The sequence below is a fragment of the Mustela lutreola genome, chromosome 4 (genome assembly GCF_030435805.1).
Source record: "Mustela lutreola isolate mMusLut2 chromosome 4, mMusLut2.pri, whole genome shotgun sequence".
Taxonomy (NCBI): Eukaryota; Metazoa; Chordata; class Mammalia; order Carnivora; family Mustelidae; genus Mustela; species Mustela lutreola.
This window is the reverse complement of record NC_081293.1, coordinates 57079005-57179935: the sequence shown is the minus strand read 5'-3', so window position 1 is coordinate 57179935 and position 100931 is coordinate 57079005. Positions and strand designations below refer to the sequence as shown.

Genomic DNA, 100931 nt, shown 5'->3' with positions numbered 1-100931 from the left:
CTTGGAGTAATGGGACTCCTGGCTGCTCACTTGGAAGAGCACGAGATTCCTGATTTCAGAGCAGTGAATTTGAGCTCTGCATTGGGGGTAGAGATTACTTTAAAATAGATAAAATTTTTAAAAAGTATCACTGATTGGATTGATTGCTGGCTGACAATAAGTTATCACTAATTTAAGCTATTTGATGAGAGAAATCCTGATAAAAATACCACCTACAGGATATTTTGGAGGGAACAGGACAAGGTCACATTAAAGTTCATATGGAGGGGCACCTGAGTGGCTCAGTCAAGTAAGTGCCTGCCTTGGGATCAAGTCATGATCCAAGGTCCTGGGATCAAGCCCCATATTGGGCTCCCTGCTCAGCAGGGAGTCTGTTTCTCTCTTTGCCTGCGGCTCCCCCTGCTTGTGTGTGCTCTCTCTAGCTCTCACTCTCCCTCTCACTCTGGCAAATAAATTAAATCTTAAAAAAACAAAAACATAGGGGCGCCTGGGTGGCTCAGTGGGTTAAAGCCTCTGCCTTCGGCTCGGGTCATGGTCCCAGGGTCCTGGGATCGAGCCCCACATCAGGCTCCCTGTGCAGCGGGGAACCTGCTTCCCCCTCTCTCTCTGCCTGCCTCTCTGCCTACTTGTGATTTCTGACTGTCAAATAAATAAATAAAATCTTTAAAAAAACAAAAACATAAAGTTCATACGGAGGGACACCTGAGATGCTCAGTTGGTTAAGTATTTGCTTTTTAGCTCAGGTCATGATCTCAGGTTCCTAGCAATGAGCCCTGTGTCTAGCTCCCTGCTCAGCGGGGGGCCTGCTTCTCCTTCTCCCTCTGCCCCTCCCAACCTCATGTGCTCTCTCTTTCTCTCTCAAATAAATAAAATCTTAAAAAAAAAAAAAAAGTACATATGGATTAGATAAAAAATAACAACAACAACAACAAAAAATACAGGGGCCAGGGAGAAAAGGAGAGTAGATAAGGGATACTGGTGTGAGTGTCTGGGTGGCTCAGTTGGTTCAGCATCTGCCTTTAGCTCAGGTGGTGATCTGGGGTCCTGGGATCAAGTCCTGTAGGTAGGAGAAATAATATTATGAGCCCTATGTCTGTTTTTCATGAGTAAATAAATAAAATCTTTACAAATAGAATTTTTTTTTTTAGAAATTTTGTTTATTTGACAGAGAGAGAGAAAGCGAGTACAAGCGGGGGAATGGCAGTCAGAGGGAGAGGGAGATGCAGACTCCCCACTGAGCAGGGAGCCTGATGTGGAGCTTGATCCCAGGACCCCAGGATCATGACCTGAGCCAAAGGCAGGCACTTAACCAACTGAGCCACCTGGTGCCCCAAGTTATGAAATATTTTATAAAGCTATGAAAGTTGAAAGAGTATGGTACTGGTGTGATGAATTTTAGATTGGTAGAACAGAACAGAATTCTTAAACAAACTGATCTGAAAATATTAGGAGCAAACGGTCAAGGAAGAATTCTTTTTTTTTAAAGATTTATTTATCAGAGAGAGCACAAGCAGGGGCAGCAGCAGGCAGAGGGAGAGGGAGAAGCAGGCTCTCCCAATGTGGGTCTTGAACCCAGGACCCTGGGATCATGACTTCAACCAAAGTCAGATGCTTAACCAACTGAGCTACCCAGGTACCCCAAAAGAGAATCCTTGAGGCATCTTCGGTGCAAAAAGGGTGGTTTTATTAAAGCACAGGGAAATAAATAAAAAAATAAACAAGGCAAGCATGAAAGCAGTCACAGGGATAGGACCCCTTGGCAGAAAGAGCTGTGCTAGGATCATGAGGAGTGGCTGGTTATATACTTTCACGTTGAGTGTGGGTTAGGGATCATATAAGTCTCTAAGGAATTTGGAAGCAAAGTTTCTAGGACCTTGAGGAGCTGTTGTCAGGAAAAGTTTATTTATTACTGTCTAGTAGAATCTTAATCATGAGACCCTTCAGATGTCCATCAGCAGGCCATATGCTTGGAGGCTTATTGCTAAAATATATCTTTGGAGAGTATGGGGCAAAGATAAAAGAAGTTTCCAAAGAGATTTTCGCAGGATCTTGGGTGTCAGGCTAATGTGAACCTGGGGTTGCCTTTTGCCTTCTGCCATGTGTTAACATCAAGGCAGTTACTCGCACTAAGAAATGTCACTCTGCTTGTCTCAAGTACTTGTCAATAGGCTCTAAGTTCTAAAGAAGTTTAATTCTTTTTCTTTTGCCTTTGTTCACATCACAAACCTAAATACCTATGGACTTTCACTATAATTTAAGGGTAGCATTTCAAATCACAGGGGAAATAAAGGTTATTCAGTGAATAGTTAGAATAACAGGGTAGCCATCTGTATAAACAAAATTAGTTAGATTCTTACCTCACTCCTTTCCTTAGGATAAATTCTAAATGGATTGAAAACTTAAAAAATAAATAAATAAATAAAAATTCTTGAATAAACAATTATAGAATTTATTATTATTATTTCTTTTATAATCAGAGTGGGAAATGCCATTCCCCCCCACCCCCCAGAAATTCAGGGGCAATAAAAGAAAAATTTTATAGGAGCGCCTGGGTGGCTCAGTGGGTTAAAGCTTCTGCCTTTGGCTAGGGTCATGATCCCAGGGTCCTGGGATCGAGCCCCACATCGGGCTCTCACCTCAGCAGGGAGCCTGCTTCCCCCTTCTCTCTCTGCCTGCCTCTCTGCCTGGTTGTCATCTCTGTCAAATAAATAAATAAAAATCTTAAAAAAAAAAAAAAAGAAAAATTTTATAAATTTTACTACATAAAAGTAAAAACTTCTGCACAGTGAAGCGCTCCAAAATCCAAGTAAAAAATAATCAAAACAAAAATTAACAGAAGATTTTTAGGTGCTATGACAAAGGATTAAGATAATGAGTTCCCAAAAATTAACGGGAAAAGGAACAGTGTCCAAATAGAAAAAACAAAAGAAATGAATACTGGTTACTAGAAAAGGAAATACAAGTGTTTCTTACACCTATGAAAAGATATCCTCACTCATACTGAGAGAAATACTAAACAAAACTATATCAGGCCAAAAAAAAAAAAAAAAAAAGAAAAGAAAAACAGAAACTGTATCAGGTTACCAGAGAGGGCCATGAGGGCCATCATCTCCTTTTCTCCCTCTTTGTGCACTGAGATCTGGTATCTATTCTTCCACCTCATTCAAACTGAGCTGACATTATCCCCTTCCTTACTTTGGAAGTGTGAGCTGTTATGAAAGGAGGCCAGGCTGCTCCTGGAGAGGCTGAGAGGAAAGAACTCTAGTGCCAGATGTGTGAGTCAAGAGATCACCTTGAACAGGCCTGGATCAGATGACTCCAGCTTCAGTGGCCATCTGACTACAAGCAAATTAGAGACCTTAAGTCATCACCATCTAGCTGAGCTCCGTCATCCCAAAGAGCCAACAGATACGAAGAAGTTGTTATTTTAAACCACTACTTTTTGTGACAGTTTGTTACAATAGATAATAGAAGCAGTGCTATTCACCTATAAGCAGGCTTAAAAATTGGAAAATAATACTATTTGGCAAGTGTTGGGGAAGATAGATGCTCTCATACATTGCTGGTAAGAGAGCAAACCGGTATAAACTTAAGGAAGTCAAGTTGGCCACATGTATTAAAATTGTAAATTCACAAGATCTGTGACCAAGAAACGTATTCTTTTTTTTTTTTTTTTTTTAAAGATTTTATTTATTTGACAGACAGAAATCACAAGTAGGCAGAGAAGCAGGCAGAGAGAGAGAAGGGGAAACAGGCTCCTGCTGAGCAGAGAGCCCTATGTGGGGCTCGATCCCAGGATCCTGAGACCATGACCTGAGCCGAAGGCAGAGACTTAATCCACTGAGCCACCCAGGCGCCCCCAAGAAACGTATTCTACTGATACAATTTTACAAGGGGGAAACGAGGTAAATATGAGGTTATTTATTGCAGCACTGCTTGAGTGCAAAAGATAAAAAATCCCCTACGTAGGGGCACCTGGGTGGTTCAGTTAAGTGTCTGCCTTTGGCTCAGGCCATGATCTCAGGTTCCTGGGATCGAGCCCTGCATTAGGCTCCCTGCCCAGTGGGCAGCCTGCTTCTCCTTCCTCTGCTGCTCCCTCTGCTTGTGCTTGCTCTCTCTCTTTCTTTGTCAAGTAAATAAATAAAGTCTTAAAAAAAATTCCCTGCATGAGGGGTACCTGTCTGGCTCAGCCTGAGAACACGTGACTCTTAATCTCTGGGTAGTGAATTCAATCCCCACTTTGGGTGTAGAGCCTACTTTAAATTTTTTTTTTAATATTTTATTTATTTTACAAGTAGGCAGAGAGGCAGGCAGAGAGAGAGGAGGAAGCAGGCTACCTGCTGAGCAGAGAGCCCGATGCTGGACTCGATCCCAGGACCCTGAGATCATGACCTGAGCTGAAGGGCAGAGGCTTTAACCCACTGAGCCACCCAGGCGCCCTTAGAGCCTACTTTAAATAAATAAATAAATACTCCTTCCCATTAAAAAAAAAAAGATATTTTTAAAAGATTTTATTGTTAAGTAATCTCTACACCCAAAGTGGGGCTCAAGCTAAAACCCCATGATTAAGAGTTATGCACTCTATTGACTAAGCTAGCCAGGCATCCCATTAAAAAAAAATTGTTTTTTTAAAAGATTTATTTATTTATTTTAGAGAAAGTGTGTGCGCACACACACCCAAGGCAGTGGGGGCAGGAGCAAAGGGAGAGAATCTTTTTTTTTTTTTAAGATTTTATTTATTTATTTGAGAGAGATCACAAGTAGGCAGAGAGGCAGAAAGAGAGGCAGGCAGAGAGAGGAGGAAGCAGGCTCCCCACCAAGCAGAGAGAGCCCTATGCGGGGCTCGATCCCAGGACCCCGGGATCATGTTCTGAGTTGAAGGTAGAGGCTTTAACCCACTGAGCCACCCAGGTGCCCCAAGAGAGAAAAGCAGTCTCCCAGGGGGGCTTTTGGGATCAGGCCCCGCATCAGAGTCTCTGCTTGCAGGGCAGGCCTGTTTTCCCTCTCTCTTTGCCTGCCTCTCTGCCTACTTGTGATCTCTCTGTCAAATAAATAAAATAATAAAATCTTAATAATAATAAAAAAAGGCAGGCCCCAAGACCCATGAGATTATAACCTGAGCCAAACCAAGAGTTGGACAATCAAGTGAGTTACCCAAGGGTTGCCCAAAAAAAAAAAGGTTTTTAAAAAATGGCCTATATACTCATAAATTGGGGATTGAGTATACATACTTTAGTAATTCATACAAAAAATATTATTTGGCTGGCAAAAAAAGTGGGAACACATTTTACATTCTGATATAGAAAAATTTACAAGATATATTATTTGAAATACAAGATACAGAATCTGTGTAAATATGGGGAGAAAAAATAGGTTGCCTGACTGGATCAGTCAGTAGAGCACATGGCAACTGATCTCAGGACTATAATAAGTTCAAGCCCCATGTTGGATGTAGAGATTATTTAAAAGTAAAATCTTTGGACACCTGAGTGGCTCAGTTGGTTGCGCGTCTGCCTTCGGCTCAGGTCATGATCCCAGGATCCTGGGGTTAAGTTCCACATCTGCTCCCTGCTCTGCAGGAGCCTGCTTCTCCCCCTCCCTCTGCTGCTCCCCCTACTTGTGCACTCTCTCTCTCTCTCAAATGAATGAATAAAATCTTTAAAAAAATAAAAAAACCAAAATCTTAAAAAATTTTTTTTGAATGGCGCCTAGGTGGCCCAGTCAGTTAAATGGCTGCCTTTAGCTGGGGTCATGATCCCACAGTCCTGGGATCAAGCCCTGCATTGGGCTCTTTGCTCAGTGGAGAGCCCGCTTCTCTCCCTCCCTCTGTTTGCAGAACTGCTTGCTTGTACTATCCCTCTGCCAAATAAATAAATAAAATCTTTAAAAAAATGTTTGGGGGGCACCTGTGTAGCTCACTTGTTTAAGTAACAGCCTTCAGCTCCGTCATGATCCTAGAGTCCCAGAATGGAGTCCCACATCAGGTTCCCTGCTTGGCGGAGAGTCTGCTTCTCCCTCTGACCCTCTCCCTTCCTATGTGCTCTCTCTCTCTCTTATTCTCTCTCTCTCAAATAAATAAATAAAATCTTTAAAAAAAATACTATCTGCCATGAAGTAAGAAAAGATGAATTCTATCAAAATACTTAATTCTATCAAATACTATCAAATACTTAAAAAGGAATTCTATCCTTTTTAAGGATATACTTTGATATACTTTGATATACTATCAAATTCTATCAAATACTTAAAAAGGAATTCTTCTCTAGCATTTCTAAAAAGTGGAAAAAGGAATGCTTCCTAATTAATTCTATGAGCCAAGTATTACTCTCATACTAAAGCCAGTCAAAGACATTGCAAGAGGAGTACCTGTTTGGCTCAGTCACTAGAGCATGTGACTCTTGATCTTAGGGTCATAAGTTCCAGCCCCATGTTGGGTGTAGAATGACTTAAAAAAAAAAAAAAAGATTAAGGAGAACATTACAGGGATGTCTGGGTGACTCAGTCAGTTAAGCATCCAACCAACCCCTGGATTTGGCTCAGGTCCTGATCTCATGGCTCATGAAATAGTGTTGGGCTCCAAACTCAGTGGGACTTTTCTTCGATATTCTCTCCTTCTGCCCCTTCACCCACTCTCTCTTAAATAAATAAATAAATCTCTTTTTTTGTTAAGATTTTATTTATTTGACAGACAGAGATTACAAGTAGTCAGAGAGGCAGGCAGAGAGAGAGGGGGAGGCAGGCTCCCTGCTGAGCAGAGAGCCTGATGCGGGGCTGGATCCCAGGACCCTGAGATCATGACCTGAGCTGAAGGCAGAGGCTTTAACCCACTGAGCCACCCATGTGCCCCAATAAATAAATAAATTTTGAAGAAGGAGAGGTGGGAGAGGAGGAGGAGGGGGAGAAAGAGGAGAAGAAGAAGACAACTATGGACCAATATATATATATATATATATATATGCAAAAATTCTGAGCAAAACAGTAGCAAATCAAACCCAGCAGCTTATTAAAAATATTACACACCATGTAAGCAAGTGGGATTTATCCCAGGAATGTAAGATAGATCAATATACAAAAACCAATCAATCTAATATACCATATTAATACAGTGTAGTAAAAATTCACATGATCTTCTCAGTTGGTGGAGGAAAACTGTTTGATAACTGCAAACCTTTTCATAATAAAAACTGTCAGTAAACTAGGAATAGAAGAGAACTTTCTTTCTTTTTTTTAAGTAGGGCTTGAACTCATGACCCTGAAATGAAGACCCGAACTGAGATCAAGTTTAACTGACTGAACCACCCAGATGCTTCTAGGACTAGAAAAGAACCTCCTTAACCTGCTAACAGGCATCTGTGAAAAAACCTAGAGCTAAAATCAAAAATAAAGACTGAAGCTTTCTCCCTAAATTCAGAAACAAGACAAGGATATCTGATCTCACCACTTTTTTTTTTTTAAATGAAAAAAAATGAAGATGTTTTAAATGAAGATGTTGCCTATTTACTTATTTGACAGAGAGAGAGAGAGAGAGAGAGAGAGCAAGAGAGGGAACAGAAGCAGGGGGAGCAGGAGAGGGAGAAGCAGGCTTCCTGCCAAGCAGGGATCCTGGCATCAGGACCTGAGCTGAAGGCAGATGCTTAAAGCCACCCAGGCACCCCCCCCCCTTTTTTTTTAAGATTTTACTTATTTGTTTTACAGAGAGAGAGAGACAGCGAGAGAGGGAACACAAGCAGGAGGAGTGGGAGAGGGAGAAGCATGCTTCCTGCTGAGCAGGAAACCTGATGCTGGGCTATATCCTAGGACCTTGGGACCATGACCCCAGCCCAAGGCAGACAACGACTGAGGCACCCAGGCGCCCCCTCCACAACATTTTAAAAAGAAAGAGCCGAGGAGGAGAATGTGGTGCATTGCCTGTGGCAATTAGTGTAGCCACTGGGAAAGAAAGTTGGCAATTTCTCAAAATTTAACTATGGAACTGCCATGTGACCCAGAATTCCACTCCTGTGCATACATATACCTAAGAGAATTGAAAACAAGAGTTCAAAAAGAACCTGTATGTGAATATTCACAGCCCCCTTATTCATAAAACCCCAATGTGAAGACAACCTAAGCGATCACTTTAGAACAAATGTATAAAAAATTAGTATTCACCATTTAAAGGATTAGTTTTAGCCATAAAATGTAATGAAGTGTGGATACTTGCTTCATGAACCTCGGAAACAATAGTTAAGTTAAAGAAGCTGTAGAGGACACTTTTAGGCAAACAGGCTTGAGCAATGGAATATATAAAGGCCTATAGGCCTACCTGACTGAATACAGAGGGGACCATCCCCGGATCCACCTGAAAATATCCACAGGTCCTAACTGGCCATCGGGCCACAGTTACCAAGAAAGGGAGAAATCCGCATGTGGCCATACTCATCTTCCCCCTTTCAAAAACAGCCCCCACCCACTGCCTCCCTTGCAGTTAGCTTTTCCTCAGCTCTCCAGTCAGTGGCTCCCTTGAGGTGTATTCAAAAAACTTTTATCTCCTTTGTTCTGCCTCAGGGGGATTCTTTCACCAACCGCGCCATTGGCTTCCACCTGAAGGGGTCGCTCCACACCTGGGGGCCGATCAGATCCAGTTTCCCCATTTAGATACCACGGTAACCGGACACAAAGTACCTTATGTTATATAACTCTATTACTATGAAGTATCTAGGACATTCGAATCCACAGAGACAAAGACGATTAGTGGCTGTAAAAGGATGGCGGGTGCTGGAATTAAGGAGTGACTGCTTAACGGGTAGGGGTTTCCTCCGACGGTTGAGGTGGTGATGGCTGTAGAAACTTGACTGTACAAAGGCCATCGGAGGAAAATAAAAAATAAAGGTCACTGAACTGTACAAAATATTTAAAACAGTGAATTATATGGTACGTGAATTTTATCTCAATTAAAAAAAAAAACTTAGGAAGATGGTACCCGGTATACTTCTAAGTACTTGAACTAGGAAAAAACACAGAAAAGGCGAAAAAACACAAAATGGCGGCGGGCTGGTCCGATCACGTGACCTACAATTCTTCCCTGCCCACCCTCTGAAAAGTCTTTTCTTCAGAGCTGGCGCAGAGACACTGGCGGCTCATTGTTATGGGAAGCCCAGGTAACCCTTCTAAAGCGCGCTCTAGCGCCGGCGGCTTAGTGAGCGTAGAGAGCGTATGGAAGGCTAGCTGGGGTGCGCGCACGTAGAACGTAAACCCGTAAGCGCCGTTCCTCGCAGAGATGCGGAGGAGGGGAGAGGCGTGGAGGAAGAGAGGGAAGTTGGCGCATGCGCTTAACTCTGACGGGTTTGAAATGGCTTCGGTGTTAGCCGGGACCCGATTCAGGTGAAGGTCTGGTCTTCGCGGTTGGAGCAGCAGGCGGCGGAGCCGGGGTCCTAATATCCTATCGGATCCGCTGAAGGGCCAGGAGCGACCGTTTTGGTAGCACGGCGTCCGTAGGTCGGCGACGGTGGGGCTCTCGTGGGACTGGGGCGGGAGGGCTATGGTCCCTTTTGTGCGGGTCGGAGCAGGCCCCGCGCGGCAGCCCCTCCCCCACCGCCTCGTTTTTTCGGCCCCCCTCCCCACTCCTCGGTTCTTCAGGTACACCCAGCGCCCCTCAGCCTCGGCTTGGCGGTTCTAGAGGCACTGCCGAGCGCCATCCCTCACTTCGGAGTCGCTAAGCTTTAGCTTCCCGGCCTCCGGCCCAGGGCGTCGGGTGGCTGGCGGCGGCGCGGGTTTTGGGGGATAGAGGCTCTTTGCCCGGCCTGGAGGTTAAGGGGACCAGGGCTTTCAGTAGTCCTCTCTTGGCGCTTCGCCCAGTCTCGTGAGACGGAGGATTCCGCCTTCTCTGGTCTGCGTCCCGCGAGGAGCTGGGGCTGGAAGAAGATGGATGGCCGAGCTCTGGCCCCTCCGAGTCGCGGGGGGAGGGAGAGGGTGCGCGGGCTTAGATCTTGGCCTTTCCTGGCTTGATTTTGGGGGGAGGGGGTCTTAGCGATTGTTCTTTAGGGGACATCCGTTATTTTCAACCGTTTTTCCCCTCGAGGGAGGGGAGAAGGAAAAGGAGCTCCTCGGCCCCTTTCCAACCCGAGAAAGTAAGATGTTCGTTATTTAAATGATAGTCTTAAATACTCACTCAGTGTATCGTCCCAATTTCCGTAATTGGTTCCACCACTTTCAGTCCCCAATTGATTGCCAAAAGAAACACGCAGGCTCTATTTTCTTTGAACCTGAGACTGTACTTACTAAGAACTGGGTAGATAACAGCACATGGGTTTTCTGTTAAAATGTGACAGTTTGTAGTCACGGAAAGAAGTGCCTTTCTTGTGAGTCTACCCCTAATGTATTGAAATTTGGGGCTTTTAGTGAGCTGCTTGATGTAGAATTTTTTTTGCTACATATTGGACGTTTATATGTACCTCGTTATTTATACTAGAATTTAGGAAGATTTCCTTGACAAACTTTTCTTTAATAACACTTTCATGATATTTATAGTTTCAACTTTAAAATGTGGATTATTTTTCTTAATAGATTGCTGCTATAGAAGACAAACAAGTGAAGGTGTTTTTCCCTCTTTCATCATGGCTCAGTTTGGAGGACAGAAGAATCCGCCATGGGCTACTCAATTTACAGCCACTGCGGTATCTCAGCCAGGTCAGGCCACTGAACACATGTACTGTAAACTTGGGGGTTGGGGGAGGACGTGAATTAGGCTGTGTGTGTGATATTGTAAAATGTTCCTAAATGACGTATCTTTTATTTGTGAAGCTTTTAAAAAATTGATGGATCAACTAGCACAAATCTGTTTTACACAGCAATTTAGATAGTTCTATATAGTTTTTCAAACATATTGATTAACTTTTATTTGATTTAAATAGGCTAGCAGCTATTCATTGATTAGAGGTTGTCATTTGGAATGTTAAGATGTCAGTATGCACATGCTATACTGAAAAATAAATGTATTAAAATTTTACATTTTATGAAAAATTATATATGACTGGTTTTCCGTTGTTAGAGTTTAAAGTGGCAAACCCAGTTCTAAAGAATTGATCAAGCAAAGGAGAAAGATAAATAGGTATAAAAGAGCAAATAAATATTTACATTTTCAAAATAAGGTCAACAGATAATGTCATTGAAAATGTATCAATAAGCTGCTTCTGTTTGCTTTAAGAAGGTTTTTTTTTTTTTTTTTTAACCATTTGATTTAAGGTTTGAATCTTAGAGAAGTATCCCAAGGATTCTACAGTATGAATTTCAGTTTCTTTGGGTACCCCGAAAAGTTGCAGCTTTTTCTGTTAATTTGAGTATATGTTTTATTTATGACATCTCTAATACTGGTTCTTTACTGCCTTTTACTTAAAATGTCTATTTTAGTAATTCAGGGTCAGTTAAAGAGACCCTATGACCTTCTGACTGGGTGTTATAAAATTTGGTGGACATGATTATCTTGTTAAGTAGGGGACCGTTCTTAAATGGATGCTTCGGAGTTTTTTTTTTTTTTTTTGTGGTTTACTTTCTTGGGGAGAGGCCTGTCACATCAGCTTCGGAGTTTTTATTGTTACTTTTCATTTGCGGGTTTAAATGGGCAGTTCTGCAGGCAACGAGATTATGAAATAATAGTTATAGATTATATTTAATTCAGATCCAGGTAGTACTTTATGTTAAATAATGGGGACTCTGGTGTTGACGTAGTTTTTTTGTTTTGTTTTTTTTTTTTAAAGATTTTATTTATTTATTTATTCATGAGAGACAGAGAGAGGAAGAGGCAGGGGGAGATGCACACTCCCTGCTGGGCAGGGAGCCTGATGCAGTGCTCCATCCCAGGACGAGGGATCCATAACCTGAGCCAGGCAGACGCTTAACTGACTGAGCCACCCAGGCGCCCCTTGACTTAGTTTTGAAATGGGAATTGTCAACAGTTACCTTATGTCCAGAAGCAAGTCCTATGACTTGTATTTTGGTCTACTAAACATGTTTTACCTGGCTTTTTCCACATATAATTTGCTTTGTTTATTTAAAACAAGGTCAGGAACATAATATTCCGAGTGACATTTGTTTTTGAAGGATTTCATTTATTTATTTGATAGAGCAGGAGAGTAGGAGTAAGGGTGGGGGGAAGCAGGCTCCCTACTGAGCAGGGAGCCTGATGAACCTGATGTGGGGCTCCATCCCAGAACCCTGGGATCATGACCTGAGCCAAAAGCAGATGGTTAAGGAACTGAGCTACCCAGGCATCTCTATAATTTGTTTTAAGTTGATTTCTGTATTGTTCCAGTTAAATAGCTCTTCAGGGGGGAATCCTATTGTCTGTAGCTCTTAACATTTGTATTGTGGGGTGCCTGGCAGGCTCAGTTGGTTGGGTGACTGCTGAATGATCTCAGGGTCCTGGAATAGAGCCCTTGTAGGGCTTTCTGCTCAGCAGGGAGCCTGCTTCTTCCTCTCCTCCCCACTCATGGTCGCTTTTGCTATCTCTGCCTCTCAAATAAATAGATAAAATATTTTTAAAAATTTATTGTAATTACTTAAATTTACATTATACTTTTTTTGTTTTTAAGATTGAACAGAGAAGACACCAGATGTTCATGAAAATTATCAAACACAAAAGTCAGTAGTAAATATAGATCTCCCTTTTTGGCAAGAGTCCAAACAAATAATGGGATTTGTGTAAACAGAGCTTTTATTTGTGCTGTAGGAAATTTTTATGGGTTTTCTTAGACCTTGCTGTTAATCAGTTTTTCCAAATCAAATTTTATTGATTCGTCATAACTTCAGTAAGTAGGCCAAGTGTTCTGTTAGCATATGTCTCTCTTAGCTTTCCTGTAAAAATCCTGGAGAAGGTTCTAAAGAGAACTCTCTAGTGATACTGTTTTTATTAAAATGTTTATTTTCCAGGTGCTCTATTTCAGGCTGTTTCCTAAAGCTTGCTCTTTTCTTACCTTCATCTTAAAGCCTTATTTGTGTCTAATATCTCATCTTATTAGCTGATTTTCAGAGCCACACAAATTTCTGTAAAAGTTAAATTTTCAATCCTGAGGCAATTAAAATGAGTTTTATTTACATCTCATCTAAATGGAGAATTCCCCCCCCCCCCAGGTAATCTTTACACCCAACATGGGGCTTGAACTTGCAACCCTGAGATCAGGAATCACATGCTCCAACTAGGTGAACCAACTAGGTGCCTGTGAAATAGAGAACATTCTAACCTAATTATAGTACCTCAAGTTTTCTCCTAGTAGCTTCAAGTACAATTTGAGAAAAAATTTCAGTGAAGGACATATAAGGACTTAATTTGGGCAATAGTGTAGATGCTGGTTTTTTATTCTATTAAAAAAAATAATGCACCCCTGGGGCGCCTGGGTGGCTCAGTGGGTTAAGCCGCTGCCTTCGGCTCAGGTCATGATCTCAGGGTCCTGGGATCGAGCCCCACATCGGGTTCTCTGCTAAGCAGGGAGCCTGCTTCCTCCTCTCTCTCTGCCTGCCTCTCTTCCTACTTGTGATCTGTCTATCGAATAAATAAAAAAAAATTTAAAAAAAAAATGCACCCTTTGAACTATTCCAGACATATTACTGTCAGAGGCTACTGTCATAAATAATCATGGAACAGAAAAAGGTTAACTGAGTAATTCAACTTGAATTAAGTATTTTGATCTCTCTGCCTATATTTCTGACCCTTTTTCTCCTGAGAACAGTATGAAAATACTACTCTTTTTGTATATAACATAACACGATTTTGTTCAGTTAAAGTCTTTGCTCTTCCATTTTCTGGCAAGGATATTTTGCATTTGTACTGACCTTGGAAATTCTCAGCTAAAGTGATCTAGATTTCACTACATTCACAGAGATGACTGATTTATTTTTTTTAATTTTTTCAAGATTTTATTTATTGGACAGAGATCACAAGTGGGCAGAGAGGCAGAGAGAGAGAGGAGGAGGAGGAGGAGGAGGAGGAAGCAGGCTCCCTGCAGAGCAGAGAGCCTGACGCTCCATCCCAGGACCCTGGGATCATGACCCAGGCTGAAGGCAGAGCCTTTAACCCACTGAGCCACCCAGGCACCCCCTGATGACTGATTTAAAATAATATAAAGGGGCACCTGGCTGGCTCAGTTAGAGGAGCGTGGGACTCTTTACCTCAAAGAGTCATGAGTTTGAGCCCCATGTTAGGTGTAGAGAGTACTTAAATAACATAAAAAATATATATTAAAAAATTTAGGGACGCCTGGGTGGCTCAGTTGGTTGGGCAGCTGCCTTCGGCTCAGGTCATGATCCCAGCGTCCTGGGATCGAGTCCTGTGTCCCGCTCCTTGCTCAGCAGGGAGCCTGCTTCTCCCTCTGCCTCTGCCTGCCATTCTGTCTGCCTGTGCTCGCTCTCTCCCCCTCTCTCTCTCTGATAAATGAATAAAATCTTAAAAAAAAAATTTAGTAAAAGCAGGCATGCTAGCAGTATAATACTGAAATATTTGGTAAAATTGAAGATCAGTGTATGGATTGTTACTGATTAATTTTGAATTCCTAGATGTTATTATCTATCATCTTTAGTTTTCTTTTCCTTTAACCCCCCAAATCAATCATATATCAAATCTTGACTTTTTTCTCCTTTGAAAATGCCCCAGGTATTCTCTGTTTTACATTTGGATAATTGTCATAGCAGCTTTCTCTTGGTTACAGCTCATATGCTAAAGTCTCTCATCTAACTTTTAGGTCCTTCTTTGCTTTTCCCAAATGTAATCCATAGTGCTTACCATAGATCCTTAAGTCAGGAAGCTTTTTTCCTCATTTCTCACTTGGTAGTGTTACTCTTTATTATCCTTTATTCAGTGTGTGTTTTTTTTTTTTGTTTTTTTTTTTGAAGACTTACTTATTAGGGGGCACCTGGATGGCTCTGTGCGCGTTAAGCCTCTGCGTTCGGCCCAGTTCATGGTCTCAAGGTCCTGGGATCGAGCTCCACATCTGGCTCTCTGCTTGGCAGGGAGCCTGCTTCCCCCTCTCTCTCTGCCTGCCTCTCTGCCTACCTCTCTGCCTACGTGTGATCTCTCTCTCTGTCAAATAAATAAATAAAATCTTAAAAAAAATAAATCTTAAAAAAAAAAGACTTATTTATTAGAGAGCAAGTGTGTAGGAGCAGAGGGAGAGGGAGAAGGAGACTCCCCGCTGAGTAGGGAGCCCAATGAAGGGCTCCATCCCTGGACCCCAGGATAATGACCTGAGCCAAAGGCAGATACTTAACCGACTGAGCTAACCAGGTGCCCCTCTCTTCTTTAGTTCTAATTGCTTTAATTTGCTTTCTTCTCTTACATACTGGATATGCTGCTTCTTATTTCTCTTTCAGTTTCAGTGTATCTGTCAGATGTGATACAACTAAAGTATAATTTCTTTCTTTTTTTTTTTCTCCAAGTAGGCTCCACACCCTATGAGGAGCTCAAACTCATGCCCCTGAGATCAAGAGTCATATGATCTACCTACAAAGCCAGTCAGGAGCCCCTCCTAATTTCTGTCCAAGTCAAACTATTTCAAAGCAGGATGGGACGTGTCCTAGATTCTATCTCAACAACTTTATCAGATTAGGAATTTGAGGCCTAGAAAGGTGAAAGTTGTTTAGATTTTTCAGACGTCACAGGAGAGTTAATGTTAGATCATCAGAATTATGGTTCATTGTATCTTCCATTATTTTTACTTATCCAAAAAAAATATCTTCAAGGATTTTAGAATTCATTTCAAACTCCTTGGGATGGTATTTATGATGTTCCATCTTTCCAGCCCTATAGAACATTTCTCCTACACTGAAATAGTTCTTATTATTTCCCTATTTTTTCCATCCCCTAGCTGAAGTGCTGTGATATATATTCAGTGACAGTCATATTTGTTTCTAGAACTTTTAGGTTTGAAAGTTTAACAGTTTCCTGTGTATAAGGAGATTGAGAGAGATAACTGGTGAACCACTGATTGAATCTTTATGAGATTTCATTTTCTTTCTTTCTTTTTGTTTTCTTTAAAGATTTTATTTATTGGGTGTCTGGAGGGTTAAGTCGGTTAGGCATCTGCCTTAGGCTCAGGTCATGGTCCCTAGGTCCTGGGATTGGGCCCCATGTTGGGCTCCCTTTCAGGGAGTCTGCTTCTCCCTCTCACATTGTCCGTCCCCCTGCTTGTTCTGTCTCTTTCTCTCTCATCGCTCACTTTTTCAAAATCCTTAAAAAAATAAAAGTTTTTAGGGCGCCTGGGTGGCTCGGTGGGTTGGGCCGCTGCCTTCGGCTCGGGTCATGATCTCAGGGTCCTGGGATCGAGTCCCGCGTCGGGCTCTCTGCTCGGCGGGGAGCCTGCTTCCTCCTCTCTCTCTCTGCCTGCCTCTCTGCCTACTTGTGATCTCTCTGTGTCAAATAAATAAATAAATAAATCTTTGGAAAAAAAAAAATAAAAGTTTTTAATTCTTTTAGAGTGTACATGTGAGTCGGGGAGGAGCAGGTGGGGAGAGACAAGCATATTCTCTACTGTGCATGGAGCCCAACCTGGGCTCGATACAATGACCCTGAGATCATGATTTGAGCTGAAATCAAGAGTCAGACATTTAACTGACTGAGCCACCAGGTACCCCCTGAGATATTTTTTAAAAATTATTTTTATTTTTGGGCACCTGGTTGGCTCATTTGGTTAAGCAACTGCCTTCAGCTCAGGTCATGATCCTGTGGTCCTGGGATCAAGTCCCACATAGGGCGTCCTCTGCTCTGCAGGGAGCCTGCTTCTTCCTCTCCCTCTGCCTGCCACTCCCCCTGCTTGTGCTCTCTGTCAAATGAATAAATCTGCTCGAAAAATAAAAAAATTAATAAAATTTATTTCTGTTTTATGTACTTGAACTCATGAACCCAAGATCAAGAGTTGCATGTTTCACTCTTTTTTTTTTTTTAAAGATTTTATTTATTTGACAGACAGATCACAAGTAGGCAGAGAGGCAGGCAGAGAGAGAGAAGGAAGCAGGCTCCATGCTGAGCAGAGAGCCTGATGTGGGGCTCGATTCCAGGACCCTGAGATCATGATCTGAGCTGAAGGCAGAGGCTTTAACCCACTGAGCCACCCAGGTGCCCCTCTTTTTTTTTTTTTTTTTAAAGATTTTATTTATTTGAGAGAGAGCATGAGCCAGGAGAAGGTCAGAGGGAGAAGCAGACTCTCCATGGAGCTGGGAGCCTGATGCGGGACTTGATCCCAGGACTCGGGTCATGACCTGAGCGGAAGGCAGTTGCTTAACCAACTGAACCCCCCAGGCGCCCTGCATGTTCCACTCTTTAGCTACCCAAGTGCCCCACCGATTGAATCTTTAACTCTTTGATTAATTATAATAGTTTGTAGATTTGACTAAAAACATTTGCATTTGTATCTGTATGTAATCATCATAATATTGAAATGTGGGGAATGAATTAGTATATTCTCCCCTATTTCTTTTGGACCATTTGTAAAATGACTGCATTCTGGTCATAGAGAAACATGAACTACTTCAGGAGTTAAAACTATAGTTATAATGTGCTTTTCAACAGGCAACTGAAGCTAATGCCGATACAGTTTTATTTATTTATTTTTTATTTTTTTATTTTTAAAGATTTTTATTTATTTGACAGACAGAGACCACAAGTAGGCAGAGAGGCAGGCAGAGAGAGTGGAGGAAGCAGACTCCCTGCTGAGTAGAGATCTAACGTGGGGCTTGATCCCAGGACCCTGAGATAATGACCTGAGCTGAAGGCAGAGGCTTTAACCCACTGAGCCACCCAGGGGCCCCAATACAGTTGTTTTAAATATGACTCCATTTTTCCTGCCTCTTTGTTTTGGCCCAGTTGTCATCATTTAAAACCACAATCTCTTGAATCAGCAGCTCAGATTGTTAAATTCCAGAATTCATGGTCTTTTTCAAACAAATAATAGCTGATATGCTATGTATACTTAACTTACATTAGTTACGCTTTAATGGACTTGATTATTTACAACTCATTTAGTAGGAAAAGATTGCTCCTAGTATTGGTTTAAGCCTGTTTAAACACTGCTTATGCTAGTAGTAGCAAATAGTCTCTAAAACATTTTTCTAAGAGTAAAAAAAATACCCATAAAATTTTTTTTTTTTAAAGATTTTATTTATTTGTCACAGAGAGATATTACAAGTAGGCAGGGAAGCAGGCTCCATGCTGAGCAGAGAGCCTGACGTGGGGCTTGATCCCGGGACCTGGAGATAATGACCTGAGCCAAAGGCAGAGGCTTAACCCACTGAGCTACCCAGGCACCCCTACACATAAAATCTTTTAAGGTTCATTGTTAATGCATACTTTTCCCCCTTAAGTAAGTATGCCTTACTTGTGCTCTTATCCAGTGATAGCTGCATTAACATCAAACTACAGGGGCACCTGGGTTGCTCAGTTACAGGCCCACCTAAGCACCTGCCTTCAGCTCAGGTCATGATCCCAGGGTCTTAAGATTGAGCCCTGCATTGGGTTCCCTGTTTAGCGATAGGGAGCCTTTTCTCCCTCTGCCACTCCCCTGCTTGTGTTCTCTTTCTCTGTCTCAAATAAATAAAATCTTAAAACCAAAACAAAACTAGGAAGCCGGGAGTACTGAGTGCCCCATCTTTCTATCCTAACTTTTCTTTTTTTTTTTTCTCCCTGTCCTAACTTGAGCATGCAGCTTTGAGGTTTTGGACTTTATTTCAGGATGACTCATCTTAATAAAGATTAAAGGTAATAAGGATTTTTAAATTTAATAGTGAGTTTGATAAGATAAAGGGACAGCAGAAAAGGGACAGGCTTCTCTTTTGTGGTTTTTTTTTTCTTTTCTCTTTCGTGTTTTAATGGTGTGTTCACTGGTTGGTAATTAGTAAAACTGCTAGTATGTCATAACACAAGTGTGTTTCAGTCATATGAAACTGATTTGACATTCTAGAAAATGATATAGAATTTACATTTGTCCTTAAACATTTAAAAAAACTTTGGGGCGCCTGGGTGGCTCAGTCATTAAGCATCTCCCTTCAGCTCAGGTCATGATCCCAGGGTCCTGGGATGGAGCCCCGCATTGGGCTGTCTCCTCAGTGGGGAGCCTGCTTCTCCCTTTCCCACTCCCCCTGCCTGTGTTCCCTCTCTTGCTGTCTCTCTCTGTCAAATAAAGTCTTATTAAAAAGATTAAAGATAAATTAGTCCTTAAGTTTACTTGTTTACCTGGTAGCCTGTGGTCATCTAGGGGTCATTTCATAGGTTTGTCTCTGGAAGTATTGATACACAGTGTAAGCATATCTCTTTTAGAAGGGTCACAAGACCTTCAGCGATCATGTTGAATTAGGTATAGATATGTGAACAATTTTGTTGTGGATAATTGGAAAATACCTCCATTCGACAGGTGTTTGGCCACTTAGGTGGAGAGAAAGATTAAATCAGGGATTGATACTTTTATGATATGCAAATTACAGGATGATCTTACAGAATATTGATTATAATTCACAAATACTCAAGGATAGTTTCTCAGATAACCACAAAAAAGGAGTATTAATAACAAAATACACTTTATTGACAGTAAAGTCTAAAATACGAATGATTTATTTTATTTATTTTTATTTATTTGAGAGAAAGCGAGAGCACAAGCAGGGGGGACAGCAGAGGGGGAGGGAGAAACATTCCCTGATGAGCAGGGAGCCCTATGGGGGGTTCGATCCCAGGACCTGAGATCACGACCCCAGCAGAAGGCAGATGCTGAACCATCTATCTGTGCCACCCAGGTGTCCCTAAAATAAGAATTTTATTTTTTAGATTTTATTTATTATTTGACAGAGAGACACCCAGAGAGGGAACTCAAGCAGGGGGAGCGGGAGAGGGAGAAACAGGCTCCCTACTGATCAGGGAGCCTGATGTGGGACTTGATCCTAGGATCCCAGGATCACGACCTGAGCTGAAGCAGAGGCTTAACTACTGAGTCACCCAGGTGCCCAGCAGTTGGCTTCCACTCAACGTCTGGCTGTTAGTAGTGTTTTGTTTTGTTTTGTTTTGTTTTGTTTTTTAAGATTTTTATGTATTTATTTGTCAGAGCACGAGAAGTTGGGGCAGCATGCAGAGCAGGCAGAGGGAGAAGCTGGCTCCCCACTGATCAAGGAGCCAGATGCTTGGGACTCAGTCCCAGAACCCAGGATCATGACCTGAGCTGAGGGCAGTGACAGTCATATTTAACTGACTGAGCCACCCAGGCATCCCTATTAGTAGTTTTTTGTTTGTAGTTTGTTATTAAAGATTCTATTTATTTGGGGCACCTGAGTGGCTCAGTCAGTTAAGCATGGGACTTGACCTCGGCCCAGGTCTTGATCTCAGGTCGTGAGTTCAAGCCCCATGTTGGGCTCCACACTGGGTGGGAAGCTACTTAAAATTTAAAAAAAAATTTTTTTTAAGATTTTTCTTTTAGAGTAGAGGGGGTGTAAGCTTATGTGTGTGGTGGGGGAGGGGCAAGCAGACTCCATGCTGAGGGCAGAGCCCTAAGCCAAATCCTGACCTGAGCCAAAACCAAGAGTCAGACACTTTAACTGAGCCACCCAGGACCTAGAGATACTTTATTTTCCCTTCTAAGTCCAAAGGCTAGTTTTAAAAATTGAATGTCACTTTGTCTGATTTACAGAAACATTAATGTTTATTTATTTATTTATTTATTTATTAAAGATTTTATTTATTTATTTGACAGAGAGATTACAAGTAGGCAGAGAGGCAGGCAGAGAGAGAGAGGAGGAAGCAGGCTCCCCGCTGAGCAGAGAGCCCCATGCGGGACTCGATCCCAGGACCCTGAGATCATGACCTGAGCCGAAGGCAGCGGCTTAACCCACTGAGCCACCCAGGCGCCCAGAAACATTAATGTTTAATTTCATTTTCAATGTCCAAGAAAAAACTTGCAGTTGAACACTGAGTAAGCCACATGTTTAGGTAATATTTCATAAAAAATTTTTTTTTTGTTTTGATCTTTTTTTTTTTTTTTTTTTAAACAAAAGTCTTATGATAAAATATAATACAGCACCTAAATTTTCAGTGGCATATAGAGGCTATTAATACATGTTCTGAAATAGGGTAGTTTACATCAATTCTGAGGTTTTTTGTTTTAAATTTATTCATTTCAGGATAAATGTGGGGCTCAAAATCATGGTGCCAAGATCAAGAGTCACATGCTTCTCCAACAGAGCCAACCAGGCACCCCCTGAATTAACTTTTAATATAAAAGAGAACTGAGCTTTATACTTTATCTTTGCTACTGTAGTTTTCCTTCTACTCATTTTAGTGTTTCACTATACTGTTTTCAGTTTTTTTCCAAAATCTTTGAATGGTAATCCTACAATGCAAAATTTGGGGAGAAATGATAATTAGAAAATATATAAATGACAAACTTATGACTATGTATTGATCCAGTCACTAACTGCTAATACATGTGAATGGAATGTTTCTTTCTTTCTTTTTTTTCCCTATAAGCTCTACACTCAACGTGGGGCTTAAACTCATGTCCCTGAGATTGAGAGTTGCAAGCTGTACTGACTACGCCAGACAGGCACCCCATATTCCTTTTTTTTTTCCTTAAGATTTTATTTTAGGGGTGCCTGAGTGGCTCAGTGAGTTGAGCCTCTGTCTTTGGCTCAGGTCATGATGTCAGGGTCCTGGGATCGAGTCCCACATCAGGTTCTCTGCTCAGTGGGGAGCCTGCTTCCCCTTCTCCCTCTCTCTGCCTGCCTCTCTTCCTACTTGTGATCTCTCTCTGTCAAATAAATAAAATCTTAAAAAAAAAAAAAAGATTTTATTTCAGAGAGAGAGCACAGGGAGGAGCAAGAGAAGGGAGAGGGAGAGAAAATCTCAAGCAGGACTCTGCACCACGCAGTGGAGGGGTCAATCCCACAACCTGAGGTGAAGTCAGGAGTCGGATGTTCTGACTTCTCTGGCTGGTGGCTCTGTTGACTGACCCACCTAGACGCCCCTGCTGCTGTATTTTTAATCATCAAGACATCAGTATTGTCTTAAAGCCTTGTGTCTGTATTTGCTTCCCTGTGTATGAATGGCTTACATAGATAGAAGACTGTATGGTGGTCCTAGAAAAAGAATGCCATCAACAAATCAACTAATTGGTACTTCCTTTCATTAGGAATATTTTATTCCAAGATCCTACGCTATTGGTAGTTAATTTCGGGGGATTCAGAAACTATATGTGGATTTTCATCTGTGTATGGAGGCCAAGAACCTTTAACTCCCACGTTGTTTACAGGTCACCTGTAATTTTGTTGTAGTTTCTAATTTATCACGCTGTTAACAGTAGAAGACAGATGTGTCTATCATCCTATCTGCTTAATGCTAGACTGCTTGCTGTATGATGCCAGGATTCAGAACACCTAAAAAAGTAATAGGAGAAAAGAGTTTGTGTTACTTTCTGGAAATTGGTACCAACAGAATGAAACATCCGATCTGAGGTCAGAGCTCAGGTGGGTGAAGGAGTTGGGTTATGATACGTGAATCACGGATGTTACTCTGTCAAATGTATATCATACCAATCTTAGAATTTAAAGTACTATTTTTTTCCTGTGATCTTTATTTTGTGTTCAGTGCGTATTTTGCTTCTGTTGTTCTAAAACAGTGCTTCTTTTTTTTTTTTTTTTATAAAGATTTTTATTTATTTATTTGACAGAGAGAAATCACAAGTACACTGAGAGGCAGGCAGAGAGAGAGGGAAGCAGGCTCCCTGCTGAGCAGAGAGCCCGATGTGGGACTCGATCCCAGGACCCTGAGATCATGACCTGAGCCGAAGGCAGCGGCTTAACCCACTGAGCCACCCAGGCGCCCCTAAAACAGTGCTTCTTAACCTTTTTGGTCTGTAATCCTCTTGAAAACTGATGAAAGCTTTGAACTTTCTCTCATTGTAGTTTTGCTTTTAATTTTAAAAGGTTAACAGGATCCATTGATTATAACCTCGGTCCTAGATTTCAGTACCTTCTCCTTTATTCTCATTGTAGTTAACCTCATTTTGAACTTGTGCTGGTATTAAGATAGTCTCTACTTCTATTTATATTCATTAAGGCTAGTCCTGGTTTCCTCTTTCTGCCATTTGTGATATCTGACTTTCCTTAAAAATAAGAAAAGATGAATGTGGTAAAGACATACACCATTTAGAAATTTTTGTCTGCCTTAGACTCTGCCTTTCCTCACCCCTCCTTTTTTAATTTAAAAAAAAGCAGTATTTTTTGCAAAGAGTAATTTGTAATTTATAAGAACTACAAACATACTTTCTGGGATTTTTGTTTTTGCTTTATTTTGTTGTTCGTTTGTTTTATTTTTGAGTAAAATTAGTCTGGGGGTACCTGGGTGGCTCAGTGGGTTAAGCCTCTGCCTTCGGCTCAGGTCATGATCTCAAGGTCCTGGGATCAAACCTCGCATTGGGCTCTCTGTTCTACTTGTGAAGCCCTTCTCTCTGTCTATTTGTGATCTCTCTCCCTGTTAAATAAATAAAATCTTTAAAAATAAATAAGTAAATAAGATTAGTCTGAACTTTATTTTTTAATTTATTTGACTCAGAGAGAGAGAGAGATCACGAGTAGGCAGAGAGGCAGGTAGAGAGAGAGGGCAAAGCAGGCTCCCTGCAGAGCGGAGAGCCCAGTGGGAGCTGTCCCAGGACCCTGAGGTCATGACCTGAGCTGAAGGCAGAGGCTTAACCCACTGAGCCACCCAGGCGCCCCCTAGTCTGAACTTTTAAACAACTGATTATGAACCTTGTACTTCTAAAGATTTTCTGGGATATTCTAGACTAGGTGCTTCAGTTAATTCATTAACGTTCTCTGTTCTGTTCTTACAAAGCAAAATATTGTTCTTTTTATAAGGTTGTTAACTAATAATTATAGAGCAGCATTTTTTGAGGTTGTTTTCAGATACAAGCAAGATGCATTGGAAACGGGAGTGTTCCATGTGTAAATATTGCTTTTATGGCAATCTTTTGGGATTCAGAATGCTGAGTTGGCATATTAAAGGTTCTGAGAAATTCTGCAGTAAAAATATGTGCTTAAATCACTGTTTCCTAAACTTTTAAGTAAGCTCTTTGACCATTGTAGGTCTTAAACTCATGACCCTGTGATCAGGAATTGCATACTCTAGCAGCTGAGCCAGCCAGATGCCCCGTTCCCTCAGCTTTTTAAACCTTGGGCCCTTTCTAATTTGTTTTCCGACTTCAATGTCCTGTGGAGCTAGTCATTGTATCAGGAAATACAATTTTAAGAACAGGAGTGCTGCACTGCAGTTTTTATGTATTTTATTTATTTTTTATATTTATTATTTATTTTAAAGATTTCATTTATTCATTAGAGAGAGAGAGAGGCAGAGAAAGCACAAGCAGGGGGAGGGAAAAGCAGGCTTCCCTCTGAATTGGGAGCCTGACATGGGCCTGGATCCCAGGACCTGGAGATCATGACCTGAGCCAAAGGCAAACACTTAACAACTGAGCCACCCAAGTGCCCCATACACTGCAGTTTTTAGTTGATTGCTTTTTTGCATTCAGTGGAATTGTATGAAAACATCAAGTAAAATCTTTCTCATGTTTCTTGAGCTTTTTAAGCATACATTAAACATTAAGTACCTAATTTATCATTCTGAGTCCTCTAAGTTTGGTTTAATCAAATTACAGTTTTAAGTCACTATGGTTAATCTTGTCTCATTGTCCAGTGTAGTAGTGGACTAAAATTAAAAACTTTTTGTGCTTTAAAACACAAAAGTTAGGATGCCTGGGTAGCTTAGTCAGTTTAAGCATTTGCCTTTGGCTCAGGTCATGATCTCCAGGTTCCAGGATTTAGCCCCCATGCCCAACTTCCAGCTCAACAGGGAATCTGTTTCTCCCTCTCCCTCTGCCCCTCCTTCTTTGCTTATGCTCTCTTTCTCACTTTCTCTCTCACAGAAATAAATAAAACCTTAAAAAAAACCAAACCCACAAAAGCTGCTTTGGTCTGTTTCCTAGTATTTAAATCTTTAATGCAAAATAAGTGTATGAAAATTTTGTCCAATGGAAAGTTTTAGGGTGGATCACTTTCATTAACACTGTCTTCAATATGTGATTCACATTTATTGAGATAAAACAGTAAATTCAAGAGAAGTATAATAGTACACTTTATTTTTTCCTCTTTTCCTAAAAATACTTCTTGAGAGCAGTTTAGCCTCTTGGTCTAGGTAAGGGTAGTTGTGTTCATTATGTAGTTTAATTTTATAGAATAATGTCTTGTATCTATTATGATATAAAAATTTAGTATAAAGCCACTGGGATCTCAGGAGGCACTTGAATCAATTACATTTATTTTTTTATTTTTAATATTTTATTTATTTGACAGAGACAACCAGAAAAGGAACACAAGCAAGGGGAGTGGGGGAGGGAGAAGCAGGCTTCCCGCTCGCTGAGTGGGGAACCCGATGCCGGGCTTGATCCCCAACCCTGGGATCATGACCTGAGCCACCCAGGTGCCCTGAATCAATTAAATTTAACAAGCATTACTGGAATTTTGCTTTAGGTTTTTACTGGACAATGGCAGAACATAATTCATAACTTAGCACTTACGGAAAACTCCTAGAAAGGATCCGAATAATGCTCTTTTTTTTTTCCTTTTCCTTTCTAATCTCATTTTAGCTGCATTGGGTGTTCAACAACCATCACTCCTTGGAGCATCTCCTACCATTTATACCCAGCAAACTGCATTAGCAGCAGCAGGACTTACCACACAAACCCCAGCAAACTATCAGTTAACTCAGACTGCAGCCTTACAGCAACAAGCTGCAGCCGCAGCAGCTGCATTGCAACAGGTGAGTCTTCCCTGGTTTTCAGTGTGTGGCATAGTAAACTGTCATATCTGAGTAGCCAGATAATTTTAAAGAATTAATAATAGTGGGGTTTTGTTCTGTTGGGGTTTTTTGTTTGTTTGTTTGTTTGTTTTTAGATTTATGTATTTGAGAGAGCGAGCCTGTGCTTGCACATGCACACAAATGCACATGGTGGAGGGGCAGAGGGAGAAGGAGAATCCCAAACAAACTCTGTGCTGAGCATGGAGCCTAAGGTGGGGCTGGATCCCAGGTCCCTGAGATCATGACCTGAGCTGAAACCAAGAAACTTAACTAACTTTTCCACCCAGGCACCCCAATAATTGTGCGTTTTTATTATGCTTATTGTTTTTTCATGTAATAAAAATTGTATGTGCCTAAGACATACAGAATGGTACAGTTGGACAATCAAAATTCATAAAACTGGCAGTTCTTATACCTCGGTTATTTGAATAAAATTCAGTTCTTAATTCCTGAGTATAAGGAATCATCATTTTGGTTTATTTTGGTGAACTTTAGTTGTTCCACAAAATTTCTTTATAGTGTGATTTTGTTTATGTATTTGTATGTATGTATATTGCTTCTTGAGAATGAATAAAACTGACTTCATATTTTTCTTTGAAAAATCTTTTTTTCCAGCAATATTCACAACCTCAGCAGGCCTTGTATAGTGTGCAACAACAGGTTAGTTTTATATTTTTCGTGTTAAAAACTGATATAAAAAAATAATTTGTCCCAGATTCAGTTTATATAGATTTTATTTCCTGTACGCTACATTAATGTGTGATTTGAATTCTTTGGGGGTGGGCTAAATGAGGTAGGCAAAAAGGAATGTCTCTGAGGGAGAGGACTATAGAAGAGAAGTCCTGAAAATCCAAGTAATTAATAGCATGTCTTTGTCACGTTTCTTCCTTTCCTTCCTCCCTCGTTTCTTTCTTGCTTTCTTTTTTTCTTTCAGAGTTTGATTCATTTATATATTTGAGAGAGAGCATGAGGAAGAGGGGAGGATCATAGTGAGAGGGAGAGGCAGACTCCCCACTTAGCAGGGAGCCTGAACTGTGCTGGATCCCAGGACCCCAGGATCCCAGGTTCAGAACCAGAACTGAAGGCAGATGCTTAATTAACTGAAGCCACCCAGGTGCCCTGTCACATGTTTCTTGGAAAGAATCACTGTATTACTGAATCTTTGTACCAGGTCTTCTGTGGAACATCTACCCCTACTGTGCTGTATTAGACCACATAATAAAATGAAAAGATCCTTTTTCCCATTTGAAGCCTTAATCCTAGATAGACCATTGGCTTTAAGCCTTTATTTTTTATTTTTGTTTATTTTTTTGTAGAACAAGAGCGTGCACGGGGGAGAGAGGCAAAAGGAGAGAGAGAAAGATAATCTTAAGCAGGCTCCATGTCCAGCATGGAGCCCCATGTAGGACTCAGTCTCACAACTTTGAGACCATGACCTGAGCCAAAATCAAGAGTTAGATGCTTAGGGGCACCTGGGTGGCTTAGTCGTTAAGCAGCTGCCTTCAGCTCAGGTCTTGAGTCCAGGCTCCCTGCTTGGCGGGAAGCCTACTTCTCCCTCTCCTACTCCCTCTGCTTGTGTTCCCTCTCTCGCTGTGTTTCTCTCAAGTAAATAAATAAAATCTTAAAAAGAAATAAAAAGTTAGGTGCTTAACTGACTGAGCCACCAACGCCACCCCTACTTTATTTTTTTTTAAATATTTTTGAAGTTTTTTAAATGGAAGCTTTATGCTCAGCCTGGGGCATAAACTCACAACTCTTGAGATGAAGAGTTGCATGTTCTACCAACTGACTCGGCCAGGCACCCCATGAACCTCTATTTTTTATCTTTATTATTTTTAAGATTTTATCTATTTATTAGAGCAGGGGAGGGGAAGGAGAGGGAGAAATAGATTCCCCACTGAACGTGGGGCTGGATCCTAGGACCTGGAGATCATGAGCTGAAGACAGATGCTTACCAGCTGAGCCACCCACTTGCCCATTGTTTTGTTTATCTTAAGATTCTGCTTATGAGTGGAATCCTACAGTATTTCTTCCTCAGGCTGACATATTTCTCTTTGCATAATACCCTGTAGGTCCATCTGTGTTGTCTCAAATGGCACAGGCTAATCCTTTTTATGGCTATATAATACTCCGTTGCATGTGTGCATGTGTATACCCTCCAGGTTTTCCTTATCCATTTATCTGTTGATGGACAGGTTGTTTCCACATCTTGGCTATTGTAAATAATGTGGTAAACATAGGGATACATACATCATTTAAATTAGCATTTTTTCTCTTTAGGTAAATATACAATGGTAGAATTACTGGGTTATATGGGGTATTTCTGCTTTTGATTTTATGAGGAACGTCTACAGTGTTTTCCACAGTAGCTGTACCAATTTACATTCCACCAAAAGTACATAAAGGTTTTTTCTTCACATCTTGCCGAACACTTGTTTCTTGTGTTTTTGGCTTTAGCTCTTCTGACAGGTGTCAGCTATTTTGACAGTTCATTGTGGTTTTGATTTGCATTTCCCTGGTGATGCATGATGTTGCACACCTTTTCATGTTTCTCTTCTCAATCTTTATGTCTACTTTTGAACACTGTCCATTTCCTCTACCCATTTTTTAATTAGGTTATTTGTTTCTTGGTGTAAGATTTTGTGTGTTTTATATATTTTGTGTATTAATCTGTTATCAGATATAATATTTAGAGAGCCAGTATTTTTTTTTCCCCAGTGATATTTCTGTAGCATGGTGACCAATAATTTAATAATAGAAATTTCCCATCTAGGGGCGCCTGGGTGGCTCAGTGGGTTAAAGTCACTGCTTTCAGTTCAGGTCATGATCCCAGAGTCCTGGGAACAAGCCCTGCATCGTGCTCTCTGCTCAGCAGGGAGCCTGCTTCCTCCTCTCTCTCTGCCTGCCTCTCTGCCTACTTGTGATCTCTGTCTGTCAAATAAATAAATAAAATCTTAAAAAAAAAAAAAAAAAAAGAAATTTCCCATCTAAGTACTTAAGGATTTTGTGTGTGTGTGTGTTTTTGTTTTGGGGGGGGGGGTTGTTACTCTGAAATAAGGTAAAAGATCAGTTTCTTTATTGGATGTGTTAGGTTTTTTTGTTCGTTTGTTTGTTTTAAAGATTTTATATTTAGGGGCGCCTGAGTGGCTCAGTGTCTGCCTTTGGGTCAGGTCATCCTAAGGTCCTGGGATTGAGCCCCTCATCGGGCTTTCTGCAACAGGGAGCCTGCTTCTCCCTCTCCCTTTGCCTGCGTTCTCCCTACTTTTGCTTGCTCTCTCTCTCTGTCAGATGAATAAGCTAAATCTTGAAAAAAAGAAAAGATTTTATGTTTAGTAATCTCTTCACGTAACTTGGGCTCAAACACTGAGATCAGTAGTCACATGCTCTACTGACTGAGCCAGCCAGGTGCCCCATTGAATGCGTTAGTGATACATCTGGTCTGCAGTTAGAAATAGTTGTAGGAAATCTTACACCTGATGACTTCTGTTATTTTTCACCTTATTTCTTAATTAGAAATAAAGTACCCATTTAATAGGAATTTTTCTTTAGAGCATCTGTGAAAGAATTTTGATTGATTCTTTTCTTTTTTCTTCCCTATTTTTGCTTGTTTTTTCTATTTTCAGTTACAGCAACCTCAGCAGACCCTTTTAACACAGGTTAGTTTGCCATTAATCTGTTTCTTTTGGATATCTGAGTGAAGAATAGACCAAAGTTTTATTCCTATTTTAGTATTTCTTTCAGGGTTTGAAGATGAATATTGGTTGATTTACATATTAGTTTAACAGTATATGAAATAAAGGTGGAATGCATGTTGTTGTTTTGTCTTTAAGGGTATTTGATTGTAGATCCAGCTGTGATCTAGTTTGAATAAATATGAGGTCTTGTGTAAAACTTAATCTTTTTTTTTTTTTTTTTTTTTTTAAGATTTTATTTATTTGACAGGGAGAGAGGTAACTCAAGCCGGGGGAGGGGACAGAAGGGTAAAGAGAAGCAGGCTCTTTGCTGAGCAGGAATCCCAATGCAGGGCTCGATCCCAGGACCCTAGGATCATGACCTGAGCTGAAGGCAGATGCTTAACCGCCTGAGTCTCCCAGGCGCCCCTAACCTTAATTTTCACTTTAAACTTAATTCCTTTTTTTCTTTTTTTAAAGATTTTATTTATTTATTTGAGAGAGAGAGACAGTAAGAGAGAAAGAGAGCATGAGAGGGGAGAAGGTCAGAGGGAGAAGCAGATTCCCTGTGGAGGTGGGAGCCTGATGTGGGACTTGATCCTGGGATTCTGGGATTATGACCTCAGCCGAATGCAGTGGCTTAAACAACTGAACCACCCACGCGCCCTAAACTTAATTTTAATACATTTTCATTTAGCTAATATTTTTAGAAAAATGTTTTTATTATATCGTTTTAAGCTTGACCTTAATAGGTGAGAGTGTTGTATTACATTATCAATTTAATTTTTCAGCAGCATTAAAGTGTTTTTGAACTTCAAAAAATACATATTTTATTTATTTGAGAGAGAGTGCACAGTAAAGAGCAGGGGGAGAAGGATAAGGAGACTCTACACTGAGTGTAGAGCCCGATATGGGGCTTAATCCTATGATCCTGAGACCATGACTTGAGCCAAAATCAAGTTAGAGACTTAACCAGCCAGCCACCAAGGCTTTCCCGTTTTTAAACTTACTTAAAAAAAAAAAAAAAAAAATTTATTTACAGCAGAGAGCAAGAGAGGGAGCACAAGCACAGGGGAGCTGGAGAGGGAGAAGCAGGTTCTCTGCTGAGCAGGGAGCCCGATGTGGGACTCTCATCCCAGGATGCTGGGATCATGACCTGAGTCGAAGGCAGATTCCTAATGACTGAAGCACCCAAGTGCCCCGTTTTTAAATTTATGACACTTAACATTTTTAAACTTAAAATAGTGCTCCTTTAGGTTTATGGATGACTTACAGTCTGTTGCATTTTTTTTTTTCTTTTTAAAAATTATTTTAAAGTCTAAGAAATCAGGGCACATGGGTGACTCAGTTAGGTGTCTGACTTCACTCAGGTCATGATCTCTGGGTCCTGAGATTGAGCTCTGTGTAAGTTTCCCAGCTGAGCAGGGAGTCTGTCCCTCTCCCTCTGCACAAGCCCCCCCCCCCCCCCCGTTCATTCTCTGTCTCTCAAATAAATGAATAAAATCATTAAAAATTAATAAAGGGTAGGAAACCATCCCTGGTTTCTGATCTGTACAAAAATCACAAAATCATAAGCTGTGGGCTGGATTTGGACCAGGGGCCATGGTTTACTGACTTAAAGTGAAATACTATGAAACTGATAAAAAGGAAGCAGAACCTGTAACAGTGATTGTCCATGGATAGGGAATTGGATAGCTGAGGAGCAGGAGTAGAGAAGAAGCTTTGTAGTTTATAACCTTTTCATACCATTTTAGTTTTGAATATATTATTTTTGTAAAAAAAAAGTCAGCCTCACTTTGTTTTTATTAAGGAATCAAAATTAACTGACACTGATCTTGTATATTCAGTCTCCAATAGAATTTCCAAACTGAGTAGAAAAGCTATAAAAAGCAGTCTAGTCTTTTCTTGGATAGCATTTCCCAGTTTGCACCCATAAATCATTATTGTCTCAGGATGTTAAAGAAATTTCATGGGAAATAATTTTGTGGTCATAGTCTGAGAAATGTTGAATTCTTGTTTTGCCTTGAAGAGTTAGATGATTGTTTCTTTGTTTCTGATGATTTTATTTCTATTTATATATAGACATTTTAACAGCAATATGCTGTTTATGTTTGATTATGCCAGAATAGACAAATGAAAGTGTTAATATTTTTCTTGTTTGTTCAGTTTTATGGAAAGATGATTGGTATATAACGTTGTATTAACAGAAGGTATACAACATAGTTTGATTTATGTATATATTGTGAAATGGTGACCATAATAAGATTCTTTTTAACATGAATCACCTCACATCATTAAAATTTTTTTCTGTTGAGAACTTTTAAGAGGTACTGTGTCAGCAACTTTCAAATACACAAATACTGTGTTATGGTCATTATCTTTACATTACATCCGTGGAACTTAATATTTAGCTTATAACTAGACGTTTGTACTTTTTGACCAACTTCACCCATTTCTTCCTCCATACCCTTGGCAATCACCAAGCTTCTATTCTGTTTCTATGAATTTTTTGGTTTTTTTTTTTTTTAGATTTCACATGTAAGTGAGATTATACATATTTGTCTTTTTTTTTTTTACCTATTTCACTTATATAGGACCTTGCTGAGTATTATGCCACTATTTGAATTTCTAAGAGGGGACTAAAATTTGCAGGTTTTTGTTTTTAAGTAATCTCTACTCCCAATGTAGGGTTTGAGCCCACAACCTCGAGATCAAGATTCCCATACTCCACCAACTGAGCCAGCCAGGCATCTACCTCTAACATACACAGTATTTTTTTAAGGGAGGCGGTACACAGGAAGAGGGAGAGAGAATCTTTTTTTTTTTTTAATTTAATTTTTTTATAAACATATATTTTTATCCCTAGGGGTACAGGTCTGTGAATCACCAGGTTTACACACTTCACTGCACTCACCATAGCACATACCCTCCCCAAGGGGAGAGAGCATCTTAAGCAGTCTCCATGCCCAGCACATGAGTCTGATGTGGGCCTTGATCTCACAACCTGAGAAATCATGAGTCAGATGCTTAAGTGACTGAGCCACCTAGGCGCCTCAATGTGCATTATTTATCTTAGAGTGTGTGTACTCGCACGTGTGCGCTCACTCAAGTGTGAGTAGGGGCAGAGGGAGAGTAAGTAAGAGAATCCCAGAGGGACTCCCTCCTGAGTGCAGGGCTCCATCTCGACCCTGAAATCATGACCTGAGCTAAAATCAAGAGCTGGGACACTCAACCTACTAAGCCACCAGGCGCTCCTGCAGTATTCTTAAATCTCATTTTAGTATGGTATTTTCTTTGCCTGGAACAGGCTGTGACAATATTAATTTTATGGAATTTAATGTTGTTGAGGTAGATAGTAAAGTTTTTTTCAGACTTGATTCTTACCTTCAATGTGTACATGAGTATTTCCTAACTTTAGCATTTCGCATTAGTTTTGAGTGGTCATTTTTAATTTTTAGAGTATTTCATTAGCTTAATTCGATCTCGATCTTGATTTTGTTTTATAGCCAGCTGTTGCATTGCCTACAAGCCTTAGCCTGTCTACTCCTCAGCCTGCAGCCCAGATAACTGTATCGTATCCCACACCGAGGTCGAGTCAGCAACAAACCCAGCCTCAGAAACAACGTGTTTTTACAGGAGTAGTTACAAAACTACATGATACATTTGGATTTGTGGATGAAGATGTATTCTTTCAGCTTAGGTAACTTAATTAGGTGTTGGCAAATGCCTTCTTTTGTTTAGCATGAAATATATTGATAAGACCAAATTGTGGCATAGCATTATAGTTTAATTATAATTTTTTCTTTTAACCATCTAGCTTATATTATATTTATATCTGGCCTTTATTCATGGAGAAAATGAGTGAAGATATCTTCTGGTTACTGAATAAAATAATTATGGTGAATTCTTTATACATATTTTATAGGAGTGAGTTAATATTTTTAACTCACCATGGGCAGACTTACAGTGAGAGCAGAGATTGAACTAGTCATATGCCTTTTAAAATTTAAATATGTTTGACTTATCTAATGACACTATGTACTAAAAAAGCATTTTTAATTGAAAAATTAATGGGTAGGATTGAATGAATAATGACTAACATTCAAAATACTATTTTGTTAGTGTGATGTGATTGCATGTGGATATTTCTGCTGTATTCTAGTGAACTGCTTTAGAAGTACTTTATTTGGGAAATTAAATTTAATTATCATATGATATTTTTCTGGAAATTGGTCTCCTGTGTACCATCTTCATTTCTCTTACCACTCCACAGCACAAGGAAAATCTTACTTTTGGATTGTAAAAGTTAGAACGTACTGCAGATGGAGAGACACAATATTGGCAGAATATGAGGTGCAAAGTTATTTCTAACATTTCAAACCCTGTGTTTTTCAGGGTAAAACATTTGTTCTAAAATAAAATAAGTCGAGGTATATTTACTTCTTAAGAGAGCTTTTTTCTTTTAGACTTCCATTTCAGATAGTTTACGTTTGATAAAATACTACATATACAGAATTTTTTGGAGGAATCTCTTAATTGTGTATATATTTAACTTAATTTTTTTTTCCAGTGCTGTCAAAGGGAAAACCCCCCAAGTGGGTGACAGAGTATTGGTCGAAGCTACATATAATCCCAATATGCCTTTTAAATGGAATGCTCAAAGAATTCAGACGCTACCGAATCAGGTATATAAAATACTGGGTTAGGTGTTACAGTATTGGGTGATTCATCTTCTAATTTTCTAAGTTTTTTCTTCCTCTTCAAATTTTTATTTCTTTATTTTGGTTAAGAATCAATCCCAAACTCAGCCTTTACTGAAGACTCCTCCTGCTGTACTTCAGCCAATTGCACCACAGACGACATTTGGTGTTCAGGCGCAGCCCCAACCCCAGTCCTTGCTGCAAGCCCAGATCTCAGCAGCTTCTATTACACCATTATTGCAGACTCAGCCACAGCCTTTATTACAGCAGCCACAGCAAAAAGGTACTACTTGTAATGTGTCTTTTCAGTTTAAGGCTAACACATAACTTTTACAACTGTGTAGTTAAAATAATGAGAATATGCTTTTAATTATTTAAAAAAAAAAAAAAAAGGCAGGATTTCCAGAATACTTGCAAGTAAGTATCTTATGCAGACCACTTCTACTTCTGTAGCTGTTTGGAAGTATTTTTATTTTATTGCTCTTGTATTTTTTTTAAATTTTAACTTTAATTTTTAAAAAGATTTTATTTATTAATTTGAGACGGAGACTGAGAGAGAAAGCACAAGCAGCAGGAGAGGCAGAGGCAGAGAGAGAGGGAGAAGTAGACTCCCTGCTGAGCTGGGAGCCCGACCTGAGGCTTGATCCCAGGACTCTGGTATCATGACCTGAACTAAAAGCAGACGCTTAACATCTGAGCCACCCAGGCTCCCGTTATTGCTCTTACAGAAAGAGATGCTCTTTGTGAACTTAAATATCAGAACTGTTAATCCCCAATCCCTTTATTGGTATCTTATCTGTAATTGAAGAAAATTTCATATAATCATAACATTTTATTTACTGTATTTTTAAAAATTTATTTAATTGTGGGGAGAGGCAGACAGGGAGAGAAGAGAATCTATAAGCAGAGTCTCCGCTAACCAGGGAGCCCAACATGGGGCTCAGTCCCAGGATTGTAACGTCATGACCTGAGCCAAAATCCAGAGTTGCCTACTTAACCCAATGGGCCAACCAGATGCCCCTAAACATAATATTTTATGTAAATGTTCTTTGGTGGTAGTACTTTATTTTTTTAAGAAGATTTTATTTATTTGACAGAAACACAGTGAGAGAGGGAATATAAGCAGGGGGAGTAGGAGAGGGAGAAGCAGGCTTCCCGCTGAGCAGGGAGCCCAATGCAGGACTTGATACCAGGACCCTGGGATCATGACCAGAGCTGAAGGCAGGTGCTTAATGACTGAGACATCCAGGCGCCCCATGGTGGTAGTACTTTAAATTACTTGTTGAATTACAGTGCATGAAATAAGTGAGCTGTATTTTACATTTTACTTTGTAAATTAATTATTTGAAATTCTGGACACTTTTAATTGAAATGGTAATAAGATAACCTTGGCTTAAGAGAAGCGGGGTTTTTTTGTTTGTTTTTTTCAAGATTTTATTTCTTTATAAATAGAGTGAAAATGAGGGGAGGGGGCAGGGGGAGCGGGAGAAGCAGATTGCCTAGCAGGGAGCCAAATGTGGGGCTCGAACCCAGAACCCTAGGATCACGACCTTAACCGAAGGCAGATGGTCAACTGACTGAGCCACCAGGTGACCCAAAAAAAAGCCTACTTAATTCATTTTTTTGTTGTTTTTGGTGGGCTTTTTTTTTCTTTTTCTTTTTTTTTTTAAGATTGACTTATTTTAGAGAAAGAGCACAGGAGCAGGGAGAAGAGCGGAGAGGGAGGGAGAGGAGAGAAATTAAAGCAGATTCTGACAAGTGTGTAGTCCAATGCAGGGCTCTATCCCGTGACCTTGAGGTCGTGATGTGAGCCAAAATCAAGGGTCAGATGCTTACGGCTGAGCTATGCAGGTGCCCCTAATTAATATTTTTTAAGTGTCATTTATATCATTTTCTCTTTTATTATATCACATATAAAATAATGAAAAGAGATTATAGTGTAATGAGTTACTAAAATGCATATGTAATTTTTTGGGTAAGAAATTAAAATTTTGCTGTTCAGTCTTTTTTAATGGTTTTACTCTCTAAATATGCGTCCACATACTATAGGTGAGTTTTTTTTATTAACACATAATGTATTACTTGTTTCAAGGGTACAGATCCCTCATCCCTCTCCCCTCCCTCCCCTTCACCTAATACAATTTAGATTTGTCTCTTTGAATGTTACAGTGTGTGATTCCATTTATATAATCTGCTGTGTATGACTTACTTTTTCTTCTTTTTTTTTTTTTAATTGTTATTTATTTATTGGAGAGTGAATGAGAGAGAGTGCATGCGTGTTTAAGTAGGAGTGAGGGGCTGAAGGAGAAGCATATTTCCCCTCTGAGCAGGGAGCACAATGTGGGGCTCAATCCCAGAACTGTGGGATCATGACCTGAGATGAAGGCAGATGCTTAACTGATTGAGCCACCTAGCTGTCCTTCTGTTTTGTTTTAAAGATTTTTTTTTTTTTAAAGATTTTATTTATTTATTTGACAGAGAAATCATAAGTAGATGGAGAGGCAGACAGAGAGAGAGAGGGAAGCAGGCTCCCCGCTGAGCAGAGAGCCCTATGCGGGACTCGATCCCAGGACTCTGAGATCATGACCTGAGCCGAAGGCAGCGGCTTAACCCACTGAGCCACCCAGGCGCCCCTAAAGATTTTATTTATTGATGACAGAAATAGGGAGAGAGAGGTAACACAAGCAGGGGAAGCAACAGGCAGAGGGAGAAGCAGGCCTCCTGCTGAGCAGGGAGCCTGCTATGGGGGGGGGGAGCTTCTCAATCCCAGGATGCTGAGAATATGACCCGAACTGGAGGCAGACACTTTAATGACTGAGCAACCCAGGTGCTCCTGTTTGTTTGTTTTTTAAAGATTTTACTTAGGGGTGCCTAGGTGGTTCAGTTGATTAAGCATCTACCTTTGGCTCAGGTCATAATTCCAGGGACTTGGGATCAACCGCCACCATATCAGGCTCTCTACTCAGCTTCTCCTGCTCCTGCCTGCTGCTCCCCTGCTTGTGCTCTCTCTTTCTCTCTGTCAAAGTCTTTAAAAAAAGAAAATTTCCATTGCCAACTAAGGAGGGAAACAGGCTCCCTGCTGAGCAGAGCTCCCTATGTGGAGCTCCATCGAAGAACCCTGAGATCATGAACTGAGCTGAAGGCAGAGGCTTAACACACTGAGCCACCTAGGCACCCCAGCAACTAGGATTTCTTAACATAAGAAATGTTCATAAGTTAGCTGTTTCTTTCATCCTTAGTTTTTATCATGAAAATTTTTAACTATACAAAATTTTGAAAGAACTGTAAAGTGATCACTTACATACTTCAATCCTGTAATGTTAACATTTTACTTTGTGTTTTGTCTGTTTACATGTATTCAAATACACCCGTTTTTGCTTATTCATTTGAAGCATTTAGACTGATACTTCACGTCTATATGCTGAAGCATGACCTTTCTATTTTTTTTTTTTTTAAGATTTTATTTATTTGTCAGGGAAAGTGTTTGCAAAAGCAGGGGAGAGCAGCAGGGAGAGGGAGCCTGATGTGGGACTTGATCCCAGAGCCCTGGGATCACAACCTGAGCAGAAGGCAGACGCCCAACCAACTAAGTCACCCAGGCGTCCCAAGCATGTCCTTTCTAAAAGAGAACATCTTTCTTTTTTTTTTTTTCCAAAGATATTATTTATTTGACAGAGGGACAGCAAGAGAAGGAACACAGCAGGGGAGTGGGAGAGGGAGAAGCAGGCTCCCTGCGGGGCTCAGTCCTAGGACCCTGGGATCATGACCCAAGCCAAATGCAGAGGCTTTATTGACCGAGCCACCCAGGCATCCTGAGACCATTTTCCTATATAATTGCAATCTATTATTCCATCTAAGAAAAATGATTCAAGTACTTTAGTATATTCAGATCTCTCCATTTGTCTCCTAGATGTCTTTGAAGGTTGTTTTTTGTTTCCTAAACAAAAAGCCAGTCAGCTTTTATCCATTGTGTTTGGTTATATTATCTTAGTTTTTTTAAATTCTGGAATAGTTTCCTACTTTTTCTTTTTTTTCAAATATTTATGTAAAAGAGTGTGGGGGGTGGAGGGGAAGGTAGAGGGCTGAAAGAGAGGGAGAGAAAATCCCAAAGCAGAGGTCCCTGGGATTATGACTTGAGCTGAAATTAAGAGTTGGACACTTGGGGCGCCTGGGTGGCTCAGTGGGTTAAGCCGCTGCCTTCGGCTCAGGTCATGATCTCAGGGTCCTGGGATCGAGTCCCGCATCGGGCTCTCTGCTCAGCAGGGAGCCTGCTTCCTTCTCTCTCTCTCTGCCTGCCTCTCAGTGTACTTGTGGTTTCTCTCTGTCAAGTAAATAAATAAAATCTTTAAAAAAAAAAAAAAAAAAAAAAAAAAAAAAAAAAAAAAGAGTTGGACACTCAACTGACTGAGCAAACCAGGTGCCCCAGTTTCCCACCTTTTCTTTCTTCCTTTACGACTTTGACTTTTTGAAGAAATTAGGCTGTGGATTCTTTTGGAATATGGTATTATGGATGTCCCTTTATTCCTCGTGATGTTTTTACCTTGTTTGTGTTATCTGCCGTATAAACTATGAACCTAATAGAATAAGTGTAAAGGCTTTAGTAAGGGGCACATGGGTGGCTCTGTCAGTTAAGCTATCTCCTTTCAGTTCATGATGTTAGGGTTGTGAAGTTGAGTCTCTGTGTCAGGCTCCTTGCTGGGTGTGGAGCCTGCTTAAGATTCTCTTTCTTCCTCACCTTCTTCCCCCAACACACCACCCCCTGACTCACTTGCACTCTCTCTCTTAAAAAGAGAAAACGAAAGGCTTTGGCCAGGACACATTCTAGTTGAGGTTTTGTAATTTGTATTATATTATATTAGGAGGCACATTCTTCTGTTAATTGATGCTAAATTTGATTACTAGGTCAGAGTGGAGAGCTCTCACTAAGGAGTTCTTTTTCTCTGTGGAAACTGGATAATAGTTTGGCGCACTGTGAACAAATTGTACAGCAGTCTTTAGTTTACTCTCTGTGGATTGGGGATTTCAAACTATAGCCCTTTGATTTGGTCCATGGCCTGGTTTATATGGTACCTGAACTATAAATCACATTTGCATTTTTTTAAAAGATTTTTTATTTACTTATTTGACAGAGAAATCACAAGTAGGCAGAAGTAGGCAGAGAGGCAGGCAGAGAGAGAGGGAGAAGCAGGCTCCCTCCTGAGCAGAGAGCCTGATGTGGGGCTAGATCCCAGGACCCTGGGATCATGACCTGAGCTGAAGGCAGAGGCTTAAACCACAGAGCCACCCAGGCACCCCCTGACCTTTCCATTTTAAATGATTGTAAAAAATACATCCAAATATACAAGTAGTGTCTACTATTTCCTGGCCACAAAGCTTAAAATATTAGCCAACTTTTTCTAGTTGTAAAAACTTAACTAGATAATGCTTTTATTTAAGTTTAATTTTTTTTATTTCTGTGTCTTTTAAAGCTGGTTTATTGCAGCCCCCTGTTCGTATAGTTTCGCAGCCACAACCTGCACGAAGATTAGATCCACCATCCAGATTTTCAGGAAGGAATGACAGAGGGGATCAAGTGCCTAACAGAAAAGATGACCGAAGGTATGTTTTTTTTAAGTGTACTTTTGATGGTGGTGATGGTGCACACTGTGAATGCACATAATGCCACTAACTGTACATTTAAAAATGATTACATAGTAAGTTCATGTTACACATATTTTACAATTTTTAAGAAGTTTAAATATATTAGAGAATCTTATATTACCTGTTTTATAAAAAGAACTGTTCAGTAATGCCAGAAATACTAGTAATTTTAGAAAATTTTGTTTTAAGTCGTGAAAGGGAGAGAGAACGACGTAGATCCAGAGAAAGATCTCCTCAGAGAAAACGTTCCCGGGAGAGATCTCCTCGAAGAGAGCGAGAACGATCACCTCGGAGAGTTCGACGTGTTGTTCCACGTTACACAGTTCAGTTTTCAAAATTTTCATTAGATTGGTAAGTTTTTTTCCCATTGTTTTATTAAATAACCAATTTTGTAATTTGTCTAATTTAGTAGACTGTGTTATAGAGATACTTTTCTTACAACTTTCATCCCTAGCTTTTAATTTATATAGGGTAGAAATGTAATTTGAAGTAGGAGTGTATTTTTATATATTCATAAAATCATTAAAGATAGCTATTGAAAAAGATACCCCCTTGTGATCAACTTATTTTTTTTTAATATGTTCCTTAAAGTTACAGTCATTTAAGGTCCAGATTTATTGATAACTTTATTTAAAGTCCATGGGTAGTTGATTGTGTGTGATGGAGTAATAACACAGCAGTGGACCTATTATTTCAAGTTAGTTGTGATAGTGTGACATAATAGCAGCATAGATCTTCATATACACTCACAGATGTGTAAATATATGCATAAAGATGTATATATAAACACATTTTCAGCCTTTGGAGTCAGAGGTAATGGGTAAGTTAACAAGAATTTCTTAGTTTCATTTGTGAAATGGAAGTTTTATCGATTAGCAGAATTGCTAAGGTTAAATTTAGTGTGTGTATATCTAAAGCAATCCAATCTGTGGCAGTTGTAGATACTCCGTAATTAATGGTGGTGGTAGGATGACGGTCAGGTAATGACTACAGTGTTGTGGTTCATAAAAAGGCAAATTGGTAAAATGACTAATTTTAGTCTAAGGGAGAGGAGGAATTATCTGAAGGCCCTGGCACTGGCAGTTGAATAAAAGATAAATTAACAAGTGGAGCAAACAAATTAATAGTAAAATAAAAATGAAACATTAAGGGGCGCGTGGGTGGCTCAGTGGGTTAAAGCCTCTGCCTTCAGCTCAGGACATGGTCCCAGGGTCCTGGGATCAAGCTCTGCATTGGGCTCTCTGCTCAGCTGGGAGCCTGCTTCCTCCTCTCTCTCTGCCTGCTTCTCTGTGATCTCTGTCTGTCATGTAAATAAATAAAATCTTTAAAAAAAAAAAAAACAAAAACAAAACTAAAAGCAGTGTTTAAAGCTGTTTAGCATAGGAACAAATAACTGTGTGCACTTCAGTCTCCTGAGGACGTATTACTGTGTTTCAACAAAGACTAATAATTAATATTCATAATCCTGGCCTATCAAAAATTTAAATTTCTATACATTCAGTTCTAGGTTGAGTAAAACAGTATAATTTACTTAAACTACTTAATGCCACAAAAAATCTTGCTTAATAACTTTGCTTAATTGTTAAATAGTTCATATTCCTGTAGTCATGTGGTCAAATGAGCAGTTGTTCTTGATTTATACTAGTTTTCTTGTTACTCCTGTTTACATATATATGTTTAAATATCTAGACTGCATCTATCAGAGAAACTTACTAGAAGAAAAACATTTCTCCAGGCCCAAAGATAGTAAATAGAGCAGCTCTGCTCTAGACTATTGCAGTCTAGAATGCTACCTTTGGGGGAGAATTGTGATGAATAGAATGTAAATTCAGTAGCTATCTCCTTCTGAGTTAGACAATCACAGTTTCATTTCCGCACTTTGAAATAAATTCCCAGAGCATCAAATCAACCCATTACAAATAAAAATCATTCTAAAATTACCATACCTTCTCTCATCTATACTTGAAGAAATCAAGATTGTTTTATAGTAATGTGATTATAAGATACTGAAATGACTCATTTGTATATCTTTTGTTTTATTGTAAATTAAAATCCTATAGGTTAGAACACAACTTCAAAAATTCTAGTGATGGAAAACTAAGAAACTATTATACATACTGTCGGTCTGCAACACTTTTAAAAACACTCAAATACACATTTTTCAAACTTTCCTTAATTTGGAAGCAGAATTATCCAAATGTTAGCAACCATACTTGACAAGTTTGTCATTATATATTGTTATTTTTAATCTTTAAATTAAAAAATTCCCTACAAATACATTAGATCATAATTTACACCTTGTCTTTAGTTGTCTTTAAAAAAGACAGTGAAGGGGCGCCTGGGTGGCTCAGTGGGTTAAAGCCTTCAGCTCAGGTCATGATCCCAGGGTCCTGGGATCGAGCCCTGCATCAGGCTCTCTGCTTAGCAGGGAGCTTGCTTCCTCCTCTCTCTATCCCTGCCTGCTTCTCTGCCTACTTGTGATCTCTGTCTGTCAAATGAATAAATAAAATCTTAAAAAAAAGAAAAACGCGAAAAGAAAAATTATAAAAAAGGCAAGTGGTTATATTTTCATCTTACAAATTGTTGTTTTCCACTTTTGTTATGCTTTTAATAGAAATCCTTTTTTTCTTTTACCAGATTGATTTACCTTTGAGTTTCTTTCCTTTAAAAGCTCTGCCTCTTAGGAAAAAGAAAAGCATCCTTTAAAAAAATCAATATGCCAGATTTAAAAGCAAGAAACTTGTTCTTTTTACGTAATAAACAATCAGGTATGGATCGTAATCATTAACAGAGAGAGCGTTATGGAGGTGTTAGATAATTAAAAAACATTTAGATTTAGCTTTCATGTGGATTTTTATGCTTAATTTTGAATGTAATATAAATATGCTTGATACAGGATCTTATTATAAAAATAAAAGTAAGTTTTATTTGTTTATATTGTATGAACCGGATTGAAGAATACTCATCATATGGTATACCAGTCTTCTCCCTTCTTTGTATCCATTCTATATGAATTGTAATTTTCTAAAAAATTCATAGTTTCAGCAGAGGTAGAACTGCTTTTTATTCATATCTTCTCTGGAGCTCGTGTTGAAGTTATTTCAGAGGGTCTCTAATGTATTTCAAGCTACACACAAAAAGCAAAGAAATGAAGGTAACACTTAGGTACCAGTTATTTATTTAAAGCTGTAAGTAGATAAATTTGCAAGTAAGGTTTCATGGCTCTTTGCAGATCTGTAGCTCATTAATAATTGACCCTTGACCAGTCTCAGCTGGCTTTAAATCATGTTAGGTTATATATTTAAATGTGGAATGGAGTGAATGTTTATATAATCTTTGATATTAAGGCTATTTATTCACTTACTTATGTCTGTTTTTCAGTCCTAGTTGTGACATGATGGAACTAAGGCGCCGTTATCAGAATTTATATATACCTAGTGACTTTTTTGATGCTCAGTTTACATGGGTGGATGCTTTCCCTTTGTCAAGACCATTTCAGCTGGGAAATTACTGCAATTTCTATGTAATGCACAGAGAAGTAGAGTCCTTAGAAAAAAATATGGCTATTCTTGATCCACCAGATGCTGACCATTTATACAGTGCAAAGGTTTGTATTCTGTGAAATGTAGCTAAAACATCTGAGCAGTTATTCATATTAAGAGTGTGGAATTTATCTCCTGAAAGTGGTTGAGTTTAAGACCTAAATAGCTTTTTTTTTTTTCTGCCTGATTTCTGTTTTGGTTATTTAAGTAATTTAATTTAACCTCTTTGTCTTATCTCTTAAGCTGTGAAATTCATGGTTATTGTTTTAACATTTTGAAACCCATAAACGTGAAGATGAAGTCGATTTTATTGAGCATTTTGGGATGTTCTATGACTTCTGGTAGCATCAGATAAAATGTACTGTTGGTGAAAAAAAAAAATGTCATGTTGGTAAATACCCTGTATATTAGTCTTCAGGGTGACATTTAGTATATTGCTTATGGTTGGATAGTTTTTGGCTATTTTAGAATGTTAATCAAAAAGCATTTCTTGAGAAGTTGAAACTCTATCACTATATAGTATATCTAATACCATTTCTGCTGTTGCATTTTACAAAAAAATTTTGGATATCTATTATGTAAGGATAATTAGTAGTGCTTCTCATTTTTTTACATTACTTTAGACTTTTGACAGGATTGAATTATTTGACTATAATAGGTAATGCTGATGGCTAGTCCTAGTATGGAAGATTTGTATCATAAGTCATGTGCTCTTGCTGAAGACCCACAAGAACTTCGAGATGGATTTCAACATCCTGCTAGACTTGTTAAGGTAAAATGACACATTATTTTAACGCCAGGTGTATATTTGCTTTGCTTAGTTCTAACTGTATATGTATATATAATTAAAAATACTACACTTTTATTAACAACTAATTTTTGTATTAAGGCACTCAAAATTTAATGATACAGATTTTTTCATTGCAGATTATGGCTATAGCTTATTTGTACATCACTAGTTCAGCTGTCATTTTGGTGTTTTATATTGTAGCATAGTATAATTTTAGTGGTAATGGAATTAGTATATCTTTGGATTCCTTTAAGGTGTGAACTATAGCTTGTTTCTTTAAAGAATTCTTTATCTGAAGAAATATTTTAGAAGGATGAGTTATGATGTGTAAATCCTATTCCATTGCTGAAATGCAGTGTGGAACACGATGAACTGAACTCTTCCTTGACTGACAGATACCAGAGGTAGTAAAAATGATATTGGAAAGGTTTGTACCTTTCCTTTTCAAGTATTTTATCTGTAATTTGACAGATTGCATAATACATGTAAATGATTCTTTGTTTTGAATTAGTTTTTAGTGGGCATGAAAGGCAAGGATGAAGCCATGGCCATTGGAGGTCACTGGTCTCCTTCGTTGGATGGACCAGACCCAGAAAAAGACCCCTCTGTGTTGATTAAGACTGCTATTCGTTGTTGTAAGGCTTTGACAGGCATTGATCTAAGTGTATGCACACAATGGTAAGTACCAATTCATTTCTTGATTAGAAATGTTTTTTTTCATAGTTTATATAGATGTTCTTATCTGTCAGCCTCCCCTTCCCCCTTATTTTAGCAGTCTTGATCGTGCAGGTAATCTCAAAGGAAAATCCCCATTTGTAGCAAAAGTTTATTTGGTGCCAAAAATGTTTGGGAGGGGAAAAGGATTAAGAACTAATCAAAATAAACTGAAAATTATTTAAATGTTTTGTTATGCTTTACTTCGGAAGTTGGATGTATGTTGAAAATATTTTTCATTTCATGCATAGCTGGAGAAGATCGTCAAGAGAGAACTTCATTTCATTATAATTCTTTTGTTATAAAATGATGTAGTTGCTGATTATTTTTGTTCAGCCATATTTTCTCTTGAGGCTTATTTGTCTTTTGTATTTTAGTGTATTTCTTGTGACTTAATTAAGAATATTCTTTTTTTAGCACATGAAATCTGAACAGCTATCCAGCTTCTTCAGGTATTCTCTAAAATATGGGTAGCTCTATAATCAAACTTGAAAATGCCTTGGGGAACATATTCTTTTAACCATAAAATATTGTACAAATGTACCAAAAGAGGAACTATGGCTTCTATAATTTTTTTTTCTTTAGACCAACCTCAAGTCCTTGCAGCAAAATTTCTTTACTTGATGTGCTACAAGTGAACTAGGGTCTTTAAAATGTATTTTAGAATTTTTTTTCCAACATGCTTCTTCCCTTGCAACAGGTACCGTTTTGCAGAGATTCGCTACCATCGCCCTGAGGAGACCCACAAGGGGCGTACAGTTCCAGCTCATGTGGAGACAGTGGTTTTATTTTTCCCGGATGTTTGGCATTGCCTTCCCACCCGCTCAGAGTGGGAAACCCTCTCCCGAGGATACAAGCAGCAGCTGGTCGAGAAGCTTCAGGGTGAACGCAAGGAGGCTGATGGAGAACAGGCACTGAACGCTAATCCCTTTTTCTATTTCCGCTTCTCACAGGCACAGGAACACAGGCACAAATGCACACCACACACTACATAACAAACACACACGGAGGAACATAACTGGTAACAGCGACTGGTAATCCAGCTTTCAGCAGTATAGTTTTATTTTCTTTTCTTTTAAAAAAAAATCTGTCTAGTATGCTAACTTTAAGAGTGCTGAGACCTCAAAGGAAAATAAGTTGTGCTTAAATTGCACAGAATTTTGTTTTTATCATAGGTCTAGTTGCTGGAATCTGGGACCAGTTGTTGAGCAAGATTCAGTATTAAGCCATTTTAAACATTTTGCCATTTTCTAAAATTTAAAAAATTTTCTCTTTCACGGTCATCAGTTCTAGTCATGGATATTTGAAATTGGACAACCACAAGTCTGAGAGATTTGGCATTTCAGGCTATGTGGCATCGTCTTTGGTACATTTGAAAGGTCTGACTAAATCAGTCTTAACTTTGGGTGGCTTGAAAATTGGGGCAAGATCACACACTGTGTGGTTAGTGGAGACCGGCAGTGTTTGTGCATCCCTGATATCCTTTGTGTTGTAATTTATCACCCTTTTGTGTTTCACAGATCTGGCTTTGATTGGCTGATGAGTGTCTTTGTGATCAGTTAAAAGTGGTAGAATGTATGTACGTGGACTTGCCTAAATAATAACTTTAGGAGAAGACAATCTGAAACATTTGTGACCTTGCACAGATCAGCAACAGACTTTTAAAAATAAATTACCTTTATTTTAAGGTTTCAGAATAGTAATTATGTTCTTAACTTTGTATATCAGGATGAAGAAGAGAAAGATGATGGTGAAGCGAAAGAAATTTCCACTCCTACCCATTGGTCTAAACTTGATCCAAAGACAATGAAGGTAACTTTGAAATTAATGGTATTTAATGTGAAATCTCTGGCAAGAATAGAGAATGGGATCAATGTTTTATCATAAACCATTAAAAATGAAGTCCACTGATTTTATATATATATTCCATATTGTATTTATGTGTGTGTATAATTAAAGGTTGAGTTCATAAATCAGTTCAGTCAGTATCTGTCAAATGTAATATACAAGTATCTGTAGTGTGAGTAACATTTTTTTATTTGACTACTGACCAAGTAGGTAGAATTTCTGCACTTAAGTAGTTTAAATTCAAGGATAAGGGAAGAAACAGGAGAAGGATTATCGAGATTATTTTAATTTTTGAAATAATATTTAAAAAGTAGATTGATACACATCTGAACTGGGAAGGAGTGATTTAAAAGCCTTTTTTGAAAAGCATTGGTTAAGCTGTACTAGTTTTTCTTTGGCCCCCAATGTCTTTGGACCTATTATCATTCTGTACTTTTTCATTTCTGGGCTTATAATGTGAATGTAGATCCATAAAATTCTATGCATGTACATTCTACATAGAAGAGCACAACATTTTGCAGACTGTTATTTTTAACACATAAAAGCTGACCCTTTTTTAAACTTCTGTTATCAGCAAAAGACTGATTTTCTTCCTTTTTATGAGACTAGTTTTTTTTTGCTTTTTTTAATAAGTAGAGAGTATATATCATAGGAAGATTAAGTCTGTATCCTAGGATATCAAACTGATGGCTTTGCTGTTAAATTTCTTATTTTAAAACTCATATATTTCTTTTGATTATAAATATAATGTATTTTAAAAACTGGTACCTACATAGAATAATAAAAGATAAAAGTTACTCAAACCTATAACTCAAACACAACCTCTGTTAAAATTTTAATGCATTTTTTCTATTATTTTTTTATGTGTATAAGCTTTGTGATTGGTTGGTTGGTTCTGATCACGTTTAAAATATTGGAAATCTCATCCTTTTCAGTTAAGGTTGGTGTTTCCCATGTAATTATTTTTCAGTGTTCTGTATTCCTCCCATCTAGTTGATGTGGTATTATGATGTTTTATTGGATATTTAGATTCTTCACATTTTTGAGGAAGGGACTGTTACATGAAATATGTGGAGGTTTGGTTTTTCATTTTCTTTTTTTTCTCACACAGTGTTCAGAATATGTCGTAAGGGTAAATTGATATACATTAGAATTTCTGTGTCAAAGAGCATTAATTTTTTTAAAACATTTTAAAACAGGTTATAAATTATTTTTGAAAAATATTCTATCAGTTTGCCTTTTCATAAACGTGTTCTGAGGTGTACAAGTGTATTTTTCACAATTTTTAAAAACCACACAAAAGATAAGCACATAGTTTATTCCCTATTTCAGTATCCCATTTTATTTTTCTGTGTTTTTATGTTCTGTATATTTAGGTAAATGATCTCCGAAAAGAATTAGAAAGTCGAGCTCTTAGTTCTAAAGGATTAAAATCCCAGTTAATAGCCCGATTGACAAAACAGCTTAAAGTAGAAGAACAAAAAGAAGAACAAAAGGAATTAGAAAAATCGGAAAAAGAAGAGGAAGAGGAGGATGATAGGAAATCTGAAGATGATAAAGAGGTATATGCTATTAAATATATTGGTTTATAAGGAGTTCTTTTTTTTTTTTTTTTTTTTTTTTTTAGGAGTTCTTGAAATATGTCTGTGTGTATACTTTTATTAAGATAAAACTATAGTGTCCCCTTTCCCCTGGTTGCTTGCTCTTCTTTCTAAAATAAATCTTTTTTTTAAGTTATAACCACATAACTCTTAAGATTCAACCAGTTTGGCAAGTTTGACAAATGCATATAGTTTCATAACCACCACCACAATTAAGATATAAAACAGGGGACGCCTGGGTGGCTCAGTGTATTAAAGCCTCTGCCTTCAGCTCAGGTCATGATCCCAGGGTCCTGGGATCAAGCCCCGCACTGGGCTCTTTGCTCAGCAGGGAGCCTGCCTCCTACTCTCTCTCTTCCTGCTTGTGATCTCTGTCAAATAATAAAATCTTTTAAAAAAAAAAGATATAAGGGGCGCCTGGGTGGCTCAGTGGGTTGAGCCGCTGCCTTCGGCTCAGGTCATGATCTCAGGCTCCTGGGATCGAGTCCCGCATCGGGCTCTCTGCTCGGCGGGGAGCCTGCTTCCCTCTCTCTCTCTCTCTGCCTGCCTCTCCGTCTACTTGTGATTTCTCTCTGTCAAATAAATAAATAAAATCTTAAAAAAAAAAAAAAAAAAAAAAAAAAAAAAAAAAAAAAGATATAAAACAGGTCTGCCACCCCCTAAAAATCCTCTGTGTCCCTCTGTAAGCCCTTTCCTCTCTCCGTGTGTACCTTCTGCCTCCCAGACCAGCCTCTCAGAGCCACTGACCTGTTCCATGTAGTTTTGCCTATTCTAGTATAGCATGGAAATAGAACTGTATGTATATTGAGTCTGACCTCTTCAGCTTAGCATAATATATTAAGAGATTCACCCATTTTGTTGTATATATCTCTACTTTTTTTTTTTTTTTTTTAAGCTTTTATTTATTAGCTCAGTGGGGGAATAAAGTAAAGAGAGTAAAAGGAAGAGGGAGAGTATTCTAAGCAGACACCACGCTGAGCACAGAGCGTATTAGGGCCCTATCCCACGACCCTGAGACCGGGACCTGAAGCAAAATCAAGAGTTGGTTGCCCAATTGACAGCCAGCCAGGTGCCCACTAATTTGTTCCTTTTTGTTGCTTAATAATATTCCGTAGTATCAATGTATCACAGTTTATTGGTTTTCCACTTGAGAGACATTTGAGTTGTTTCCAAGTCATGTATTTTTAATCTTTCCTTTTAAAAATGAAAATAAATTATTCATATTTTTGGGGCACCTGGCTGGCTCAGTAATTAGAGCATGAGACTCTTGATCTCAGGGTGATGGGTTCAAGCACCACATTGAGCATAGAGTTTACTTAAATTATTTGTATATCTTAGATATAGAAAATGAGAGAAAATTTGATTGAGGCATTAGGTTCAGAGATTTGAGTTCTAGTGAAATGCTTGTCCTAGAATTTTGCTGCTTCTACAGCTCTGTTTGATTGTACTTCAGTCCTTAAGGCTCTGAGACTATAGATTCAAGCCATCTTGTCCTCTGGATAATTAAGGTAATTCCTGGATGCAGAAGCCTGTCATTTCTTTTTGAATTTGAAATATAGGAATACAAGAAACATGTTAGAATACCAGTAATTGGAGAAACTAATGTTTTTCGTAATGTGATGCATTGTGGAGTATACATCATTTTATGAAGTATCTTGCCAAAAATGTTTACCTTTATCTAATTGTGAACGAACCATCAGATAAATTTAGAATTTGCAAAATTCTACAGAACAGCTTGTCTGAACTCTTGAAAAAAAATGTCTATATAGTGAGAGACAAAAGAAAAATGTTTTACGTTAAAAGAGTTTAGAGGCACCTGGGTGGCTCAGTGGGTTAAAGTCTCTGCCTTTGGCTCAGGTCGTGATCCCAGGTTCCTAGGATCGAGCCCCTGCATCGGACTCTCTGCTCAGCAGGGAGCCTGCTTCCCCCTTTTCTCTCTGCCTGCCTCTCTGCCTACTTGTGATCTCTGTCTGTCAAAGTTCAGTGAGGCATAAAGCCATAAAGAGTAGTTTGGGAATAATTGGATATACTTGGTTATGGATATGGATGTGATATTAGATAATACTGAAGCAGGGCTTAATTTCCTGGATGTGATAGTGGGTATTTTTGTTTGTTTTTTTAAGATTTTATTTATTTATTTCACAGAGATCACAAGTAGGCAGAGAGGCAGGCAGAGAGAGAGGAGGAAGCCGGCTCCCTGCTGAGCAGAGAGTCCGATTGGGGGGCTCGATCCCAGACACCTGGGATCACGACCTGAGCCAAAGGCAGAGGCTTTAACCCACTGAGCCACCCAGGCGCCCCGTGATAGTATTTTTGTGATCATGTAGAATTGCCTTGTTATTCAGAGGTGCATTGATTTGTGATTTCTTATTCATTAGATTATAAATATTTATCTTGACAGTGAAATTGTCGCACTTGGCCAGTGGGAGCCCTTTTGAGTTGGCTTCTGTGTCCTTTGGCATGCTCTCCATCATATTTTGAGGACTTAATTATTTTATAGCACAAAGCAGTGTTGCAGTTTCACTGAGTACTATCCCTGCCCTGGCTCTGAAATCAGCCATTTTCCCAGGAAATCCTGATACTTTTTAGTGAAGAAAGGTAATAATATTTAGAAGCCAAGATATACTCATTGGTATCATTGTTGTGCTGCTGGCAACCCTTGTCAGTGAACAGAGCTATGGTACAGATATATATTTGTTTATAATTATGTTTATACATATATATGTGTTTACATCTGTACTTGTTAGCATATATTGTGTGTATTGAACGTTTTAAGTTTATACTAGTATCTCCAATTCTGTTCCCAACACCAGAGTTCATTTCAGTTTCTCCCTTTCTTCCCTTTTTTTTTTTTTTAAGATTTTATTCATTTATTTGACAGAGAGAGAGATCACAAGTACGCAGAGAGGCAGGCAGAGAGAAAGGGAAGCAGGCTCCCTGCTGTGCAGAGAGCCCGATGTGGGGGCTCGATCCCAGGACCCTGAGATCATGACCTGAGCTGAACGCAGAGGCTTAACCCACTGAGCCACCCAGATGCCCCAGTTTCTCTCTTTCTATATATCTAATTCCTTGTCCAGTAATGAGAGACATAGCTTCCATTGTACTTAATAATAATCTATTTACTTACTTGTCTGTTGCATTCCCTCTCCTTTCTGGATACCCTCTTTACTCTATGTTGGTCTGATTGCCTACCCTGTATTGTCTTTATATGGATGCCCTTGCTCTATTTGGATTTTAATATCTGGTAACTGGGCAGCTTCCATCGCCTGTGTAGACACCTGCTTTGCTTGGAGGAGTTGCTTTAGCATTGAATTGTTCAAAAAGAGTAGATAGAGAAGGCAGAAAAAAGCTGATTTTCACATTTTGTTGTTAGCAGCCACTGGGGTTGAAAAATGGTGATAATTCTTACCATTTTCTTTTCACATATTTTCCTCATCTTCTGTTTGGTTACCTAGTGGTATTGTTTACCTCTGTAAGTTTATACAAAAGAGGGCAGGATCAATGCTTGATTCTTTTCTTTTTTTCTTTTTTTTTTTTTAATATTTGTTCTAAAGATTTTATTTATTTGACAGAGACAGCAAGAGAGGGAACACAAGCAGGGGGAGTGGGAGAGGAAGAAGCAGGTTTCCCGCTGCGCAAGGGGCCTGACACAGTGCTCTATCCCAGGACCCTGGGATCATGACATGAGCTAAAGGCAGATACCTAATGACTCAGCCAACCAGCCATCCTTTTTATTTATTTATTTATTTATGATTGTATTTATCTGAGAGAGTTAGAAAGAGACATCACAAGCAGGGGGGAGAGGCAGGCTCTCTGCTGAGCAAGGGACCTGATGCAGGGCTCAATCCCAGGACTCTGGAATCACAACCCAAGCTGAAGGCAGACACTTAACCAACTGAGCCACCCAGGCGCCCCGTCTTCTTAATTGAGTCATCCTTGTGCAAGGCCCATGCTAATCTTCTCCATGTTACTCTAATTTTATTATATGTGTTACTGAAGCAAGGATTGTTTTCATTTACTTTATGCAGCTTTCAGGGTATTGAATTGGTATCGGTTCCCTATCATCTTCTGATGGTTACCCGTTTGTTTTTAAACAACGTTATGGGGCGTGCCTTGGTGGCTAACTCAGGTGAGCATCTGCCTTTAAGTCGCTGTCAGTTCATCATCCCAGGGTCTTAGGATTGAGGCCCACATTGGGTTCGCTGCTCAGCCAGGAGCCTGCTTCTACCTTTTCCTCAATTCCTTCCCCTGCTTGTGCTTTCTCTCTCTCAAAGCCTTTTGGTTTTTTATTTATTTTTTTCTTTGTAAAAGTATTTATTTATTTATTTATTTATTTATTTATTTGGCAGCGAGAGACACAGAAAGAACACAAGCAGGGGGAGTGGGAGAGGGAGAAGCAGGCTTCCTGTTGAGCAGGGAGCCCAAATCGGGGCTGGATCCCAGAACCCTAGGATCATGACTTGAGCCTAAGGCAGATGCTTAAAGACTGAGCCACCCAGATGCCCTAGATCCCTTTTTTTCAAGCAAAGTTTCTCTAACAGATTTTTTTGTGGTAAAATACACATAAATAAAAATAACTATATACTATTTTTAGTGTACAGTTCAGTGGCATTAAGTACATTTACAGTGTTGTGAAACTATCCCTACTTTATACATCAAGAACTTTATTCTGGAGGGTAACTCTACTTATTATTTTAATTATTTTAAATATTTAATAAACAGTAAGTCCCCATATTTATCTTCTGCCATACCCTATAACCTCTGTTTTGCTTTCTGTCTCTGAATTTACCTCATGAAGTGGAGTCATACAGTATTTGCACCTTTGTGTCTGGTCTCCCTCACTTAGCATAATGTTTTCAGAGTTCATCCGTGTTGTAGCATGAATCAGTACTTCATTTTTTGTTTTGTTTAGTTTATTTGACAGAAACAGCTAGAGAGGGACACAAGCAGATGGAGAGGGCGAAGCAGGGCTCAATCCCAGGACCCTGGGATCATGACCCAAGTTGAATGCAAATGCTTACCGACTGAGCCACCCAGGCGTCCCAGAACTTCATTTCTCTTTATGGCTGAATAATATTCCATTGCATATATATACTACATTTTGTTTATCTGTTAATCTGTTGATGGACACTTGAGTTGTTTTCAACTTTTGGGTGTTGTGAATAAAACTGTCATCTAGGGGTGCCTGGGTGGCTCAGTGGGTTAAAGCCTCTGCCTTCTGCTCAGGTGATGATCCCAGGGTCCTGGGATCAAGCCCTGCATCGGGCTGTCTGCTCAGCAGGGAGCCTGCTTACCCCCTCTGCCTCTCTGCCTATTTGTGATCTCTGCCTGTCAAAATAAATAAATAAAATCTTAAAAAGAAAAAAGCTATCTACAAGCATGTTTTTAGGGCACCTGGATGGCTCCCTGTAATTGTTTTGTATGGTCTGTCACCTCTTCTTTAGTTTTAAAATTCTTATTTATATTGTCTTGGGGTGTATGGGTGGCTTATTTGGTTAAGTGCGTTCAGTTCAGGTCAGGATCCTGGATTCCTGAGATCAAGCCCCATGTTAGGCTCCCTGCTCAGCAGAGAACCTGCTTCTACCTCTGCCCCTCACCCCGCTTGTGCTCTCTCTCTTTCTTGCGCTCTCAAATAAAATATTAAAAAAATAAAATAAAATTCTTATTTATATTCTTTCATATCTTGTAAGATCTTAATCTATTTCAGTATGTTTTACAATAGTTAAGATTTTTCTCTGTGCCTGTTTTTCTGGCCCACTTTCATTGTCTGTAGGGATGTGATTCTCCTTGTTCTCCTTTTTTAAATAGTAACTTTCTATAGGACTTGACCTCAATACTTTCTTTTGCTCGTTTTAAGGCGAATTTAGTTTTCCTAACATTTTTTTAGAAGAGGTTGTTTAAGGGGCGCCTGGGTGGCTCAAATAAGGGACCAACTTTTGGTTTCAGGTTAGGTCATCTGACCTTGGGGTCATGATATTGAGCCCCCTTTTGAGCTCCGTGCTCAGGGGGAGAGCCTGCATGTACTCACACACTCACTCTCTCAAATAAATAAACCTTAAAAAAAAAAAAAAGAGGTTTCTTAAGATCACTTTTTCTGAACTTCATAAAGATCTCTAATCTGGAGGCGCCTGGTGGCTCAGTGGGTTAAAGCCTCTGCCTTCGGATCAGGTCATGATCCCAGGGTCCTGGGATCGAGCCCTGCATCAGGCTCTCTCAGCGAGGAGCCTGCTTCCCTTTCGCTCTGCCTGCCTCTCTGCCTACTTGTGATCTCTGTCAAATAAATAAAAATCTTAAAAAAAAAAAAAGATTTATATTATGTTGTTTTCTTACTCTGTTTAAAATTGTGGTGGTTTGCAGGTGCCTGGGTGGCTCATTCACTTAAGTGTCTGCCTTCGGCCCAGGTCATGATCCCGTGGCCCTGGGATCGAGTTCTGCATCAGGCTCCCTGCTCAGCCTGGGAGTCTGCTTCTCCCTCTGCACCTCCCCCTCTCCAGCTTGTGGCACCCCCCCCCCAAAGTAAATAAAATGTTTAAAAAAAAAAAACCCCAAAGTATCGTGGTTTGCTTTCTAAGATTTCAGTCTCTCTTGCCCTTCTGTCACTGTTGGGGACTTTTTCCTCCCATGTCTGTGTAATTGCTTTCCTGTTCACTATTGATACTACTTTCAGAAATTTCTTCTCAGTTTGAGACCCTGTGGATGCCATGGTAAATCATCTTTGCAAGTTCATAGGACTAAAATATTCTAGGCCCTTTCAGATCTTAACACAGGCTCCTTGTACTTGGTATTGTTGGGAGTAAAACGTTGCCTAGTTTCAACTGCTGTTATGAAATTGACCTCACTTACCAGTGAATGCCTTTTGACTGTTTTGTGGTTTTCCTGTTCTTAGATCCATCAGACAATCTCATTGTTTCCTTCTGCTTTCCTTTTACACAGGTGCCAGTAGCATATAGGGCTTTTGGCTCTTGTGGCTTTTTCCTACTCTTTTGTGTATTGGCATTCGTGGGAATACCTTTTCACCTTCTTTTCACCTTCTTTTGTTCTGAATGTGCATGAATGTTGAACATTGGTTTCGGTATCTAGAGTATTCCCTTTTAAAAGTCGGGCTTCAGGAAGATGCAGCTGACACTATTTTCCAGAATCTGGTTTATATAATTTTTAGATAATACTTTTAAAGATTTTATTTAGTTGACAGAGAGACAGCAGGAACACAAGTATGGGGAATGGGAGAGGGAAAGCAGGCTTTTTGCCAAGCAGGGAACCCGATGTGGGGCTTAATCCCAGGACCCTGAGATCATGACCCGAGCCAAAGGCAGACAATGACTGAGCCACCCAGGCATCCCTGGTTTATATAATGATAACGTAAGTATTTTCTTTTTCTCTGTAGAAGTTAGTTTCTTGTGCTCGGAAACCCAGAGAAGTAGGAGCTGTAGAATGTAGAAGCCTCTGTCTCCTTTGCTAAATTTGAACTTTCTTCCCATCCCTTATGGTTGGCATAATCACCATAAGGAGTTATGGGAATTTTGCCCCCCCCCCTTTTTTTAACATGGTGTGCATTTCATAACATACATACATATTGTGCATGGAGGTTTAACTGTTACTTAAAATTTCAAATATCTAGGAGGAAGAAAGAAAACGTCAGGAGGAAATGGAACGCCAGCGTAGGGAAAGAAGATACATTTTGCCTGATGAACCAGCCATCATTGTACATCCAAACTGGGCTGCAAAAAGTGGAAAGTTTGATTGTAGCATTATGTCTTTGAGTGTACTTTTGGACTACAGGTTAGAGGATAATAAAGAACATTCATTTGAGGTAATATTTTAAGTTTGAATTGGAATCTAAATAAGGTACACACATTTTGATTGGTTAATACATTAAGTCTCTTTGATGGCCTTTTACATGGATTCTGTTTTTTTGTTTTGCTTTGTTTTTTTCTTGCAATTAATTTTGGCAGGGGGAACACCAGCTGATTTTTCCTACAAGATTCACTTTTGGTGATTGCATTCTTGTATTTTCTTAAATGTTCCTCTGTCCTCTGTACTTGTAAATTGATAGTTGGCTCTAAAGTATTAATCAAGTTCTGATTTAATTGTTATTTTTTAAAAAAACCTCGTAAGTAGTGGTATGTTCTTTCATCAGAATAACAGGAGACACATGATACATAATGTCTAATTGCCTCTTTTGGGAATGAGGTAATGCTCTATTATTTATTCTAGAATTAAAATAACTTTCAGCGCGATTTAAAATTTTACTTGTGATTGACTGAAATGTAAGATAAAAAATAATTGATGTTTATTTTTCAAAATGAATCTATTTCCTACCATTATTGTAGAGCAGTTTTACAACATATAGTTTGTTTGTTTGTTTGTTTCAAAATAATTGGAAGATTTTTATCCCTAAAGAAGTGATTACTTTATTCCTTAAATAAATGTAAAATATTCCAGAATATTAATTTCATAATAGCATGTGAAACCTTATAATGGTGTTCAATTTTTGTATCTTACCAACACATTTCACACTTTTGTTTGTATGTTTTATTTTATAAATTATATTTTGAAATTGCACCAGACTTAACTTGAGGTCATTGTCCAGAAGATGAAAATGAAATACTTAGGGCGCCTGGGTGGCTCAGTGGGTTAAGCCGCTGCCTTCGGCTCAGGTCATGATCTCAGGGTCCTGGGATCGAGTCCCGCATCGGGCTCTCTGCTCAGCGGGGAGCCTGCTTCTATCTCTCTCTCTGCCTGCCTCTCTATCTACTTGTGATTTCTCTCTGTCAAATAAATAAATAAAATCTTTAAAAAAAAAAAAAAAAGAAAAAGAAAATGAAATACTTAGAGACATTTACAAACATACATAGAAGATTACTGAAGCAGTTATAAAACATGACATGCATGCTTATTGGTCCTGATAAAAGATTACAAATCTTAAAATATTTGTAAACTTTAGAACATTAATAATTCCAATAAGCCTGTGTTTTTCAATATGTACTACATGATTTTATTTTTATTACCATTTGTTTAATAGTGCCTACCATCTAGTCATAATTTGAATAAATAAATGGAAAAATTAGTCTTTGGTATTACTTCCTACTTATACTATATATACCATGTATCTGATTGATGCTGTGGGAGAATCTCAAATTAATTCTACTCCAGTGGAAACAAAGCAATTTGTGAAACAGCCATTTGCTAGCAAAATGATCCTTTACATTTTTCCTCCCCACCTATCATATCTTCTGGGTTAATTTCCTTTTAGTCTATTTAGAATGTAAATGTCATTTTGGTATATGAATTTTTTTTTTTTAAGATTTATTTATTTGAGGGAGAGAGGAAGAGCGAATCTAAAGCAGACTCTGTGCTGAGTGCAGAAACCAAGATAGAGCTTGATGATATCACCTTGGATAATGACCTGAGCTAAAGTCAGGAGTCAGACATTTAATTGACGTAGCCACCCAGGCACCTATTGGTGCATGAATTTTTTAAAAATATATTTAAGAAAAATGACTTATAAAATTATAAGTTTTTGGCTGATTTAATATTAATGCTAGATTTTTCTCTTTCATTGCTTGTACATAAAAAGATACATAAAAATTAATTCTGTTCTTCTAGGTTGCACCTCATTCAGAAGGGTATGAAACTCTTGATCTCGGGGTTTTGGGTTTGAGCCTCACATTTGGTGTGGAATTTTTTTTAAGTTTTTATTTATTTGACAGAGAGAGATCACAAGTAGGCAGGGAGGCAGGCAGAGAGAGAGAAAGGAGAAAGCAGTCTCCCCAGCAGCAAAGAGCTCGATGTAGGGCTCGATCCCAGGACCCCAGGATCATGACCTGAGTCGAAGGCAGAGTCTTTAACCCCACTGAGCCACCCAGGTGCCCCTGGTGTGGAAATTTCTTAAATAAGTGAATAACCTTAAAAAAATTAGTTCCTGGGATTTCTTCCTGGGTGGCTCAGTCAGTTCAGCATATGCCTTTGGCTTAGGTCATGATCCCAGAATCTGGGATCTCTCTGCTCAGTGGGGAGTCTGTTTCTCCCTCTGCCTGTTCTTCCCTCTGCTTATGCAGACACTCCTCTGAGTTTTCAACATTTGGATGGTTATTTTACTGATAATAAATTTCTGATTTTTAAAATGTGCAAAGTCTGGGCATGAGTTAAAAATAGATCATAAATTCAATTTTAATTTTAATACATTATATTATCTTTTATGATCAGGAAAATGGTCTGATTAAAGTGCTTTATCAAATATACTGAGCTCATTGCAAAAGATTGCACATTTTAGAGTTGTGTTCAGCCATTTCAAGCTCTGGACCGTTTTATTTATTTATTTTATTTATTTTATTTTTTAAAAAGATTTTATTTATTTATTTGACACAGAGAGATCACAAGCAGGCAGAGACAGGAGAAGCAGGCTCCCTGCTGAGCAGAGAGCCCGATGCGGGGCTCGATCCCAGGACCCCGAGATCATGACCCGAGCCGAAGGCAGAGGCTTTAACCCACTGAGCAACCCAGGCGCCCCGCTCTGGACCTTTTTAATCTGTTGGAAACAACTAGCCTTAGAATTTTTTTTTTAAGATGTTATTTTATTTTTAAACTTTTTAACATTTTATTTATTTGAGAGAGTGAGTGTGAGTGGAAGTGGGGGCAGAGGAAGAGGGAAAGTCTCCAGCAGACTCTGCACTGAGTGCAGAGCCCAGTACAGGGTTTGATCTCATGACCCTGAGATCATGACCTGAGCTGAAATCGAGTTGGATCTTAACTGACTTAGCCACCCTGGTGCCCCAAGATTTTCATTCATATATATATATTTATTTTTCAAGATTTTATTTTTAAATAATCTCTACCCCTGACATGAAGCTCAAACTCACAACCCTGAAATCAAGAGTCACATGCTCTAATGACGGCCAGCCATGCACCCTATACTTAGAAATATCTATATAGAAAATTTAGTGTATAATTTCAGGTTTGAGAGTATGTCATTATCCATGGATATTTGCATAGTAATAATGCACGCTTCCTATTCACAATTCTGAGTTGGTGTTCCCTGCCTGAAATGCTTTTCTAGGTATCTATGTGGCCCATTCACTTGTCATCTTCAGGTCTCTTCTGATGCCACCTACTCAGATAGGTCTTCTTTGACTACACTGTGCTTTTTTGTTATTCTCTGTGGTTATGCTGCCTTTTTTTTTCCCCCTTAAAATTTGATGCTGTTCTGGTTGTGTTACTTTTCCCCGTTAGATTGTTAGTACATTTGAGTCAGGATTTTTATCTGCTTCCTTCGCCTAGAATAATCCAGGGTACACAGTAGGTATTTCAGGAAAACTTGAGTAAATAAGTAAAATACATTTATCATGAAGATAAATTGCTGTGTATAATAGAAATCTTTCTTTCTTACTCATTTTCAAATTTAAAAATCTCATTTCAAAATTTGTCAAATTCTTGATTATTGTTTCTAAAATGTGGCCAAAAGTATACTAAACATAGTACTTATATCTTCAGGAGAGTTTTTTTGAGTCTTTTGAAGATCCTTAGCATCATTGACATCAATTATTGTAACTCTTACTAGTGCATGTTAATTGTTAGATGTGGCACGTTAGATGTAACATTATTTGATAAGTTATTATGCTGGATTTATTCAATATTTCTATTAAAGTTGGCTGGATTACTGTTGGTATCTTTCTGTAGGTTTCACTGTTTGCAGAACTTTTCAATGAAATGCTTCAAAGAGATTTTGGTGTCAGAATATACAAATCATTATTATCTCTTCCTGAGAAAGAGGACAAAAAAGAAAAGGAAAAGAAAAGCAAAAAAGATGAGAGAAAAGATAAAAAAGAAGACAGGGATGAAGAAACTGATGAGCCAAAACCCAAACGGAGAAAATCCGGCGATGATAAGGATAAAAAAGAAGATAGAGATGAAAGGAAGGTGTGTAATTATTTCCCTACCAGCAACCTATTTCAAAGTTTTCCCAAGTATAACAAATGATGATGAATTCCACCAGAAAAGCAAAATGTAAAGGGTAGACTTAAAGATTTTAGTGTATTATTAGAAACTTAAGTCTTGGGACGCACCTGGGTGACTCAGTGGGTCAAGCCTCTGCCTTCGGCTAAAGTCATGATCTCAGAGTCCTGGGATTGAGCCCCGCATTGGACTCTCTGCTCAGCAGGGAACCTATTCCCCTCCTCGCCCCCCACCCCCAGCCATCTGCTTCTCTGCCTACTTGTGATCTCTCTCTGTCAAATAAATTTTTAAAAAAGAAAAAAAGAAACTTAAGTCTTAGGGTACCTGGGGGGTTCAGTCGTTGGGCACCTGCGTTCAACTTAGGTCATGATCGCGGGGTCCTGCAGTCAAGCCTACCCTGGGTCAGGCTTCCTGCTCATCGGGACGCCTACTTCTCCCTCTCCCACTCTCCCCGTTTGTGTTCCCTCTCTCACTGTCTCTCTCTCTCTTTCTGTCAAATAAACTCTTCAAAAAAAATTTAAGTCTTTGAATTAAGCCTATATAAACATCTAGAACTAGTTTCTGGTAATTTATTCTTTTTTTTTTTTTTAACTGAAGGTATATAGCATGGTGGTGTATTTACATGTATGTGAATAATCACTTTTTTTTTTTTTTTTTTTTTTTTTTTAAGCACAGTAATTCAAAGGCAGAGAGGCAGGCAGAGAGAGAGGAGGAAGCAGACTCCCCATCGCAGAGAGCCTGATGCAGGGCTTGATCCCAGGAGCCTGGGATCATGACCTGAGCTGAAGGCCGAGGTTTAATGGCTGAGCCACCCAGGCACCTTGATAGTTTACTTTTGAAGTGTATTGTTAAGAAAATTTTATGATTTGATTCTATTTCAAGTAAACTTAATGAATTTAATGATTTTCATTGTAGTCATTTAATGTTTGGGCAGATATCTTGCTTAATTTAAGGCATTTTAAATTACAGAAAGAAGATAAAAGAAAAGATGATTCTAAAGATGATGATGAAACTGAGGAAGATAATAATCAGGATGAATATGATCCAATGGAAGCAGAAGAAGCTGAGGATGAAGAAGATGGTATGTATGATTCAAATTTACTTATTTCTCCTTATGATGAAAAATACAATTTTTGTTTGATGGCTTTGTATAATTGCAGTCTGTAATTTTTTTTTTTTTTAAGATTTTATGTATTATTTGACAGAGAAATCACAAGTAGGCGAGGGGCGGGGTGGGGACCAGACTCCCTGCTGAGCAGAGAGCCCGATGTGGGGCTCAATCCCAGGACCCAGAGATCATGACCTGAGCCGAAGGCAGAGGCTTAACCCACTGAGCTACCCAGGCGCCCCTGCAATCTAATTTTAATATTTTTTTCTTTTTTAGTTAGAATAGAAACAGTAAAATATTCTTGAGTAAACATTTTTTTTTAAGATTTTATTTATTTATTTGACAGACAGAGATCACAAGTAGGCAGAGAGGCAGGCAGAGAGAGAGGAGGAACCAGGCTCCCTGCTGAGCAGAGAGCCCCATGCAGGGCTCAATCCCAGCACCCTGGGATCATGACCTGAGCCAAAGGCAGAGGCTTTAACCCACTGTGCCACCCAGGTGCCTCTAGTAAAAATATTTTATTAAAGATTTTATTTATTTATTTGACAGAGAGAGATCAGAAGTGGGCAGAGAGGCAGGCAGAGGGAGAGGGGGAAGCAGGCTCCCTGCTGAGCAGATAGCCTGATGTAGGGCTCTGTCCCAGGACCCTGAGACCATGCCCTGAGCTAAAGGCAGAGGCTTAACCCAGTGAGCCACCCAGGTACCCCAAAAATCTATATTTTACTAATAGTTGAGAGGGTTTAAAAAAAAAATCTTCAAAAAAAAGAAAAAATAGTCGAGAGGGTTTCTTCTTAAGGTAGAACTTAGCATTTTATTTAGATCTTGTAAACTGTTGGAATTGAGAACCAGACATACATAATAAACCTTCAAAAATAATCGTAACAGGCACTTTCTGCTTAAGGTAAGCAGTAATAGGACGAGCATGTAAACAAGCTGGCTTCTCTGTACCACAGCAACCACGTCAGCCTGCTCCACGGTCCCTGCACCAGTTCTGCCCTCCCTTACTGTTAACACCAGTCAGACCCCCATAGGTCTAACCCAAGGGTCTTTTTTTTTTTTTTTTCTTTTTTTAAAGCATTCATTTATTTATTTGACAGAGTGAGAGAGGGAATACAAGGAAGGGAAGTGGAAGAGGGAGTAGCAGGCTTCCTGCTGAGCAGGGAGCCTAATGCAGGGCTCAATCCTAGGACCCTGGAATCATGACCTGAGCTAAAGACAGATGCTTAATGAGTGAGCCATCCAGGTTCCCCTAACCCAAGGAATTTTGTAGGACAAAAATCCTACCTGGGATTGGACTGCCTAGGAATGCCGGAAAAAATGTTTAAAAATCATGGTGTTGAGGGGGGAAAAATTTTTTTTTAAGCTACTTTCTGAGGTGATGGCTTCTGTGTACTTCTGCCATACTGCCACACCACAGAATACAATAAATAAGCAATTAGAAAATGTTCAAATACATAGGGATTTTGTCCTCCCCACCCAAAGTACTGCTCTCTGAAGGAAGCCGGTTTCTCTGTAGCTATACCAACTCTTCAGACTTGGTTTTGAAAATAAAAACATTAAAACCCTGGGAGGAATTCCTGTGCAGTGTGGAGTACTCAGTCTTTATTACAAAGACAAAAAAGTTAATCTGGCACCAAGGTGTGCAGCAACCTGCAGACCCTTAAGTATTGCCCTCTGACATCTGTGTATGATAGGATTTTTTTTTTTTTTAAGATGTGCTTCTATATTTATTTATTTATTTATTTATTTATTTATTTATTATCTCTACACCCAACATGGGGCTCAATCTCATGACCCAAAAATCAAGAGTTGGACCAGCCCAAAAATCAAGAGTTGGACCAGCCAGGCACCTCAAGAAATGTTTATTCTTTATTGTAATGTGTTCTGTGTGTATTAATACTTACTCAACTTGAGGAATGTGCTCTGTGTCATAAAGGGGTAAAAGTTCCTGTTGTTGCATGGTTTCCTGAGGAAGAACATATTCTGTGTAGTCTTTCCATGTTTGACAGTCTCCCTAATTAAAAAATATACTAAAATTAGTTGGCTAAAGAAGACTATATTTGGAACACTACATCAAAAACTAATGAAGTACTGTGTAGTGACTAACATAATAATTTAAAAAAAAAAAAAAAGAAGATACTCTAGGGGTGCCTGGCTGGTTCAGTAGGTGGAATGTTCAACTCTTGATCTTCAAGTGATTTTGAGCCCCACATGAGGTGTAGAGATTACTTAATAAAAACTTTTTAAAAAAAATAAAGACTAGAAAGGTGCCTGGGTGGCTCAGTCATTAAGCCTCTTCCTTTGGCTCAGGTGGTGGTCCCAGGGTCCTAGAATCGAGCCCCGCATTGGACTCCCTGCTCAGTGGGAAGCCTGCTTCGCCCTCTCCCACTCCCCTGCCTGTGTTCCCTCTCTCGCTGTGTGTCTGTCTGACTGTCAAATAAATAAATAAAATTTATAAGAAATAAAGACTAGGCCATCTGGGTGTCTCAATTAAGTGTCTGCCTTTGACTCAAGTCATGATCCCAGATTCATGGGATCAAGCCCTATGTAGGGCTCCCTGCTCATCGGGGAGTCTGCTTCTCCCTCTTCGACTCCTTGTGCATCCCCAGCCCCCCACCCAGCTGTGCTGTCTCTCAAATAAATAAAATCTTTAAAAAAAAAAAAAAAGTTGGGGGGTGGAGCCTGTGTGGCTCAGTGGGTTAAAGCCTTTGCCTTCTGCTCAGGTCTTGATCCCAGAGTCCTGGGATCAAGCCCTGCATCTGGCTCTCTGCTCAGCAGGGAACCTGCTTCCACCTCCCCCCCCCATTCTCTCTCTGCCTGCCTCTGCCTACTTGTGATCTCTGTCAAATAAATAAAAATTTGTTTTAAAAATGTTAAAAATAAGACTAATGAAAATAAACACCTGTTTATCACTCAGGTTAATAAAAGACACCTATGGGAATGATTCGAAATACTTACATTAGGGACACCTGACTAGCTCAGTTGGTAGAGCATGCAGCTCTTGATTCAGGATCAGGAGTTCAGTCCCCACGTTGGGCACAAAGTTTTACTTAAAAACGACAACAATAGGGGATGTCTGGGTGGCTCAGTCTGTTAAGCGACTGCTTCCAACTCAGTCATGATCCCAGGGCCCTGGGATTGAGTCTCACATTGGGCTTCTTGCTCAGCAGGGAGCCTCCTTCCTCTGCCTGCTCCTTCCCCTGCTTGTGCGATTGTGCGAGTGCTTGCTCTCTAACAAATAAATAAAATCTCTAAAATAGTTAATTAAAAAGAAATAAGTAAGTAAGTAAGATCTTTTTAAAAGGGGGGAGGGCGGGAGCAGGGAGCCTGCTTCCTCCTCTCTCTCTCTCTCTCTCTGCCTGCCTCTCTGCCTACTTGTGATCTCTGTCAAATAAATAAAATCGGGCGCCTGGGTGGCTCAGTGGGTTAAGCCGCTGCCTTCGGCTCAGGTCATGATCTCAGGGTCCTGGGATCGAGTCCCGCATTGGGCTCTCTGCTCAGCAGGGAGCCTGCTTCCCTTCCTCTCTCTCTGCCTGCCTCTCTACCTACTTGTGATCTCTCTCTGTCAAATAAATAAATAAAATCTTTAATAAATAAATAAATAAAATCTTTTTTAAAAAAATTAAAAAATAAAAGGGGGTATGGCGCCTGGATGCTCAGTCATTAAGAGTCTGCCTTCAGCTCTGGTCATGATCCCAATGTCCTGGGATCGAGCCCCACATCGAGCTGCTTGCTCAGCGGGAAGCATGCTTCTACCTTTCCCACTCTCTCTGCTTGTGTTCCCTCTCTCACTGTATCTCTCTCTCTCTCTGTGTTAAATAAATAAATAAAATCTTTAAAAACAAACAAAACCAAAACTAACAACGGCAAATGTCCCAACGAGTCATAGATGTCAGCCATAAAGTACCTCTGAAATACCACTGAGTACTTGTCAATCTCCATATAGATTTGCGATTTTGAAAATCCTTATTTTAAGGCTGTTGGGTGGCTTAGTCAGTGAAGTGCCTGCCTTTGTCTCAGGTCAAAACATTGGGCTCCGTACTTAGCTGGGGAGCCTGCTTCTCCCTGTGCCTGCCGCTCCCCATGCTTGTGTGGTATCTCTCTCTCTGTCAAAGTCTTCAAAAAAACCCAAACAAACTCCTTTTTTCAGATGAGAATATTATAAGAGGTTTTTAAATAGTGTATATCTTTGAACATTACTACTACTTAAGGTATTTTTTGATTTGCCTCTACCTTTGTTTCTACCACAGTATTTTATTTTTCCTTTGTTTTGATGAAAATACTCAAAAATAGGGATTCCTGGGTGACTCAGTCAGTTGAATGTCTGTCTTCGGCCCAGGTCATGATCCCAGGATCCTGGAATTGAGTCCCTAATCGGCTCGGGTTGGGGGTTGGTCCTTGCTCAGTGGAGGGTCTGCTCTTTCTGCCTGCCAGTCTCCCTGTTTGTGCTCCCTCTCTCTTTCTCTCTCTCTCTGACAAATAAAATCTTTAAAAAAAAAAAAAAAGGAATACATTCAAACATTAAAGAACTTGAGAGAATAGTGCATTGAATAGTCCATATCCAACAATTGATTTGTTAATATTCTGCCTTATTCATGTTCTGTTTGTATTTCTGACCCATTAAAAAAAAGGAATTCTTCAACTTTCTTAAGAAAAGATACTCTTTTAAACACAATTCTGTAATGACATAAGAAAATTAACAATAATGTCATATTCTACCTTAGCCATATAATATCTAGTCTTAATTGTTCTAATAACCTCCATGGCAATGACATAATATACATATGTCAGTATTGATTGATTTATCTTCCATAACCTGTTTTGTCCAGTGGAGGTTAATCCTTTTTATTACCCTGTTTTTCCCCCCATTCTTCTAGTACAGTTCTTTCACTGCCTTAATTAAATCACTAACAGTTTTTCTCATTATTTTGTCTATGTCAGAATGTTCCAGCTCTCATCTCTTTTTGTTTTTATTCTTCTCTGCTGTGTAGTTCCCTTGGTGGTGGTGGTCTAATCCATTCTCCTGGCTTTAAATAATATATGCTGACAATTCTCAAATCTATATCTTATGTCACACCTCTCTCCCATTCTTGTCAATTATGTGACATTTCAAAATAAACATGTCTAAAACAACTGCTTTCCCCCTTCATCAGAAGACAAACAAGTCTTCCACCCTTAGCTTTACCCCACTAATTTGATGGCAGTTTCATCCTTCAGGTTACTCAAGCTAAAATCTAGAAATCACTCTAAACTTATTTTTTTTTGTCATAATCCCATCTCCAGCCTATATGGAAGTCATATTGCCTCTGTCTTAAAAACATATCCAGAAACAGACTGTATTCACCAGCTCCGCTAATCCAAGCCATGTGTCTCTTGCCTAGTTTATTTTAAAATCCTTTTATCTGAGGGCACCTGGGTGGCTCAGTCAGTTGAGTATCTGCTTTTGGCTGGGGTCATGATCCCAGGGTCTAGGGATTAAGCCCTGCATTAGGTTCCCTGCTCATCAGAGAGTCTGCTTTTTCTTCTTCCTCTGCCCCTGGCCCCAGCTTGTCTCTCACTCTCTCTGTCAAATAAATAAAATCTTTAAAGAATAAAAGAATGAAAAAAACCTCTTATCTGGTTCCCTTGCTTACTTCCTTCTCTAATGTGTCCTCTTAACACAATTGCCCAAATAACTTTGTAAATATAAGTCATTTATTTGTTTGATTTCTTTTGTTTTCAGACTCCTTCAGTGGCTCTTCATTTCGCACTGTAAAAAGCCAGTGTTTACAGTGACCTCTAAGACTATAAAATCAAGCCTCTGGTTTCATTTCTTAACACTCTTCTCTACTTGCTCTTTGCACTGAAGTCAATCCTGACTTCTTGAACCTGTCACAGATGGCCCTGTATTAGGACATTTGCATTGACAGTTCCTTCTGCATGCAAACTCCCAGAGATCCACCTTCCTGATGCTTTCAAATTAGAAGTCTTTATTCATCTATCACTTTCTCAACAAGGCCTGCTCTGCACCCAGCCCTATTTAAAATCGCAGACTTTCCCACCAGTACACATTTCTTTATCCGTCCTTTTTTTTTTTTTTTTTTTTTTTTGCTTTACTTACAGAACCTGTTCTACTATACTACTTTTTACTTACTGTCTTCCCACTTGAATACATACAAGCCCTTAATAAGGAAAAGAGGGATTTGGGGGGGGGCACCTAGCTGGCTCAGTCAGTAACTTTTTTTTTTTTTTTTTAAGATTTTTATTTATTTATTTGATAGAGAGAGATCATAAGTAGGCAGAAGGCAGGCAGAGAAAAAGGGGGAATCAGGCTCCCCGCTGAGCAGAGAGCCCGATGTGGGGCTCGATCCCAGGACCCTGAGATCATGACCTGAGCTGAAGGCAGAGGCTTAAACCACTGAGCCGCCCAGGCGCCCCTCAGTCAATAACTCTTGATCTTTGGTTGTAAGTTTGAGCCCCACATTGGGTATAGAGATTATTTAAAAATAAAATCTTTTCTAAAAATTGCTTAAATCTTAGAAAAAGAGATTTTTGTCCCCTCTTTGCTGATATACATTGCAGGTATACTTGCTGAATGAATATCTTAAACTGCAAAGCCAAACAGTGATAGGATTATAGTTCTTTATTGATTTTTCCTGGGTGTTTTCAGTTGCTGCTTGCTTATGTTATCATAGCTCCACCCTTCCCCCATACTTTATATTTCATTATCCTATCATGTTACTTGAAGACCACTCTTTTTCCAGTAGACAAGTAGAAAGGTGATTTTTTGCAAAATGAAAATACAGTGCAGCTCAATGTCTAAATTTGTGTTGAATCTTCTTAGTAATCGGGAGCATATAACAGGAATCTATATTTTGCCTATCAATTTGATGAAGTTTTTAAAGATTTATTTACTTGAGAGAACAGGGGAGAGGGACGGGAAGAGATAGTCTTATAAGTGTGGACACCTATAATGGGGCGCTACCCTGGGATCAGTATCTGAGCTAAAACCAAGAGTCAGATGCTCAACTGACAGCACCACTCAGGCCTCCCTTGACGAAATATTTTAAATAAAAGGTGAACATCAGTTTAACAATTAACAGAGGTGAAGAGAAGAGTTCTTTCATCGCTCTTGCAGTCAGTTTAAATTGTTGCACTTTCTCTGGACATAAATTTGGCGATGTCAGTCAACTGTCGGTCATTCAGTCAACATATCAACACAGGTCTTCATTCCATAATTGCCTATAAACAAAAATCAAAATTGGTCTTAATGTATTTTTTTTAAAGATCTATTTATTTTAGAAAGAGTTGGTGGCAGGGGAATGTTCTACAGAGAGGGGGGAGAGAAGCAGACTCCCAACAGAATGGGGAGCCTGACTTGGGGGCTGAGTACACTGCTCATACACTGGAGCTCATACACTGCTCCATGAACCCTGAGTTCATGACAGCCAAAATCAAGAGTTGGACACTTAACTGACTGAGCCACCCAGATACCCTTGTCTTAATGTTTAATAATAGAGAATTATTTAAATACATTTTGCTGTAGACATGCAGTTAAATTCTGTGCAGCCATTGAAGAAACTGTTGGAAGATTAATGACATTGAAAAAGATTACAAAGTAGTTTTTTATAGATAGCATGTTCCTTTAAATGTTTGATATGGGTAGTAGTATATGTGGGGGAAAAATAAAGGGACATGCTACATAACCTTAGTATATTTTTGTGTGGTGGGATTTATTTGTAAAAAATCTGCATTCCAGGGGAGACAAAGTTTTGAAATAAATAGCTTTCAAGTTAAATACTCAAGTAAGGTGGATCGTGTCTCTAAAATGTTAATGAAGGAAAGAAATTTACCCTTGTTGTAGTATATGGTACATTCTTAATAACAGTTATTTGTAATTACACTTTTACTCAGAGGCTATTGTTTTCTCTATTTTATAATTGAGGAAACTGAGGCTCTTAACAGTGAATTAATTTACCAACAATAATAAACCTATAATGTTCTATAGCATATATGAGAGAAATAGGTTCCAAGGATGCATTTATTTATTTATTTATTTATTTATTAAGATTTTATTTATTTGACAGCCTGAAAACAGCAGGAGGGGCAGAGGGAGAGGGCGAAGCAGGCTCCCTGGTCAACAGGGATCCCAGTGTGGGGCTGGATCCCAAGACCCTGTGAACATTACCTGAATCGAAGGCAGTTGCTTAACCAGCTTAGCCACCCAGGCACCCCAAGGACACTTTTTTAACAATTTATTTATGGACCAATACATACTACAAAACTCAATACTTTTAAATGTGCACTTCAGTCATTTTTTTTTTTTTTTTAAGATTTTATTTATTTGAACAGAGAGAGGGCATAAGTATGGGGAGCATCAGAGGGAGCGGGAGAAGCAGGCTTCCTGTTGAGCAGGGAGCCCAATATGGAGTTCGATTTCAGGAATCCGGGATCATGACCTGAGCTAAAGGCCGATACCCTACCAACGAGCCATCCAGGTGCTCCCACTGTAATCATTCTTAATAACTTCATAGAATTGTTAAACCATCACCACAATCCCGCTTTAGACAATTTGCCTGTTTTCCTTTTACAGAAATGGCTTTGTTGAGTTATAATTCACATACTACATAACTCATCATTCAGAAGTATACAGTTCAGGGGACCTGGCTAGCTCAGTCAGCAGATTATGCAACTCTTGATCTTTGGGTCATAGGTTTGAGTCTCATATTTGGTGTGGAGATTACTCTAAATCCCAATTGAATGAATGAAGTCAAATCTTAAAATAGAATGATTTATGCAAATTACCATTTTTAAACATGGAATAGAATGTTAGTGTAAGCAAATCTTGATATTAACACAGTTAGCTTTTCTTAATTATCTTAAGAACATCTTAGTTCCTAACATAGTTTTATTTTGCAGTAATTGATCTACAGTTAGTTTTAACTGCATTGACTAGTATTCCTTTTAAAAAATATATGCTTTCCTCTATTTTATTTAAATTTGTATTATAATTTCCAATTTTATATATAAAACTTTTTTTGAACTATGTCCTTCAGATTTTTATGGAATTAATTTATTTGATTTAAAAAGTAAAAATTTTTTTCTCCTCTTAGTGTCTCTATACATTTCATCCTTTTCTTATTCTTCATAATTCTTAATTTTCTGAAGTGCCTGAGTAGCTCAATCAGTTACATGACAATCTCTCCCTCTTTTTAAATTATTTTTTTAAAAAATTATTTATTTATTTATTTGACCGAAATCACAAGTAGGCAGAAAGAGACCAGAAAGCAGACTCCCCACTGAGCAGAGAGCCCGATTCAGGCCTCTTTCCCAGGACCCCGAGACCATGACCTGAGCCGAAGGCAGAGGCTTAACACACTGAGCCAACTAGGTGCCCTGCACGACCATCTCTTGATTTCAGCTCAGGTCATGGTCTCAGGGTTGTGAGATGGAGCACCATGTTGGGCTCTTGTGTTTAGTCTGCTTGAGATCTCTCTTTCCATCTCCCTCTGCCCCTCCTCCTACCTTTTCGCTCTCTCTTTTCCTCCTCTCTAAATACAACATAATTCTTTTTTTTTTTTTTTAAGATTTTATTTTTAAGTAATCTCTGTACCCAATGTGGGGGCTCAGATTTACAACCCCAAGATCAGGAGTCACATACTCTACTGACTAAGCCAGCCAGGCACCCCATTAAAGTCCAAAAGATTTTTATTCATACGGTATTTCTTTACATTGTGTCTTTCGAAAACTGACCAGTAACATAAAACTATTTTTGATCTCTACAGCAATAGAAAATACCTGTATTAATGAGTATTTTGATGCTATTGTATTGATTTTATAGATCGGGATGAGGAAGAAATAAACAAACGAGATGACAAAAGAGATATCAACAGGTACTGCAAGGAGAGGCCCTCTAAAGATAAGGTATTTATTGAATAATGTATTCTTTATAACATAATAATTTCCATTTCTCACATAATCTAGACTTATTAAACATAACGCTATCATGAAGTTTATTGGTCCTTATATATCTACATATTACCACTCAGAGCAAAATTTAGCCTATTGTATTTTTATATTTGTAGTTATGTCAGGTAACCAATATGTTTTATTCCTTTCTCCTGTACACATAAGCAAGATGAGCTCATTTTAACTTGTAACATGAGGCAAAGGTCTTTTCTTATTTTTAGCTATTGTATGGACATGGTGTCAATTTCTTGCTTTTCAGAGGTAAAGATTATGTACTCTTATCTTTTGCATTTTCTTTAGGAAAAAGAAAAGATTCAGATGATCACAATTAACAGGGATCTGTTAATGGCGTTTGTTTATTTTGATCAAAGCCATTGTGGTTATCTTCTTGAGAAGGATTTAGAAGAAATACTCTATACTCTTGGACTACATCTTTCTCGGGCTCAGGTAATCTGTCATTCATGTTTAAAATGAAAAGCCATTTTAAGTAATTACCTTTTTAATCTCTGTCTACTGGCTAATAGAGATACTGTAATCAAGAAATAATGGAAATGTGTAAAATAAAAGTTACAAGTCCCTTCATAGTTCTATTCCTTTGGCCTCATGTAATCCTCTAGATCTTTTTGTAAGCAACTTGGTGTGTGTGTGTGTATACACACATATATACACGCATGAAATCATTTTATACGTTACTTATAGACAACTTTTTTCTTTTTTAAAGATTTTTCTTTTTAAATTTCATTTATTTATTTGATGAGAGAAAGAGCACAAGAAGGGGGAGCAATAGGCAGAGTGAGAAGGAGAAGCAGACTGCCCACTGAACAGAGAGCCCATTGCGGGCTAGATCCCAGACTCTGGGATCATGACCTGAGCCAAAGGCAGCTGCTTAACTGAGCCACCCAGGCACCCCTTAAGATTTTATTTTTAAGTAATCTCTTCACCCAGTTTAGGGCTTGAACTTAAAACCCAAGATCCAGTCCCATGCCGTACCAACTGATTCGGCCAATGCCCCTGGACAACTTTTTTCATTTAACAGTATAGACCATTTTATGAAAATAGAGACCCACTTTGACCTTTTTTTTTTTTTTTTTTTTTTTTTTTTTTTTTTTTTTTTTAAGATTTTATTTATTTGACAGACAGAGATCACAAGTAGGCAGAGAGGCAGGCAGAGAGAGAGGAGGAAGCAGGCTCTTCGCTAAACAGAGAGCCCGATGTGGGACTTGATCCCAGGACGCTAGGATCATGACCTGAGCTCAAGGCAGAGGCTTTAACTCACTGAGCCACCCAGGCACCCCACCACTTTGACCTTTTTATGACTACAAAGCATTCTGTAATACAGATGTACCATAATTGCCTTAACTAAGTGTCAGTTGCTAGGCAATTTCCATTTTTTGAAATTATAGACTCTAATGTAATAAATATCTTTGTACATACACTTTTTTTAAAAAAAGATTTTATTTATTTGACAGAAAGAGAGCACAAGCAGGGGGAATAGAAGGCAGCAGGAGAGGGAGAAGCAGGCTTCCTGGGATCATGACCTGAGCTGAAGGCACATGCTTAACTGAGGCTCCCAGGCACTCATGGTTTTTTTGTTTGGTTGGTTGGTTGGTTGGGTTTTTTTGTTTGTTTGGTTGGTTTTTTTTTTTTAAGATTTTATTTATTTATTTGACACACAGAGATCCCAAGTAGGCAGAGAGGCAGGCAGAGAGAGGGGGGGGATGCAGGCTCCCTACTGAGCAGAGAGCTTGATGTGAGACTCGATCCCTGAGATTATGACCTGAGCCGAAGGCAGAGGCTTAACCCACTGAGCCACCCAGGCGCCCACTCATGGGTTTTTTTTGTTTTGTTTTGTTTTCTCTAAGATTGATTTATTTGAGAGAGAGTGAGTATGCACATCCCGGGGTTGGGGAGGGACCGAGGGAGAGAGTCTTTTAAGCAGACTCCACACTGAGCATGGAGCCCAATGTGTAGGGCTCAGTCTTTGGACCCTGAATTTACAACCTGAGTTGAAATCAGAGATTGGATTCTTAACAAACTATGCCATCCAGGTGTGCGCCCTTCCTGTCCCCCCATTTTAAGTAGGTTCCAAGCCCAGTGTGGGACTTGAACTCACAACCCTGAAATTTAGAGTCAGCTGAGTCAGCCAGTATATACACTTTAGTATATGCTTTAGTGTTTCTATCAGTGTTACATGTTTTTTATTAACAAAAATTTTTTCAAATGATAATTTGGATTTTAGGTTTATAGAGAAGGCAGTTAAAAAATGCACAAGTGAGGGAGCCTGGGTGGCTCAATCAGTTAAGCTCAAGTCATGATCCCAGATTTCTGGGATCAAGTCCCTCATCAGGCTCCCTGCTCAACAGGGAGTCTGCTTCTCCTCAGTCTGCCTCTTTTCCCTGCTTATGCTCTCTCTCTCTTTGAAAGAAATAAATGAAAAATCTTAAAAAAAAAAAAAAAGAGGCAATGAAAAACACAGGTGGAGGGGGTCTTGATTTCAGCTTAGGTTGAAATAAATTTTCAAAAAAAAACACCACCACCACCCACACAAGTGTTTTGAGTGGGAGAGGATAACTGAGAACACAGATGCCACTGATGTTTATCATATGTGAGAATTAGAACACAGTTAAGGCAATTCAGAAATGTATTCTATTCTCATCTTTTTTTTTTTTTTTTTTTTTTACTTACTTATATAACAGGTAAAGAAACTTCTTAATAAAGTAGTACTCCGTGAGTCTTGCTTTTACCGGAAATTAACAGACACCTCAAAAGATGAAGAAAACCATGAAGAGTCTGAAGCATTGCAGGAAGATATGCTAGGTTTGAATATATTATTTTGAGATTATCTTATTATGTAATTATTAAAGAAGAAAAAAGTAATAAAATACGATCTTTTATAGGGAACCGGTTGTTACTTCCAACACCAACAGTAAAGCAGGAGTCAAAAGATGTGGAAGAAAATGTTGGTCTTATTGTGTATAATGGTGCAATGGTTGATGTAGGAAGCCTCTTGCAAAAATTGGAAAAGAGTGAAAAAGTAAGAGCTGAAGTAGAACAGAAGCTGCAGTTGCTAGAAGAAAAAACGGGTAAGGAACAGCATTGGGTATCTTGGTACTTTTAAAACCCTGCTGGAATATATATGTGTACACACATATATACAAACCTATGTACACATGCATATCCATACTTTGCATTTTAGTCTAGGCACATTATACAACTCACTTTTGACCATTAAAAGCTATAAAATTCCTTGTCATTTTAAGAATTTATCTTAGATTTTTATATGCATTCTTAGATTCCTTTGTTGTTTTGTATTTTTTTAATCTCCTAGTTCAACTTAGTTTTCATCAGTTTTTGCTACTTTCTCTAATCTATACAATCATCCAAAAAGTGAAACCTGGGTGAGAAGACAGACTTAGGTAAAATTTAAATGAAGCGAGTGTACTACATCATGCTTTATAACTAGGACATTCGTGGCCATTTTAAGGAATTATATCTGCTTTTTATTTTTCTTAATATTTTCTTAAATTTAAAAATATATATATTTTTCTTTAAAAAAATAAGATATTTATTTGACAGAGGGAGTAACAGCAAGAGAGGGAACACAAGCAGGGGGAGTGGGAGAGGGAGGAGCAGTCTTCCTGCTGAGCAGGGAACCCAAGGCAGGGCTCAATCCCAGGACCCTGGGATTGTGACCCAAGCTAAAAGCAGACACTTAATGACTGAGCCACCCAGGCCCCACTAAATTTACTTATTTTGAAGAGAGAAAGAGAATATGCAAGCAAGGAGGGGAAGAAAGGGGGAGAGTCCTCAAGCAGACTCCTGTGGAGCACCAAGCCTGATGCAGGGCTCAATCCCAGGAGCCTGAGGTGATCTGAGCCAAAATCAAGAGGTGCCCCCTTAACCTACTAATCCACCCAGGCACCCCTTAGATATTTTTAACCTCATGATTGGAGATTTTAAGGGGTAAGATGGTAAATTCCTTTTTTTTTTTTTTTTTTTTAAACAGATGAAGATGAGAAAACCATACTAAATTTGGAGAATTCCAACAAAAGCCTCTCAGGTGAACTCAGAGAAGTTAAAAAGGACTTTAGTCAATTACAAGAAAACTTGAAGATTTCAGAAAACATGAATTTGCAGTTTGAAAACCAACTCAATAAGACAATCAGAAACTTATCTACAGTAATGGATGAAATCCACACTGTACTGAAGAAGGTTAGCAGTTTTTAAGCTCTTAGTGGTTTTTCTCAGAGCAAATAGTGGTGGGTGTTCTGTCCTTTGTCATATTAATCAAAAGTGATTTCCAAAAGATTGTATTCTTCTAGAACTTAGTTGGAATGTCAACATGATTTATGTGTGTAGACTTCTTGAAACTTCTTGAAAACTTACAAGTTTTATTTGTCTTTCTTTCAGAACCAGAGAGTGAATTGATTTTGAACTTGAGGAAAATAAAACCATTTACTTCTTTTTAAAGCCATTTATTGTTGGGCAGAGTTGAGAAACTCTTTGGCACTATCAAAATCAACTTATTAGTATTTTTTGTCACTAAAAAATATCTGTAACAGCGCCATTATAAACTAATTAAAATGAGAATCTTCCATATCCTCAGTCTCAGAACAAGGGGAGAGAAATCATATTACTGTGCAAGGAATATACTACTAGTATTCCTAATTACCTCTGATTTCTTAGGACATAGATAGCTTTCTTAAATACTACAACCTGTTCTGCATAGAATTGAGGGGTTTCCTTTATAGTTGTCTCTAGTGTCAGTTTTTCATAGATGGCAAAATGGGCTATCTAGAGTTCCTGTTAACTAATGTTTATTATAATTTTTTAAGTTATGTTTAAGAGAATCTAATTAAATATTTTGTCTTTTGTGTTATAGGATAATGTCAAGAATGAAGATAAAGATCAGAAATCCAAGGAGAATGGTGCAAGTGTATGATAAAATACGAGTAATGGTGAAGAATGGTGTTAAATAATGTAATATATAAAATCATGATACAAGAATGTTTGAAAGTGATGCATGTTTGATTTTAGTAGTATAAATATCTGTTAGTTCAAATGATGTATAAAGTTTTATGAATGTGAAGAGTCTGCTTTTGAAAATTGCTTGTAATTCCTGGCATTCAAATTATTAAACACTCCTTGAGTGAAATAATTTTGCATTGCAAAATGTTTTAGGATGAACTTTGTTATAGTTTTTAACCCCAATAAAGTTCATCACTTTAATTGATAGTAGTATTTAATTACCAAATGTCTTTTATTAAAATACTTAGAATAATTGCAGTTTTATTTATAGAATTATCATTATTAGGTTTTTATAAAAAATTTTTAGTCTTTTAAAATTTCATTATAAATCATAAAATAGCATGCTGCTTAATTTTTTGCAAGGTTTTTGAATCAGACTTTTTTACTTGTCTTAAAAAAAATCCCTTCTATCAGCCTCTAAACTATTCATTAAAAATGCAGTTCATCCAAAAGACATCAAAAACTAAGAAAGTAATAGATAATTACCATTGTTAATATATATGTTAGACTTACCAAAAAAACCAAATAGTACTGGTGTTAATGTTACTGCTTTCAATTAATTGTTCTTTCCCAAAATAGCACCTATATTTGAATTTTGAGGGTTTTTTTTTCCCTTAAATGCAGTGTTTGTCAAATGTACAGTTTAGCACCAAGCCAGTAGATGTCAGTATGATGTCTTAAGTTAAGCCTTCTTTAATTAAAAATAATTTTTTTATTAGTCTGTGTACTTCCTTCAGAATTTTAGTGGGTATGTAAGAGTTGATTAACTGTTGAGTGAAAAGGGTAGAAAATGTGATACACTCTAAAGCAGTGGTTCTCAATAGGGAGTGAACTTGCCCCAGAGGACATTTAGCAATGTCTGGAGACACTTCTACTTGCCACAGCTGGGTGAGTGAATGCTACTCCATCTAGTTGTTAGAGGCCAAGGATTTGTTAACCATCCTATGTTGCATAGGACAGCCCCTCAACAAGAAAGGATCAGGGGGGCCTGGGTGATTCAATCGGTTAAGTGTCTGCCTTCAGTTCTGGTCATGATCCAACAGTCCTGGGATAGAGCCTTGTGTCGGGTTCCCTATTCAACAGGGAGTCTGCTTTTCTCTCTCCCACTCCCCCTGCTTTGTGTTCGCTCTCTCTCTCTCTCAAATAAATAATAAGTAAAATTTTTAAAAAATAAAAATCTTGGGGAAGAAAGAAATACATGGTTGGCTCACTCACTAGAGCATGAGACTTATTTATTTATTTGTTTGTTTGTTTGTTTGTTTGTTTTTAGTGGGGGGCAGAGGAAGAGGAAGAGAATCTTAAGCAGACTCCCCACTGATCATGGAACCTGACACAGGGCTCAATGCCAGGACCCCAAGATCCTGACCTGAACTGAAACCCAAAAATGGAAAGCTCAATGACTGAACCACCGAGGCACCCCTAAAAAGCATTTTTTTTTTTTTTAGTTTTTTTAATAAAGATTTTTATTTATTTATTTATTTGATAGAGATCACAAGTAGGTGGAGAGGCAGGCAGAGAGAGAGGGAGAAGCAGGCTCCCCGCTGAGCAGAGAGCCTGATGTGGGGCTTGATCCCAGGACCCTAAGATCATGACCTGAGCTGAAGGCAGAGGCTTAAACCACTAAGCCACCCAGGTGCTCCTAATTTTTTTTTTTTTTTTTAAGTTTTTTTTAAGTTTTTATTTGAGAGAGACAATGAGAGCAAGAGAAAGCACAAGCAGGGAGGAGAGAGAGAGCAGCTCCTGCCTCAGTAGGGAGCCTAACTTGGGGCTTCATCCCAGGACCCTGGGATCCTGACCAGAGCTGAACACAGACACATAACTGACTGAGCCACCCAGGTGCCCCTGTTTTTACATTTCTGATGCATGATTCAGTCATTCTAGAACAACTGAAATTTTAAGAATTTATTATTTCTTACTGAATTTTGCCCAAGTCCTAGTAAAACTGTAAGAACACAAAAAACTCCTTTAAGCAACGCTTAGACTTTATGTATGTTCACATTACATTCTTCTCAAAATGTTGAGTAATGGGTGCCTGGGTGGCTTAATCAGTGAAGCATTTCCCACGTTTGAGGCCCCCTGTCACACTCCCTACTCAGCGGGAAGTCTGCTTCTCCCTCTTCCCCTCACCCCACTCGTGTTCTCTCTCACTCTGTCTCTCTCTCTCTGAAATAAATAAAATCTTTTTTTTTTTTTTTAAGATTTTGTTTATTTATTTGACAGAGATCACAAGTAGGCAGAGAGGCAAGCGGGGGGTGGGGTGGGGTGGGGGGGAGGCAGGCTCCCTGCGAAGCAGAGAGCTGGATGCGGTGCTCCATCCCAGGACCCTGGGATCATGACCTGAGCCGAAGGCAGAGGCTTTAACCCACTCATCCACCCAGGTATCCCAAATAAATAAAATCTTTAAAAAAAAAAAAAAGTTGAATACTATTCAACCACATTTTTTTAGTATTTTACACGATCTGATCCCTAACCTACTACATAATTACTTAGAATTAGAGATAACTGGGGTGCCTGGGTGGCTCAGTGGTTTAAGCCTCTGCCTTCAGCTCAGTTCATGATCTCAGGGTCCTGGGATCAAGCCCCACATAAGGTTCTCTGCTCAGCGGGGAGCCTGCTTCCCCCTCTCTCTCTGCCTGCCTCTTTGCCTACTTGTGATCTTTCTCTGTCAAATAAATAAAATCTTTAAAAAAAAGATAACTAATACTAATTATGAATCTGTTTATTCAGAAAGTATAGAATTCTTAAACTTTTTAGTCGTTTGTGTACCAGTTTAAGAAGATTTTGAAGTGCTCTTGCTTTTTACCCTAACAATTCTAAAACCTCAGTCATAAAGTGTTTGTAGCTCGAATACGTGGATCATTCTGCTGATGAAGTAAGAATATTAATCCTATTATAAATCCAAGACTTCCTCTAAAGTGGCAAAAGAGGGGGTGCCTGGGATTTCAGGGTCCTGGGTTCAAGTTCCACTTTGGGCTCCCTGCTCAGCTGGGAGTCTGCTTCCCCCTCTATCACTCCCCCCTGCTCATGCTTGCTCCTTCGCTCAAATAAATAAATCTTTATAAAGTCAGAATTAACTGCTCACTGATGTTTAAATCTCTTAATACATTTGAAAAATCTCAAAGGTGATTTTGGTATTTAGGATGACATCAAATTTTATAGGTTTAAAAATATTTTTATATAATTGACCTCCGCTTATATAAAGAGTTGGAATTCCAAAATCATGGTGGCAGATTTAGGACTAACTAACTAACATAGGACTCTTCCGACTTACCTTTTCATAATGTTTAGCATGTAAGACCTAAATAATTCAGTCCTCAATAGTAATTCCTTGGAAAACATTATTTCAGTGTAAGTGAAAAACAAAGGAAATGTGAAGACCCTGAACTTGAGGAGCTGGACTAGGTGGAAAAGATTGAGCTGATATCCTTTTCACCTGCCCTGTCTGCACATCCTGAATGCTCCCAGGAGCACTGCATGTCTTACAGTGTAACCACGCCTCACCCTCTGCACAAGTGCACGACTGCAGAGAGCTTTCCATCAGTTGGGCACGCCTGGGCCTTTCTCTCTCAGCCCTAAGAGTGGGAAGGGTATGGAGTTGTACCTTTTTTGAGGGGTCATGCTTTGGAGACTGCCAAAGGTAAACTTAGGAGGAAAGACGTTTGATGCTTTTACATTTTTGATAAATCTTAACATCCACTGTTAGCGCTAGTAGAGACGTATGATCTTGGACACGGGACCAAAGACCAGTGCAGTCCCAAGAGTATCAACTTTCCTTCGGTTTGAGTTGGTACAAAAATTTCAAGGGCCGGGGTTGGCTCAGTTGGTATCTGCTTTCAGCTCAGGTCATGATCCCAAGATCCTGGGATCAAGTCCCACATCAAGCTTCTTGCTCAGGGGAAACCTTCCTCTGCTGTTCCCCCTGCTTGTGGTCTCTGACCAATAAATAAAATCTTAAAAAGAAAAATTGAAGTACCTTAGTTTCTGGCCCACAACTCAGTCTTACCTGAGATCTAGAGGTCAAAACAGGGATTTCTGCTACAGTGACAGTGTAACTGTGTTGAACCTTAATACAGAGGTGGTCACTTCTTGTAAAAAAGTGCAATATTTATGTAGGAAGCAAAAAAATAATTCCCTTTCTGCTAAAAGAAATTTGGAGTATGTTAAGCATGGATGAGTTTACTTATTAGAATATGGGAGAAATTTATCATAAAACTAAGGAGTTTACCTGTGGATATCCATGCCCACAAGACATTAAGGAATTGGGTGAACAGAGATAATGGTACATGTATGTAGCAAACAGTAAAGAACTGTTTAGGTACCTAGATAGAACTATTGGCTTTCCGGCAGGAAGATGGATCAAGGCCAGTCTTTGTGATTTCTCTCTGATCCAGGCAATAGTGGACCCTTGAGAGGCTCCTCAGAGCCTGAATTGTACATAGATCTCTTAAATACTGGCTAGAATTTATTAAAAATACTACAGTAGGGACTACACATAAGTGTTTGGCAGAATACTAGCAAGCTCTCAGAGCATTCTGACAGTCCTATACATAGTATACAAGGGGCACTCCTCCCCTGTTTCTTCCATGGGGCCTTCCTAGCCCAGCGTACTCCTCTCATGAGACCTTTGGAAGTCCACAGGTTAACACTGAAATGGCACTGAATCTTTTGGGGGGTTCTGAGATAGCCTGAGGTTTTCTTTGTCAGAAGCCATACAAGATTGCTAGTCCTAGTGGGTGTAAAGTCCAACTAAGTTCAAAAAACGTATTGATGGGACACCCGCAGGGTTCAGTCATTAAGCATCTGCCTTTGCTCAGATCGTGATCCCAGCGTCCTAGGATCGAGCCCCATATCAGGCTCCCTGCTTGGCATCCCTCTCCAGCTCCCCTGTGTTTGTGTTCCCTTTCTCACCATCTCTCTGTCATTTACAAAAAAACAAAAACAAAAAAAACACCTTAAAAAAAGTATTGCTGGGATGCCAGGGTGGCTCAGTCAATTAAGCACCAGGCCCCTGGTTTTGGCCTGGGGTCATGATCTCAGCAGGAGGATGAGTTCGAGCCCTTCCTCGGTCTACACTCCTTAGAGAACCTGCTTAGGGTTTTCACTCTCCCTCTGCCTCTCCCCTCCACATACCTGCACATGTTGTCTCTAAAAAACAAAACAAAAAACAAGAACCATGGGTTTTAAGCAAAGGATTGAAGTGATCATAGTAATTAGAGGCACAATAAAAGCCTCCTCTATTGGACATGTAGTGCGCCACACATTTCCTGGTTTAACTGCAAAATAGTTGCCTGGCCTGTGGGTTCCATGAAAGAAAGGTTTCCCTTCCCACTATAATTTTGTGTTCAGATTATTTTGGAAATTAAAATTAACATCTAAATATCTTTACAGTTGTTTTTGTTAGACATAATAGAGTGATGAGAATGTTCCAAGAATCGTTGACACATTTCACCGCCTATTTTATGACTTACTAATAAGGGGATATTTAGGCCATAATTTATTGTCTATACTGGGAACTTATTTTGAGAAGAGGGGGCTAAGGATAATTATACCAAGATACTGGGTATAAACCAAGACTAAGTCAAACATTATTGCCTACTTATTATTCATGTTGAAGGTAAAATTGACCTGCTCTTGGTGTTCACTAGTTTAAAAACAAGTCTCGGGCTTGGAAGAAGATGTCCCAAACTACTATCAACCATGAAGTATTAGTTTTTCTTGTGTATATAGAAGACATATATCAGATTATCAGATAGGGTACTACCTAAGGAAGTCACTGAGTCAGCTCCTTATTTGAGCCCCATTAATGATGGAGTTTGAAGGTGATCATTATGCCTAAACGAAGGCAGTGGTTCTTCAAACTGGTATGCAGCAGAATCACCTGACAAGCTTGTTAAAAGACAGAGTGCTTGGCCTAGTTTCCAGAATTTCTGATTGAAAAGGTCTGGGGTTGAGCCCAAGTTTGCATTTCTACTAAGTCATCAGGTGCTGCTACTGCTCTTCTGGGTTAACATCCTTTTCACTAAGGTATACATAGTGGGTTTCCCTACCTAATACATGATTTTTTAAAAAAACAGGAAGGGTACCTGCCTGGCAACTCTTGATCTTGGTCGTGAGTTTGAGCCCCATGTTAGGGGTAAAGATGACTTTAAAATTTTGTTTAAATTTTATTTGTTTTTAGAGCGAGAACTGTGTGCTCTGGGGTAGTGGGAAAGGGAGAGAGCATCTTAAGCAGGCTCCAGGCCAGTGTGGAGACAGTCGTGGGGTTTGATCTCACACCCTGAGATCTCAACCTGAGTCAGTCAAGAGTCGGATGCTTAACTGACTGAACCACTCGGGCGCCCCCAAAACTTATAAAAACAAAACAACACCAAGCGGGGTGCCTGAGTGGTTCAGTTAAGCAAGCATCTGCTTTCAGCTCAGGCCATGATCAAGCCCCGCATCGGGCTCGCTGCTCAGCTGCTCCCTCTTCCCCTTACTCTTCCTCTGCTGCTCCCCCCTGCTTGTCTCTCTCTCTCTCTGTCAAAACCAAACAACTCCAAGAAAAGTAGCAATTACCTTGGAGATATTATCTGAGCAATTTGGGCTTTTTCTGTAGGGGTAAATATTTCTACATTGGATAAGCAAGCCTTGGAATCTGCAAGGTACTTACTTTGAAAAGCTGCTCTGACGTACTTTTTTATGGGAAGGGTCACAACTACATAAGCAACAAATACGCTGGGAAAAATCCATTTTCTTCATAGTGTTTTGTTGTACTTCTCACCCTTAAGCTGACATGACTATATAATTCTCTTGTGAGGTGTCATATAATGAACATAATAATCCATGTGTTTGGTGTGGCCTCCGCCATCCGCTTCAGAGGCTGACAAGCAAGACGTTCAAACTAAATAGTTTATTAAGGCCATGAAGGGCTTGACTGAGAAAACAGGTAGGTGGTGAGGGGGCCTGTCAGCTGGCTTGGGCAGAAACACTAGGTTTCCGGCCTGAGAGGGAAAAAATTAAAGAATTAAGATAGTCAGCAGCGGGAGGGGTAAACAGTAAGCAACAAAGTATTTTTGACAATGGAGAGGCCACAAAAATGGCAAGGCAAGGATTATGTAGATTATCAAGCAATGAGGGAGGGAGGATCTGTCAAAGAGATGTGACTTGTTTGCAAAGGCCCAGGTTCCAGGCTGTGTGTCTCCAGCCAGAGGTTAGTGGTCTGCCTGAATCTAAAGGGACTGTTCTTCAAGACAGTGACTTCATCTTCCGAAGCCTTACCTGGAAAGGCTGTGTTCTCTGCATCAGAGAGAAAGGGAGCTTCCACAACTAGTTAGTCCCCCACAGTGAAATTGCAAGCAAACGGTTAGAGACACTTTATTTGGCTAAATTAGGTAAATCCTAAAATGTTGCTCCATTGAGCATTTAAGGGACTAGAATATGTCGATAAAGAGACTGGTGATGGGTGGGGGTCATCTTCACTGTGCTGCTCCCCCATGCCATCCTCAGGGGTGACTGATAGTCCCAATTCTGATTCCTGTGTACAGGCAGAGTCACTGCCCAAAGGTTTCTTTTCTTTTTTTTTTAAAGAAAAAGAGAAAGAGGGAGAGAGAACAAGCACAGGCAGACAGAATGGCAGGCAGAGACAGAGGGAGAAGCAGGCTCCCCGCAAAGCAAGGAGTCCAATGTGGGACTCCATCCCAGGACGCCAGGATCATGACCTGAGCTGAAGGCAGCTGCTTAACCAACTGAGCCACCCAGGCGTCCCTGCCCAAAGGTTTCTAATTTGATGAGTGGAGAAGGTAAGGGAAGTGAGGAAGTAGCCCTCTAGGCTGTGTACTGAAAATCAGGCAGATTATAGTTCCAGGGAAATTGATAAATTTGAATTAGACTACAGCTGATAACAGGACCATGAAGACAAAGTCCAGTCCCTAAAAACGGGAGGATTTTGCAGACTATCAGGACCCCAACCACAGAGGCAGAATTCAGAGCTGGGGCCCCAGCTTCATTGCAAACAACTTAGGCAGAGGCCATGAGCCAAGGTAGAGGCTCATCTGTACAGATCTTGATGAGATTGAATATTTGAAGGTGAGAGCTTGATACGGGTGGTGGCATTTGGGTTCACAACCACATATAAAGCAATGAAAGTCCTGTCCACTGGGGTGATGAACTCCTAACGTGTTATTAGGCAGTTTGGATTAGCTCAGAGACCTGGTGAGCCTAAATATACAGTTTAAAGGTATCTGATTCTTAGAGCTAGGCAGGGCTGAAATGCAGGCTTAACATTGAGTGGTTATACAAATATGTACTCATCAAAAGTAAGCATTTATATATTTAATATGTTTTGATAGTGTGAGTCAGCCTAATTTCAAATTAGGTGAAACCAAATCTAGAGTAAATCTGGATTTGGAATAAAATAAGAATGCTGCCATTCTAAAGGTAAGACTTGAGCTCCAGTTAAATTTTCTGTTTTAGAACTTGCAGTAAGGGCACTCGGGTGGCTCAGTCGGTTAAGTATCTGCCTACAGCTCAGGTCATGACTTCCGGTCCTGGAATTGAGCCCCAAGATGGGCTCCTTGCTCAATGGGGAGTCTGTTTCTCCTCCTCCTCCTCCTGCCCCTCCTTCCATTGCTTCTGCTCTTTCACTCTCTAATTCATTTTTTTAAATGTAGATTAAAAAAAAAAAAACTTTATTTATTTGACAGAGCAAGCACAAGTAAGGGGAGCAACAGGCAGAGGGAGAAACGCTCCCAGCTGAGCAGGGAGCCCGATGAGGAACTCCACGCCAGGTTCCTAGGATCATGACCTGATCCAAAGGCAAATGCTTAACCCACTGAGCCACCCAGGTGCCCCTCAAATAAATTCTTAAAAAAAAAAAAAAAAAAAAGAACTTGCAGCACTCTTACTCATTAGCAAATTCAAGACCAATAGGCAAAACTTTGTGTTTGCTATAGGAAATCCTAAACTCTTGTGAATCTCCGTGTTAAAGAGGTTTTATTCATGTAAAGAGCATGAATATGTTGGGAGAGCTTCCTTCTAATGGTAACAAAAATCTTACTGTGGACTTCACTGGAGTAACTGTCGATTCTGGCTTACTCTCTTTGGGTTATTTATCCCTTATATTTTCTAAGTGGATATTTTTAAAACATCTATTCTTTACTAAGGTATTTGAACTTTAAAAATATTTTAAGTCTAGGGGTGCCTGGGTGGCTCAGTTGTTAAGCATCTGCCTTCGATTGGGTCATGATCCCAGGGTCCTGGGATTGAGCCCCACAATTGGGCTCTCTGCTCAGTGGGAAGCCAGCTTCCCCCGCTCTCTCTCCCCCTGCTTGTGTTCCCTCTCTCGATGCATCTCTCTCTGTCAAATAAATAACATAACAAAACATAACAAAAAAACATAACAAAAAAAAATAGTTTGGGCGCCTGGGTGGCTCGGTGGGTTGGGCCGCTGCCTTCGGCTCAGGTCATGGTCTCAGGGTCCTGGGATCGAGTCCCGCATCGGGCTCTCTGCTCAGCGGGGAGCCTGCTTCCTCCTCTCTCTCTCTTCCTGCCTCTCTGCCTACTTGTGATCTCTCTCTGTGAAATAAATAAATAAAATCTAAAAAAAAAAAAAAAAAAATAGTTTAAGTCTAGGTTTGGATATCTCAATCACCTTTTTTTTTTTTTTTTTTTTTTTTAAAGATTTTATTTATTTATTTGACAGAGAGAAATCACAAGTAGATGGAGAGGCAGGCAGAGAGAGAGAGAGAGGGAAGCAGGCTCCCTGCTGAGCAGAGAGCCCGATGCGGGCCTCGATCCCAGGACCCTGAGATCATGACCTGAGCCGAAGGCAGCGGCTTAACCCACTGAGCCACCCAGGCGCCCTCAATCACCTTTTAAATACTTGGCTCTTGGCATTGTTTTACAGTGTCTTGAGAACAGATGGCTTTCTAATTCATCAGTTTTAGAACACATATGCCTTGGACCTAACATCTCATATAATCACTTTAATTTCTATCCTTTATTGCACTACTGCAGTTTCATTATTGTTAACATGTGGCTAAGCAGGTGCCTCTTTGTATGAGGTTTGTTCTAGGTTATCAAATTTGGGGAATTAAATTAACTTCAATATTGAACTTTCTCCTAACAATTTTTTATAATTGGTATTTATTTATATTTTCATGACCTTTGCCCTAAAAACTCTCTAAGCTACTAAATCAGGTGGAAATTTCACCTGTGGTTACATGTGCATGTGGTAAACAAAAATAGGTATTGGGGGGCACCTGGGTGTCTCAGTTATTAAGTGTCTGCCTTCTGCTCAGGTCATGATCCCAGGGTCCTGGGATTGAGCCCTGCATTGGGCTCCCTGCTCAGCAGGAAGCCTGCTTCTCCTTATCCCACTCCCCCTGCTTGTGTTCCCTCTCTCTCTCTGTCTCTCTCTGTGTCAAATAAATAAAATCTCAAAAAAAAATTGATTTGTGTCACTATGGTTCAAGCAAATGAAACTTCATAAAGTATAGGGAATGCCTTTTTCTTTAAGACTTTTAAGATTTTGGGGGGCACCTGGGTGACTCAGTGGGTTAAAGCGTCTGCCTTTGGCTCAGGTCATGGTCCTGGGGTCCTGGGATCTAGCCCCACATCAGGCTCTGCTCAGCAGGGAGCCTGCTTCCCCCTCTTTCTCTCTGCCTACTTGTGATCTCTGTTAAGTAAATAAAATCTTTTTAAAAAAAAAAGATTAAAAAAATTTTTTAAAGTAATCTCTCCACCCAGTGCAAGGCTTGAACTCACAACCCCAAGATCAAGAGTCATATGCTTCTCTGACTCAACGACCCTGAGATCAAGAGTTGGGTCCTCTACCAACTGAGCCAGCAGGTGCCCCAGTAGGCAGGAAATAACTTGGAAGTGTACTCTATAGAAGCCCATTAAACAGAGGTTCTCTTAATACTGATCTTGGAGGGTTTTCTTTTTGTTTGTTTCTTTTGTTTTTTAAGATTTTACTTATTTATTTGACAGAGATCACAAGTAGGCAGAGAGGCAGGGTGGGGGAAGCAGGTGCCCTGCTGAGCACGGAGCCCCGATGCGGGGCTCAACCTCTGATCTGCTTCCTAGTTCAACCTGGCCTCCCAGTCTTTTTATAAGATTATATTTCCTTTTATTTTATTTTTATTTTTTTAAAAGACTTTATTCATTTATTTGACAGAGAGAGAGAGAGAGATCATAAGTAGGCAGAGAGGCAGGCACAGAGAGAGGGGGGAAGCAGGCTCCCCGCCAAGCAGAGAGACCAATTCGGGACATGATCCCAGGACCCTAAGATCTTGACCTGAGCCGAAGGCAGAGGCTTACCCCACTGAGCCACCCAAGCACCCCTATCTCTAGCCTTGTTATCTCTCTTCAGGCAGGGAAAGAGCAGAGTGTACTTTTAACATGTACAGAATAAATATTTAATGTCTATTCATTTCCTTGCTGAGACAGACCTGTTGGAAGCCGGGGGCTGGCCACACAGAGACAGTTGCTGTTTCTGGCTGTAACATAAATATTTAATTAAAACCTACTTTGAACCATTCTTCTTAAGGTATAAAATATACCAGCCTTGGGGTATACTTAGGCCATTTCCCAAATCCATCTGTTATTTATTCCAGGGTCTTTTATCAGCTTTGTAAACTCAGGAGGCAGTCGCTTGGCTGTTGGAAATCCTTCCAAGGGGTGAATGTTTAACCTTTGAGCTACTGTTTCCAGAAGAATATCAGGCAACCAACCCTCACTATAAGAACTGGAATTGGGAATAAAATGAGAATTCTACCATTCTACTATCCTTTAGCTCCACGGTTAATTTGCTTCTGCTTGAAGGCTGGGGCATGCTTCCGTCTTGGTTGCCTGAAACCTCGTGCAGTCTGCGCAGAAAGATACCTTGGGGAAACTAAAGACTCGAGGTACAGGCTGTGACCCACACGCTTCTGGCTTTCCCATGTATTCAGCTTCCTCCAGCGGTAATTTCGTACTCCTTTAAATTATTAAGAATTTGTTATAAGTGAAGTTTCCATCTTTGATAAATAGCCTATCAGGGGCGTCTGCGTGGTTCAGTGGGTTAAGGCTCAGGTCTTCATCTCAGGGTTGTGGATGGAGCCCCACATCGGGCTTCCTGCTCAGAGGGGGAGCCTGCTTCTCCCTCTCCCACTCCCCCTGCTTGTTCAGTTTCTCTCACTCTTGCTCTGTGCTCTCTCTTAATTCAATAAATACATAAATAAAATCTTCTAAAAAATAGATTAGTTCCTGTTTCCTTGGAAGCCTATCTGCTTGGATAGGAAAAAATGTTTTAAGAAAGTCAACATCTTTTTTTTTTTTTTTAAGATTTTATTTATTTATTTGACAGCGAGAGACACCACGAAAGAGGGAACACAAGCAGGGGGAGTGGGAGAGGGAGAAGCAGGCTTCCCACTGAGCAGGGAGCCCAATGCAGAGCTCGTTCCCAGGACTGTGGGATCATGACCTAAGCCAAAGGCAGATGCTTAATGAATAAGCCACCTAGGGGCTCCTACATCTTTTTTTTTTTTTTCTTAAATTTTATTTATTTGAGAGACTGCAAGCATGAGTTGGGGGAGGGGCAGAGCTGAAGGCAGATGCTTAACCTACTGAGCCACCCAGGTGACCGCATCATTACTACTTTTGACTCCTTTGCCCAAGATGATGAAGTCACAATTTAATTCTGTTTTAATTATTGAGAGGCTTGGCAGTTACTCTGTTAATATACCTATATCCAAAATGACAGTCAGGGGCTCCTGGATGGCTCAGTGGTTTAAAGCCTCTGTCTTGGGATCAGGTCATGATCTCAGGGTCCTGGGATGGAGCCCCACATTGGGCTCTCTGCTCATCTGGGAGTTTGCTTCCCCTCTCTCTCTGCCTGCCTCTCTGCCTACTTCTGATCTCGGTCTGTCAAATAAATAAAATAAAAATCTTTTTTTTTTTTTTAAAGATTTTATTTATTTATTTATTTGACAGACAGAGATCACAAATAGGCAGAGAGGCAGGCAGAGAGAGGGGAGGAAGCAGGCTCCCTGCGGAGCAGAGAGCCGGATGTGGGGCTTGATCCCAGGACCCTGGGATCATGACCTGAGCTGAAGGCAGAGGCTTTAATCCACTGAGCCACCCAGGTGCCCCATAAAATAAAAATCTTAAACAAACTAACAAAATGACAGAAAAAGCAAAAGGTTGAAATGTCACAGTATAAACATAAGAGGTAAGAACCAAACTAATAAAGGAATGGTGTATGAGGTTTAGTCGGTGCAGACGCAGAGGATTGATTTGACCCGGCATGGTAAAACGGATTTTTATTACAATTTAAAAAAATAAAATTTAGGAATCCAATCTTCAGCTCCATTCCACACTAAAAAAAAAAAAAAAAAGAGTCAAGCCAGTTGTGATTTAATGGTACTATTAACTGCTCTTTCTTTCTTTCTTTCTTTCTTTTTTTTCTTTCTTTCTTTCTTTCTTTTTTAGTATAGTTGACAAAAAATGTTACATTAGTTTCGGGCGTACATCATAGTGATTCAACTTTTTTTTTTTAAGATTTTATTAGAGGGGAGTCTGTTTCCCCCTCTGACCCTCCCCCATCTCGTGTGCTCTCTTTCTCTCTCAAATAAATAAATAAAATATTTTTTTAAATGGCTTTGAGCTAACATCTATTATCCCTAAATGGCATAATCCCATAGATAACCACATTCTTCCAGGTTACTGCAAAGATGCTGATACCTTTACTAAATATTTTCAAAACAACACTCTCTCAAATGAAAATGGTTTTATATTCAAATTATAATTGAGAAGATGATAGAGGAAATATAAATCATAACAAGTTAGGTTAGGATAAGAAAAATACGACATAGCACTGGAATTTTGTGTAAACAAGATAGATATTAACAGCTGTAAGACATGTAAGAAATACTTACTTTGTAAAATCTATGTTTCCAAGTATAATGTATAATCTTAATCTTATTTCAATAATTGTTTTATACCTCTTATGAGTCAACCAGATGCTTCTGGTCTACAGTTCTATCCCAATCCTTACCCTAAATCATCCCTCACTGAATCACCTTTTAAAATTAGGAGATAGAGCTTTTCCTCATTCTCCCACTTTGTAGGTGAGAACTCCTAGGCAATGAACCAGAACTGTGGGACTGAGCTCAAATCACGCTTAACACTGTGAGGAATGTTTGCCTGCCAAGCCATGTAACACGAGCTGAAAGTCTCTCCCCAGCTTCTTAAAGAAGTGAAAACATTTGGATTGCTTTTCTCAATTCTCATGATAGACACCAAATAAAAACAAGATGTCTTGGATTCCTTTCATTATGAACTGGAATAAAGGGAAATTTACTAAAAATTCTTTTTGAGAGCCTAGACTATTTTTGGAAAAAACACTTTATGATAGATGTAGGGTTTTTTAAAATGATTTTATTTATTTATTTGAGAGAGCATAGGAGCGGGGGTGGGGAGGGAGGAAGGGGAGAGAAGAAGGAAAAAATGGGGGGAAGGGGCAGAGGGACAAACAGACTTCCTGCTGAGCAAGGAGCCAGACGTGGGGCTTGATCCCAGGACCCCGAGATCATAGCTTGAGCTCAACTGACTGAGCCACCTAGGTGTCCCATGATAGATATAGATTAAGAATGATATAACTGGGGACGCCTGGGTGGCTCAGTTGGTTGAGTGGCTGCCTTTGGCTCAGGTCATGATCCCAGCGTCCTGGGATCGAGTCCCACGTCGGGCTCCTTGCTCAGCGGGGAGCCTGCTTCTCCCTCTGCCTCTGCCTGCCAGTCTGCCTGCCTGTGCTTGTGCTCTCTCTCTCTCCCTTTCTCTAACAAATAAATAAATCTTTAAAAAAAAAAAAAAAAGAATTATATAACTGTGATGAACTGATCAGAAGTTTGATATGTTGCTTCTTCAGCAATAGCTTCACAAATCTGTCCCCTCATTTCCTGCTCAGGGTATCTCCTTGGTACCTAATGTGGTTCCTATCAGAAACAACTTCTTCGCCCCGTTCTCCACCTCTTCCTCCTTCTCCTCTTTCTTCTTCCTTTTTCCTTCTTCCTCCTCTTCTTTCTTTTCTTCCTCCTCCTCCTCCCCCTCCCTCTCCTCCTCCTCCTCCTCCTTATTCCTTTTCTTAAGTAAGTTCTATGCCCAGTGTGGAGCTTGAACTCAATCCCAAGATCAGGAATCGCATGCTTTATCACCTGAGTCGGGCAGGTACCCTCCTACCCCAAACTTCTTTGGGACTTCTACACTGTTGTTTCATAACCAAGGAGTTAGGCACTTTAATACATAAAAGTCCTTTGTGGTTTCCCCTTTTCTTTTGCAAATGTTGAGCTTAGGGGTTGAAGAATGGAAATGTTATCAACCATAATGAAAAAATCAAATGTATATAGAATGTCTGAGGGCCATGTGGGTGGCTTAGTCGCTAAGCATCTGCCTTCGACTCAGGTTATGATCCCAGGGTCCTGGGATGGAGCCTGCATTGGGCTTCCTGCTCAGCAGGGAATCTGCTTCTCCCTCTCCCTCTGCCACTTCCCTCCTCCACCCCTGCTTGTGCGCTCTCTCTTTCTCACAAATAAATAAATAAAATCTTAAGGAAAAACAAAGAAAAAGTCACCTTAAAGTCATATTTTTTTTTTAAAGATTTTATTTATTTATTTGACAGACAGAGATCGTAAGTAGGCAGAGAGGCAGGCAGAGAGAGGAGGAAGCAGGCTCCCTGCTGAGCAGAGAGCCCGATGCGGGGCTCGATCCCAGGAATCTGAGATCATGACCTGAGCCGAAGGTAGCGGCTTAACCACTGAGCCGCCCAGGCGCCCCAAGTCATATTTTTAAAAAATATTTTATTTATTTACTTATTTGACAGAGAGAGCTCAAGCGAGGGGATTGGGGGAGAGAGAAGTAGGCTCCACCTGATGCAGGGCTTGATCCCAGGACCCTGGGATCATGACATGAGCTGAAATCAAGAGCTGGATCCTTAATTGACTGAGCCACCCAGACGCCCCCTTATCAGGTAATTCTAACATCTGGATCATTTCTGTGTTGGTGTCGTCTTTTGTTTTGACATCTTCCTGGTTCTTGGTATGACAACTTGTCTGCAACTGAAACCTGGAAATTTTGATATTGTGAGACTCTGGATCTTATTTAAATTTTGTATTTTAGGGGTGCTTGGGTGGCTCAGTGGGTTAAGACTCTGCCTTTGGCTCAGGTCATGATCCCAAGTCCTGGGATCAAGCCCCGCATCGGGCTCTCTGCTCAGTGGGGAGCCTGGTTCCCCCTCTCTCTCTATCTGCTGCTCTGCCTGCTTGTGAACTCTGTCAAATAAATAAATAAAATCTTAAAAATAAATAAATAAATTTTGTGTTTTAGCAGACAACACTCAAACCTCTGACACCATGCCAGTGGGTGAAGAGGCGTGCCACCATGTTATTGCCACATCCAGGGGGAAGTCCAGGCTTTTTACTCTTGCCCCTTTGACAGTGAGGAGAGGGGACTCAGTGCTTCTAGACTGGGTGGGCTTTCAGGCTGTCCACTAGGCCTGAAAGTGGTGGCACATCTTGTAACTGCTTTCCACGTGGCTTCCACCAACACCAAGATGGAGGTGGCCTTGTTACTGCTGTGCTGTGCTGGGGGAGCTCACTCTCCACCTGGCTGCCTCTGACACCATCCCAGGGGGGTGGGGACCGGCACTTGATGTTGGTGGAGTTTCCCATGTACTTGTCACTGACCCCGCAGAGGGTTGGGGTGGGGTGGTGAGCCGGGACATGTCATTATAGCTTGGCAAGTGTGGAAGTGTAGGTTTTCTCATTGGCTTTTGTTGGGGAGATGGTGGTGTTGAATGGCTACTGTGTTGAAGTTTCCTTTTTTTTTTTTTTTTTTTAAGATTTTATTTATTTGTCAGAGACAGAGAGAGAGAAAGAGAGAGCATATAAGTAGGGGGAGTGGCAGGCAGAGGGAGAAACAGGCTCCCCACTGAGCCGGGAACCTGATGGGGACTTCATCCCAGGACTCTAGGATCATGACCTGAGCCAAAGACAGGTGCTTAATGGATTGAGCCATCCAGGCATCCCAAATTTCTGTCTCACTAGGCTATTCCTTTCCTACTCCTTTACATAGAGAAAAGAGGCTTTTCTTGAGGTGTTAGTTTTGTCTGTGCCCATTGGTATTTCAGGTTGCTGGCTTCTCTGGTATCCGGTTTGGAATATAGAAAACAAAAAGAAAACCCAAGGAACCAACCAGTGGGGTGCTGTTCTTAGAGCCCTAGATTCCTAGCCAGCTGGTCTACCAGTCTGTCTCTCTCTACCTTTCAGAGATATATATTCCCAAAGCTTTTAGTTAAGCTAAATGCGAAGAATAGGGGAAGGTGCTTCCCTCCCATCTTCCTGGAACTAAATCTAATATTTTTCATTTAAAATATGATACATGATATGATTCTATTTTTCTAAAATTATTTCTATCTGTCTATATAGCTACCTAGAAAAATAATCATTTCTGGGTGGAAGAATTTCAAGTGAATTTTTTTTGTACTTTAAATTTTTAATATTGAGATACATTGTTTTTTCCAAAAGAATAGAGGCATTCTTAAAAAAAAAAAAAAAAAAACGGCCAGTGTGTGGCTTGGGGGAAGGTTGGGAGATGTTAATATCTCCCAGTAAAATGTCTACATCCTATAAAACCCAGCAAATTTCCTTTCTGAATAACTGTAATCAGTTTGAAAGGACTCTTTTCCGGGGCGCCCGGGGGGCTCAGTAGGTTAAAGCCTCTGCCTTCAGCTCAGGTCATGATCGCAGGGTCCTGGGATCGAGCCCCACATCAGGCTCTAAATAAAATCTTAAAAAAAAAAAAAAAAAAGGTTCTTTTCCTGTTGTCTGCTAGTGTGTTTTACCTTTCATCATCATTTGACAATTTGAATGTCCAAAGAGGGACAATTTATTGGTTTAAAAAACAGTTCTTGGCTTTAAATTCATTGAGGAGAAGGGGTGTACGTACCCTGTTTATATTCAAAATATAAACGAAATTTTAGGCCAATGAGAAAAGCCTACATTGGTGTAAAAAACAAATCCTTCCATTGTGAATGCCATTGAGATGTTCTCTTTAAAGTGAACAATTTTGATTTAGGTACAATCAGCAAGTTATATTATGTGAATGGCATTTCAATTTGAAAAAAATTCTGAAATTCTTTTGAATAACAAACTATGAATTGTCAAAAAGAAAAAGATATTCTTTATGAAATAATCCACCAAAGGGTTTGCTCTGATCATCTTGTTAAAATGTTCTAACATAAACATACCAACTTATTTACAGTAAATTTGTAGACAACCTAGTATAAACTACGTTTGCCCATAAATACATCTTTCTCCTCAGGCCAAAGAATATTTTTACTTGTAAGAAATGTGCTTTGGAGGACTCACTGGCTCTTAGAGTTGAGTCTCTGATTTCTTAAGAAATTTAGAACTCCGGAGTGGAAGGCCTGCTCTCTGGTGCTCTTGAATTCCAAGAAAACTGATTGCTACATATGGTTCTAATAAAGTTTTGCCCTAACCATCTGTGGGAAATCTGAGGGTAATCTTGCAGAGGGATATGAAATTTGCAGGGTCTGCTGGCTGTTTCCCCTGAAGTGTTAGGTCCCCGTCTGGTAAATGAGGTGAATTCTTTGACACTTTTTTCCTAAGGAGTCCAGAGAGCTCTAAGGATTGGTGAGAGGGCTGCCTTTCACTTTTCAAGCCCTGGTTTGAATCTAACCGGGGTTAACCTTGTGACCCCAAATTGTTTGTGTGAAACGAGGTGGTGATCTCAGTCTTGCCTTAAGGAAACGCCTTTTGCATAGAAATCGGCACTAATTGGTCTCCCTGTTGACAGGCTGAGCTGAGAGGCCATGATTGAGTAGGCAGTGAGAACAGAAACTAAATTGCCCCACCTCGGCTCAGCATGTTGGCTGGAGGACACAGGGCAGCTCCCTGTTCTACCCTCTTCCAGCAGCATCCAACATGGAAAGCAACAGAGTTGGCCCAAGGAGGCCCAAAGGCCTACTGGTTGTGCTTGAAGAATGCTTTCCCTATGAAAGGCCCCGTTCTGCAAAGGAGCCTTGGCACCGATGGGGCTCTAGACTGGGATTTTGCAAACTTTTTCTATAAAGGGCCAGAGAGGAAGTAGTTTTGGCTTCGCAGACCATACAGACTTTATGGCAACCACTCAACTCGACTGAGAAGAGCAGCCACAGCTAACTGGTACATGACTGAGTGTGCCCATCTTACCACTTAACGAGATGGACATGGAAAATTGAGTTTTATGTAATTTTCACATGTCAAGAAATAGTCTTCTTCTTCTTTTTATTTTTTCCAAGCATTTAAAAATGTAAAATTCATCCTTAGCTTATAGGCCATACAAAAACAGCCAGTGGCCAGATGTGGCCCACCATCTGTTGGTCCTCTGAGTCTGCAATCTCTGCTTTATTTTATTTTACTCTATTATTTTATTTTATTCATTTTTATGCCATATTTCTTTTTTAAATTCAAGTATGGTTAACATACAGTGTTACATTAGTTTCATTATGTTAGAATCGATATAATGATTCAATAATTCTATACATTTCTCAACGCTCATCGAGATATGTGTACACTCCTAAGCATCTGCCTTCTGCTCAGGTTATGATCCCAGGGTCCTGGGATCAAGCCCCACATCAGACTCCATGCTCAGCAGGGAGTCTGCCTGTCTCTCTCCCATCCCCCTGCTTGTGTTCCCTCTCTCGCTGTCTCTCGCTCTCTCTCTCTGTGTCAAATAAATAAATATCTTAAAATAAATAAATAAAGGTAACACCAAGTGGTGCCGGGGTGGCTCAGTCCGTTAAGTGTCTGACTCTTCATGACTCTTGGTTTCGGCTCAGGTTGTAATCTCAGGGTCCTGGGACGGATCCCTGCCATGAGAGTCGGCTTGAGATTCTCTCTCTCCCTCTGCCCTTCCCTCCTCAAACAAATAAATAAAGATCCATTAAAAGGTAACAGATCAATCTATTCTCAGTGTGATTCTTTGTCCTAGTAAGAGGAGCAATGTCACATCCTTAAAGCAAGACCAAGATGTGTAACTGCCCATCTCTGAAGGCTCATTAGCCTTCTCCCTGTTTTTCCAGAGCTATTCTTTTTCATTTCTGGGTTGTTGGGAGGTTTTTTGTTTTGTTTTGTTTTTTTGTGAATGGGAAAAGTATGATCCCAGAGTTTGTTGGAAAACAGAAATTTTTTTCCTTCGAAGATGTTATTTTAAAATATTAATGTTTTGGAGTTTTATTGGCAAGTATATTTTATAAGCACTCTGCTACCCAGATGTACCCTATTGTAGGAGGTGATGACTGAGGGTCAGTAATCATTTTTACTGAAACTCAGAAAAGATAATCACCGAACAACTTACCCAACACACTGATGTTTCTTTTTAGAAGGTGGAAGTATTTTAAGAGCATATTCATTTCTTCATAAATCACACTCATGTATTCCTTTGTTTTTCCTTTTGTTCTTTGTGTCAAATACCCAGTCAGTGTTCAGATTTCTCATAAATTGTTTCCCGTTTGTTTTGTTCCAAATAGGTTCCAGATAAGGCCCACATTGACCATTGACTCATTCTTTTTACTTTAACTCTTCTCTATTGCTTTTTCTCATCATAAATTTATGAAGGCTCTAATTTTTTTTTAAGATTTTATTTATTTATTTGACACAGAGAGAGATCACAAGTGGGCAGAGAGGCAGGCAGAGAAGCAGGAGGAAGCAGGCTCCCTGCCAGGCAGAGAGCCATACGCAGGGCTCAATCCAGGACCCTGAGATCATGACCTGAGCCGAACGAAGGCAGAGGCTTAACCCACTGAGCCACCCAGGCACCCCGCGAAGGCTCTGATGTTTTGAAAAACACTAGATGGCAAGTTTTCTGAGCAAATGAAAATGTTTCCTCACGAACGGATGTTTCCTCCACGTGTCTTCCTCTTTATTACCCAAAGTGGCACCTCAATAAGTACTTTTACTTATCATGTTACAGGTACTTCTACAAAGCCTCCTATTTTATTTGGGTCCTCTGGAGAATGCTGAATGAACCGCATCTGTGCGTCCCAGACCAGTGTTGTTTGGCACCAACTTTAATGTCCTGTCTTCCCTTACACGCTGTGCTTCTTACTCTCTTGTTCAGGGGGCTGTTCTCTGGCTTTTAAGCCACACTATGGGGGACACTCGAGAGGGTAGGCAGATGAATACCAGGTCATCCTGCATTCCCGTTAAGAGGCTTAAACAGCTTGGGGCACCTGGGTGGCTCAGTCAGTTGAGCGTCTGATTCTTGGTTTTGGCTCAGGTCATGATCTTAGGGTTGCAGGATCAAGCCCCGAGTCAGGCTCTGGAGTCTGTTTGGGATTCTCCTTCTCCCTCTGCCCTTCCCCTCTCTCTTAAAGTAATAAATAAATCTTAAAAAAGAAAAAAGAGGGGTGCTGGGTGTCTCAGTGGGTTAAAAGCAGAGGTTAAAGCCTCTACCTTTAACCCACTGAGCCACCCAGGTGCCCCTCAAATAAATAAAATTAAAAAAAAAAAAAGGCTAAAACAACTGGTAACAGGTAGATTGTGAGAAGGGACAAAGCAACATTCCGTTTCCCAATCCAAGATCATTTCAGCATGTGAGAGATATGCCTTAACATCTTTACTCCCCTCTGTGCCCAGGAAAGCAGAGAAAAGAGACTCATGGCTATGGAGTAGGGGCCTCCCTGGAAACAGAGTTCCTTTGAGATCTGGACATCTGGAGAGGGGCCAACTCATTTTTGGTGGGATTTGCATGTAAATAGTGGGATATGAGGCCCAGCTTTACAACCTGTGCTATAATCAAGCTGAAGAGATGTGGTTTCTCCTTTAAAATCCTGAAGCTGGGTTTGGCATCTTGCCATAGGCCTGCATACTTTATTCCTGTTTTTTGTGGGGTTTTGGGGGGCAAAGGGGGTTGTGTGTTCGTTTGTTTGATTTTTAGGTGTAGGGAAAATCTGATTTTCAAGGTTTCAAATAAGAATTTTGCTGACTTGCTCTGATTCAGGGCACTTTTTTGCATATCTTTTTGACAGACATGGCGTTTTGGCTTTCTTTCTGGGAGTAATTTTTTCCAGCTCTGAGACCTACCCTCTGACCCAAAGTTGAATAGGGAAGTTAAATGATGGAGTCTCTTCATGTTGGTTAGAAAGCTTATTGGCTCTGATGACCCCAGTGCAGGAGCGCCAGCAGCCTTAACTTCTTTGAAACCAAAGATCATTGAGGACTTCTTCTCCCCCGCCCCCGGTAAATTTTTGGCAAGTATAGAAAAAGTTCAAAGAAAGAAAGAAAAATTACTTGTAATTCCACCATCTAGAAATAATTTCTGTTAATGATAATATTCAAATTCCCCCTCCCCAAACAAAAATGGGATTATGGGGACGTTTTAAATGTTTCACAGGGGTGGAGGCACTTGGATGGCTCAGTGGGTTAAGCCTCTGCCTTCAGCTCAAATCATGATCCCAGGGTCCGGGAGGGAGCCCCGAATCGGGCTCTCTGCTCAGCAGGGAGCCTGCTTCCTCCTCTCTCTCTCTCTCTCTCTGCCTGCCTCTCCCCTAATTTGAGATCTCTGTCTGTCAAATAAATAAATAAAATCTTTTAAAACAAATAAAAAAGGTAAATGCTTTACAGCTGTTAGTTCTTTTAACCAATAGGGCGGGGCAGAGTGCAGGGAGTTTGTATTGGCTCCTGACAGGGACCCTTCTTCACCAAACTTTGGTCAGGCTCCTCTAAGCCACCTCCCTCCCTTCCTCTCTTCCTCCTTTACTCTTCCTTCTTTTCCCTTTTCTTTTCTTTCTTTTTAGTAGGTTCCATGCACAGCATGGAGCCCAGTGTGGGACTCAAACTCAGGACCTTGAGATGAAGACCTAAACTGAGATCAAGAGTCAGATGTTTGGGGCGCCTGGATGGCTCAGTCAGTTAAGCATCTGCCTTCGGCTCAGGTCATGGTCCCAGGATTCTGGAATTGAGTCCCGTATCTGGCTCCTTGCTCAGCAGGGAGTCTCCCTCTCACTCTCCCTCTGCTGCTCTCTCTCTCAGATAAATAAATGATTAAAAAAAAAAAAAACACCCTAACATTTATTAAAAAAATAAAAATAAAAAAATAAGGAGATGGCATTAAATGATTTTCTCCTGTCCCTGCCTCCTTTTTTCTAGCCTTTGCCTCGACACAGTTGCTTTGCAAAGCCTCACATTTTTCTTTGAGAAATAAAAACAAAAGTCTCCAGGATTTTTTTTTTCTTTTTCTTTTTCTGTACAGGGCACAAAGATGCTGCAGAAGTGGAAATGGTATAATAAAGGGAAACCAGATAGAAAACAGTTTCTAACTCAGCCTTAAGTGTCAAGGCTTCATTTTCTCAGGTAAGGGGAAGGAAGTTCAGCTTGATAAATTTGGGTGTGGAAAAAATTTTGAGGCAGTTAATCTCAACATCATCCTCAGTATAACATGTGTGCTATAAACAGCCTCCAGAGAAATCACTGAACTCCAAATGCCTGGGTGTGTGAGACCTGGGTGTGCCTGTGCCTTGAGGCTTTTGCGCTGGCATTGACTATTAGGTAACTAGGTCTTCCTATGATCCACCCACAGACCAGAAATGCTTAGGTGTGTGGTGACCCCAGACTCATGAAAAGAAGATAAAGTGGATTTATCCTGGATCAAGGATCAGTTCGATTAGACTGGATTCACGTGGAATGACTCTACGGCCCAGGTACTTGGCCATGTGCTGGGTCAGAGAGATGACTCAGTCAGGAGCCTGGTCCCCAGGAAATCCTGATGAGACAGATAATTAAGTGTTACAACCCTTAACACACAAGTGTTATAAAAGGGTTAACAATGTGCTCCAAGAACAGATGATATCTCCCTGGGATGTGTCACAGGTTTTATGGGCTGAGCCTTGTAGCATAGCACCTGGTGGAAGGAGGAAGGCCTTCTAGGCAGATGGAATAATGGGAGCAAAACATGGGAAGGTGTGTCCTTTTGTGTAGCTGGAGCACAAGGTCCTTGGTGTGGATTGCAGGAGAAGGCCAAGGATGAAAATGGAGGGGTGCCTGGTTGGCTCAGTGGGAGAGGCGTCAGCCTTCAGCTTGTGTCATGAATCCCAGGGTCCTGGAATTGAGCCCCACATTGGGCTCTCTGCTCATCAGGAAGTCTGCTTCTTCTTCTCCCTCTGCCTGCTTCTCCCTCTGCTTGTGCTCTCTCTTTCATTCTCTCTCAAATAAATAAATAAAATCTTAAAAAAAAGAAAAGGAGATGAAGTTAGAAAGACGGGCTGGGGTCAGAGTGTGAAGAGCACTGAATGCTCTACTTAGTATAGACCCCAGGCAGATGTGAGCATCCGATGATCAAGTTTATCTTCGGTAGCAATGACAAACAGAGCAGCTATGTCCTTGTGCCTCCTGCAACTTCAGTTCTCTAATCCAAATAAAATCTATCTCTAAGCTTCATGTACCAAGTTGGCCAAATATTGAGTCTTGGCTATGTTTTATTGAGCCACCCCGGTGCCCTAATAAATAAAATCCTTTAAAAAAAATATTTCTG

General features: G+C 39.7%; 1 protein-coding gene, 1 non-coding gene and 1 pseudogene across 4 annotated transcripts; 2 read left to right on the top strand and 1 right to left on the bottom strand.

The window, feature by feature from the left end:
• The first annotated feature begins 9271 nt into the window (after positions 1–9271).
• CCAR1 (cell division cycle and apoptosis regulator 1) lies at positions 9272–77103 on the top strand. Of its 3 annotated transcripts, none has more exons than XM_059170081.1 (25): positions 9272–9474; positions 10543–10665; positions 25632–25804; positions 26459–26503; positions 29467–29499; positions 33021–33214; positions 34085–34199; positions 34305–34497; positions 39683–39812; positions 40044–40205; positions 43236–43461; positions 44055–44168; positions 44698–44864; positions 45601–45811; positions 46629–46712; positions 48125–48310; positions 55968–56159; positions 60026–60265; positions 61271–61382; positions 71230–71312; positions 71658–71804; positions 74054–74174; positions 74255–74440; positions 75364–75569; positions 76240–77103. In XM_059170081.1, the coding sequence occupies exons 2-25, from the start codon at positions 10593–10595 to the stop codon at positions 76297–76299; spliced, it is 3453 nt and encodes a 1150-aa protein (XP_059026064.1). In that variant the 5' UTR covers positions 9272–9474; positions 10543–10592; the 3' UTR covers positions 76300–77103. The 3 variants fall into 3 exon arrangements, with proteins under 3 accessions (XP_059026064.1, XP_059026065.1, XP_059026066.1); XM_059170082.1 differs by having other exon boundaries at positions 9272–9484; XM_059170083.1 differs by lacking the exon at positions 29467–29499.
• On the top strand, positions 44502–44566 carry LOC131831044 (small nucleolar RNA SNORD98). The gene has a single exon (XR_009353559.1). It is a non-coding gene; the product is annotated as a small nucleolar RNA SNORD98 (small nucleolar RNA).
• Positions 52252–52351, bottom strand: LOC131831013 (U6 spliceosomal RNA; annotated as a pseudogene).
• Positions 77104–100931: the final 23828 nt, after the last annotated feature.

Excerpts from the sequence above, each read along its gene's own strand:
- CCAR1 (XM_059170081.1), top strand. The coding sequence starts at position 10,593 with ATGGCTCAGTTTGGAGGACAGAAGAATCCGCCATGGGCTACTCAATTT. Across the intron at positions 56,160-60,025 it reads ATAAAGAACATTCATTTGAG|GTTTCACTGTTTGCAGAACT; the intron begins GTAATATTTTAA and ends ATCTTTCTGTAG. Across the intron at positions 74,441-75,363 it reads GTTGCTAGAAGAAAAAACGG|ATGAAGATGAGAAAACCATA; the intron begins GTAAGGAACAGC and ends TTTTTTAAACAG.